The following is a 144,179-nucleotide window of genomic DNA, read 5'->3' as shown; positions in this document are numbered from 1 at the left end:
CCCCTTTTGGCATTCCACAAGCCAGGCCTGCAGCGGCAAGAAGCTCAGCTCCGCTTCTATCCCCCCCCTCCGCTCCAGAGAAGCCGGCCGCGGGCAAGTCTCCACAGCCCCGGTTCCCTCTCCAAGCAGCCCCGGGAGGAAATGGGCCATCCCCGCTTCCCTCCCCGGACTTTCCGGCAGTGGAAGACCCGCATTCCACTCCACCTTCCAAGCCCCGAGTGGCCAGCCTCGGCTCCCGCCACTTTCTTCCAGAGCTCCAGAAGGCCTGCCGAGGAGGAGCCTAGACAAGGCTGGAGCGAGAGCCGCAGAGGCAAAAGGGGAGGGGGCCTCTTGGAACACCCCCCCCACCCCTCTTCGCCTTTCGCCTCCACAGCTCTCGCTCCAGCCTGGGCAGGAACCGGCGCTCTTCTGCTGCGGGCGGGACGTAGTCCTGGTGGCCTGCGGCTCCAGTGCCTGCAAGGTGGAAGTGTTTGCCCTGCGAGGCAGGCAAAAAACAAAAGAAAGCGCCCCACCATTTCTGTCTGACATAGAGGTGCCCCGCAGCTGGGTCGGACATAGCTGTGGGGCGCGGGACGCCTCTATTTCGGATATAGCTGTTGCGGGGAGGCAAAAGCCGCTTTCTTTCTTTTTGCCTCACCAGCCATAAGCTTCACCGCACGTCACTGCACCCCACGGTGCCTCTGCTAGTGAAAATGGAGCTCTGGAGGGCCCCACTTCCCCCCCCCCCGATGGCCTCCTGCAGCCCTCTGACAGTGAAAATGGGGCACAGGGGGGCTGAGCTCTGTTTCTGCTGGCAAAGGGCTATCAAAACAAACTAAAAACAAAACAAAAGAAGAAATGTTTCTCTTTTGCATTTGAGTGTGCAAGAAGGGACAGGAAAGGAGAAAGGGAAAGAGGAAAGACAAAGAAAAAGAAGGGAAGATGGGAAGAGAGAAAGAAAGAAAAATAGGGAAAGGGGAAGGAAGAAGAAAAGAGAATGAAGCGGGAAGGAAAAAAAGGAAGGAAGGAAGGAAGGAAGGAAGGAAGGAAGGAAGGAAGGAAGGAAGGAAGGAAGGAAGGAAGGAAGGAAGGAGATTATAATGAGAGTGAGGGAGGGTCTCAGGGAAGTCCTGCCTTAGCACCTGGCCACCACAGGTGCCCCTGAGATGAGTCCTGTGTCATTCCCACCCCATCCCCAGTCATGACTACCCTATGGCCACGACCTCCTGGGCCTCCGAGGTCAAACACAACCCTGATGTGGCCCTCAATGAAATCGAGTTTGATACCCCTGATCTACATGGTCATTTAAGAGTTGACGCCAACTCGATGGTGCATAATCAGTTAACATTTAGTGTAGAAGTTGTGTACATTTTTTCTCTAGAGATTAGTCAGTTAATCCAATATAAATTGTGGTGAAGAATTATCAACATTGTTCCTCATCTCTGAATTAGGGAAATGCTTTATTATAGCTCTTAATTATGTGTCTCTGTCACTGCGATGACCCAGGTGGTCAAGGCAAGGCATGCCTCCAGAGAGTTCTTTATTTCTCTTAACAAATTTCCCAGTCAACGGACCTCCAACAACTCCACACACCCCCATGCTACCCTGAAGGCAGACACCCTCAGCCTCCCAAACACAGCCTAGGTAGTACAAAGGAAGCCCACCTATTAGGAACACACTCACAGGGCAAGGCCTAGGATTCCAAGACCAATCCACGAGGCAGAGTCCAGGCATAAGACAAGGGCAGCCCTCAGGACAAGAAATGGATCCCAGCCAAGAAGTTCCAAAAGCCTAGTGAAGCAAAGGCCAAACGCAGGCCACAAGAGAAGTCCTAGGTTCAAAGCTAAATGGGAAGGGCAATCTTCCAAGTGAGGCATGGCAAATAGCAACAGGCACCAGTCAAAGCCAGGGGAGTGTAAGTGAAAGCAAACAATTGTTCCTGGCTGAGACTAACTCCCCACAGCGTCTCCTTCAGTTACTTCCTTCCAGATGTTCCTTGAGAGTAGGGTGGGATGACCTCCACCCGAATAGCCTTGATCGCTGCTCCTCATCAGAGGGCATCATCTGCCTATCAGCACCATTGCTGGTCAACAGCTGATCGTCCCCTGTGTCTGTGCCGGCAGCCAAACTCTTCATCTGGTTCACCACCTCCCCCAATGCCTGAGGGGCCCAGGACAGCATCGTCCTCAACTCCTGGCATGCCTTCCCTGTTGGACAGTCCCAGTTCCCACTGATCCTCCTCCTCCTCCTCCTCTTCCAAACTGGGCTTTAAGGGGACCATGACCGGCACATAAGTGACTGTTCAAAGTTATTTGATAGCTCTGAAGGAAAGATAAAGATTTAAGTATCCTTAACTATATAAGGTGCAGTGGTTGGATTCAAATGATTTAACAACCGATTCTCTGCCTTAATGACTGGCTGAGTAGGCGGGGCTTGATGGTCATGTGACTGGGTGGGCGTGGCCAACTCAACGTCACTCAGGTCAATGGGTGCTTTGCCTCAACTGTTACAATGTAATAAAGGTTAACCGGAGAGGAAGTTTCTGTAAGCAGGGCAATAAACATTAGGCTAGAAACAACACCAGAATGTTTCCTTCCTGCCTGCCTTATAGGATTTGCCCTGTAAAGTGGGGAAAAAACAAAATGAGATTTCTTCCAACAACCGGTTCTCTGAATTGCTTAGAAAGTTAACAACCGGTTCTCCCGGCTAGGTGCGAATTGGCTGAATCCCGCCACTGATAAGGTGGCACCCAGAAAGTGTGTCTGTGATGATGTTTCGTGACAGTCGATTAGACAAAGTGGGCTAGATTCAGATGGGATAAAAGTTATTAAAAGCACTGATTAAATTTCTCTGCACCACAAACTATTAATTCAAATAATAAATGAGTCATTGATTAATTTTGGATAAAAAAGATAATTTAGATAATAGAAGATGAAGAACTTGTTATGAGAAACTATTTATATTCTACATAATCCCTAAAGATATTGACCTATTGTAGTCTCAACGAAGTGCCTACAGTTGTCCCTATTATCTGGAAAGATTTCTCCCCAAATTAAAAGGGGAGACCGTAACTATTTATTCTTCTATAACTTTCTGGTGTGGTACAACAACTAAACATGATAGGTACAGACTTCAACGGATAGTTAGGTCTGCAGAAAAAACTAATAGCACTTAGCAATAGCACTTAGACCAGTGATGGAGAACCTTTTTGTAAACACATGCCAAAATTGTGTGTGAGCGTGCAATAGCACTTCCCATGTGCCCCATACCCACAATGCACTCACCATAGCTCCCCACCACCACCACACACACATGACCCCCAGATTTTCAGAAACAAACTTCCGGTTGCCCGTTGGGCCCATTTTTCACCCTGCCCAGGCTCTGGAGACTTTCCTGAAGCCTGGGAAGGGTGAAAAGAGCCCTCTGGAATGCCGAAAATCAGTGACCAGTGCGTGCATGCGTGCTGAAGCTGACGGCTCGTGTGCTGGCAGATATGGCGCAAGTGCCACCTGTGGCGTTCGTGCCACAGATTTGCCATCATGGAATTGGACTTATATACCACCTCGCACTGCTTTATAGCCCTCTCTAAGCAGTTTACAGAGCCAGGCAGCATATTGTCCCCAACAATCTGGGTCCTTATTTTATCAACCTCAGAAGGATGGAAGACTGAGTCAACCTTGAGCCAATGAGAATTGAACTGCTGATGGTCGGCAGTCAGCAGAATTAGCCTGAATGCTGCATTCTAACCACTGCACTATGATGCATCTTGGTTCAACCAGCCTGCCTTCCATTGAGGACCTGTATACTGCACAGGTCAGAAAGAATGCTGAGAAAATAACTACAGATCCCTCACATCCTGGATATAAATTCTTTCAACTCCTCCCCTTGCCCCCTCCCCTTGTCAGTCTGCCACAAATTCAACACGTGCAAAGGTTGTTGACCAATCAACAAAAGTTGATTGTTTTATGTCACAACCGATTTATTTCCAACCCCATGATAAGATGGGAAAAGTACAAAAATTCACTCTATGTTTTAAATGGTTTTGGCCACCAGAGGGAGCTATTAATTAACTCTTGAAAGAAGGCAGAAGAATAAATGTTATTTCTGTCCTATTTCTCTAGCAACAAAGATCAGAGAATAGTCATAACAATCCATTAGTAATGTATAGTCATTAAAGCTAGACATTGGGCAAACCTCATATGAAGCTGAGGTATATAAATCTATTTTTCATTTATTTCTTCAACTTACACAGCTATCCAGCTTAAAACAATTGGCTAACCATTTGGGGGAAACATATCCTCATAATAATAGTTATTTAGATAGATGATAGATAGATGATAGATAGATAGATGGATGGATGGATGGATGGATGGATGGATGGATGGATGGATGGATGGATGGATGGATGGATGGATAGATAGATAGATAGATAGATAGATAGATAGATAGATAGATAGATAGATAGATAGATAGATAGATAGATGAGTTAATTTGATTATCATAATTGACCAGTATTATGTACAGTTTTTAATAAGATGTTACAAAGTGCAAACTAAAAAGTACATTTTCTGAAATCAATAAAAATGTGTAAAATAATGGCATACAGATAATGATACTGAGGAATCTAAATATGAATAAAAAGCTAAATGCTTACAGATTTAATACCAAACTGTGAGCAAATCTGTGAAAATATACATATGTGTGTATAAATGTTACAGGGATAAGTGATCAGTAAAACATAAAGGCCCAAAACATAAGACAGTAGATAACACATTTGGAAAGGAAAAAGAAAATAATTGTGTACTAATTGTGTCCTAAAAGTTTAGGGAACAGTTTCCTGTGTAACAATTCTTGAGATATATTATGGTTTCTGTTAAACAATAGGAAGAAAATTAAATCATCAGAATTACTGGGACAACTATTAGCAAGTGGAACTATAAGGAGAAGACACAAGCTGTGTCTTGTGAACATCCAAGAGGCACACATGCTGGGATTTCAGGTTCCTCTCGATCTCTGGGGCCAGTTCATTCTGCAAAAGAAGTATTATTATATATCTCCTCTAAAATTGTGAAGAGCAATTCATGAAAGTGAGCTACAGAAAAGGCTCTGCAATAAATGGGGAGGTAATATGGAATATTTGCTGATGCGAAAGGTTTCCTATTCATATGTAGTGAGTATCAATGGCTAACTCAGTCCTACGGGACTCAAGATATCTTTGTTAAACACCTGTTGTCATTTACAAGCTAGGCAAGCACAAATCACTTTCATGATTTCCAGAAAGAAGAACATTTACCAAAAAGGATCCCAACAGCCATGGAGTTTCTAGAAAAATGGAACTTGAGACCACAATAAAGCTGACAGCTCCATGCCCTGGATTCCAGAATCATCCCAGTTTCTAAGCCAAGTGCTTCATTTGAGATGCAACCAGGTAATAGGAATAGTATTCTTAGGGATCTGGACCGGATGATATCTAAGTTTTAGGTCCTGGGTAGCCAATCTTTTGGCTTGCCTGGGCCTTATTGAGTGAAAAGGAATTGTCTTGGGCTGTATATAAAATGTATAATATAGTTAATGTATATAAATTGCATAATAATATTAAAGGTTTACAATCTGGGGGGGGGGGTTTACATTACAAGCAAGGACTCATGCAGGCCATAGGCCATGGGTTGGGTATGCCTGCTTTAGGTTATTATGTACATATACATGAGAGCTTTATAAGTACTGAGAAATGGATGTAAGTTCTTGCCTCTTTTGGTATGAAAGAAACCCAAGAAGGCCCTAGCACAGTGATGGAGAACCTTTTTGTAAATGTGTGCCAAAATTGTGAATGCGCGCAAAATAACATGCCCCTGTGTGCCCCATACCCACAATGCAATGTGCCCCACCCATCTGTGCATGCACACATGACCACACACATGCATGCACGACCCCCAGATGTTCAGAAATGAATGTCTGGTTGGCCCATTGGGTCCGTTTTTCACCCTCCCCAGGCTCTGAAGCCTGGGGAGTGTGAAAACAGCCTCCCCCAGCCCTCCAGGGGCCCTCTAGATGCCAGAAAGGGATTGTTTCCAAACTTCTGGTTGGCCCATTGAGCCTATTTTTCATCCTCCCCAGGCTCTGGAGGCTTTCCTGAAGCCTGGGAAGGGTGAAAATGGTGTCCCCCAGGGTTCACAGACAAATGCACGATAGACATATGCGTGCTGACAAAACCGCGACGGACAAATGAGCGCCGTCAAAATCGCTAATTGATTTTCAACAATAACGCGACAAATGCGCGACGACAAAATCGCGTCATCAACAAACTATAGACAGCCCAGTGAGTGTCCCGGGCCTTTAACATAGTGGGACGCGTATACGTACGTTATAACCCTAACCCTAACCCTAAAAATTTTTCAATTTTATTGTGCTTGTCATTGTGCTTTTGTTGGCACGATTTTGACGTCATGAATTTGTGGGCGCGATTTTGACGTCGCGTTTTAATTGGCGCTATTTTGTCGGTGCGCATATGTCTATCGCACAATTGTCGGGTCATGGTCCCCCAGCCCTTCGGAAGGCCGAAAAGCAGCTGGCTGGTGCGCATATGAGCGCTGAAGTTGACGGCTTGCATGCCAGCAGATATGTCTCCACGTACCACCTGTGGAATGTGTGCCATAGATTCACCATCACGGCCCTAGCACATTTTTTTAGACTTGTAAGAAATAAGCTGACATTTTTGGTTCTGGGCGAACCGATTGTTACATTATGGGATGCCCACCTCTGAGGCTGTTTCTGTATGGACAGTTTGCAACATCTCATTGATAATGTTGGTGATGATGCAGCAGTGGCTATCCAGCTCATATTGGGATCACCCTCTCATCATTGCAATTGGTCAGTTTTGCTTGCACTGCAGGAAAGGCTGGACATATGATGGCTAACCCACTTTGCAAAGTGCCTACTATGGAGGCTCTTTGTGAATGCAAGCATCACCAAGCAACTTCAAAGCTGTCTGAAGCTTCTGCTATAGACAAACGTTCACATTTATCCCAACTTTATTATGCATTAAGAAAAGCAATTGGTGGTAGATTGTCCCAGGGGCCAATGATTTTGTGGGAGGGGAAATGTATCAAGGGGACTCAACTAATCATTGCCTTTAAATTATCTGATTTAGAGCAATGTGGACAGTATTATTTGCAAGCCAACAGTCTCTGCAAATAGTCTCTGATAGTTTCTGGCCACCCTATGCCATCAGAGCCAAATTCACTAATTAAACAAAGTCATCTGTTAGGACTCAGGAAGGAGGCCTTTTTTTCTCTATGCCTGCCACCTGGAACAGTATCCCTTCAGAATTGCTAATGGCAGCTATACTGACTGTTTAAAAACTATTTAAAAATCTGGCTGCTATCTTGACTGTTTAGAAAGATTTCTAAAAGGCTGGCTTTTTTCCTAGGCCTTGGCATAAGTTGGGTGATGAGCAGCGGTGGTATTCCAAATCTTTTCCTACCCTTTCTATGAGAGTGTGCTTCACATTGTGTGCACATGCACCAGTGGTGGATTCTGGATCCCGGTGCAACCGATACGGTGCAACGGGGCCGGGCGTCCACCACATGCATACTTACCGCCTACAACCCTCCACGACACGGCACGCAGCACTCAAAGACCGCCTTCGGTGTCAGCACTGGTGTGCTGAGCTGTTGTTCAGCTGAGGTGCAGCAATCCACTCTGTTGCGCGAATCAGATGAGCTATAAAATAAGGGAATATAGGACAGGGAATGGTGGGGGCAGGAGGGCTGAGCCAACTAGAGGTGGTATTTGCTGGTTCTCCAAACTATTCAAAATTTCCACTATCGATCCGAACCGGCTGAATACCACCTCTGGTGATGAACCTTTTATAGGATTCTGGATGTTTCAATAATTTCCCCCCCTCTGTTTGGAACTTTCATTAAGGGTTTTTTTGTCACAATTTTTAATTTTTTTAAAGATATGCCATCCAGTGTCTTCATGGATTTACGTAGCCCTATCAATATGAACAACAAACAAATTGAACAAATAGATAACTCACCCTTATTACTGAGGCAAGGTATGGCATAGCAAATTATTCTGGCATACTGTTCTACCAGCTCAAAGACTGGAGGAATGTAGATAAATGTGGCCAACTGGCGTTGTACACACAGTAGCATGAGCCTCAGTGGAAGTGATGCAATCACAGAAGGCATTTGGGTTGATTTATCTACTGGATTTCTTCTGACTCAGAACGAAATAGGCCTTGAAATGCATAAACAACTCAACTTATTTTAAGCCCTCTTTCTTTCAAAGAAACTTCAAGCAGATACATTGATTTGATAGAGCCTCCAGGGATCTTTCAAAAAAATATACAGAGCTACGAAACGGCCACCCAATTTTTGCATGACGAAATGAATGTCAACATTAAAGATAAACATATCATTTCTGAGACTATGGTAATTATCCGTGTAATGCTCAGTTATACATATATGACCTGGGGCACTGAAAGCAATACATTGTCAAAGAAATTAAGTTGATTGAATTAGAATTATTAGAATAACAGAATTGGAAGGGACCTTGGAGGTCTTCTAGTCCAACCCCCTGCTTAGGCAGGAAACCCTATACCATTTCAGACAAATGGTTGTCCAATCTCTTAAAAACTTCCAGTGTTGGAGCATTTACAACTTCTGGAGGCAAGTTGTTCCACTGATTAATTCCACCGAATATAAATTCAATATAAATTAAGACAGAAAGACAATATAAATTAAGAAGTATGAACCTGTTTAAGCAAAACAAAATCACTTTGGTTCTCTTGATGACTTCCAGAAATTTTGGATTCCTTTTCAGTGTCAACCTGCACTGCCTTTTGAGTGGAACTGTGGAACATCCCAACCAGCGGTGGGTTGCCAATTTTTTTACTACCAGTTCAGGCATGCTTGCGCGTGTTCACAACACTTCTGTGCATGAGCAAAAGCATCCGGGTGGGTGGGCGGAGCCTCCCACCACTGCTACTACCGGTTTGCCTGATCCGGGCCAAACCAGGAGCAACCCACCTCTGATCCCAACCAAACATGAAATTTGCAGTCCAACTATTCTGTACAAGGAAACCCTTTAAAGTTCCTTTGTTTAAGAAAGCTTTCTTGAGGTCAGGGATAGATGACTTACTAAATAAGCCACAATGCCAAATTCTCTCGAGTCTAAGCCATGAACACCCATGATACATTGGTCTCCCCTCCATTCCATTGCTACTTTCTTCAGAATGAGTGTTGTTTCATCTTTTTCCAGTGTGATACAACCCAATACGGTCAGATCACAAAGATTTATTTACTTATTTATTAAATATTTATGCTACCCAACTCTGTCATTGGGCAGCTTACATTACAGCAATATAAAAACACAACATAAAATAATAAAAGCATTAATAACATTTAAAAAACATTCAGCATTAAGAATTAAAGCATTAAAATTAACCAAGAACTAGATAAAAGGGACCAATATGTAAATGGGGTGGAGGCAGGGTCTTCTCCTAATCTAACCAATTACCAGTATTTCCAAAGTGGGATATCCCAGGCCAATTGGCAGAGCCAGGTTTCCCGGCCCTTTCAGAAAGCCAATCTCAAGGGCTGATCTCATTTTGAGGGACACACTGTATAAAATCTAGCAATATGATTTGCACACTGCAGCATATAAGTTAATGTGTTGGGTGAATCTAGCCAACTGTTATTTGTTCAGCAACGTCTGGTTAGACAAATTGTAGTTTAACTCTTAACCACAGACGTACTATTTTGACTGCGCTATTACAGACATGAGGTCATAATGACCCCGGTAGCAAAAAGACTTTCAATGTTTTTATGGTTGGAACTAAAAATTGATGTATAGAGCAGTAAAGCAAAATATGTATTGATCTCTATCAAATCCACATTGAACAGGTCACTTTTTGTTTCTCCACCCTTGAACTTCAACCTTTCTTCTCTAATTTTTACAGCAGTCCACTGAACGATGGTGCTAATAATTTCCAAATTTCTAGGAGAGTAGGTGAATTTCTAAGATTTCTAACTGCGACCCATCGTCCAGGTAATTATACAACAATATTGTGACTAGTGGTTCTGGATCCATTGCTTCCAAAAGGTGCAGAAGGCCATTTGAATTTGTTCTTCCCATATAAATTTTTGCATGATGTAGATTGTACCTGGTCATCAATTTCATTGGGCGCTTCTTCATTGCTGATATTAGACTCGGCGGCGAGTTCCTCATCGTTCATTACAAAACTTTTGTCACAATTCGATTCCACTTCACTCAGATCATTCTCTCCTTCTCCATACCATTTTAGAACAGTTTCTTTGAGGTTTGGATCACCAAATCCCACTCTTCTTGGTGGAAAACTTGGCCCCAACATTATATTTTTAAAAAGGTTAACCAAGATCTGTGGTCAAAATGACTGAAACTCAAGTTCAAATGCCACTACAGAAAACCCCAAATAACTTATACAGGCATGATGCTGCATACACTCTTATTGGTGGAAAAACAAAAGAATGGTCCATTTCTAAATATAGGGGTGTTCCGAACATTTTGGAAAACTGTTGAGGTCACTATGGCCGCAAGTGTGTGGTTATAGATTAATATAAGATGTAAATTAGGACCTAATACAGGGGTGTCAAACTTGATTTCATTGTGGGCTACATGAGGGTTGTGTTTGACTTTGGGGGGGGGCATGGCCAGCTTGACATCATTTGTGTTGGGGGCATCTAGGGTGGCCAGAGTGCTCTGCCAGCGAAAATGGGCTCCTGAGTTCCATTTTCAGCTATGACAGCATTCTTCAACACTCTGCCAGCAAAAATGGAGCTTGGGAGGGCCACAGGCGCCCCCCCCCCCCCGAGCTCCATTTTTGCTGGCAGAGGCATCATGGATTGGTCCTTTGCTGTTTCCAGTGTGGTTCCATGGTCCTTGTTAAGAATATAATCTAACGGTTGGGTTGGCAATATATAAATCAAGTAACAATGTTATACCTGTTTCTTTAAAGCATATTGTAAAATGTGATTGGTTGCTGTTTTCCTCAATCGGCCATAAGAGGGAGCCAGAATGACTGTTAGCTCTCTTTTCTTTAGATGCTGGGCTGATCTGATCTGAGTGCCGGAGCTATTGTAAGTTTTGCAACTGTTAGCAAACTCTGAGTACTGAACTGATTATATGATACTGGACTATGTTATTTGGATTATCTCTTAACTGAAAGACATTGACGACTGACTGTCTTATCCATGTATGACTTGGACTGTTTGATGGACTCTGATACCTCTATTTCCACGAAAGTAAAAGCCTATTTAAACTGCAATGTCTCTGTATGCTGGTTTGTGTGTTCTCCAACACAACTCTCACAACGCTTCGCTGAACATACTCGCTCTCCCAACAGCTTACCTAACAGTCCTGATCTAAGCACCCTGCTCGCCGGGTCTGGCCCCCAGGTCTTGAGTTTGAAACCCCTGGCCTAATACATAATTCTGCGTTACCTTTGGCCTGAAAGCAGATATGTACACTGCCATTTACAAGATTTTTGTGGACTGGTTTCTTTTTAATAGCCCACAATTTGTCAAGCTGGACAAGATGCCTTTCCTAGTTGAAAAGTTATAATTCTTTTTAATGCCCCAAACAACATTTTAATAAGCGTTTACTGTTTGTAGGTGTCTATTAAAAGCAGGAATACAATAGATCAGTGTTTCTCAACCTTGGCAACTTGAAGATGTCCGAACTTCAAGTTGCTAAGGTTGAGAAACACTGCAATAGATGTTTAAACTCTCTCCAGAAAAAAAAGTTACTTGTCCCATTTTAGCTTTTCTATAATGTTTCCTGTTTTCTCCTTTCACTCTTACAATTACCGGTATACTGTAAATTGCTAACACCCTATCAATTGTAAGGGCTGCCAAATCTTGGGAATAACATGCATGACTTAAAGTTACGTTTACTCCTGCTCAGTTCATAATTGTGAATTTTTCAGAACCAGGTTCATTATGCTTAGCACTCCCATGGAGTGCTTAGCACTCCCATGGAGGAAATTTAGTCTCTGTGGCTAGTCACACCTGCCCTCATACTGAGGATTCAACTAAATCTATCTTTTATGTGCAGTTACATTGTCCATTTTATAACATCCTCTGATAATGGTTCATCCTTCATCTGTTGTTGCAGATTTTAGATTGGTCTGAAGAATTTTATTTTGACTTTCTTCTATCATGTTCTAACATTTAAAATGTAACCAAGTTTTACACTTACACTAATAATTACCCTTATATTTTTATTTCAATATTTTTTTATGGTTGACTGTAATTTTAGCATTTTATAGGATGATTTATGTCAATCTTCCTATAAATTGGATACTTACTTCTCTTTTTAGATTCAGATACAAATTATATTGAGGAATTTTGGCTATAATATTACAAGTAGTTTTCTCTTAACAACAGTTCATTTAGTGACTGTCCAAAGTTACGACGACACTGAAAAAAATAACACAACTATTTTTAGAATTATGACTTTTGAAGCATCACCATGATCATGTATGGCAACTGTTTCATATTTATGACTATTGTGATGACCTAGGGTCATATGATCACCTTTTGCAACCTTCTGATGAGCAAAGCCAATGGGAAAGCTAGTTTCACATAACTGTTACTAACTTAACAACTGCAGTGATTCACTTAACAACTGTGGCAAGAAAAGTCGTAAAATTGGGGCAAAATTCACATAACAAATTTCTCACTTAGCAGTACACATTTTGGGCTTAATGTGGTCATAGTTCCAGGACTACTATACCTGTATAACTACTATATCATTTATTTATTTTGTTTACTCATTTCATATTTGTACATTTGATCTTTTTGTACTTTGTATTTTGTTTCCTTTTTGTAGATTTGATCTCATTGTAGATTGTACTTTTTCCCTTTTTACATTGGTCCTACTGACAATAGTAAAACCTTACCTTATGTAACCTACATGCATATTTGTACAGGCTCTATGTTCATATGTTTTTTCAAAAGACATGTATTGTACTAAAATGTTCAAAAAGTTCACCTTTTAAATTATTACTAAGTTTCAGTCTGTATGTTGATTCAAATATTTTTGTTATTACTGTTCAAGGAGCCAGTAGAGAGGTATGTCTTGTGTCAGTTCCCCAGTTCCCAAAATCCTTTCCTTCAAAGCCACTGCCAAAATATTTACATTCCTAAAAACATACTGAGCAATGCATGAGTAGAACAAATATTTTCTGGTAAATCTTTGTGGCCAAAATTGAGGTCCACATAAACATGCTTCAAACCGGCAGACTCGGGGGATATAGCAAAAATAATTATTATAATCATTCTATCACTTAATGCAGTGGTGGGATTCAGCCAGTTCGCACCTATTCGGGAGAACCGGTTGTTAACTTTCTAAGCAGTTCGGAAAACCAGTTGTTGGAAGAAATCTCCTTTTGTTTTTTTTCCACTTTACAGGGCTAATCCTGTAAGGAAGGCAGGAAGGAAACATTCTGGTTTGTTGCCCTGCTTACAGAAACTGCCTCTCCGATTAACCCTTATAACATTGTAGCAGCTAAGGCAAAGCTCCCATTGACCTGAGTGACGTTGAGTTGGCCACGCCCATAGTCACGTGAACACCAAGCCATGCCTACCCAGCTGGTCATTAGGACAGAGAACCGGTTGTTAAATTATTTGAATCCCACCACTGACTTAATGCTATTATCCTTTTAATTAATAAGCTCTGGTCATGCTTAGAAACAATTTATTGGATTCAGTGAAACTGAACTTAATTAAAAGTAACCTGATATTGACTGAGTTCCCGCATGATACTAAAGTGGCCCAAAGTACAGCACATTTAACAGCAATAGTCGTTGATAAGACTTTTCCTCTGTAAAAATATTAGCAGAGGGAGGAAACCAAATGAAACCATCCATTATAAATTCTACTGATTATATCAGGCATAGATTTTCTTCAAGACAAAATCTGTACATCCTAGGCCTAATTTCAGTCAAGGTTTTTTCCCAAAAATGTGTACACCCAATACTGGGGTGATAAAGGTAAAGGTTCCACCGCAAATGCGTGCTAGTTGTTTCCGGCTCTAGGGGGGCACTGCTCATCTCTGTTTCAAAGCCAAAGAGCCAGTGCTGTCTGAAGACATCTCTGTGGTCATGTGGCCGGCATGACTAAACGCTGAAGGCACACAGAACACTGTTACCTTCCCACCTGAGGTGGTTCCTATTTTTCTACTTGCATTTTTATGTGCTTTCAAACTGGGGACAAGTAACAGGAGCTCACTCCATTATGCGGCGCTAGGGATTCAAACCACTGAACTGCCAACCTTCTGATCAATAAGCTCAGTGTCTTAGCCACTGAGCCACTGCATCCCTACTGGGGTGGTAGGAGTGGTCAAATTATTACATTGCAATTGCACATAACTTTGGTACTTCCTCCTCTACTGAGAAGGTGGGTGTGGATAGAGCTTGCTAATTCAGAGCCTAAGGTATACCCTTTCAAGATTGCCTTTGGCCTGAAAATGTGATTTGTTCACTGATCCTAGCAGCCTGCGGGCATGATTAGATAACAGAGTCCAAATGTATATCATTGCCAACGTACCAGTAGTAGGCAATCTGTAAGCAAAAATGATTTGCCATCACAAGCATAGATTCACGGGGGAAGAAAAAGCAATTTAACAATACTTTATTTTATTCTTATTATTTATATTTTATTTCCACGCGGAGAAAGGAATGTTTATTCACAAATAAACCTGGTGGGGTCAGGACAAGGTATATAGTATTTGATTACTGGCTGTTAAGCAAACATAGTGTTGGGACTCTGTTGAATATTTATTTTGTTGCTAAGACTGCGGTTTCTGGAACTCCCAGAATACAGTGTGTATCAAAAATACCCTACACAAACTACATCATAGTTTTTTTTTTAAATAAAATGATATAATAAACCCTATGTTTGTCCTTGACTTAGTGAAAATAAGTAGAACACAAAAATAACAGAATAACAGAGTTGGAAGGGACCTTGGGGGTCTAGTCCAACCCCTGCTCAGGCAGAAAAACCTATACTATTTCAGACAACTAATATTTGACATTACCGCCAAAATTGCATGTTAATAAACAAACGGAATAAACTTTAGTCCACGATTTTTTGGTTCATTTTATTTCACTCAATAAACATGGAAACAGGATATGCCTTAATACATGGCTTATGAATTAGTGTTCCCACTGAAAAATGACTTAAAATTCCAAGGTTCTCTTTCATAATGTAATCATCAGATTTAATATAATTCTATTCATAGATAATGTTTGTATAACTGCCTCTCTTTAGCTAGACTGTTCCTAACACTGGAAAATTCCTATGGATAATTTCCAGTTTAGTCAATCTCTCTATTCATACAGTATCACTCACACAACATGGAGCTCAGCTAGCAAAAATATAGTTTGATCTTTATTAAACATCAGCAAAGATCAAATGCAGAATGAAAGGAAACCAAAAGGGGTGGGGAGTGGGGTGGGATGGGGCTGAAGGATATGAATAAGAGGGAAGAATTTACATAATCTTTCTGTATCTCAAAAAGGCACAGCTCTTTCCAGAGTGTGTAATCAACATGAGCGTGGCCTTTAGTTATTTTGGTTTTAATTCTGGCAAAATTGATGTGGAAATTTGGACACCAAGCGAAGTTTCCTCTATACAGCACCATTATAGGATCAATTTGGTGGAATGGAATGATCCATCCAACACTTAAAGTAATTTAATTCAAAGAAGGTAAAGCAGGTGAGTGGAGAAACAGAAGATGGGTTATCTCTCTAATTACCATAACTTGCAGCTTTCAAAATGTGTTCACTTGCTTAATTAAAACAGGAGTAGAAACATTTTTTCACCCTGATCTGCAGTTGTTAGAAACCCACAGTGTAGTTTTCCCTCTTTTTAAGATAAGGAACACATGAATTTGTCTAAAGATAGTTTAAAAACAAGAATGGGTTTATAGAATGCGTTCAACAATAAACCATCATTGATTGAGTTTACATAACATGCTAAGACACAAACAAACTGTATTATAGCTTAATATACAACGTGATTCAGTGCTTTTGTGTCTTTCAATCTGTCTGCTATACCCCCCCTTTTAAAAGTACTGTATGTATTTGTATTAAACTTCCAAGTTTGTCTTCATGAAGACCTCACAATTTCATTTCAGAATAAGCCAATACTTCCTCATGTTCCAACATGATGGGATTTAAATGAGCATGCCCAATGATGTATCAGAGAGACTGCTGTCTTCTGATTTCTGATTTCCCATTCTTTGATTCCAGGATTGTATTTTTACTTGTTGTCTTTGCATGGTTTTTCACAAAGCAGAGACTCATCACATTTTCTTTTCAGTACTAATATTAATGACTTTTATCTTCTTTTGTATTATTGCAATATCAAAATAAAATATGGGCAGAGAAGGTAGATGGTCATCTATTTTTTACTTTCTCTCACTGTGCCAGCATATTTTGTTTGCCTTATCAGCTAGAATATTGTTACTATATTTATGGGTGTACATATACATCCATAATGATTCTATCAGCAAAACAATATTTCACTTTCTTGGAAAACAGCACAGGTATATCAAATAATGTGACTTGGAATGAAATTTTGTATTATTGTACTAATACCTGGTGATTAATGAAAATTTGCTATTTATCAAAATAATACTCAAATATCTTTTAGTTTCTCAACATTGACCAATCTACACAGGGGTAGGCTTCAAAAATTGCAGCAACGGGTTCATTGCCCTGTTGCTAGGTGGGTGTGGCCATGGTGGGTGTGGCCTAGTTGGACTCCTGAACCATAGGAGGGGGAGTGTGTTTTTCGCCCTCCCCTGGTGCTGGATGCTTTCCTTGAGCCTCCAAGAGGATAAAAACTTATTCCTGGGAGGATGAAAACTGGGAGGTGAGGGGAGAGGCAGGAGGGGAAGGGCAGGGGTGGCCAGCCAGGGGTGGCATTTGGGGTTGCATTGAACTGGGCAGAATCCTAGCTGGAGAATCGCCTGAACATGTGCGAAGCAGCCCACTCCTGAATCTACCTACAAGATTGGAGTTATGAGGACATAGTAAGAGGAGACACACAACATCTTGAGATCAAAAAAAATAAGCTGAATATTAATGTAATAAAAGGTAGGAAGAAAGATACAATGGGTGAGGAAAAAGGCAAGAACTAAACCCACCTACCAAAAAATGTTCAGTGACAGCATGATAGTTAAACTTTCCGCTTTTGCCCATTGTATACTTTACAACTTTTTCCTCGGAATATAAACTGTAATTTTTGGTCATACAAGATAATATGCAACAGTAATGGGTTCTATTAATATAGCCTATTAAAAGGATGATGATATAAATGCACTATTTATTAGTGCATAAATCAAGAAATCAAAACATATGTCTAAGGCAACATTATACACATTTCAGATTTATTTTGAAATTTGCAGTTATTTTCCATGGAGACATCCTGACTAAAGCTATCATTTGGAAAAGCAGCATAACAGGAAGATGTTCTCACTTGTGAAAACAAATTTATCTCTATTTTGGGGCACTAAGGAAAAATCCCTTCTTTTGCAGAAAGCTGTAATAATAATAATAATAATAATAATAATAATAATAATAATAATAATAATAATAATAATAATAATAATGTATTCAGCACCGATATTTCAATGCAGTTTGGCATGGAAAAATGTGCCACTGTATCCATAAAAAGGGGCAAAATCACTGCATCTGAGGGAATTGAAATGCCCAATGGCCAACTAATTAAATGCAAAGAAAATGAAGCCTACAAATACTTAGGCATTCTGCAGTTGGATAACATCAAGCATGGAGAAGTAAAAACTATTGTCAGACGAGAGTACACCAACAGAGTTAGGAAAATTTTGAAATCTAAATTGAATGGTGGAAATACAATCAAGGCCATAAATACCTGGGCAATACCAGTTATAAGATACACAGCTGGTATAGTTAACTGGACACAAGCTGATTTGGACCTTTTGGACCGAAAACCAGGAAACTAATGACAATGCACTACAGTTTACATCCACGTGGTGATACTGATAGACTATATCTGCCCCGAAAATCAGGTGGCAGAGGATTATTACAAGTGAAGCAAACAGTTGAAGAAGAAAAACATGCACTGGCTGATTATTTAAAAGACACTCAAGAACATCTATTAATCGAAGTAAAGAACAAAAATCTACTGAAGGCCCAACAGACAAAACAAGAATACAGAAAAGATGTGATAAAATCAAGAATGGAGAGTTGGCAGAACAAAGCACTGCATGGTCAATTTCTGGAAAAAATAAAAGATAAAGTGGACAGTGAACAAACTTGGTTATGGTTAAAAACAGGTACATTAAAGAAAGAAACAGAGTCACTAATCCTGGCTGCGCAAGAACAAGCTATCCGCACAAATGCCATTAAGGCCAAAATCGAAAAATCCTCTGATGATGCCAAATGCAGACTTTGCAAAGAAGCTGACGAAACTGTTGATCACATACTCAGCTGCTGTAAAAAAATCGCGCAGACTGATTATAAATTGCGGCACAATTCAGTAGCACAAATGATCCATTGGAATTTGTGCAAAAATTATAATATTAAAACAGCAACAAACTGGTGGGAACATCAGCCTGAAAAAGTCACAGAAAATCAGATGGTCAAGATCTTGTGGGATTTCCGTATACAAACCGACAAAATACTGGCGCGTAATACACCAGACATCACACTGGTTGAGAAAAATAAGGTCACAATCATAGACATCGCAATACCAGGTGATAGCAGGGTCGCCGAGAAGGAACATGAAAAAATCGCAAGATACCAGGACTTAAAAATCGAAATTCAACGACTATGGAACAAACCAGCAGTGGTAATTCCAGTGGTAATTGGCACACTGGGTGCTATTCCAAAAGCACTGGAATTACATTTAAAACAGTTAAATATTGACAAAATCACCATCAGTCAAATGCAAAAAGCCGCACTGCTTGGATCTGCACGCATATTACGAAAATACGTTACGACGTCCTAGGCCCCTGGGTGGGGCCCGACTAGTAACCAATGCCAAATCCGGCGAAACAACTGGCCGCTGTGATACAATTGTATAATAATAATAATAATAATAATAATAATAATAATAATAATAATAATAATAATAATATCACAGCGGCCAGTTGTTTCGCCGGATTTGGCATTGGTTACTAGTCGGGCCCCACCCAGGGGCCTAGGATGTCATAACGTATTTTCGCAATATGCGTGCAGATCCAAGCAGTGCGGCTTTTTGCATTTGACTGATGGTGATTTTGTCAATTTTTAATTGTTTTAAATGTAATTCCAGTGCTTTTGGAATAGCACCCAGTGTGCCAATTACCACTGGAATTATCACTGCTGGTTTGTACCATAGTCGTTGAATTTCGATTTTTAAGTCCTGGTATCTTGCGATTTTTTCATGTTCCTTCTCGGCGACCCTGCTATCACCTGGTATTGCGATGTCTATGATTGTGACCTTATTTTTCTCAACCAGTGTGATGTCTGGTGTATTATGTGCCAGTATTTTGTCTGTTTGTATACAGAAATCCCACAAGATCTTGACCATCTGATTTTCGGTGACTTTTTCAGGCTGATGTTCCCACCAGTTTGTTGCTGTTTTAATATTAAAAATTTTGCACAAATTCCAATGGATCATTTGTGCTACTGAATTGTGCCGCAATTTATAATCAGTCTGCGCGATTTTTTACAGCAGCTGAGTATGTGATCAACAGTTTCATCAGCTTCTTTGCAAAGTCTGCATTTGGTATCATCAGAGGATTTTTCGATTTTGGCCTTAATGACATTTGTGCGGATAGCTTGTTCTTGCGCAGCCAGGATTAGTGACTCTGTTTCTTTCTTTAATGTACCTGTTGTTAACCATAACCAAGTTTGTTCACTGTCCACTTTATCTTTTATTTTTTCCAGAAATTGGCCATGCAGTGCTTTGTTCTGCCAACTCTCCATTCTTGATTTTATCACATCTTTTCTGTATTCTTGTTTCGTCTGTTGGGCCTTCAGTAGATTTTTGTTCTTTACTTCGATTAATAGATGTTCTTGACTTTCTTTTAAATAATCAGCCAGTGCATGTTTTTCTTCTTCAACTGTTTGCTTCACTTGTAATAATCCTCTGCCACCTGATTTTCGGGACAGATATAGTCTATCAGTATCACCACGTGGATGTAAACTGTAGTGCATTGTCATTAGTTTCCTGGTTTTTCGGTCCAAAAGGTCCAAATCAGCTTGTGTCCAGTTAACTATACCAGCTGTGTATCTTATAACTGGTATTGCCCAGGTATTTATGGCCTTGATTGTATTTCCACCATTCAATTTAGATTTCAAAATTTTCCTAACTCTGTTGGTGTACTCTCGCCTGACAATAGTTTTTACTTCTCCATGCTTGATGTTATCCAACTGCAGAATGCCTAAGTATTTGTAGGCTTCATTTTCTTTGCATTTAATTAATTGGCCATTGGGCATTTCAATTCCCTCACATGCAGTGATTTTGCCCCTTTTTATGGATACAGTGGCGCATTTTTCCATGCCAAACTGCATTGAAATATCAGTGCTGAATACTCGGACTGTGTTTGTCAATGATTGACTTTCTATTTCTGACTTTCCATAGAGTTTCAAATCATCCATATATAGTAAATGCGAATTTTTTTCAGCTTCTTTGGCTGTTTGGTAGCCTAATTTCATTTTTTTAAAGATTACTGATAGTGGGATCATTGCGATGATGAAGAGAAGAGGTGAAAGTGAATCATCCTGGAAAATTCCTCACTTGATATTAACCATTCCATAGATCTCATTCCCTACTGCCAACTCAGTTCTCCATTGTTTCATCGCCTTTTCAGTAAAGGATGTAATATTTTTGCTAATGCCAGTTGTTTCTAAGCATTTTATGATCCAACTATGTGGCAGTGAGTCAAATGCCTTTTTGTATTATTATTATTATTATTATTATTATTATTATTATTATTATTATTATTATTATTATTATTATTATTATTATTATACAATTGTATCACAGCGGCCAGTTGTTTCGCCGGATTTGGCATTGGTTACTAGTCGGGCCCCACCCAGGGGCCTAGGACGTCGTAACGTATTTTCGTAATATGCGTGCAGATCCAAGCAGTGCGGCTTTTTGCATTTGACTGATGGTGATTTTGTCAATTTTTAACTGTTTTAAATGTAATTCCAGTGCTTTTGGAATAGCACCCAGTGTGCCAATTACCACTGGAATTACCACTGCTGGTTTGTGCCATAGTCATTGAATTTCGATTTTTAAGTCCTGGTATCTTGCGATTTTTTCATGTTCCTTCTCGGCGACCCTGCTATCACCTGGTATTGCGATGTCTATGATTGTGACCTTATTTTTCTCAACCAGTGTGATGTCTGGTGTATTATGCGCCAGTATTTTGTCGGTTTGTATACGGAAATCCCACAAGATCTTGACCATCTGATTTTCGGTGACTTTTTCAGGCTGATGTTCCCACCAGTTTGTTGCTGTTTTAATATTATAATTTTTGCACAAATTCCAATGGATCATTTGTGCTACTGAATTGTGCCGCAATTTATAATCAGTCTGCGCGATTTTTTTACAGCAGCTGAGTATGTGATCAACAGTTTCATCAGCTTCTTTGCAAAGTCTGCATTTGGCATCATCAGAGGATTTTTCGATTTTGGCCTTAATAGCATTTGTGCGGATAGCTTGTTCTTGCGCAGCCAGGATTAGTGACTCTGTTTCTTTCTTTAATGTACCTGTTTTTAACCATAACCAAGTTTGTTCACTGTCCACTTTATCTTTTATTTTTTCCAGAAATTGACCATGCAGTGCTTTGTTCTGCCAACTCTCCATTCTTGATTTTATCACATCTTTTCTGTATTCTTGTTTTGTCTGTTGGGCCTTCAGTAGATTTTTGTTCTTTACTTCGATTAATAGATGTTCTTGAGTGTCTTTTAAATAATCAGCCAGTGCATGTTTTTCTTCTTCAACTGTTTGCTTCACTTGTAATAATCCTCTGCCACCTGATTTTCGGGGCAGATATAGTCTATCAGTATCACCACGTGGATGTAAACTGTAGTGCATTGTCATTAGTTTCCTGGTTTTTCGGTCCAAAAGGTCCAAATCAGCTTGTGTCCAGTTAACTATGCCAGCTGTGTATCTTATAACTGGTATTGCCCAGGTATTTATGGCCTTGATTGTATTTCCACCATTCAATTTAGATTTCAAAATTTTCCTAACTCTATTGGTGTACTCTCGCCTGACAATAGTTTTTACTTCTCCATGCTTGATGTTATCCAACTGCAGAATGCCTAAGTATTTGTAGGCTTCATTTTCTTTGCATTTAATTAGTTGGCCATTGGGCATTTCAATTCCCTCAGATGCAGTGATTTTGCCCCTTTTTATGGATACAGTGGCGCATTTTTCCATGCCAAACTGCATTGAAATATCGGTGCTGAATACTCGGACTGTATTTGTCAATGATTGGATTTCTATTTCTGACTTTCCATAGAGTTTCAAATCATCCATATATAGTAAATGCAAAAATTTTTCAGCTTTTTTGGCTGTTTGGTAGCCTAATTTCATTTTTTTTAAGATTACTGATAGTGGGATCATTGCGATGATGAAGAGAAGAGGTGAAAGTGAATCACCCTGGAAAATTCCTCGCTTGATATTAACCATTCCGTAGCTCTCATTCCCTACTGCCAACTCAGTTCTCCATTGTTTCATTGCCTTTTCAGTAAAGGATGTAATATTTTTGCTAATGCCAGTTGTTTCTAAGCATTTTATGATCCAACTATGTGGCAGTGAGTCAAATGCCTTTTTGTAATCAATCCAGACCATATTCAAGTTCGTTTTTCTGTTCTTACAATTTTCTAATATCATTTTATCAATTAGAAGCTGATCTTTTGTGCCCCTGCTCCTTCTTTTGTTGCCTTTTTGCTCTACTGGCAAGATGTTGTTTGTTTCCAAATAATCCATCATGTTATCTGCAATAATGCCTGTGAGTAATTTGAAGGTTGTTGGTAAGCATGTTATTGGTCTATAGTTTTCAGGTGTTGTTCCTTTAGTTGGATCTTTCTGAATCAAGTATGTTTTTCCAGTTGTCAACCATTCATCAATTTGGCCCTTTTGTAAAATTTCATTCAGTTGCCTGGCCAATATTGCATGTAAGCTGGTCAGATATTTGAGCCAGAAACCATGTAATTGGTCCTTTCCAGGTGATGTCCAATTCTTTACCTTTTTAACTCGATTTTTGATCATCTCAGTTGTTATTTCTAATACTTGCATTTGTTTGTTGCCAATGCTTTTCTCAAAGTCATGTATCCACTTTGCTTCCTTGTTGTAGTCCTTTGCATTTTCCCACAATTCTTTCCAGAATTCAACTGTGGCCTGCTTTTCTGGTTTTTCACTTTTGGTGTCACCATTCACATTAAGACTTTGATAAAAACGCCGTTGGTCTGATCGAAATTGCTGATTTTGTTTATATTGGATGATTCGTGCCTCATATCTTTCAATTTTTCTAGCTGTTGCTGTTATCTGCTGTTTCACAATCTCTACAGCTTCATTGATGTTTCTTGTATCCAATCTATATCTTCTGATTAGCCGATCTATGATTTTGTTGTTTTTAAGCCGTTGCTCATGCATGTTCTTTAAGTTACTAGCATCTGCCCTTAATTTTTTGATTTTTTGTTCTAGATGGATTTTCCACTTTGGCTTTGATGCTTTTTCTGTTATGTGACTAGGTACTTTAATTTTAATGCCTAGTTCATTAGTGACTATTACAGCTGCACTGTACATTAACTGGTTTGTTTCCAAGATGGATCCCGGTTCAATTGTTGAAAACACTGCATTAACCATTTTCATGATAAGGGCCAAAATTTTCTTAGGCACAGTTTTTAGTGATGGTAAACGTTGCCTTTCCTCATTAAGCAGAAAATGCTCCATGATCTTATCCTTCAATTCTTTTTGTTTTTGAGTTAGTTCATCAGTTGGTTCAGTGATAACTGGTTCTAGTGGTGGTGATGTTATTTCCTCCCTGAGAGCTTCTTCTGGGAGTTCTACTATAGTGTCTTTAGTTGTGTCTTGAATATCAGTTATTTCCGCTTGTGATATTGTTTTTTGGGTTTTGCAATTTGCCTGAATTTCCTCATGTTCAACTTCACTAAACACTTTATTCCGTATAATAAATCGCCTTTGATCTGCTAGTCGTTGTTCACTAACATTTGAATCTGGATATTGTTGTTTCCATAATTCATACATTCGCTTTAAATATCCTCTTTTTTCTGGCTCTGAGTTGTAGTAACAGGCCATTATGGCACGGTTTTCATCTGCACTATATTTTTGTCGTTTTGTTGGCTGGTCCACTTGTAGCCCACTTGTCGACGGATGTCCAGGGACCCCAACATCCGCCGCGGCCCTTGTTAACCCGCGCGACGACCGATGCGGTATGGAATTCTTATTCGTTTTTTTCACCATATTGTATGGGTTGGCGGGGGTTTTTTTACGGGACCAGATGCCAACCTGATCCCAACCTTCCTCCTTTCTCATCCGGGCTTGGGACCGGCAACGGCGGAGTTATTATTATTATTATTATTATTTTGCAGAATTGCCTTGACTGCCTGAAAGTGAACAAGGAATGGCTACCACCAGCACCTGAGAAGTCTATTGAGAAAGCAACTGGCTAATTTCTATTTTAAAAAAAAACAAATGTTGCTTTAAAAACAAGATATGTTTTAGAAAGCTGGTTTATGCACCACAAATTTCTTTAGCCGTTCTAACACTGTATAGGACACTTATGAACAGTCTTAGATGCTTCAATGCAGGTTCCCAAAACTCCAAATGCCGCCAAATGAGGTGGATTGAAAATCCTCTATTCTCTAGCCAGTTTTATCAAGGAAGGCTGCCTTCACATAATGTAGATGTTAGGAATTAATTTATTACACTGTATTAGCAGCGGTGGGATCCTGCTGGTTTAACAACTGGTTCAGTGATTGCATGCTTCGCTTTGGACTTTCAACTTTCTGACAGATACCCCACTAATTTTCTGTCTGCAAGCAGAGGTGGGTTGCCCCTGGTTTGGCCCGGATCAGGCGAACCAGTAGTAGCGGTGTCGGGAGGCTCCCCTCACCTGCCCGGATGCTTCTGCACATGCGCAGAAGCATCACACACAAGCACGAGTGAACCGGTAGTAAAAAAAATTAGAAACCCGCCACTGCTTGAAACTTTCCCACAGGCAAAGTAAATGGGGAAGCCAGCAGGAATTCTTGGGAGAGAGGACAGGGAGAGGAGGAGGAGGTGAGGAGTGGGAAATGAGGGAGGGAGAGGATCTGGCACTGAATGTGCATGATTAAGAAAGCTTCCCTCATTGCAAATAATTTTTATGAGGAACAAAGTTGGTATCCCAAAGTGAACATTCCAAAATGGTTCTCTGAATGAAGTTGACACACTGTGCTAAACCACAAACGAATTATAGCTACTTTGAAGTAGCACAGTGTATGTGTGGCTAAGTATGGGTACCAGAAACCAGGGCCTGGCACAATGTATCAAGCCAGTTTTATTAGTTTTTTAAAAAAGCCTCTGTTCTAAAGTTATATAACACTAATCACCTGATAAATCATTATTATACTTCTTGAGCTTTGTAAACAAGCCAATCATAGCCAATTAGTCATAATTATTAAAATAAATTAATCTATTACTGTAAAGTAATTATTTTAAACTTCACTCATTTGGAACTCATTCCAAATGAGTGATTGGTACTTACAACATAAACCATGAATCTTAATTTAAAGATGGATGGATGACAACCTGGTAACCCAGCCAAACTATTATTTATTAACTTGTTTATATTTCATACTTCTAAATCTCTCGTCTTCCTCACAGAGGGGCTCTGGGCGGCACATAATCTAATGTAACCAATAAATAAAACACATAAAAATTAACATGAAAACATTTTAAAAAATTAAAATTAGAAATTTTAAAATTACAGAATGACAATGTAACATCAAAAAGGAAGGGGGGGAAATGCTATGATGGCCTTTTAACACTAGAGCATTACAGCTGTGTATCAGTAATTGTACTAGAAAAATATGTAATTTTAGGCAGTAGTCTCCAACCTTGGCAACTTTAAGACTTGTGGACTTCAACTCCCAGAGTTCCTCAGCCAGCAAAGCTGGCTGAGGAACTCTGGGAGTTGAGGTCCACAAGTCTTAAAGTTGCCAAGGTTGGTGACCACTGATTTTAGGAATACTGGTTATAGGGACTATTGATTTATCTACCAGGAATTAATTTGTTGGAAACTTTAGACAAGACTACTCACATATTTAGGGTTCCAATCAGTTGAAGACAAATAAACAACTTTGGAATGTGATGCATAAACATAAATTTATCTTTGAGGAATCCTTAACAGACAGGAGTCGTGCTGTTTGTGCTTGATTCTTTTCTTCAGATGTTTCATTACTCAAACTAGATAACATTATCAGTGCTAGTAAATCGGGTTTGCTCTCAATTTATATTTTGTTAGTGTTGGTGGGAGTGGTCGATGTTTTTTTTTAAGGTTGGGCTGTTTACTATTGGCTTTCTTTGGCAGTTCTTTGATTGGGGTGTTGTTCACTTCTAGATTGTTTATCTTGCTGTTAATTTATGCTCATCTGGTTATATTGATTGCTGATAGGGAAGTTATTTTTGCTCCCATCTTGGTTTGTCGATTGCCTCTTTTGCACTTGTGGGAAGTTATCATTCAGCCCTCTCCCAGAAAAATGAAATATCCTAGGAAATATTGAAAAGGCAGAATATTTATCTGGATGTGAAAACAGAGAAACATGTTTTAAAAGACAGAATAGTTGCCTGTAGCTTCCTGCCCATCCCCACTGTTAATGGGCCATTAAGATGGTCAGGCTTGTCCACTTTACATAATAAACACTTCACCAGCAGCTACAGAAAGGCATGATAATATTGGAACTTTACTCAACTGACCACATGGCATCTGAGAACTCATCCATACCTGGATTCAAAACACAGCCTAGAGAGTAGCCCCTGCATGGCCCCATGGGAGTCTGACCACCAATCAGAATACATTTCTTACACAGGAACAGGAAACAGAGAGGTGGGACTGAACAGGTTATAAAAAGCCTAGCAAGCTCCTCCTTCAGCCCTTCTCTTCTTCTCCACCAACATTGAAGCATGTGATCACCTTTTGTGTTCAGGGCTCAAGCCATGTGGCCCTGTCCAACAATAAACCATCTTTCCAAGCAGCCTCCATGTCTCCAGTGTCTTCTTCCCCACTTGGAGCTGAACCCAGAAGGACATTTCTTTCATCACACTATATGTACATATTGTTTAGGTCTATGTGTCTGTTTGATTTGGCCAATTTGTCAAGAGTGCCAGGCTGCCAGGAATTTTGTAGCATTTTTAGACTTGTCCTGGTCTTGGATGGCCATGGTTTTCCAAGTTGAAATTATGGTTAAGTCTGCCCATCTGCTGTGAAATGGATGTATTCTGCCAGTCTTCTGCCTGTTTGTCCTATGTAGTCAGTGGTGGGATTCATTTTTTTTTTACTACCGGTTCTGTGGGCGTGGCTTGGTGGGCGTGGCATGGCTTGGTGGGCGTGGCAGGGGAAGGATACTGTAAAATCTCCATTCACACCCCACTCCAGGGGAAGGATACTATAAAATCCCGATCAGCTGTGTCTCAGGGGGACAGAGAATAGATGGGGGTGGAGCCAGTCAGACGTGGTATTTACTGTTTCTCTGAACTACTCAAAATTTCCGCTACCGGTTCTCCAGAACTGGTCAGAACCTGCTGAATACCACTTCTGTAGGTAGTGGCCTTTGCAGTCCTTCCATTGTATACGGTAGTTGATCCCTGTTTTTTCTTCTGGGTCTGCTGGGTCTCTTGGTATATTTGAGATGTTTTTGAGGGCTTCAGTTGTCTTTTGTGCTGCACTGATGCCATGTGGTTGTAATAATCAGAAGGTACTCACATGCTGGGACCCAGAGAAGATGATACTCTTGTAGGAATTTTTTAAAAATACATTATTTCTAATACCATACATATATTTCTCATTATTAACTAAATTCCATTCCAACAACTTGCTTGTTAAGTGACAAAGTGGCTTAGTGACACATACACACACACAGACACACCAGTGGTGGGTTTCAAAATTTTTAGAATCTCTTCTAAAAATGTAGGTGAGACCTGCTTTGTGGGAGTGGCTTGTCAGCCATGTGACCAGGTGGGAGTGGCCAACTTGTAAAATGTGGTGAAACTCACTTAACAACGCTCTTGCTTAGCAACCAAAATGTTGACTCAGAAACTCTGGCATTTGAAGCACGCAAATCTTAAAGCTGTCAAGTTACAAGACCCTTGCATCCCTAACCCTTTAGAAAAAAAACCAGGGGTGTTCAAACTTAACAGCTTTAAGACTTGTGGACTTCAACTCCCAGAATTCCTCCTCCAGTCATGTTGGCTCAGGAACTCTGGCACTGAAGTGTGCAAGTCTTAAATCTGTCAAGTTACAAGACCCTTGCATTCCTAATCCTTTAAAAAAAAACCAGGGGTGTTCAAACTTGACAGCTTTAAGACTTGTGGACTTCAACTCTCAGAATTCCTCCTCTCGTTCTTCATCCTGATGATGTGCGGACTGGTGGGGGGGAGCTGGAACCGGTTCTATATGGCACTGTAGATTTGTGGAACATCTTCTATAGAAGAGGTTAGAACTGGCAGTAACCCACCCCTGACACACACACACAGAATGAGAGAGATCTTGCAAACATCACTGGTTGCTACTCTTTTGTTCAGACAGAGTTGTCTCATGCATCTACAATAGCCTTAGTCTTGCTCTGGCATCTGTTGTTTTCAAGCACCCGAAATGAGGTTGTAAATGCATCCATTGGTTGGGAAATGATTTTTTAATTTCTGTTTATAGCCGTCATATTTCCAAACAATCACTAACCGAGGTGGTCACTAAATGCAGAGCAGGTAATACGTCTGTAGATTGTATATATTAAAATATATGTTTTACCATTTTAAATAAACCATTTAAAACAATAGACGTATATAAAACTCATAATCAGACCACTGTATGATGTATGATGTTTCAGCAGTGTGACAATTAACCCACATCAAGGCATCCAGAAAACATCCCTTGTGCAATCACCTTTCTTAGTTCTGAAATCTTCTTGATGAGCACATGGGAAGGGGGGAAATGCCCAAATTACTCACTCAAATCTAAGACTGGGGAAGGGAGAATATCACATACATCCTTGTAAACAACTTGAGCAAAGGTAGAATGTATACAGGGCTGGGTTTCAACCGGTTCGCACCGGTCCCTGCGATCCGGTTGGTCGCCGAACCCGGAAGTAAGTAACTTCCGGGAACGGCGAAGCCCCCCCCCCAGCGCCCGCGCGCGCCCGCACACCCGCGCCCGCTCCTTACCCGGTTTTTTTGAATTTCACGCTTTCCACGCATGCGCAGAACGCCTGCGCGATCCTCCAGGACCAGCTGGAGCATCGCGCAGACGCTAATACGCATGCGCGTGCCACGTGCGTGCATGCGCGCGCCACGTGTGTGCATGTGCGCGCCACGTGCGTGCGCGAGGACGCCGCCGGCCTCGTTCCAACCGATCCGGTTGGAACGGGGCGAGAAACCCACCCCTGAATGTATATATCATATAAGTCTATTATTGGTTAATATACAATGTGAAATAAGATTGATGCATTTTTAGTTCTTCCTGTAACAGAGAAGACCCTTACAGAAATATAAGAAGTACCTTGTGGAATTAGACTCTTGGCCAATCTAGCCAAGAGTGAGTGGCCATCTGACTACACCAGTAGTGGGTTTCCATTTTCTTTACTACCAGTTTACTCTTGCGCGCACAACATTTCTGCGCATCCACAGAAGCATCTGGATGGGTGGGCGGAGCCTGCCACCGCCACCGCTACTAGTTCGCCCAATCTGGGCCGAACCGGCAGAAACCCACTTCTGAACTACATGAAGAAACTCGCTAGTTTGCCACCAGATAGCCTTGAATCTTCCTGACTGGTGTCCATACTACAGGGTGTAGTATGATTACATGATCCTGTGGATTATTACAATGATTATCAGCAGATCTATGTGGAACATTTTCTCAATTATCCTGCCTCAAGCTATTTAGATCCTTCTAGAGTCTATTAAATAATTAAATATGGCCTGGTAGCAAATGGATAACCAATGCATCTCTTTCAGTGATGATGGCATATTGCTATGGTTGGCTTAGTCATTGTATCAATGCAGGTTCCATATCGTATAGGAAAGGCTCACACACCACATTAATCAAGTTGTGAGGTTACCAATGCATGAATCACCGTGATGAGCTTATTCCTGTTTTAATCAGTTAAAATGTTACACAATGGGATAATATTAATTTAAAAATAACATAAATTCATTTTCTGAGTGCCCTTGGCTGTCCTAATAGTTTTGCCTTGAATCAGTTCCTTTGTGAGAAAATCATATTTAAAACTTGTGCAGGATTAACATTTCATTCACCACAGCATGCTTGGTAATTTACTCAAGCATTTGCTGTTTGGACCAACTGATCTAGATGCCATGGCTACTGCTGTCCTACAGAAGCTTGGGTTTTTGAAAGGGTTAATTGTAGCCTCTATAGTAAGCTAGCAATTTACAGGAACTTAAAAGATGAGGAAATTAATTGTATTTTTTTTTGTATACGAAGAAACCATTTAGAGACTGCCCAATTTCTAATGAATTGGGGAAACTTAAAATTTAAAAAGAATGCAAAAAAAAAAAATCAGAAAAGGAGTGAATGGTCAGATGACAAAGATATAAACAAAAAAACCTGTTTAACAAGGGCTTAGTTTTCACCCTATACAAAAACTTGGAAGAGTAGCCAGAACTTTAAGAGCTGCCTGAATGTTATCAGGGTAAACAATCAAGATCTCTAGGGTGATATTATTCTAAAGGCAGACACTGAAACCACTACACCCATTTTCCTTGGCCTATTAGATGATAACTACCTGAAGCATGACTACTCTCACCAGACTGACAGAAGCAATTGGAGACATGCAGTTCCTCAAATAACCAGGTCTATACCAGGAAGTCCCTTTATAAATTATAACTAGCACTTTGAATTGCATCTGAAAGTAAATGGCAGCAAGTGTAGCTCGTGTAACAACAACGGGATCACATAGGCAGGAAGAACACCCATCACTGCCTATATCACTGCATTCTCGACAGTAGCTCTTCAATGGTCTCCAAGGTCTAGCCCAGTGATGGCTAACCTTTTTCAAAAGGTGTGCCTAAACTGTGTGCGCGGGTGCTATTTTGTATGTGTGTGTGCGTGTGCCCCCCCCACCTGCGCATGTGCGAGCAACCCTCATGTGGGGGGGATTTTCTCCTTCCCCAGGCTCTGGAGGCTTTCCTGAAGCCTGGGGAGGGCAAAAAATGGCCCAACGGGCCAACCGGAAGTTCATTCCTGAACTTCCAGTTGGGGTGTTGGGCTGTTTTTCACCCTCTCTAGGCGTCAGAGACTTTCCTGAAGCCTGGGGAGGGCAAAAAAGACCTCTCCCGGCCCTCCAGAAGGACGACAATCAGCTGGCCAGCACGTGCATGCGCGCCAGAGTTGAGGTCTGCGGAGAGCTGCCATGCTGGCAAATATGGATCCATGTGCCACCTGTTGCCTGTGTGCCATAGGTTCACCATCACAGGTCTAGCCTCTTTAGATTGCTTTACAGTGATCCATGAAATGTCAAAGACGTCAGTCTCAAGAGCCTCGTGGTCAAGGAAAGGGAACAACAGATGTGCCAGTGCCACCCTTCCAGAGCTGCCACTTGCTCTTCGTGCAGAAGCTGTGAGTCCAAGATTACCCCCAGATTGTGTACCAGTTTCAAATGAGGAAGTAGAATCATATCCAAGATCAATGACAGAAAATGTCTACAAGTTTATCATGACCAATGGAATCACAATCTACTGAGAGATCAAAGAGCACTCAGTTGGATGCACTATTCTTGTCCAGATGATCCACCACCGGTTCACAGGTGCAACCAATGGGGCTTCTGTGTTGAAACCTGCTTTGGAGTTTCACTGAAACAAGCACTTCAACTGGAACTATCCAATTGGAATCCAACACTAAGCAGATTTGACAAACTTAATACGTCAGATAAGAAGAATAACAGCCCAATTGGTGTTCCAGTGGTTTGTTTCTCTTCACTAGAAATGAGATTTTAAACAGGACTACTAGATATCTAACAAGTAATCTTTAAGACATAATACTCGGGTTGAACATCCTGTCCTATTTTAAATAATGTAAAGTCAATTTCTTAATGATTTCAGATGGTTATTATATACAAAGATGTTGTATGTATATTTCAGAGAAAATATATTTTGGGGAATGTATAATGAAGGTTTTTTGTTTTTATTTTGTAATTGTCTTATTGCAATTTAGGAATTAGATCATTAACTCTTATAGTTTGGACTTACTCTAATATTGTCGTATTTAGAGCTGAAATCAACAGATAAGATTGTTAAAAAGATTCTGGATCTATCACTCCATTAGAGATGCAAATATTTGGAAGATCTCTATTTCAATTACCGTATATAAAAATATCAAGAATTTCAGGCTTTCAGCATTGGAGCTGGTTGAAATAATTATTATACACATTTTTGATGAAGTGCTAAGGAAAAATATCTTTTTGTTAGCAATGTTCTGTTTGCAATATAATTTTTTAGTCATTTTGTCGTTTTCGTAGCATAACTGATTTTGATGGTTTATTATGTTGTTAATATGATTAGAAGTACGTATATTTTTTCTCTAAATTAGACTCATAGGATTTAAAAAACAAAATGAAACAATGAGAGCAACATCATCCAGTACAAATTGACTGTTTCCGGGATTATGAATCAGTTGCTCATAAACGACCACTCTTAAGAAGAATTCAAACTTAGTTTATGGGCATTTTTCCAGTTCACCATTAAATCCAGACACCATCCAAAGACCTGCATGGATACTCTCCTGATTTAGATGTAATGTGAAAAATAAAGCTATATGTCTATAACAGGGGTATCAAACTCAAGGCCCGGGGGATGAATCTGGCCCGTGGGGTGTTTAGATCTGGCCCGTAGGGCTGCTCTGGAAACAGTAGGGGACTGGCCCACAGTGCCTCTGCCAGTGAAAACGGAGCTCGCAATGGCTGCGGGAAGCCCTGTGGGAAGCCCTCAGGAGGCCATTGCAGCCGAAAATGGAGCTTGGAGCCCATTTTTGTGGGCAGGGCGCTCAGGCCACCACAGGCGCCCCGACACAAGGTGCTCTGACACGAGTGATGTCGAGGGCAAACACATCCCTGATGCACTCCTCAATGAAATTGAGTTTGACACCCCTGGTCTATAACATATAAATTACTTGTACTTCTAATTTTCTAAAATGTATTCCTATTGTTTTGTATAGATATTGAATAGCACTGGATATGAGAGGGTTTTTCTCTCAGCGCTGTTTGTTGTGATCAGCCATGCAGTAAAGTTTCCCTTACTCACAATTAATTATGTAAGCTACGTAATTAGCATTAAAAGTTGACGAGAGGCAAACAATAATAGGACTGCACCATTCCCCCTTTTCTGGTGCAAGCGGAAAATATCTCCTCCAAGAGTAACCACAGGTAGACCAGCCACATCTTTTGTCTGTTGTGTGAATCCACAATAGTTTGCATCCTATCCATAATTTAAAACGTCACTGCTCCAATGCACCAGCAAATGCTTCCTTTTATTTTCTCGTGTTGTTCAAACAGCAGTGAGTCTCAAAGGATATTAACTAATAAGAAAGAAGATACTTTTAATGAAACTATTTAAAGCAGGATTTTTAAAAGGCATCTACAGCAGGATATTTAAAAACTGTTTCTTTAAGCTCTCTCCTAAACTCAAGCTGTTTTCAATGCAATTTCAGGCTCCATTAATTGGGTAAATAGAGATGCAAGCTTTGTAATAGTCTCAGCAGAGTTACCCAACAAATTGCCTTTTGTTAGGATTAGCTAATTGCTCAGAATGCCTAGAACACACCTTTGAAACAGACTCTGTTTTCCTTTTTCCTCTCACCTAAAGATAATCCGGATTTCTGGTGCCAAAAAACAATGTGCACTGTACACTGATTACATTACTAGCTAGCTCCTTGGAGACATGATATGTACAGTGTACTTTGGCTGTCTGATCAACATGGCTACCTTCAAACTCTGTGTGTCAAATAAAAGCAAAGATCGCAAAAGCTCATGAACCTTTAACCACTTGATTCTAAAGGGAACCAATCTAAGTAATCCCTAGAATTTCTCCGGTGATTAATTTATTTAATTACTGAAATGAATCTTACATTCATTACCCAGATATCTGGGGATTGCAATTTCCAGAATCTTCAACCACAATAAGAAGGCTGGTCATATATACAGTTCATCAGATACACACTCTTTTTGCAAGATTAGCTTTTCCCAACCTGCCATTCTTCTGCTGAGCTGGGCAATACAACATATATAGACTTCCAGTGAACCAGATAAGAGGAAGTCTTAAGCCATCTGGAATTGGAGTAGCTTCTGCGTAGCTTCTAGCAAAAAAAAAAAATTGTTTTGTTTCTATTGAATCTTCTACTATGCAGGTTCACTGGAACTCTAGTATTAATATAAGAAAAGCATCTTCATTCCATAATGTCAGCCTTCCTCTCCTGCAGTGGTCCCCAACCTTTCTGGCTCCACAGACCAGCAACAGCAGTGGTGGCGGTGGTGATAGCAGCAGAAGCAGGAGGAGAGAATGGTTTCATGTGTACAACAAGCTCTGTACATGTGCAAATGGAGCTTCGCACACTCGTCTGTCACTTGTTCCCAGCAGACCATAGCAATAGCAGTTAGACTTATATACCGCTTCATAGGGCTTTCAGCCCTCTCTAAGCGGTTTACAGAGTCAGCATATTGCCCCCAACAACAATCCGGGTCCTCATTTTACCCACCTCAGAAGGATGGAAGGCTGAGTCAACCCTGAGCCGGTGAGATTTGAACAGCCGAACTGCAGAACTGCAGTCAGCTGAAATAGCCTGCAGTGCTGCATTTAACCACTGCGCCACCTCGGCTCTTACCATGGACCAGTATTGGTTTGTGGCCCACAGGTTGGTGACTCCTTCTCTATTGACACTCTCTAGACTTAATAATATTATAGTCCTCATCATTTCCAGTCATTTCAATTTTCCCACTCAGTGGAAAATCTAAGATTTATTTCAATGTATTTGGAAGCCTAAAACCGCAAAGCCTTTTTGTTTACACCATACAAGTTACTGTTATGGTTCTCTAGATGTCTTGTTCCTTAAATTAAATCTCTCTCTTACACACGCACACAAACACACCATTGCTTTCTTCCTGAAGAAGCTATTTCAACTCCCTGCTGACTTTAGAATTTAGAACTTTCAAATACATGTAGATCAGCCTTGGTTCAAAAGTGATATTCCCATATTTTAATAAGGACCATGGCTTATTTAAAGAAAAGGAAATAGGGATACTCTACACTCATTTTAAAATGCTACAGAAAACTATCAAAAGGTATCGACCACACTTCTATTTGGAATAAGATGAATTCTTACTCTTGTGATGCTGAAGTATCTTTACAGGCAGCATGGGTGGCAAAAGATTCTAATAAATAATAATAAATAAATATGTATTTATGTTTTTAATAAATAATAAATATTTTCTTAAAAAATATTGCCATAACAAAATATCAAAATTCTTTTATTTTTGGGATAGCATGGAAAAGGCATATATCAATCCCAAGAGTTTAAAACCTAGCTAACAAAAGCCTGAAGTAACCAAACACAGAATTTGCTATTTGAATTTAATATTAAAAAAGGAGACCAAGTGTAAGACAAGATCATAAACAAGCTCAGCAATTCCAAAGTTTTCAAAAAAAAATATTTTGGATACCTGTCCACCAAGCTGCCAGCAATGCCATTTCAGACAATTATTCATTCAGTGAAAACTACAATTTAACTTTCTCATAACCAAGGATAGTCAGGAACAACTATTTTCTGTTATTTATATCAGCTATTATCAATTTGGCATCCTATAAATGGGTTGAGGATGCAGTTTGCAGAATTTTTAGAAGCTAGGCATTCTGGGGGTTGCTGTCTAGGCCACATACTAAATACAAGGTTAAGGCAGGCTACTTTAAAGTACAAAGAATGTTGAATCATCACTGGTTTCAAATTGAAAAAATGAAGTAGTGTAAAAACAATAGGAAGATTCTAGGTTTGAGCCTATTTTGAAAGCCAGAGTTTTGGCAGCTTAAGGTTGCTAGTTCGTTTTGTTCCTTTATGTGCACTATCCACAGTATAGCGTGGGAGCCAAACTAGCTTTGCAAATGCTGGTTAGTGTTTGTGGGAATTGGGTGATCCAGGCTTTTTTCCACCTCACCTCACATCTGGGCAGGACTGGTACTGACTCCTGCTTTTTCATTGAATGCTGCTAGTGATATCTATTTATCTATTTGCATTTTTACATGCTTTCAAACTGCTACCTGGAGAGGAGCTAGGGGCAAATGATGGGAGCTCACTCCCCCACATGGGGCTGTAGACTGACTGCCAATCATCTCTGCCCAACACCAGGGTCTTTAAAACATTGCACCACGATGCCCTCTATTAATTAGACTAAGTTGTATATATAAGGAGCATATATACTTACACATAAAAGGAAGCTGAATACAGTGAGAATTGTTGCTTTAGAATTGTGTGGGCTAAAACAAAAGGAAGAGAGGCTCAAGAATGGATGCAATAAGTTAGTGTAATATGAATATAAAAGTGAATATGAAAGAAGTAATTTGAGGTGGTTTGTTCATACAGTCATACAGAACAAAGATCAAATTTCCAACTACAGGAAGTAAAAGTGAATACATTGAGAAAAAAAGGAAAGCCAATCTTTTTTTAAAAGCTTTAATTCTGATAGAATTTTTTAAAAAGTGATTGACAAAATGTTCATAATGTCTTATCAAAATATGCTGTGCCATGAACAGAATTGTAATGCTGCATTTGTATAGAGTTTATTCACCATTTTATTTGTAATACTTATTGCTGACTTGCAACAACAATGGTGGCACCAGCAAGATGAGAGAACTACATTTAATCAACATTGCTGACTTCAGTATCTTTCTTTCTTACATTTTGGCAAAGAAGAAATTTGTGTAGAAAAAGGGAAATCTACATCTTTCATTGCTCCAGAGAATTTTTCAAATATATTAAAATGATAAAATAATTTTATTTTCATTTATTTTATATTAATTAAAATAATTACATTATAATTACCCAGTATACATACATAAATATATGCAAAGGTTGACTTAACATACAATATACATCTTGTAATTGCATATACAATTTTAGTAGAGTTTTCATTCGTTTTGCATAGGTAGATTTAACCCATGATTATATCAAACTTCAAACTCAGGTTTTTTTGCCATTTTTTATTGAAAATTTTGAAAAAAAAACTTTTACAAATGTTTACCTCCCTCCCCCTACCCAAACCCCACCCCCACAACCTCCCCCCCCCTACTTCCCAGAACCAATACAGGGTATAAATCTTTAACAAAGATATTCTAAGATAAACTTTAAAAAAAGTTAGTATCATCTTTCATTTGAGCTTTAACTCCTCTTTGCTAAGCTAGCTCTAAACAGATTATATCATTCCTTGTTTCTTCAGTCATAAGCTATCTGGAATTTCTTAGTCCCATGTTTATTTTGAGTATAGTCAATCCATCTTCTCCACTCTCAAACTCAGTTTTTGTAAATAAGACAGTAAGCAAAAGAATCTGATCAAACATTTCACATGATGTAAACCAGTAGTTTGAAAAATGTAGACAGTTCTGGGGATGGAGATAAGAGTGAAAAATTAATAAAGGGCCAGAGTTTGTGCAGATAAAAACTCCACATGCACCAAAATCTGAGGGAGCATTGAACACCAGCGATCAGAACACTTTTTCAAAGCATTGAATATTTAATAGCATTTTGGGGATCTCATCGTTTCTTCCAGCTCACTTTGGCATAAAGTTAACCTACTGTCCATTTTTAGAAGACATGACCTCATGACACAACCTTTGTCTTATTCCCAGTTCATTAGGAAGACAACCTAAATTTGTCTTCAGCTATTCCAATTTCAGGTAGTGTTTTCCATCTTCTCCCAACACAATTCTTGACCTACTAATTATCTACAAGACTGAATTCATAACCTTGGTCTTAATTCAGTCTGCACCTGGCATCTGCCAAGGACCTATTGGGTAAGTGAAGATGCTGTAGCCACAACGTTTGGACACAGGATGCTGCCCTTCATGCCCATTTTGGCCTGGGCTTCAGGAGAACCTGAGCATCGGGTTTGCACAGAAGCACCTGCCCTTCTAGGGCCTGACCTGCACTTGGCAATCTGCCTTTTGTTCTAATCTGTTTATTATTACGTATCTATTAGATTTTTATCCTGCCAAGGTGGCGAACATAGCTAATGTTCTTTCCTTCTATTTTCCCCACAATAATTGTGTGAGATGGGTTGGACTGAGAGGGAGTGACTGGCTCAAGTGATTGTTGCTTTGCCTTAATGTTTCCCTGCACTTGGCTTTAAAAAAATCAGAGCACCATTGTTCTTCCTTTACTTCTTCTTTTCGTTTTGGCCTAGCATCCAAGCTACATACAAGAACAATCTATACTGGTTAAAGGGAAAACATATGAAGTAAATGGAAGAAGTTAAAAGGCTTGAGACCCATTGGCTTAAACAAATATAAATAAGCTCATTCTCTTTAATCTTTTATTACTGAAGTTGTACAGATAGTGCTTGTTTGCTAACCACAATTGGGACTGGAAACTTGGTTCTTAAGTGAAGGAGTCCCTAGTGAAACTGTACTTGGGCTCGTGATCTTACTTCGGCTTTTTTCCCCCTTACAGACCTGCAAAGGTCATAAATATGAGAATGAGCCATAAAAGTACTTTTCTATTACCATCATAACTGCAAGTGAGCAATTCCGCACTTTAAAAATACCACATAATCTACTCATAACTATTCTATACTGTTAGGAGGGACCCGTTGTGCATCACACGTTTTTCGAAAGCTAAACGAACCCATTGCTTTTGCTGCTTGGCAATCTTTTCTGCCAAACATTTTATTACAATAGGATCCACTTTTGAGTCAAATTTGTTGGCAAACCAATGCCCGTGGTTGAGGAGCCATCTGAGTTCTGCAGCTCCATAGATGCACACGCTGCGAAGATGTGCACCAGTGCAGGGAGGGTAGAGCTCATTCTCAAAGTAGTACCATTTTACCAAACGGGTTTTGATCTGAAGATCTGTGATATCGTCAACTTCTCTTGGAACCTGTCCAGGTACTCCAGGCATACGAAGAAGAGTTGCCCAGAAATGTTCATCCGGTGAATAAGTATCCTTTGACCATTCAAAAAAATCTTGAACTTGGGAATTGCCAAGAATATATTGTACAAAAGCTCGACATAAAATAAAGTACGCACTGCCTACAAAAATTTTTAAATTGTGTGGAGGTGGACTCTTTGGAATATTAGTTTTCGCAGGCATCTTCATGGAGTGATAAAACTTTTTTTGAAGTTCATGGTGATAGGTAAATCTTTGTTTTTTACTACTGCTTGGTCTGACAGACTCCAACATGTTATCTCCATTAAGTCTCTTAAGTTCATCTACCAGCTCAAAGTTTGATCTCAGGGGAAAATCTTGGCCACACAAATTAATTACATACTTCCATGGAACTTCAGATTTCAATAAATCAGAAAAACAATTCAAGTCTGCCTGCACCCTTGAAATATGGGCATACTCAACCACTTCCAATTTGGATGCAATGAATATATTAGAGAAACATTTGGTCAGATTCTCCAAAGCCTGTTTGAAAGTGTCAGATGACTTTTGATCATAATGGATACAGTAGACATTCTGACTACTATAAATTGTATGAATGAGCCGCTCGACCATTATGGCATTTTTGTGAACAACCAGAGAATAAGCTAAAGGGAATTCTTCCTCTTCTGGAGAAACGGCCTTTAGGTGATATTCTCTAATTCTTCGGTATTGCTGGCAGTTACTGGTCATTGCTATAACATCTTCATCTTCTAAATCAATAATCTCTTTTCTCTTTATCGCTAAAGACTTTCCAATCTCCGTGGGATCTTGATCATAGATGTAGGAACAATTAATTGTATATTGGTCATATTGATTTACATGGCTGTACCTGTTTTTCACAAATGACGAGGTGCTTAAAAACAGTTCTACAAAGTACATATCTTGGTGAAAGAATAAAATCCAATCATCTTTGAACAGCCAGAGCAGCACAACCATTAAAAACGGTATTAAAATACGCCATCGTATTGGACAAATATGGAAGCATTTGCATTTCTTCATTCTGTGAAAAGAAAGAGTCAAAGGCAAATTAAAGACCATTCTATATGTTTATAAACAATAAAGATTTAGCAAAGTAACTATTTCAGTGATAACATAAATGCATTCCCTTGTATTTCTCTCCTACGGTTGCCAGCAAGATCCTGTAAAATGTATGACCACCTTGTAAAGGTTTGTTTTCTTGATTCAAAATTGTCTTACCTCAGGAATGGGTCATAGATGATCTATTTGGCCAACTTCTTTCACTTGCTTTCTTGCCATACTTTCCCTAAGAATTGCTGATCAGAAATGCCTCTTCAGCAGAAGTGGCCTCTCTTCTTCCCTATCAGACAATGCCTCATTGATCCTACGAGAGTGGTGGTGGTGGTGGTGGTGGAATTTAGTTTGTTTGTATTACAGAATACACAGTTTTATAAAATCAATTTTGGAGGGAAACCTCCCTCCTCCAAATATTACAGAAAATAATGTTAGATGGACAGCCAAGAGATGCAGTTTGGTCTAGTGGTTTAAGGCACCAGATTGGAAAGTAGGAGACTGTGAGTTCACATCCTGCCTTAGCTATGGAAGCCAGCTGGGTGATCTTGGGCCAGTCACTTTCTCTCAGTCCAACCTACCTCACAAGGTTGTTGTTGGGGAAAGGGGCGGAGGAAGGTGTACTAGCTTGAGTTATTTGTAAAGGCAGGATACAAAATAAATCAAGTGGAGTGTGCTATTCACTTTATGATGAATACTAGGATCTTGTTGATTGCTGCTAAGATGTCTTAATTGTTCAAAATAGACACAACATTCCCAGCTTTTCATTCTGTCCTGTCCACCAATGGTAGAATCTCCTCAAACCTCTCAATGACTCTTATTGTAAGACAAGGAATAGTAATAGCATTTAGACATATACTGTTCCATAGTGCTTTACAGAACTCTCTGGTTTACAAACAGAGGTGGGTTCCTACCAGTTCGCACCTATTCGGTAAAACCGGTTCGTCAAATCTACCGAACCGATTAGAAGAGGTTCCACCAGTGGACCCAGAAAGCAGGTCACACCTACAGAAGAGGTTCCAAAAAATTTTGAAACCCACCACTGGTCCTTGGATATGATTATTCTACACTATCATGCTCATATTTATAAAACTCAGTGCCTCTATGAAAGGTAAGGATGACTACTGCGTTTGTGGTGCAATCAGAACATTGCGTGTGTTGAAGTTGTTTTAACGCAAACCAAAGATGCCTTTTAAAAAACAAGTTTACATCATATTCTTATGCATGCCAGTGCTGTGTGTGAGGTAATTTAAGGTGGTTCTGACAAGTGTTGTCGGTATTTTCATATCCGGTCACATGGGCAGCAAGCCACTCCCATCCAGTCACATGGGTGGCAAGCCACTCCCACAAAGGAGGCCACACCCACAGAGTAGGTTCAAACAATTTTTGAAACCCACCACTATTTACAAATATCAACATATTACCGCCAAATCTCTGTCCTAGTTTTATCTTGGAAGGTGGAGTCAACTTTGAGGCAGTCAGGATCAAACTCCTGGCTATGGGCAGAGTTTGCCTGCAATACTACATTCTAACTAGTGTGCCACCATGGTTCGAGAGAGGAAAAAAGGAAGAGAATAATCATGAATGAAGGTGAATAGATGTATCCCAGGATAATCCCAGGACAATCTCTCAGTAACTGACCCGGATTGGATCCTGCGGAATAAACAGTGTTTGTAATGAGACACAACTCTCATTATTCCTAACTACTAGGAATAATAATTCTCTAGCAACATGTTACTAGAGAGAGTAAATTGCAATCTAAAATGTCTCAAAGGCATTAGATTGAGGAAAGGTGGTTAAATTATCTTTTCCTTTATTTGTGATCTGCCAGTAAAAATAAACATTTATCTTTATTTCTTTGAAAAAAATGCAAACCATGATATGACATAAACACAGTACCTGGATGTGAGCTAAATGTATCACTTTGAGACACATCTAGGTATGATGTGAAGGATTTTGAAAATGCATAGGAAACTATTTATTTTTATTTATATGTCACATTTGGAGACTGCCCACAGAGCTACTGTGAATGAAACTTTGATAAAAATGGCCATTTCCTCACTAGTAGAAAGAAACACACAGCGCGGGGTTAATTCTTATTGTATCCACTCAACATCAGAGAAGACTGCAACTGCTGTTTGTGGGAAAATTTGTTTCCCTGTTGAATTTGCTTCTCAGTAGGTTGCAAAAGGAGATCATATGACCCACCCAGCAACTGTCATAAATATGAATCAGTTGCCAAGCATTTTGATCTTTTGACAATGGGGATGCCACAATGGTCATAAAGTGAATAAAACTGTCAAAAGCCATTTTTTTCTGTACAATTGTAATTTTGGATGGTCACTGAACAAATGGTTGTAAATCAAGGACTACCTATATTCTAGTATGTATGTATGTATGTATGTACAGTACGTATGTATGTATTTGTATTTCATATTTCTTAAATCTCTCTCAGATAGGGGCTCTATAGATACTATAATATTTTTCTAGTATCTTCCCTATTTTATTTTAACAAGGTGCCTTGTTTCCTACGAAAAAGGCTTAAGAAGAATAAAGTGGCCTAATACAAAGATGCCTGTAGAATAATGGCTAAGTATTAATTAATCTAAAATTGTGCTAATGCATTCTCTTCATTTTCTGAAAACCCATCGCTATAGATATAGGCTACAACATTTATATAAAAGATATATTATTTACTTGTGGCCCCAAGAAAACTTTCGTATGTAACCACAGACCCTGTACAATTGTGATTTTTAGTTTTCATAAAAGAAAGCTTCTTAAAGGCACAGTGGGGCAGTGGTTAGAGTGCAGTATCGCAGGCTACTTCTGCTGACTGCCTGCAGTTTTGGCAGTTCAAATCTCACCAGGCTCAAGGTTGACTCAGCCTTCCATCCTTTGGAGGTGTGTAAAATGAGGACCCAAATTGTTGGGGGCAATAGGCTGACTCTGTAAACTGCGTAGAGCGGGCTGTAAAAGCACTGTAAAGTGGTATATAAGTCTAAGTGCTTTTGTTGTGGGAAAATAACCATATTAAACATGGTTAAATTAATTTTCCCCCGTTTCTCATGTCAGGCATATCACTCAAAGGACAAGTGTAGATTTCAACCTGAAAAATGTTAGGTATTGCCATTGAAAAGATCTGTGGCAAACTAGTCCCAATTATATTACGTTTAGAAACAACTTTATAAAAAAAGGGGGGGGAAACCGACCATGCGCACATAGTCAGAATTCAATCCGATATTCCGCCTCTAATATAGTAAGTGCCTGCGCAAATGTTATCAAGAAGGACATGCAAACAACAGATCAGACTCTCTCTAATTTGTTGGAACAGACCGTTGTAAAACACACTGTCAGCAGAGGATACACATACATGGGAATTGGCAGTACAATGGCTTGTTCAGCAATGTTCAGAAAGAAAGTATTGTTCGGTTTTTATTCAAAATCTACAACACGCTGAGCACTTTGACTCAGATATACTGATGAATGAATAAAAAGTAAACCAAGTTAATGTTTGACTGATTCTGGAATAAATGTTGAATAATACCATCATATGTTTGTTATAAAAACAAAGCAAAATTTGTGCTTTTTTGTTAAAACACAAAAAGTCTGGATTTAACTGCGAGATACAGCATTTTAACCTTAGAAAGTAGGTAGAGACATCAGGACAGAATTCAAAGATGATGAGACATAGCTGATAGGTAACATCCATGGCCTTCAGATGTTCCTCAACTACAATTCCACTCATGACTTGCCACTAGTCATGCCAGCTAGATCTAGGTGATGGATTTCCAATTTTCCTGACCTTCCTCACTGTTTAGTGTTGCATTCTGCATGCTACACACAAGATTTAACTGCATTACAAGGAGTATAGAGGATGGATACCTGACAGTAAAATAAAGGGAGAAAGAATATATCTAGGTGGCCTGAAAAATGTATTAGGGAATAATATATTACAAGTAATCCTTAATTTACAGCCATTTATTTAGGGACTTTTTAAAGTTACAGCAATGCTGGAAAAAAGTGACATTATGACCACACTTACGATTGTTGTAATGTCCTCAGGGTCATGTAATCCAAATTTGGGTGATTGGCAACTGGCATGTATTTATGACAGTTTCAGTGTCCTGGGATCATTTACGACTTTCCCAGCTGGTTTCCAACAAGCAAAATCAATGTGGGAAGCTAAATTCACAATATTCATGTAATTCAATTCAGCAGAAGAAACTATTGGTTGCCCACTGACACCACTGGATGACATCGCCAGATCTCGCTGCTTTAGCAGAATAAGGAAGATACTCAGAGATAATTCACACCCCGGTCAGTGTCTCTTTGCACTTCTACCATCAGGCAGAAGACATCAAAGTATAGCCAGCCGAACAAACAGGTTTAAAGATAGTTTCTATCCTTGGGCTGTGAGAATTTTAAATACAACCACAATCACCCCATGCACCCGCTAGTTTTTTTTCTTTTTCTTTCATTTTTCGTTTCTGTTATAATTTTGCACCAGTGAGGTTAAAGCCAATTTCGTTGTATTTAAGGACAATGACAATAAAGATTATACTTATACTTTAGAGAGGCCAGGGGCTGAAGATGATGCTGTCCCAAGCCCGTCAGGAATTGGGGGAGTTGGTCAACCAGACAGGGAGCTGCCTGCCTTCACAGACACAGGGGAGTATCAGCTGCTGACTGAACTCCAGCACGAGATCAGCTCTGACAGACCTCTGATGAGGAAAAGCTGCCTCCTCCACTCAATCCAACGGCAAGGAGAGCAGAGCACAGGCAAGCCAAGGGAAGGGCTGTGAGGCTACATGGGAGAAGATTGCCCCACCTCTCCTCACACCTGAACAGCTGGAGTGAATGATTTAAGGATAAGCCATGGGGAGTTAGTCTCTGCCAAGGACAATTGTTTGTTTTGTGTTACACTCCCCCGGCTTTGACCTGTGCCGTTTTTCCTTGCTTCCAGGGCAGCTTTTCACCTCTGCTTTGAGGACTGATGTTTTTCTTGCTGCAGTCTTGTGGACTGTTTTTGCCCTTTGCTTTGCTTTACCTTCAAAACTGCCTTGTTCCTAGTGCCTTATCTTTGTCCTGTAGATTGCCATTTGTCTTATGCCTGGACTTTGCCTTATGGACTTTCCTGGTAATATAATGGCTCTTGTTTGGGGGACTGAAGGTGGGTGGGGTGAAACCTTACTGGTCATTGGAGGGCCATTGACACTTCTTGAGGGAAATAAAGGGCTCTGTAAGGCATGCCTTGACCACCTGGGTCATAAGAAAACTAGAGAATGTTTCTTTGGTAAATATCTGCATTTAAAGGGAATTTAAATGAAATTTCTCCTTTTTTGGCATTCTTTTCTTCAAGAATCATTCCTTAATTCCTAAGGACTTATGGTAAAAATGTATGAAGGCATTTTCCTTCTCCATTTTTCCATGCTTTTAGAAAGTTTTCTTGTATGAATAAGTGGTAGAAAGGATCATTATAGCAACCAGTGAGTCATGTTACCAACTGCTATCAGATCACTCATATTTCGTAAGTGCAAGCACCTTTTTGTAAATTTTGCTCTGTTTTGACACTGTTCTAAATATGCAATCAACAAAGACCTCAATCTTTAGGCAGCATAACAAAGCTTAAAATGTTACAGAGTTTTCTCCACAGAAGTAACTTCTGGAAATGAAAAGCAACCCATATGATGTAGATACTACAGGTAGTCCTTGATTTACAACAGTTCATTTAATGACTCTTCAAAGTTACGGTGTCACTGAAAAAAGTGACTTATGACCGTTTTTCATGCTTCTCCATGGTCATATGATTCAGATGCTTGGCAACTGGTGCATATTTATGATGTTTGCAGTGTCCTGGGGTCATGTCAGGGGTGGGTTTCAACCGGTTCGCAGCGGTCCCTGCGAACTGGTTGGTCGGCGAACCCGGAAGTAAGTAACTTCCGGGAACGGTGAAGGGCCCACCCGCCCGCCCGCGCTCCTTACCCGGTTTTGACGAGTTCTGCGCTTCCACGCATGTGCAGGTCGCATACAGCGCCTGCGCGATCCTCCAGGAGCAGCTGGAGCCTCGCACAGATGCTAGTACGCATGCGTACACCGCACGCGTGCACGAGGATGCCGCCGGCCCCGTTCCAACCGAACCGGTTGGAACGGGGTGAGAAACCCACCCCTGGGTCATGTGATCAGCTTTTGCAATCTTCTGACAAGCAAAGTCAATGGGAAATCTAGATTCATTTAACAACTGTGTTACTAACTTAACAATTGCAGTGATTCACTTAACTAACAACTATGGCAAGAAAAGTCATAAAGTGGGCCAAAAGTCACTGAACAAATGCTTTGCTAAGCAACAGAAATTTTGGACTCAACTGTGGTCATAACTCATGGACTACCGGTATTTGCTCTATTAACTGAAATTTGGAAGTTTCAATTTTGTCCTGGCCTCTAACTTCCTATTTAATGTACTGACTAAACTTTTAACCACAGATCCAACAGATGTGTAGTGTAATGAAAGAAGTAACGTATTTTTGTGGCATTCTATATGTGAAATACATTTCCGTTCCCCACATCATCATCCAATTGTTACATTTTATGGACACCATGGACAGATTCTTTTCAGTGGTTGGTCCATTCTTACTTTCTGTCATTGCTTGTAGAGTTTAAACAGACTCTAAAAAAACCTTTTACTTATAAAGGTGCCCCTATTTGGCATGTTTTAAATCCTGTTTATTCCAAACTAAATTCCAATTGTGTACTTCTTACTCAGAGGTTACCACCAGTAAACATAGTCCTTGTTTCTTAGAAGACATGCATACTTTTAAGCTACAAATTTGCTTTTAAAAAATCCATCTATTCTTTTATATTCTCAGGGAAGTATGAAATGTGCTGCATAATGTAAGAGGCAACTGCACCTTTATTTTTTTCTGGACAAGAGGTGATAAATAACTTTAAAGTATTTTAATCACTTCATCTGAACCTTAAGCAGGTAATTGGTACTAAAACTTTTTTTCAATTTTTGCCCCCTAAATTTGAAAATACTGATCAGAGTAAATTAATTACAGTGTTGATGTATTCCATATCCATGCAAATAAATGTCTCATAACCACATTTTATTGCCTATGAATAACTTACTTGTAAGGACCATGTTTCTTTCAATTTAAAATCTTACACATATAATGGAGTACAATTCTGCAATTGATCATCATTTGTGCTTGTTAAATCATGCTATTTATTGGCAACATCACTTGTTATTTCACTATGGTTTGCATAAATTTAAAGATCTGATTCATAAAGTTTTTATTCCATGAATGGAAGACTTTAATATATTAAAGATACTTTAACATGCAGTCTACTGTTGAAAAATGCAACACTACTAGGTGTTACAACCAAATTCTGTTTCGAGGGACTAAAGAGCAGTGGTGGCTTTCAAATTTTTTTAGAACCTCTTCTGTAAGTGTGGCCTGCTTTGTGGGAGTGGCTTGCCAGCCATGTGACTGGGTGGGAGTGGCTTGGCAGTCAGGTGGCTGGGTGGGCATGGCCAACTTGTAAAATGTGAAACTCACTTAACACCGCTCTTGCTTAACAACCAAAATGTTGGCTCAGGAACGCTGGCATTGAAGCACGCAAGTCTTAAAGCTGCCAAGTTAAAAGACCCCGGCACCCCTAACCCTTTAGAAAAAAAACCCCAGGGGTGTTCAAACTTGACAGCTTTAAGACTTGTGAACGTCACCTCCCAGAATTCCTCCCCTCGCTCTTCATCTTGATGATGTGTGAATGGGCGGGGGGAGGGAGCTGGAACCGGTTCTAAACGGCACTGCAGATTTGTGGAACCTCTTCTATAGAAGAGGTTAGAACTGGCAGGAACCCACCTCTTGACTAAAGTAACCAAAATTATTAAGATACATATTTCATTTATTAAGCTATGAGTGCATTAATGCTCTATGAGCTGCAGGACATGAAAACTTATCCCTTTTAATAAAATGTACTAGTTTGAAAAAGTGCTACCAGAACTGGATTGAACTGTGATTTTGGAGGGGGAAAAACCCTGGGAAAAGTCCAAAATATCTTCTCCAAAGACAAAAATAGTTTTTATTTCTTTGTTTATTATACAGTAGTATCCAAGCTATGAAATGTAAATTGTTTAAAAATGTTTTAATTTTATTTACAAATTATAAAAACATGCCTAAATACACTAAAATAATCCACATACTTAAAATGTTTATTTTTAGAGGGAAAAGATTAATAGAACCTCCAAAAAAGGAAGAATATTTTTTTTAAAAAATCCCAAACTAAAAATGAAAAAAATCTACATTTTTCAGAAAGAAGGGATATGATCCTAATGGAACAATTTTACCTATGACTTCATTTGTCATCCAAACATATCCTATGGAAATGTGTGTACGCTCAACCTCATATACAATTTTAAAATTTACATTGTATTATTACTGTGTTTCAACCATATAAAGTATGTCCATACTTTAATTAAAATAAAGGCAATAATATTGTTTAATAATTTAAAAGATTGATTATACTATACAAATCTACATCTATAATACACTTATCTATAGTTATGTTTGCTAAAAAGTGCCATACACTACTATAATATGATGAGTACTAAGTATTATTGTAAAATATCACAAAATCTCTGCCATAGCAATGCTTTCTTTTAACACACTAAAAGAAAAATAAAATGTGAAATGTAAAGTACATTTCAGCAAATTTTAAATTCAGATTTTTAAAAATCAGTTGGAATTTTCTTTACCTTTTCCTCCACTTTCTTTAATGTATTACAGGAAATTGTCCAGTCACCATCTGGTTTAGTGGATTATATCAGCATAGTGTTTTTACATCTTCCTGTTACTTGCACCAATACTATATTGTCAGATGTGTCTGATTAACAGTGCTTTATTAAATATGTAGCTATCTTACCTGAAGAAGACAGACATTTCTGACTGTGAAGAGAAAGAGAAAAAGAAAAAGAGGTTAAGATATTTTAAAGTATTTACAATTTCATTCTTGCTTTCCTATCTAAGCTCTTCTGAACCAAACAAGAAATATTTTATATTTCTTTATGAGTGTCATGAGAGGTAGCATATATGTAACTTTTTTATTTTGAGTAATATAACATAATCATATTATTAGTATTCACTATAAAATTATGTAAATATATAACTTTATAAACATATGAATATATATTCACCTTGATATTTTTTCTTAGCTGCCATATATATTAAATTTTGTACTACTCTCTAATTGTTTCTAATTGTTTTATGATTTTTCATCACCTAGAGCCTCCTGTTTGAGATGGGTGGATATAGATTTGAAGAAACAAAACGGCACATTGTAATATAAACAACAGAATTGAAGAACAGAAATTTTAAAACAGTTGTTTGAACAACCAGTATTTATTTGCAAAGCTACTGAGCACAATTCATTTCAAATGCCCTGTATTTATCTTTTATTTCACTTTATTTGCACATGGCCTGTGGCAAGCAAATAAATCTTGTTAGTTCACTGGCCTTTTCACTTAATGGAGACAACATGCCTGGAGATGAAAGTTATGACTATCAATTAGTAAAAAGAGGGTGGTTTCCAGTTTCTATCTTTTTCAGGTATACACATGCATATATGTAAAATATTTACTACACTATATCGCTACCATGATTATGAAAACCTATATCCCTGTATCCCTTTGTATATACTACATTATTTACCCATTGAAATGATGGGTAACACTATTTATGCCTGTTCAGTTGCTAAATATATAGTTGCTAAATATACAGTGAAACAATGGTTCTATGAGAAAAATATTTTCTATGGCATCACTATACTGATTCATACTATTCTATAAATCTGTATTTTAGACCAAAACATTTATCTCATACCCAAATAATAACAAGCCATAATAAATATTTTTCTTTTTAAATCACCCGAGAATTGTTACAATATTAAATATGCCAACCATTTCATTCAAAAGTAGCTCCCACAATTCTTGTCATACAAAGCTGATCATTTATCTGATTTTTGTAACATAACTGTCCTTTGAACTGAACAATGCAACCAAGACAGTGGTGGGTTTCAAAAATTTTTAGAACCTCTTCTTCTGTAGGTGTGGCCTGCTTTGTGGGAGTGGCTTGCCGGCCATGTGACTGGGTGGGAATGGCTTGCCAGCCATGTGACCGGGTGGGAAAGGCTTGCCAGCCATGTGACCGAGTAGAAGTGGTTTGGCAGTCATGTGACTGGGTGGGCATGACCAACTTGTAAAATGTGGTGAAACTCACTTAACAACGCTCTTGCTTAGCAACCAAAATGTTGGCTCAGAAACTCTGGCATTTGAAGCACGCAAGTCTTAAAACTGTCAAGTTACAAGACCCTGGCACCCCTAACCCTTTGGGGAAAAAAACCCCAGGGGTGTTCAAACTTGACAGCTTTAAGACTTGTGGACTTCAACTCCCAGAATTCCTCCTCTCGCTCTTCATCTTGATGATGTGCAGGCGGGCGGGGGGAGGGAGCTGGAACCAGTTCTAAATGGCACTGTAGATTTGTGGAACCTCTTCTATAGAAGAGGTTAGAACTGGCAGGAACCCACCTCTGAACCAAGTTATAAGTAATCAAAGTTGAATCTGTTAACAACTAAGAATACATAGTTTCATGCACAATAGATTTAAAAACTCAGACTTTTAATTTTTCTTCGGGACAATCTTGATCACAACAGACAGATCGAAATAAAAATTAAGATAATAATAATACAGGTAGTCCTCAACTTATGACCACAATTGAGCCCAAAATTTACTGCTAAGTAAGACATTTATTGTTTTTTACCCCATTTTATGACTTTTCAGGAAGTCGTAAAAGGGGATTACATGACCCCAGAACATTAGAGCTGTTGTAAATATGACAGTTGCTAAGTATCTGGATTTTGATCACATGATTCTGAGGTGTGAAAAACGGTCATACTTTTTTCAGTGTTGTAACTTTGAACAATCACCAAATCAACTGTTGTAAATCAAGTACTACCTGTAGTTAACAACAGTAACTTCCTCTTTCAATCTTTATGTTCTTTGTCATTATCAAACATTCTGCACAAAAATCTTTGCTGCTGTCTTTTTTCCTTGTGTTTTATATTAGTTAAACCTTTGAATTCCAAGATAGGCTACTCAAATTATTTGATTTTTTTGATAGCTGCTATTATTCCAAATGCTTCCTATTATTTTTTTACTATAGTACTACATTTTATTTTCTTATTATTTTCTCCATGCATAAAGATCGCTTCTTTTTTTGCCTGGACCACATTTCTGCAATCAAATGAAATATTAATGGTGCAATGTTTCAGGATTGTATTCTAGCACATGCTTTATGTTGGATTTCCTTAATATTTTCTAAGAGAAGACCCAGAGCTGTGATCCACTACCACTGTATTCGCCGTAGGTTCAATCTGTTTCTTGTGTACATGATGAACAATTTTATAATTCTTCTTCTTGTGCCATATCCATCATCGGACGTTGGCGATCATGTTGGCAATCCTATTTTTGTCAACAGCCACATGAAAAAGTGCTGCTGAGTTTTGTCCAAACTAGCCCCTTAGGTCTGGTTCTTCTTCTGCCTGGACCTCATTTGCCTTCAATTTTTCCCTGGAGGATTAAGTGAAGGATGCCGTATTTTTCTGGGTGTCGCATCAGATGTCTAAAATATTCTAACTTTTGCTTTTTAATGGCTTTGATGATTTCCCGTTGCTTTTCCAGGAGGCTTATCACCTCCTCATTTGTGATTTTGTCAACCCAGTTCATACGTAATAGCTGTCTGTAAATCCACATTTCAAATGCTTCTAGTTTCTTCAAATGGTTTTGTGTCAGAGACCAACTCTCTACTCCATAGAGCAGGATAGAAAAGATGTAGCATGTGACAAGTCTGATTTTCAGACTGCGATTTTATACTTAAATGTTATACTTAAATAAGTCTATTACACGGCTTGTTGGCATTTATGCATGTAAAACATATTCTGTTATTGAGCATAACAGTAATTCTGACTAATTCATATAAATCGATGGATTATAAAACTTGGAACCATATCAAAGAAGCCACAATCGAAACCACATTTACTAGGCAACATGTCCCAGTACATACCTAATCATGAAGGTACATGTTTAAACTGCTCTTATAAATAAACAGATTTATAATGACTTAGTGTTGTAAATGTTTATTTACTCTGACTAAAAGAGCACATTACTGAAGGATCTGCCAATTATAGCTTCTATTTGGTCTGAACACACTTCTAAAACTGCTATGCACTTAAAGTTTGCATACCATATACACTTTATGTGTTTTAAATACCAAGTATCTAGACTTGTCAGCTGAAACACACTGTATGTTTACTTTGAGTTTCATGTTGTCAGCTTGTCATTAGATTATGTTGATGGGATTAATGGAAATTGGGAAAGGCTGGATTACATTATTCAAGAATATAATAATAATATAACAGTGGACTTATATACCGCTTCATAGGGCTTTCAGCCCTCTCTAAGCGGTTTACAGAGTCAGCATATTTCCCCCAACAACAATCTGGGTCCTCATTTTACCCACCTCGGAAGGATGGAAGGCTGAGTCAAGCGGTAAGATTTGAACCGCTGAACTGCTGATCTAGCAGTCAGCCTGCAGTGCTGCATTTAACCACCGCGCCACCTTGGCTCTTAAGAAGGCTATTCAGTGATCTGGATTTGAAAAGATGATTGTGAAGGGTACGGGGACACATATTACATCCAAACATTTTCTCAGACTCATACTGATGCAGCACAATTGTGAGAAAACGGATGTTTGGATTAAGGAAGTGGCAACAGAAACAAAGTGTGCATCAACATGTGCTTTTCTTTTTTAATCCAGATTAATGCATACCCCTGCTATCTAAGTTAGCTTCTTCTTTTTTGTGAGCATAGTTGTTTGTATCTGACAGTTTTTAGATCAGAATTCACTTCTTCATCACCATTTTCACTCTTATATTCCTACTATTTGAAAACTGATTGTTCTAATTTAATATTGCATTATTTAAAAACAGGATTTAAATGTATTGTTTAAAGGAATACAAAGAAAAAACATTACAAAATGCTATAAACAAAAACATTTTCTTCCAGATTGTCCCAATTGTATTTCAAATATATATTGAGAATAGAATAGAATAGAATAGAATTCTTTATTGGCCAAGTGTGATTGGATACACAGGGAATTTGTCTTTGGTGCATATGCTCTCAGTGGACATTAAAAAAAAAGATACATTTGTCATGAATGCATGTAAATGTGATCAATAAGCTCATTTTAATACCTGGATTTGTTTAAGAAAAAATATATGAATAAGCATTCAAAAATAACTGCACTTTTCCAACGTAAATTAATTCACACTATGTAGTTATTTTTGCTGAGCCAAGAATTCTGGAAAAAAGCCAGGCTTATTGGCTGTCGAAAGACCTGTAGGATCAGGGCCAGCTGTATATTGGGGAGGGGGTGGGGGCTACATCATTACAAAGAACAGGGGCTGCATGAAGAAGGCAGACCTCCTGAGTAATCACAAGGTGGCATTGTTTCAGAGAAGAGACCCAAAGTGAGTCCTCATTGTGGAACATGTGACATGGGAAAATACTGGGGTTAATATCCTCTCTTCTTTTGTGTACCTTTTTAATAGTCCTTTTTTTAAAAAAAAAGATGTGACAGTTTTTAAGTTTGTTTTTTAAATTAATTGTTGTATGCTGCACAGTCCCTTTCATCTGAGATGGAAGGCTATTAAAATACGTTAAATAAATAAATAATGATTTTGAGTCTAGAAATGAAAGTTAAGAAGCATAGTGAAAAACATGGAACTACAATTAAATATAAACAAAACCAGTCAAATGTAGAATATGTAGAACCACTAATTTCAGAATTGACATTGAAGAGGTGGATAACTTCTGCCTTCTAGGATCAATTATTGACAATAAAGAAACAAGCAATCAAGTAGGAGTTGGTATAGAAATCATGAAGGCCTTGGAAAGGGTATTCAGGTGCTGTGATATGTCACTATCTACAAAAAAAAAATCAGAATTGTGGAAGCAATGGTATTTCCTGTGACACTCCATGGAAGCAAAGTTGGACTTTGAAAAAACAGGCAGAAGCAGTATTGGTGTTGTTGAACTTGGGCATTGGAGAAGACAAATAGATCATAGAGCAAGTCTACCCAGGGTTCATTCAAAGTGCAGATGACCAGGCTCAAATGATCCTAATTATCACATATTGTGTGAAGATCTAGCTCTCTGGAGAAGGCTATAATCTTGGGAAATGTGGAAGGAAAGAGAAGAGACTGACCAGCAGCAAGGTAGATGGGTTGTTACAGTTGTGATATGAGCACCACAGGAATATATGAAAGATCAGGTTATGGACAGATCATCACAAAGAAAATCTATGAGATCACTAAGAGGCAACATTGACTTGATGGCACATAATCATAGCATTTGTGATATCTACAGTGATGATGTAAATAGCAGAAATACAATCTGGTCTATTTCTACAAGAACTCATTCTATATTATAAACTGCAACTACTCTTAATAGACAAAGGCCACATACTAAACCAATGATTTACAAACACAAAAATCATTCTATTTAACCATGCTCAATAACTACACTATGAATAACATAAAAGCAATTCTAAGGAAACTAAAAATAATTAAACCTCCTTGCAGAACTTCTATGTCAGTGACTGTGTTCATACAAAATCCATAGCTTACTTAACCATTGTTCAGTCAGGACAATCAGTCACAATTGACCAGTTTCACATCCTACCAAACCATGAACTACAGTCTGAAAATAAAAGTGAGTGAGTTCTCATCACAATAAACCAAAATCAAAACAAACTCATTGGGGCTTTGACAGACAGCCACCTGCTCCCTCCTCTCTTTTGTATTACAGGATCAATCAAATTAATCACATAATCCTAATTAAATTAATCACATAAAACAGGAACAGGCATAAATTCTCACTTTTGATAGCAATAAACCAGGAATCTGGAGTTGGCTATCATGCAAATCTTTACAGTTCTAGCTTGATGACTGTGTGAAGGGATTAAGAAAGAAGCTGTATACATCAGCATATGGCCTGCTTATCCTCTATCTAGGGGCTGTGGTGTCAGCTCCCAAATACTTTTCTGACAACATTTCAATATGATTTCAACATATTTAAGAACATATTTATTTCCGTCAAAGAGGCTTACCCTGGCCAGAGCAATACTATAAAATGCTATCCTTAACTAATACTTTATTGCTTATGGATTCTTTATATCATTGCATTTTTACTTAGTAATTTACATGAAACATGGATTTCTTGTTTAATTGAGGTTGTACTTTATTAGGTTGTAATGTTTTTATAATTTAGTTGTGTAAAAATTCATATTATCTAGTTGCTTTGGTTATTTTGAATTGATTACTCATTATAGATTTGTGAAAGCAATTAAATCATATATCATTTTGCACTAAGGAATAATTTCGTTGTTCAATCTCATTTTCCAAATATTTGTCTTCCAGGTATCTCCTTTGAAGATCTAACAATTACCTAGATTTTCTCTTGACTGTTTTGGAAAATAGGTTTGACAACACCATTTAGTGAGAAACTACTGCTCATATACATCATCATACTCAGCCAATCTTGGAAAGTCTCAACAAACACAATTACTTGATAAGATACTTGTAACCGACCTCGCATGTAACCAGTATAAACAAACTATTTTCTTACCTTTACCCTCCTTCTCTCATCTATATTTAAATTCCATACCAGTCTAGACTCTAGACCAGGGATGTCAAACTTGGGGCCCGGGGACCGGATCCAGCCCGCGGGGTGCTTAGATCTGGCCTGCTGGGCTGTCCTGGAAATAGTGAAGGACTGGCCCGCAAGGCCTCTGCCAGCAAAAATGGAGCTCGGGGGGGGGGGGGCTGTGTGTGGTCCTCCTGAGCTCTGTTTTCACTGGCAGAAGGTTGCAGGAGGCTATCACAGCCGAAAATGGAGCTCGCGAGGGCTGCACTCCCAAGCTCCATTTTCGCTGGCAGAGGTTTGCAGGAGGCCACTGCAGCTGAAACGGAGCGCAGGAGCCCGTTTTCGCTGGCCGAGCACTTGGGCCTCCACAGGCGCCCCCGACATGAGTGATGTAGAGCTGTTCACACCCACCCTGGCTATGCCCCCCCCAAGGTCAAACACAACTCTGATGTGGCCCTCAATGAAATAGAATTTGATACTCCTGCTCTAGACATACTACATGCCTGATGATGTGAGCTGCAGTTTACAAAAGCTAGTGCCTATTAATAAAAGATTGTTAGTTGAAAAAGGCACACCAGACTGCTTCTGATTTTTGCAACAAAAACCAACTCAGTTCTCTTCCTACAATGTCTAGCTAATTTTTAGTTTTATCTAACTGCTCTCAGAATCAAACATACATTCATTATAACCAGGCTCAATATGTCATTTTTCTTTACAGCATGAGAGCACATAATCACATAGTAGGTACAAAGGGCAACCAAGCAATCCTAGGAAAAAATTGCGACTGTCTTCAAAAAGTTCAGGCAAATGTTCTGCTCATTTGCACACAAGTTCCAAAAGATCTTTTCCAAGTTATTTCTGAAGCACTGCACAGCCTTAATGTGCATATCATTACAGTGGCCTTTTCCAATTTGATATCATTCAGATATATTGGATCTTAACTTTAAGGCTGCCCAGATATGTTCATTGGATTCTCAGCAAATGTGGCTCTAGCATTGAAATTCTATTACAGATAGTCCTCGACTTACAACAGTTCATTTAGTGACTGTTCAAAGTTACAACGGTACTGAAAAAGTGACTTATGACCATTTTTCACACTTACGACCACTACAACATCCCCATGGTCATGGGATCAAAATTCAGATACTTGGCAACTGACTTGTACTTATGACAGTTGCACTGTCCCAGGATCATGTGATCCCCTTTTGCAACCTTCTGACAAGCAAAGTCAATGGGAAAGCCAGATTCACTTAACAACCATGTTACTAACTTAACAACTGCAGTGGTTCACTTAAAGGTGGCGCAGTGGTTAAATGCAGCACTGCAGGCTACTGCTAGATCAGCAGGTCAGCGGTTCAAATCTCACCAGCTCAGGGTTGACTCAGCCTTCCATCCTTCCGAGGTGGGTAAAATGAGGACCCAGATTGTTGGGGGCAATATGCTGACTCTCTGTAAACCGCTTAGAGAGGCCTGAAAGGCCTATGAAGCGGTATATAAGTCTACTGCTATTAACAACTGTGGTAAGAAAGATCTTAAAAGGGGACAAAAAAACAAACGCCTCACTTAGCAACAGAAATTTTGGGCCAAATTATGGTTGTAAATCAAGGACTACCTGTAGTTGATTTTATCCTTTTAGTTTCGTTAAAAAAAACATTATTGGGAAAAATATGGGTGGTTTATTTCTCCTTCCAAGAAGAGCTGATTTTCCAAAGACAAACTTAATAATATTTAGTAGTATCTGGTATATCCAAAGTAAAACATTATTCCATTGATTTCTCATTATCATAATTCTGATTATATATATACCTCAAGACCTACCAATAAAGTATAAAGTATATATAAGTGCTTTCCTGTAACTTAAACCCATCATTTCATAACCTGCAGAGGAGATCCTGATCTCTTTCAATGAGACATCACTGCAGAATTTATAGAACACCATCATATTTTCCTATCAATCTATTGAAGGCTAAATATGCACAGTTGCTTCACTCTCTCAGCATAAGACTTGGTTCCTTGCCCCTTAATCTTTCTTTTCTGACTCTGTTCCAAAGCACAGAATCCAGACTGGGTAAATCATTACTACTTCCTTAATGTTAATTTAATTAGTGATACAAATGTATTATTTTAGCTATCGTAATTGGGCATGTGTATTGGCCTGGCACTGCACACAAAAAATTGTTCCCCTACTCCTTATGTAGAGAGACAATGGGGGAGCATCACCAGGCAATAAGAATGTTGCAAAAATTGAGGCAACTGCTTGATGAAGCAAAGAGATATAGAAAATCCTCAACTTTTTACTGCCCTCTAGTCATCCCCTGCATTTTTACAATCCAAGTTTCACATCTTTGTCAGCAGCCTGGATATGACTACAGCCTGGGTAATTTCCTTAAATGGTTCTTTCTGCCGACAAAACATCCTCAGAAGAACCCAATACCCTTAACTTGCCCTACAAGGCAACTACCACTGTATGTTAGGAGTGCACGTCAAGGACGACATGAGAAGAGGGCATGCTCATGCAACAACATGCTGAATTTGTATCCTGGCTGAGGATTAAGTGCTACATATGGTACATACCATGCAACGCTATTTAAAAACCAGCATGGTTGAATGTGATCTGATTTACAAACTATACTAAGATGATAGCTTATCCCAAGTAGTTGGTAACCATGGCTAATAACTTAGCTTGCAGTACAACCTGATACACACCCCCATGAAGTAAAGTTATTTTCCAGGCACAACCTAGAAGGGAAAGGAAGGGAAGGGACAAGTGTTTCTTCAGCCTGCTGTTATTCTAGCAGCCAATCTCTTAGAGCCAGACTCCCAGAAATGAAGCAAACTTAATATCTTGCATTGTAAAAACGGCGAGAATGCTGCAAAAGTCCCAAAGCCATGCTAAAATTAAATTCGGGAAATGATCAGTCACATCCTCTGCAATCACGGGAAGCACCCAAGTACTGCCTGAGTTTCCGAAACCAAGTGCTGGAGAGCAAAAGCCAAGCCAATTCCAAACGGGGTGGGGTGGGGGAGAATAGGGCGAAAAGCATTTATATTACCGTCCTGAGGGAAATATTCCCAAGCAGGCAGTCGAGGCTGGCCAACCTTGGTTTCTAAAGCGAACGGCTCTACTCTTCTTCCACCGGGGCGAAGACAGGCAGATGGAAACTTCTTTGCCCCCCTGAAAAGTGAACTCTACTTCGGAGCAGCGCCGCTGCGCCTCTCCGTCGAAGCGGGTTCTTACCTGGCTGCGCTCCGACGGAGAGAAGGGAACAGGCAGGTCGTCCCGCTGGCCTGGCCGCTCGTGCACGTGGCCCGGTTCCCCCCGCCCTCACCTCCTGCCTTTTAGCCCGCGCCGGTGCCTCTGAGGAAGGAAGCGCGAAGAAACAGTTGCCTTTGCAAGTGAAGCTTCTGTGACGCGGACGAAGGAGGAGGCGCGGCGGTAGTTCCTCCAAACCAAAAAGGGAGGAGCGCAACTGCAGCGGCACATTTCCCGACTCCGTCCCGGGCCGTCGCCAGCAGCAGCCTGAGAGAGCAGCTGCACGAGGGGTTTTGCGCGCCAGCGCTCCTGCGGGATCTGGTCGCCTCTACTCTGATTTCGTTTCGGAGGCAAAGTCCATCTCCTGCAGCCGGCGGTCTTCGAATCGCCGGCCCGCAGATCGCCCCGACCCGATTCGCTTCTTCGGCGGGAGCCAAACCTGCGCTCCGGGTTCATCCCGCAGTGCAACTGGCGTACACAGCCTTGCAGCCTCGGTGCCAAAGCGCCCGCCACTAAAACGCCTCACTCCCGATCGAATTGACCTAAATAGTATCTGTTTTCTGGACAGCGAGCTGGTTCTCAGTTTTGTCCCAACACGCCTTTTACTCCCAGACAAATTGGGGAAATCCTGCCGGACCAGATTTCTGGGATACTTTCAGCCTCTAAAAAAAAAGTGGTGCGCTGGTCATCAGACCTGGAAGGAAGTGGAAGGGGGCTTAGAATGAAGAGGTTGGCGTTCTGAGCAGGTGCCCAGTTGCCCCTTCCACAAGGATTCATTAATGGGTTGTTTTTTCTCGATTTTCATTTCCGCAGGACCAGACTGGATCTGGCCCATTTTTTTTTAAACTTTGTCTTTCTTTTGTCCCCGTTTTCCCTATCTGACGTAGTTTGGTTCAGACTTGGGAGAATCCCAGTTTCTTCACAGAATCTCTTTCCAACATTACATTTACAGTGGAAAGAACAAAAATGAAATGCAAAATTTCAGTTGTGTAACAGTTCTCACATTTCAAAATTCCTTTGGGACTTGGAGAATTACCAAAGTCCAGAGAGACTGCCCTCCTCTATTGTATTCGGCTCCTTGGAGGTCAATGGAATAGAAGGTTTACCTTGAGCAGCAGAGAAACTGGGCTTCTTAAATGCTCAAGCTAGGAAATTGCACAGTTAGGTGCCAAAATTTAGGAAATCTATTAATTGTCACTCCATTTTTCTGGAGAGGCTAGAGCAGGGGTGTTAAACTCCAGGCCCGGAGGCTGGATCTGGTCCATGGGGTGCGTAGATTTGGCCTGTGGGGCTGCCCTGGAAACAGCAAAGGACCGGTCCACAGTGCCTCTGCCAGCAAAAAGGGAGCTCAGCCCCTCAGGAGGGGGAGTGGCTCGCCTGAGCTCCATTTTTATTGACAGTGGGTTGCAGGAGGCCATCCAAGCTGAAAATGGAGCTCGGGAGCCCTCTTTAGCTGGCAGAGCGCTTGGGCCCCCACAGGCATCCCTGGCATGAGTGATGTCAAGCTGACCACGCCCATCATCGCCACACACCCTACCAAGTCAAACAATCCAGATGTGGCCCTCAATTAAATCAAGTTTGACACCCCTGGCCTAGAGAAAGGGATATAGAAAAGAAAGAACTGTTTGGAATTGCAGAGTCTTCTGGAAATATACAGGAATGAACAAGGAGTCATCATCTCCAAGTATGTTGTAAGTTTGGGTTCCTGCCCAAGGATTCCAACCATACCTACAATGAGTGCAAACTCATTGCATTGCAGCTGGGCATGAAGATATGTTTGGCAATATAGAGACTCATCAAGGGAGATGATGAGCTTCTGGACTGACAGCAGAGAACCTAAACCAGGGGTGTCAAACTCGATTTCATTGAGGGCCACATCAGGGCTGTGTTTGACTTTGAGGGGCTGGGGACTACACGTGGCCAGGGGGTGTGGCTGAGGTGGGCATGGCCCACTCAACATCACTCGTTGAGTTTTTGGCCACAATGGCCTCCTGCAGCCCTCTGCCAGCAAAAATGGTGTCCAGAGAGGCCACATGCCACCCTCCTGGCCTCTGTTTTCAGCCATGACAGGCTCCTGCAGCCCTCTGCTAACAAAAATGGAGCTCAGGGAGGCTGCATGCAGTCCCATGGGCTCCGTTTTTGTTGGCAGAGGCACCACAGGCTGGTCCTTCGCTGTTTCTAGGACACCCCCACGGGCTAGATTTAAGCATCCCGTGGGCTGGATCTGGCCCACAGGCCTTGAATTTGACCCCCCCCCCCGACCTAAACAATCAAAAGGACTCCATCCCAATTTCCTAAAGAAGCTGCACAATCAGTTTCAGTGCTGAGAGGCAGTATATTGTTGCCCAGGTAAAAATATCTGTGATGTGCTAGAGAGCTGACTTGACTAAACAGATCTAGTGACCATTATACTTTTCTTATTTCGTGTTGGAGCAAAGATTACTTCCAAAAAGAACCTGAAAACCATATTGAAGGACTACAAAGAAAAGCCAGAAAGGCAAAAAGGTTTGGTGTAGAGATGATGTTTTTGTCCATCCTTCCAACTAAAAGCCATGGCCCAAGAAAGGTGCAGAAGATTTTGAATTTGAACTGCTGGCTCAAGAAATAGTGTTACTCGGATGATGTTGAATTCCTAGACCATGGTTTTCACAGCATCTACAGAAAAGCTTTTGGTAAAAGATGGGCTGCACCTCACACAAGATATGTAAGCCTGTAAACTGGAGTGGAGAAGATGGATTGACTATACTCAAAATAAATATGGGACTAAGAAATTCCAGATAGTTTATGACTGAAGAAACAAGGAATGATATAATCTGTTTAGAGTTAGCCTAGCAAAGAGGAGTTAAAGCTCAAATGAAAGATGATACTAACTTTTTTTAAAGTTTATTTTAGAATATCTTTGTTAAAGATTTATATCCTGTATTGGTTCTGTAAAGTTGGGGGGGGAGGAGGTTAGGGGGGATTGGTTGGGGAGGGGAGGGGGAGGGAGGTAAACATATGTAAAAGTTTTTTTTCAAAAAATTTCAATAAAAAAAGATATGTAAGCCTGCGTTTGGAAATGCAGAATCGCCTGTGTTGAGTTTAACACTTACCAATAGGAAGAAATGGTTGAGGAAATGGAAGTTGTAGGAAGTTTGGAAAATAGTGATCATGTGATTCTAGAATTCACCATATTGCAGGAAGGAAGAACTGAAGGTGGTTAGGTTAGTATTCTAGATTTCAAGAAAGCTGGCTTCAGTAAGCTAAGGGGAACAGTAGGAAGAATTCTAAAGGTAGACTTCCTGAAGGAAAAAAAGTTGAGAAATTCTGAAAAATAAGATAAACAAACACAACCAATGCCAAATAGAAAAAAAATTGAGACAAACAACCTGATTGGGTGATTGCATAAAGACTTTTCTGACGATCTTACAAACAAAAAGGATAAATTTCAAAATATAGAAAGGGGGGCATATGACAAAAGCCCAACCTTAGGAAATGGCAAGGATGGAGTCAGGAATGAGCTGAGTGTTGCAGTGAACATCAAAATAACAAAAGGAAAAAGGCTTATGGAATTTGGATATGTGCAGAATAAAGGGTCAGTCTACTGGTTGGGAAACATGGCAAGGAGTGATAGCTCACAGGGAGAAGGTTGAACTGTTTAAGTTCTATGTTCATCTTCCTTTTCACGAAAAGAAAAAGTGGTCTAACCTGTCAGAAGATGTACCATAGGGGATAGAAGTCAAAAGTAGTAAGAATAAGACCTTGCTATTTTTAATGAATTCAAGTCATTGGAACCTGATGGGAACTTGAGTACAGGGAAATTGTCAGAATTTGGAGAAAACATTGTTCCAATCTTACAAAGGGGAGGCGGAGCCAGAACAATATATACCAGCCAGCTTGCTTGATATCAGTTCCTGGGAAAATCCTAGGGCATATCAAGCTGTGAGTTTGCCAGTGTTTAGAAAGGAACAAGGATTACTAGAATTACATATCTCCTCCCACTTATGACTATAACCTTGTTGCTTGTATCTTTATGATTTATATTGTTTTGTTTCCTAGTATGATTTGATTGCTTATTAGTAACCTGCGACTAAGTGTTGTATGATTCTTGATGAATGTATTTTTTTTTCTTTTTATGTATACTGAGAGCATATGCACCAAAGACAAATACCTTGTGTGTCCAATCATGCTTGGCCACTAAAGAATTCTATTCTATTCTATTCCGTTCTGTAATATTCTATTCTATTTGCCAGCATGGAATTGTTAAAAATGGGTGGTGCCAGACTAACTTACTTTTTTTTACAGAGACTAAATTAGTAGAGCAAGGGAATGCTTTGGGAGCAGTATACTTGGAGTTTAATAAGGCGTTTGATTAAGTTTACAATAGCTGCCTTCTTGATAAAATGGGACATTGTGAGATAGACGGTCTTCCACCACATTAAGTATGAACTACCAAACTTAACATGCATCCTTAATATATCTCTATCCACATGGAAAGTCATATGTAGTAGAAATACCTCTGGGTTCTGTCTTCGATCTAGCGTTTGTGATGTAATCCAGACAGGAAGCAGACTCAAATAACTAATTCTACTTTATGGTACGGCTATATATTAAGAGAATCTTGCAAATCTGAAAGTACATTTCTTCCATTGCTTTTACAAAGCTTGAGAAACTAGGGAGAGTCCTTCTTGAGATGTCAAACATGCCCACATTCCTGCTGCAGGCTAAGCTGCCTCTTCCAACCACTCCCCTGGCTCTCCCTTTTCTTGATGTCTCCTAAGGTCACTCCCAGATGTTATTACAGTACTCTTCAACATTTTTTTATAAATGACATAGGAAAGAGAAAGGATGGCCAGCAAATTTACCGACAACCCCAAATAGGGATTCTTAACACTTTGGGAGAAAAGCTCAAGTTATAAAGGATCTTGAGAGACTTGAACCCTGGACTGTTTTCAACAAAATGCAGTTCAATGGTGAGAAATATGGATTCTGTAATGAGGTAGAAAAAAATCAGATATACAAGATAGATATTTAGGTGGCTCAGTAGTAGTACTTGTGAGAAGGATGATCCCCAAGGTGCTGCAGCTGCCAAAAGAGCCTTTAAATTGCATCAACAGAAGCAACATAATGTTGAGAGCATGTAAAATGATATTTCTGCTCTAATCTTCACTGCAACTAGTATATTTGTCACAACAATACAAGAAGAATATAGAGGGACTAAAGAGAAAAGCACCAAATATGGTGTGGCATTCAGAGACTAGATCTTATCAAGAGTAGTTGAAAGAACTGGATATGTTTAACTGAAAGAAGAAAAGACTGAGGGGAGACATGATAGGAGACTTCCAATATTTAAAGGGCTCTCACAAGGAAAGGAGTGTGGATTTATTCTCTGTAATTCACAACTGAAAACAATGAATGGAAGATTTAAGGACAGAGCTCCAAACTCAAAATAAGGAGTAATTTCTTAATTATGAGAGTTATTAAAAAGCAGAGCAGCCTACTCCTGGAGTTAATCCATCATGGAGATTTTCAAGAAAAGATTGGACAGCCATTTATCTAGGATGGTTTGAGGATTCCTGTCCAGGCAATGAGTTGGACCAAAAGACTTTGAAGATCCCTTTCAATTCTATGACTTCTAACTAAATTACAACAGGAAAGTGTGGTACTTTTAATAAAGGTATCAGGCATTGTTAGCAATGGGAGGCGTTTTTAAAGGAGTTAAATAAAGATTTGTAATCTCTTTCACACAAACTTTAACTTATCCCCTGGAGAACTCTTATTCGTATTTAGTCAGAATGGCTGTTTGTTATATAGATGTTATATAGGAGACAGTTTTAAGAAGTACAAAAAATGTTCTCAGATTCTGTTTAGTGCTATGAACAGAATTTATGATGGACATTTTCTCTCGCAAGAAATCCACCATTCTCTGCAAACCTGTAATTTATAAGAGCAGTAGTTACCAACTTTATTAACCAGGCAGGATTCAGTTTGGCAAGAAGCCAAGCAGATTTATACTGATGTTTCTGTTCTGACTTAAGATCTAGTGGCCAAGACTTGTTTTATAGATGTGTCCTAGATGGCACTTTTACTCTCAAATGGAAGAGTCAGGCTTCAAATGGCAGGACATCTCATAGATAAGGAGGTCAGCATAATAGCAGAGACTACTGCTTTTGTGACATAAGCACTTGCTGGGCCAGCTGCATGGCCTAAAAAAGGCACCTGGGATAATTAGCACATTTCTTTTAGTCAGTTTTGCTTCTGATGCTTAAGACTCCCTGTCCTAATTTGCTTGCCCTGAACCCTTTGCAGGTTCTACCTTGCCTTTATAGATTTCAGAATTATTATTCCTGATTATGTCCTGATTGACATTATACTTGAGAATGTATCTGTGGCCCTAATAAGAGTGAGACACTTCCTCAAATTATATAGGGCACACATTTTAATAATTAAGCATATGGATCCCAAGTTGATTATCAATGCTGCTGATAGGATGTAATGACCTAATGCTTGTAGTATAATATCTAGTACTTTTCCTTTTCTCTCTCATGTGTTTATACCTACCTTGGTGTCAGAGATGTTTGGGTATTAAGAATATGTATGTGTTCTGTTTAGTGCTATGAACATTTAATTTGTGTTCCAGCCACACACTTATCTGTTACAAGTGATATCATTCTAAAATATCTGTCCAATGGCTTACAGAAATCTTTTGAATTTTGGTATCTATTTCCAAGAATTCCTATCTGTAAATATCCATTTTGTTTCTTTGTAGATACTTAAAGTATTTTTATTTACTTCAACAAACTTTTTAATATTGAGTGAATTTTGCTTTTACAAAGCAATCTGTTTTCTGCATACTTCAAAAGGAAAGCAATAAGGTAAGTTCCATCAAAAATTGAATCTCTAATAAAACAAAAAAAATGTTCTCTGTCCCATATTTGGTTATTATATGTTAAAATTTAATAAAAATGTCATCAATCCTGCTATTATTTTTGTTTAGACATTTTTACATACTAGCATTAGATTTGCTTTCTGTTTTGTTGTCTGTAAGTAAATTTAAAAAACCGATTGAGTAGAATGTATGCTATGCTTTACAATGGTCTTCATTGTTTTTAAAGTTAATTGACTTATATCACATGCCATAGTCATATAATTTGTTCTAGAATAAATTAATAGCACATCCAAAATGACTAAATGATTTTATCAAGTACTGAAATTAATAGGTTTATTATATATCAAATCCTCAAACGAATATACATAGGAAGACCAGTTATATCGGACATTTGTAAAAAAAAAATCTGTTTTTTTAAAAAAAATATGTCATTAGGTGAGGTACAGCGAAAAAAATATGCAACTAATGAGGCTGTATAACATTTCAGATTCAGTCTTAAAAAGGGGTTTCAGAGCACAAACAGAACACCTACCGACCACACCTTAAATTATTTCTCCAGAATGTCACACCCGTATTTACTTAGTTAACTCAGATTTTACTGGGAAATATATCTCAATTATTAAAATAAGCCTTAATCTCATGCATGCATAGCTTGAGTAGTGGAATAAATCTGCTGAAAGCTTATCTACGTTCCATATTTTCCTAAATATATTTATTTATTTAACATATGGCTTCCTAAAAATAAATATGGCAATTTTTTTTTCTTTAAACTGAATGATTTTTTAAAAATGAAGTGTATATTATTTTTTCTGCAGCAAAGCATAATATACTACCAGCTCCTATAACTGTTACTAAATAGTGATATTTGGGCACAAATCTAAGTAGTGCTCATAATAGAATAAGATTGCACCTGGGCCACAACAGGTGGCTATAGAATCAATGAAACAAACAAATAAAATTGCAACTAACCTTTGCATGAGATTGCTCCCAATCATGTGCATAGTTGTACATCCTGGTTCAAAGCCCCAAATCCCACCTGTTGCTTTAAAAGGAGCTGAGTGCCCAGGGTATTCATCAGGATCCTTTTGCTGTGCTAATTTGTTTTTGCTATCTCAACCATTGCTCAAATTGAAAATATAACAAACTAAATTATGTTTGTTACTTTTTGGTTTTTAATGTATACATGGTATGAATTCTTTGTTTCAATTATGAATACAGTGGGGCAAAGAAGTATTTAGTCAGCCACCAATTGTGCAAGTTCTCCCACTTAAAAAGATGAGAGAGACCTGTAATTGACATCATAAGTAGACCTCAACTATAAAAGACAAAATGAGAAATCAAATCCAGACAATCACATTGTTTGATTTGGAAAGAATTTTTTTGCAAATTATGGTGGAAAATAAGTATTTGGCCAATATCAAAAGTTCATCTCAATACTTTGTTATATATCCTTTGTTGGCAATGACAGAGGTCAAACATTTTCTGTAAGTGTTCACAAGGTTGGCACACACTGTTGCTGGTATGTTGGCCCATTCTTCCATGCAGATCTCCTCTAGAGCAGTGATGTTTTGGGGCTGTTGCTGGGCAACACGGACTTTCAACTCCCTCCAAAGGTTTTCTATGGGGTTGAGATCTGGAGACTGGCTAGGCCACTCCAGGACCTTGAAAATGCTTCTTACGTAGCCACTCCTTCGTTGCCTGGGCGGTGTGTTTGGGATCATTGTGATGCTGAAAGACCCAGCCACGTTTCATCTTCAATGCCTTTGCTGATGGAAGCTGGTTTGCACTTAAAATCTCACGATACATGGCCCCATTCATTCTTTCTGTACATGGATCAGTCGTCCTGGTCCCTTTGCAGAGAAACAGCCCCAAAGCATGATGTTGCCACCCCCGTGCTTCACAGTAAGTATGGTGATCGTTGGATGCAACTCAGCATTCTCTTTCCTCCAAACACGACGAGTTGTGTTTCTACTAAACAATTCTACTTTGGTTTCATCTGACTATATGACATTATCCCAATCTTCTTCTGGATCATCCAAATGCTCTTTAGCAAACTTCAGATGGGCCCGGACATGTACTGGCTTAAGCAGGGGGACACGTCTGGCACTGCAGAATCTGAGTCCCTGGGCGGCGTAGTGTGTTACTGATGGTAGCCTTTGTTACATTGGTCCCAGCTCTCTGCAGGTCATTCACCAGGTCGCCCCGTGTGGTTCTGGGATTTTTGCTCACCGTTCTTGTGATCATTTTGACTCCATGGGGTGAGATCCTACATGGAGCCCCAGATCGAGGGAGATTATCAGTGGTCTTGTATGTCTTCGTTTTCTAATTATTGCTCCCACAGTTGATTTCTTCACACCAAGCTGCTTGCCTATTGCAGATTCAGTCTTCCCAGCCTGGTGCAGGTCTATAATTTTGTTTCTGGTCTCCTTAGACAGCTCTTTGGTGTTCACCATAGTGGAGTTTGGAGTGTGACTGGAGTGTGAGGTTGTGGACAGGTGTCTTTTATACTGCTAACAAGTTCAAACAGGTGCCATTAATTACAGGTAATGAGTGGAGGACAGAGGAGCCTCTTAAAGAAGAAGTTACAGGTCTTGCTTGTTTGTAGGTGACCAAATACTTATTTTTCACCATAATTTGCAAAAAAATTCTTTCCAAATCAGACAATGTGATTGTCTGGATTTGTTTTCTCTTTTTGTCTCTCATAGTTGAGGTCTACCTATGATGTCAATTACAGGCCTCTCTCATCTTTTTAAGTGGGAGAACTTGCACAATTGGTGGCTGACTAAATACTTTTTTGCCCGTATGTATGTATTTATGTATCAGGGGTGGGTTCCTCCCAATTTGCACCGGTTTGCACAAACCAGTTCGTCGGTGAACCCAGAAGTAATTAACTTCTGGGAACGCCGGTACCGGTCCTGGCCCCTGTTGCTGCAAAGCGCCCTTTTGCCGGCATGTCGCAGCTCACTTGCTTATTCCCCCGCCCATCTGCAGCTCGCTCCCTCACTCCCCCGCCCGTCCGCACTAAGCCTAGCCTGCCGCTCACTGATTGGCTGGAGTCCAGCCAATCAGTGAGTGGGCTGGAGGTGAAGCGAAGCTTTTTTCGTGCTTGACCTCCATTTGAAAATTCCCTCCGGCCTTCGCTTGCTGCTTCCCCCTCAGGTAAGCAACAAAGCCCCAGCAGCGGAACTCGGGAGGTTTCGGGTGGGTGGCGGTGGCCCATCTTTCGTGAGGGAAGGCCTCCAGGCCTTTGCTCACTAAAGCTGCGGGCTGGCGTGCACTACACGGCCGAAGCTGGGTGGGGGGTGGCATTAGTTGCGGTGGCATTAGTGGCGGCGGCATTAGTGGCGGTAGCAGCTGAAGGGGGGGCAGCCTAGCTTTCGTGAGCTAGGCTCGCGTGCACTACACAGCCGAAGCTGGGGGGGTGTTAGCGGCGGTGTTAGCAGCGGCATCAGTAGTGGCTGAAGTGGGGGAGGCGGCCTAGCTTTCGCGAGGGAAGGCCTCCAGGCCTTCCCTTGCAAAAGCCGTGGGCTCGCGTGCACTACGCGGCCAAAGGCGGGTGGGGGGCGGTGTTAGTGGCGGCGGTGTTAGTGGCGGCGGTGTTAGTGGCGGCGGCGTTAGCGGCGTTAGCAGCTGAAGTGGGGGGCGTCGGCCTAGCTTTTGGCCTTGCAAAAGCCGTGGGCTCGTGTGCACTACGCAGCCGAAGGCAGGTGGGGGGGCGGTAGCGGCGGCGGTGGTAGCGGTGGCGGCATTAGCAAGCCACTCCCATCCGGTCACATGTGTAGCAAGCCACTCCCACAAAGGAGGCCATGCCCACCGAGTAGGTTCAAACAATTTTTGAAACTACCCCTGGTATGTATGTATGTATGTATGTATGTATGTATGTATGTATGTATTTATTTCAATTGTTTCTTTGTTTTTTAGAAAATTGTACCTTTTCTTTCAATGTATTTTGGACTTTCTCCTTGAATTGCAATCCCTAAGAAAAACAGCAGTCACTATGCTAGGCAGTTTTGTACTGATACATTTTGCAGAAAGTATTATAGATTTTGTCTTCAAGAAAAAATACTAAAATCAATGTTTATACTTTAGTAAGACCAAATACAGATAAAATAGGAATTTACAAAGGATCTCTCCCATTTGTAGTACCCAAAAGTAAATTCCTACTTATTACTCTGGATCATGATGCTATGTTCATTTATAAGACGAAACTTAATTCAAAATGTTCCAAAAATTCTGATTGCTGAAATATTGCTGATTTATTAAATGTTCTGAGTTTAACAAACAAAACAGGATAAACAATTACTCGTAAACAGTAAAATAAACTGTTTGTACATTTAAAGTTCTGTACATATAAAACTTGAATATGAACTAATCCTGAACTGTCAATAAATCTTTTCATTCTGTTTCTTGTCACAAAAGAAAAACACAATTACAGCACAACAGGGTTCAAAGTGGGATGCAATAAGCCCTGTTTAATCTTACTCCTCAGCCAAATGTTTTCTTTAATTTCATGACAATATTGGCATTTGAGTTAGAGTTACTTCCAACAATTTCAGCACAAAACATCTTCACTCCTTCCTACATTTTTTTTAACTTCTGTGATATCTGATGTTATGTTGTTGCCTAAGCCAACAATCAATCACTTCAGTACTGCTATTTTAGCAACCATCATAGCAAGCTGTTGAAAGACGACTATGAAATATTCTGCATCATATTGTTGACCTCTTTAGAAGCTGGAGTTCATACGTATCTTCATTTAACAACTTTAATGTTTTGTTTAATCCAAGGAATGTACATATGCAAAACTACAGATATTCTAGGAAACAAAAGCAATTGTAACACATGTGCAGTCCTTTCGGTGGCTGAAACATAGCATAATACTGCTGATATGTTATATAGCTAATACTATACTTAATTCAAAAAGGTTATTCTATCTGAAAAAATGTGTTTTGCTTGGTAAATCTTCATAGGAAAGTTTGAACAAAATACTGATAATTAAGTATCCTTCTTTGTGGACTTAAGAACAGCTACATACATTCAAAATACATTCCATTTTATCTCACTAAAGTCTTGCTTAATGGTGAGATGGGTGAGATGGGCAGCATATAAATTTAATTAATACATAAAAAACAGCAGATAGTAGTTTAATTATCAGAAAGAGTGAATGGATCATAATTCTTCCCACTGGGTTTCCCTTCTTAAATATTAAATATATTGCCCTTAATGAGTGTGTTAAAGAGCAAGCAAGTATGTCCAGTAGGACTGTCTTGTTGTAAAGATAAATAGCTTAAAAAATAAGCACTTTTGAGATTCAAAAATGTGCATAATGCTCAGGTAACTGGATCTCAAACTACATACTAAAAATAATAGCAAGCATCACTGACAATATATAAGCATCTCCATTATAAAACAATGCAGCCAACTTTTTTACACCTTAAGCAATAACTAATTACTCCAGATATGAATCAAAGTGTTTATCTTTACTTTCTCATATCTGACAAAGTGAAAGTTTTATTCTGCTACTAATTGGTTTCTATGATCAAATTAAATTGAAGATTTTAAAAAAATCCCACAAGAAACTTTATTAATTAAAGCTAATCAGTCTTATTAGTTAATATGCATGGGTACATAGAGAAAATTGAGTGTATACGGTATATAACTAACACCTGAAAACTGCACCTCCTCTCTTTGAATATTCATTTTGTTAATTTTCCTTTAAAATCTCAGGTGAAAACTGAACCATACATTATTACACTGAACAGTTAATTAAAATTGTATTTTCTTGATGACCTAGAAGATAGAGCTCATATGAAGAAAAATCCCACACCAGCCTGTGCTTTAAAGTCTTCATTTACATTTACTGACAGATATGTAAAAAGAGAAAAAGTAGCTATATCTACTTCTATTAGGGATACTATTTTCTTATAAATTACTGGTTCCTTCAAAAATAAAAAAGTAAAATTTCATTTTCACCATATTTATTGACATCATTGTTGCAGCTCCTGTCTCCCACAGACTATAGTCACAAAAGTTCACTTACATTTTAAAAAAGAGTTATTAAATATATTTTTATAAATTAAAATATGAATAAAACTATTTTAAAAACCTAATGCACAAAATGTTACTTACTGTGGAAAAGGAAATGTACTAGTATATAAGGTTGCACTTTAAAATCCAAAATTTTCACATTTGACATAAAAGCCCCAGTACTGTTCTCCTGCATGCCATGGCAAAAATTCTTCATCTGTTATTAACATTATTTTGTTGAATTGTAGAAAGCAGGGTGTTTTTGAGGAATTAGTCTGATAGGAAGAGTCTATTAAAAACATGAAACACACACTAAATTAATCTATCAAGCCCCAAATTTAAAATGCCCATAAGAGATCCCTTTCCTGCAGTGAGCAAGAGAAGACAAATTTGCAGTCAGTTCTATAGTCTCTATAGTCAGTTCTATAATCTCTACATAAAATACATAAGTTTCAACCAGAAGTCTATTAATCATGTTCATTTATCCTTATTACACTAAGTCCACCATATTCAAGGTGAAGGGATTAGGTTATATGGTCATTTTCGTAAAATGCATACAAAGTTTATAAAAATTTATTTAATTTCTTAGTAAATATTGAATAGTTCTATAAAATAGAATAGACTGTGACATAATGCTAACCCAAAATGCTTAATAAACAGATATACACATTTTTATCCAAATCTCATTTTGCATTAATGGTTCCTTTCAGACAGACCATTAAATTATGGCATTTGTATAATATGTTTACCCATATTAACTAGTCTAGGGTTTCTTTTATTTCTTTCCTTTTTTTAATTCAAACATATTTCATTCTAGGAGACTGCCTGGACAAGGTCCTGCAGCTTAGTGAACTTAGTTAACTCAACTCAATTACTGTGTTAACATGCTCTTGGGGAGGAAAGCTATGGCAAATCTAGACAGCATATTAAAAAGCAGAGACATCACCCTGCCAACAAAAGTGCATATAGTCAAGGCTATAGTTTTTCCAGTTGCAATGTATGGCTGTGAAGGTTGGACCATAAGAAAGGCTGAGGGCCAAAGAATTGAGGCCTTTGAACTATGGTGCTGGAGAAGACTCCTGCAAGTCCTTTGGACTGCAAGGCAACCAAACCAGTCACTCCTAGAGTAGATCAACTGTGACTGCTCTTTAGAAAATCAGATCCTGAAGATAAAACTCAAATACTTTGCCTCCCTAATGAGAAGGAAGGATTCACTGGAGAAGAGCCTAATGCTGGGAAAGATTGAGGGCAAAAGAGGAAGGGGACGACAGAGAATGAGGTGGTTGGATTGAGTCACCGAAGCAACAGGTGTGAGCTTAAATGGACTTCAAAGTATGGTAGAAGACAGGAAGGCCTGGAGGAACATTGTCCATGGGGTTGCGATGGGTCGGAAACGACTTTGCCACTAACAACAACATGCACACTGAACTATCCAATATCTAATGTATAAGGTTCATTATGATAATGTCAGAAAGCATGCAGAGTTACTGCCTATTTCTCTCAACAATGACCATTATCACCAACTCTTGCCCTTCGTTTCTTAGGCCAAGGGCATCAATCAAGTCTTTCTTCTATTAGTAATGATAATACATTAAAGCAGAATGTTTCAAAACATATGTCTGTCTGTCCGTCCATCCGTCCGTCCATCTATCTTTACTGGGTTTTCTTGATGCTTTCCAATATTCTGCTTCTTTGAAATATATTGCCTCATTAAATATGTTACCCACTCTGGATTTTGGACATCAGATGGAATCTTCCAACAGATTTTATCCATCTAATTAAATGGAAACTAAGTGATGATTCTATCAGGTATATTCATTATGATTATGTCAAAAAAACAGTTTATCAATCTGACATCATGTCAAACTGGAAGTGAGATTCAAGTAAAGTGCTACAGTATTGGCCAATATTTTTCTATAATTTAAGACATAAACTTAAGTAAAAAGGGAATCCAACTTTGTGTCATCCATAAAAAGCAGATGACACAAATATCACAGCGGAGGCTATAAAATACTTTTGATAGAAAATGGGGCAACATTCCATAAAGACAAACGCAACAAAATGTATCAACCATCAAATGAACAAATGCAGGATGAGATCTAACTGGCATTTCAATACTATACAGAAAGTTCTTGACTTATAATGGCAATTGGAACAGGATTTGAACTTTCACTTCACTGACTAGAAAATTCTGGAAATTTAATCCATACATCTTAAAGTTGCCAAATTTGAAAAACACTGGTCCATATTCTACAAGGAAATGGCTTTGTGGCTAAAATAGTACTAATCTTGTCCAGATCCACATAGAATTTGTTCCTTGATGAAAAGCCAGTGAAAGTATATACAAAGATTTTATGCTATCCAGCCACTAGTCCAAATAACTTGTTTTCAATAATACCTCAGGGTATGGGCCTATCAATTTATTCTGACTTACTGTCCATCAAATACAGTTGCAAGAAAAGATATGTGAACCCCTTGGGATTGCGTGGAGTTTTGCATGAATTGGTCATAAAATGTGCTCTGAACTTCATCTAAGTCACAACAATAGAAAAACACAGTCTACTGAAAATAATACTACACAAACATTAGATGTTGACATGGTTTAATTGCACATAACATGTAAACATTCACAGTGCAGGGAGGAAAAAGTATGTGAACCATAGGTCTTCTGAGAGCTCTTTTCTGCGAGGCATGGTTCACATCAGACAGTGCTTCTTGAAACCAGTAAATCCAAAACAGGTGTGTGTTTCTAAAGCGCAGAACAGCTGTCAGCAACACATCCAATATCATCACACTGATTGGAATCAAGGTTGGCTCACTCCTGGCTCCAATTAGCTCTCGGAGAAGTCATTAGGCTAGGGGCTCACATACTTTCTCCTCCCTGCACTGTGAATGTTTACATGTTATGTGCAATTAAACCATGGCAACATCTAATGTTTGTGTAGTATTATTTTCAGCAGACTGGTTTTTTTCTATTGTTGTGACTTAGATGAAGTTCAGAGCACATTTTATGACTAATTCATGCAAAACCACGTAATCCCAAGGGGTTCACAACTTTTTCTTGCAACTGTACTATATGTTTCTGGGTCTGAAGCATTAATCCTTCATTCCATATTGATTGGAACGGATCTACTTGGGTTGCTTAACAGAATATCTGAAACAAGCTTTAGCCTATTCTCCTAATGTTCTAAAAAAAGTTTTTCTCTCTTGGCTGCATTTATAGCTGTTTGTTTAGGAAACTGCTTCTGCATATTTTTGTTTCATAGATCTGATAATATCAATTTTACTTAGAGGAAGTTGCTAGATAAGCTACTTATAGCTTATTTGAATTTGAATTTGAATTTGTTTATTTATAGGCCGCCCTTTTCCCTGAGGGGACTCAGGGCGGCTTACAATCACAAAGGGAAAGGAAGTGTGGGACAATAACAAAAAAGAAATGTGCACAAAGTAAAAATTAGATGATAAAACTCAACATTCACTCAGCATTCGGGGGGGGCAAAATCAGATTATCCCCAGGCCTGACGGGCTAGCCAGTTCTTGAGGGCTTTGCGGAAGGCCTGGACGGTGGTGAGGGTACGAATCTCCACGGGGAGATTGTTCCATAGTGTCGGAGCCGCAACAGAGAAGGCTCTCCTCCGAGTAGTCGCCAGTCGGCACTGACTGGCGGATGGGATACGGAGGAGGCCAACTCTATGCGATCTGATGGGACGCAGGGAGGTAATCGGCAGAAGGCGGTCTCTCAAGATTTAGATTTAGATTTATATGAGCTATTTACAGAAAGAGGAAAAAGTCAATTCAGAGAGATTTTTGAAGGCATTATGAAATGCACTAGAAGGGATTAAGATTTAGTTTGCTGCAAAAATCAGTTTAGGAAATTAGGGAAACTGCAAAGTGCCAAAGAAAGGCAGGAATGCCCTGGTCTTTTCTTTATTTCTTTCCGTACTTCTTTGGTAGACAAGAAAGCACAATTTATTTCATCTCTCTCTTTTTATCTTAAAACTAGCACACAGGACCAATCAACAATGACTAAAATATATGAAGGTTTGGAGAATGACTATATGTCAGCAAAATAATGCCTGGCTGTCTTATTTCTCCTTTAGTTACAAATTATTGTGCTGCCTTGCCTCACATATAAAAAAGATATTCCAGTATAGATCCTGACACGTCTTAGTTTCTAATATTTCTTTGCTATGACAAGATCTCCTATCTCAGTGTTGGTTACATGCCTCGCTTTAGCAAGTCATGAAACTGAGTTTTGATTTTAATCCTTTGATCATAACGAATGCAGAAAATGAGAAATAACTTTGCTCTTGTTCTTGTGTGGTGAAGGCAAACAGGATGTTCAAACCAAGAGAAAGGGTAGTATTTAAAAAGATAAGAGTTTTTGTTTGGCTCGAAGCACAGAAGAAAAGAACAGGTAATCTTGACTTACAATTATAATTGAGCACAAAATTTATGTTACTAAACAAATCAGTTGTTATGTTTTACCCCATTTTGCCACAGTTGTTAAGTGGATCACTGCAGTTAACTTAGTAATACTGTTGTTTATATCACAAAACATGATTGAGAATAGTCTGATATTTAAATAATCTGTTAGCAGGATGCAATATACCTAAGAGAAATATAAATACTATCTATATTTTCAGTGAAGCATGAATTTACAAGCAAAAATAAAGAAAAATTACCTAAATAAAATCAATTATTTTTTTATCTGGTTTTAATGATTGGGTACAATTAGGGACATTATACAGGTGGAATAAACAGAGTCCTCGACTTACAACAATTCATTTAGTGACCATTCAATGTTACAATGGCACTGAAAAAAGTGACTTATGACTGTTTTTCACCATTACAACCTTTGAAGCATCCCCATTCAAGTGACCAAAATTTGGTTGCTTGGCAACTGGTTCATACTTATGACTATTTCTGTGTCCTGAGGTCATGGACCTTCTAACAAGCAAAACCAATGGGGAAGTCAGACTCACTTAACAACCTTGTGATTAATTCAACAACTGCACTGGTTCACTTATCAACTGTGGTAAGAAAAGTCATAAAATGAGACAAAATTCACAACTAATTTCTCACTTAACGACTGAAATTTTGGACTCAATTTTGGTCATAAGTCCAGGACTACCAGGACTATTGCTTTTATATATTACTATACATTTTTAAAATTAGTTTTAACTAAGAATTGCAAACTATTATCTCTTCTAAAACCAATGACCTTCTTAAAGGTAGCCTTATGAATTCAGTAAGACTTACTATAAGTATATATGATTGCCCTGATAGTGCTACAACTTCTACTTCTGGGCATACAAAATCAAAACAGGCAATTGAAGAACAGCAGGGAATAGAGATCCACATCTAAGTAACTCCTTGTGATAAATCAGAGATAGATGGAGACAGCTTCATCTTTTGTCAGTGACCATAGACAGGAAAAGCAAGTAAAAGTGTGTGGAATATGGATCTTAGAGGGCTTGCTTGGTTGCTAATGGGCAGGTGTGAGTCAGCAGAAGCAAAGAACAAGAAGGACAGAAGCTCAGGTATGGTGGTGGAATACAACTGTGCTGACACAAGGACTCTTGAGCATGAACAATCCTGCTAGCCAGGACAGTTGTGGGGCAGATGTAGGCAGCCTTCCCATTGGTCAAACTTTCTATATTCTGTTGGTATTGGGGATTAGAGCCCTGGAGGTGAAAATACTCCAGTTCACTCATGAAAGAGAATGAGAAAGAGGAGAGAAAAAGAGAGACACATTACCGTGTTTTAGCAAATATTGCAGAATATGCTTTTGGAAAGACTATGTTAGAAAATCTAGTAAGTGTGTGGGATACTTTGTCTGTGCTGTTACAAATTACTGCCCCCAGGAGAGAGATGAGAATGAAGTCACTGACTTTTTTTATTTGCATTTTTATCGTATTGGAAATAGTACTTCAATCAATACATACCGAGCAGATTTTTTTGTTGCAACAATACTTCTGGTTCCTTAGGATCATTCATTTCATTAACAATTGTTGATAATGGCCTTCCACAGTATGTGACCTGAAAATAGGAGACAATATATTAGTCATCTGAGCTGAAAAAAGCTCTCGCAAAAATGTTTCACAATGAGCAGGAGTGTGAATAAAATGTCTCTTGGAATAGCTGCATCTTTTGCAACATTCATATACTGTAACTGCCTTCAAGATGCATCCAGCTAAGGACAGGCTCAGTTATAAGTTTGAAAACTGGTCCAAAGTCACTTTTTTCACTGCTGCTGCATCTTCAAATAGTCACTAAACAAATGGTTGTAAGTCAAGGACTACCTGTACAATAGCAATAGCAGTAGACTTATATACCGCTTCATAGGCCTTTCAGGCCTCTCTAAGCGGTTTACAGAGAGTCAGCATATTGCCCCCAACAATCTGGGTCCTCATTTTACCCACCTCGGAAGGATGGAAGGCTGAGTCAACCCTGAGCCGGTGAGATTTGAACCGCTGACCTGCTGATCTAGCAGTAGCCTGCAGTGCTGCATTTAACCACTGCGCCACCTTGGCTCTTAGCTTTGCAAGCTTTACAAGCTTTGCAAAATATTGTGGTAATTTTAAAAATATGAAAAGAGATTCTTCATTCACAATTCTGTGGGTTTCAAGGCATTTTTTTCAAGACTTTCACATTACAATTAGTCATTGAGGGTTTTATAGGTCTTTTATGATAAATCAAGAAACATTAAAATTTCCAAAATTGTAGATATATTTTGTACATTTCCTGCAAGACAAGTATAAAAAAATAAAATGCCAGCATCAAATATAGAAAGTGATTGTGTATGCATTTATTTATTTAATCACATTTGTTTAGGTGCCTGTCTCACATAGTGGCAGGCACCTGCAATCATCCATCTTGATTCTGTATGGAGTACATCATAAAACAGCCAAAATGCACACAAAAAATCATTAAAACAATAAATGTAAATGAAAAATAAAACAAAAATAAATGAAAACTAGAATGTTGTCCAAACATACAAAGAGTATATACCACTAGTAAATGTCATACAACCATCTAGCAGCCTCCGTTCTGTCATGAGATTTCCAAACTAGAACCGAGTTTTAAGGGCCTTCTGAGAGGCCAAGAGAGTTGGGGCCAGCCTTGTCTTGTGGGCAGTAATATGGTATAGTGGCCACGGCAGAGGTGGTTTTTCTCCTAGGCTGCACTCTACCAAACTCCCTGTCTCACAGAACCCATAACACGCACCTCCTGCCACACCTAACGGTATGGGTGGGTATAACTGAGGAGCGGCAGTCCCTCAAAATCACAGCTGATGCCAGGTAAGGCTTTATAGGTTATAACCAGCATCTTAAATTGGATCTGGAAGCAAACTGGCAATCAATGCAGCTCACATCTGCAGATCTTTAACCATACATTACTGACTGCACTACTGTACTTCGTACCAGTGGAAGCTCCCAGTTACTCTTCAAGGGCATTCCCATATAGAAGTTCATTTAGGATTTGACCAGGGCTTGTGTGGATAAGAATCGAACCGCAGCAATTCTTTTCTGATTTGAGTCAATGATCCGAAAAATTCCATTTGAACAATATGTTCTTTATACTGTATAACAGAATATGCTTTTTTATGCACCAGTAGAGCCTAAACCAATTTTGTTGTACGCATGATGTAGAATGACAATAAAGGTTTTGAACTTGAACTTTATATATACTAAATACTTTATACTTTATGATACGTTTAGTGTTTCTTTTCCATTTGTCAAACGTTATTTTGAAGCCCAGCTACACAGCCCACTTCTTAAATTAATGCTATCCACGTTTGCTGAATGCATGCTGATTTTCACAGCAAGAGTAAGTGGGAACAAATGATTAAGTAAGTATCACAATGGATATTCTGATCTTTAATATGTGCACTGTGATGTTACACACATTTGCACAAGGAAGAGAACTTTCACAATAACAAGATAATGTTAGTTTTCTGTCATTCTGACAAAATCTTTGGACTCTGCCAAAGCTTTTGCAGGTGAGGTTGTGTTACACTTGTGGCATACTATCTAGTGGTTTTCTTCACATACTAATTAGCTCACCTCTCTTCTGAAACCTCAATATATCAATCTTTTAATGCCTGGGCTACAAGAGCGCAAATGTACTTTTATGCTATTTTGTTGTCATCTAAGATGGCAAATCCTCCTGCTACCAACCAAGTCTTGACCTTCACCCAAGCAACTAGTCTCCTTTGAATAGTGTGAAAATATGATTTATTTTTATGTGTTCATTGATTGCTGTGAATTCAATTATAGCAATAGCAGTTAGACTTATATACCGCTTCATAGGGCTTTCAGCCCTCTCTAAGCGGTTTACAGAGTCAGAGTCAGCATATCGCCCCCACAATCTGGGTCCTCATTTTACCCACCTCGGAAGGATGGAAGGCTGAGTCAACCCTGAGCCGGTGAGATTTGAACCGCTGAACTGCTGAACTAGCAGTCAGCTGAAGTGGCCTGCAGTACTGCACTCTACCCACTGCGCCACCTTGGCTCTTCTGTTTTAACAATCACAAATGAGACATTCCAGACCAAAATACTTTTTTAACATTACTGTAATACTCTAGTACATGGGTGTCAAACTTGCAGTGTTATGTTGCAATCAACATTTCCCCTTTGCGGATCTGGGGAGAGCATGGCATGCACATGACACATCCAGCCTGCAGGCCACCAGTTTGACACTCCTGCCCTAATACATTGAAGTTTTCATTTTATTGGAATGTAAAACATTTAATCAAAAAATCTATTGAAATTGATAACTTGAGCAGTAGATTATACCATTATTATCATCATTATTATCATCATACCATCATCATCGTACCTTATTATATACATATTTCCAGCTTACACAAATATCATTTCCTAATATTGCCTTAATCCATTGAACTGGATTTTGATAAACTGAATTGCTTCCTGTTTGGACTTTTCCATTTCCAAGAAGGCTAGCTTTATGTTTGGAATCCTGAAAGAAAAATAAAACAGAAGCAAATGAAAGAATTATAAATTGCCTAAATTTAGCAATAACAATAGCACTTAGATTAACACTTATTGCTCCATAGAGCTTTACAGCACTCTCTGATTGACTTACAATGCAAGCATATTGCCCCCACCAATCTGGGTCCTCATTTTACCAACCTAATTTAAGGGGAAATATACAAATATTTATTTTTAATAAAAATATTTTAAAAGTGATATAATAGAATAATCAAAATAAAATAACTAATGTATAGTTGATTAACCTAAAGGCTCCTGTAAGCAAAACGAATCCAAAATCCACAGTTCCGTGAGTTCCTTCTTCTCTTATCTGTATTTAAAATTCTGTAGCTTAGTACAATTACTAATATTTTGCTTCCTTGGCTTTGGATTAGTTAAACTCAGGATTCAAAAAGATCTTGAAAAACTTGAACAATGGCCTCTATCCAGCAAAATGAATTTTAATGTGCAGAAAAGCAAAGCTTTACATTTAGGTAGGAAAAACCAAAGTTGTAAGTATAGATGAAGTGACCCCTGGCTCAAAAACAATAACTGTGAGAGGGACCTTAAAGTCCTAGTGGATGATCACTTGAATATGAGCCAGCAGCATGCAGCAGCAGCCAAAACAGTTAATCCTGGATTGTATAAACAGGCATAGAGTCAAGATCACATGAAGTATTAGTGCCGCTTTACAAAACCCTAGTAACACCACACCTGGAATACTGCAACCAATTTTGGTCACCATACTACAAAAAAGATGTGAGACTTTGGAAAAAAATTCAGAGAAGAGCAACAAAGATGATTAAAGGCCTGGAGACTAAACCATATGATGAATGGCTACAGGTTTTGGTCTCCCTAGTCTAAAGAAAAGAAGAATTAGAGGTGACATTATAGCAGTATTCCAGTTTTGTTTTCTCTGGCAGAGGGTTACAGGAGGCTATTGCAGCCAAAAACAGACCTTGGGAACCCATTTAGCTGACAGAGCACCCCACTCACCTGAGTCTTAAACTGCCCATACCCACCCTGACCCCCCTGAGGTCAAACACAACCCTGATGCGGCCCTCAATGAAATCGAGTTTGACACCCCTGCTTTACAGCATTCTCTGGGCGGTTTATAATGTAAGCATATTTCCCCCAATGATCTGAGTCCTCATTTTACCGATCTCAGAAGGATGGAAGGCTGAGTGAACTTTAAGCCTGTCAGGATTGAATTCTAGGCTGTGGACAGAGTTAGCCAGCAGTACTGCATTCTAACAACTACACCACCAGGGCTCATTCTTCTGTAAAAACTGAAGGTTATTTTCTGTAATATGTATGTAGAGAACTTAATCATTAAGTTAAACTGTTATAATTATATAGAGCTTTGGTAGAATGCAATATTTATTATTAAGATTTTAAACTGTGCATTAATATGCAATTATATTACTTTGAAAATGAATTATTTACCTGTAGTGTGAATTCTAAAACATCATCTCCTGGCTTAATTTTTCCCAGTTCAAGCAGATCTAATAGTTGAACTTTTTTCTTCCTATTTTTCTTGAAATATAGGTCTCTTTCATAATCTTGATTCTTCAAATACTGGGAAGTATTCTGACTAATCATGTTTTGTGGTACATGAGAAAATTGCCCTGGAGATTCTAAATTAACATTAAGTAAGATTCTTTTACGTGGGGCCATGTTATCCTGATCAGTACTAACAAAGCGACATGTGGATTCTAACTCTACAATAGGTTGTATTGAGGAAGCATTGTTCATATTTGAGTTTTGTGACAAAAGCATGTTCATGCAAACATTTTGAGTGTCAGTAGATGGCTGACAGATATTATCACCAACAGATGTTGAGTTATCAAGTATCTGCAATTTTGATGTGGCACTTAGGTTTTGGGTTTCTTGTGGTATCACCAATATACAATCAATTTCTTTTAATTGTTGAGTAGAACAGATGACAGAGTTTAGAAGGAATGGTGCTGAATCTGTCGCATGAGAGGACTCTGAATTTATTACTTCTACAGTGTTATATTTTTGCACATTGTTTTCAAATACCAAAAGCTGTGGACCATCTTTCTTCTGACTATTAATTTCTCCATTTTCTCCTGATGTATCTTGAATTCTGTTTGGATGGTCTTGATTTAAAGAGCTATTTTCCATCCCACAGATGTTCTCATGGCCCATAATTATATTAAGACATGGAGCTGTTTCATCAGAAATTCTGTTTTTTGTACTGCCGTTTTCATAAGAATCAAATGTATCTGGGACTTGATTTACTAAGTGTAAAGCCTCTTTTTTTGCATTTTTAAAATTCTGTATTTTTTTCCATAATTCTTTCTGTTTTCGTGCCATAAGCAAGAGGTTCTTTTGTCTGGCTGCAAGGTTTATTAGCTTTTCTCTCAGCACTCCCTGTTTAAAAGATTCTACAGAAGCTCTAAAATCAAATTTTAAAATGTTAATTGAGTTAACCAAGAATACAAGATGTACTGGCATAAATAATTAACCGATATATGGAAAGGAAATAAACAATAATTTTAAATGCAATGAAGTTTTTAAAAAATTCTAAATGTTTTATTTATTTTTTTAAAACAAGTCTTAAGTAATGATCACAGTAGCTAAAATCATTATCTAGATGCTTATCTAGCATAACTCTTCAATACTTTTTCTGGGAACAGGACAGAGTATATAAATACAATATTTATTATAGATGAATTGTTTTATTTTTTATTTCATAGTTACAGATGTTTTCTTTTATATAATAGGTATAATATAACACAACATTCAAAAATATTTTTTTTCTTCCACTTACCTATATTTCTTAGCAAGCTCATCTCGTTCCGATTTCTGTCTGGCAAGTACAGTATTCAAAGAGTTCTGAATCTCAGAAAAGTCTTGGATGTACAAATCTATTCAAAAATTATATAATTTAAAAAATGGATGATTTTTTTAATCATTTGCAGCAAATATAGTATAATGCTACAACAACAGAAACAAGTTGCAAAAAACTCAATATTCTAAACACCACAATGGTTTTAGCCCATTTTTATTATATAATTTTCCTTAAAACTTGATATTTATTTGCTACTTTGAATTCAATGTTTAAAAATAAAAAGATAAATATATTAACAACAATTGTTCAAATTATACATATAATTTCTCTTTTGCAAAAGAACTATAAATTGACTTCAGTGAGGCTTATTTCTGAATAAATATGTATGAGATTGTGATATTATTTATTAGAGTTAAACAGCATTTTGGATTCAGTACAAAAAGGTACTGCGAAAAATAACGGTTCCACCACAAAATCGCGGAGGACAAAATCACGCTCGACGAAAGCGCGCATTTGACGTCATCACAGCGCGACGAAAACATCGCGCTGTGATCGAAAAATGTAAAAATAAAGCTAAAACCTTACCCTAACCCCCCCAAACCTAACCCTAAACCTAACTCTAAACCTAACACTTAACCTAACCCTAGATCTAACCCTAAACCTAACCGTTAACGTAACGCTAAACCTAACTCTAACCCTTAACCTAACGCTAAACCTGTGATGATGTCACATGCGCGCTTTCGTCGAGCGCGATTTTGTCCTCCGCGCATTTGACGGGTCACGAAAATAACGGTAACCCAGTGGTGGGTTTCAAAAAATTTTGGAACCTCTTCTATAGGTGTAGCCTGCTTTCCAGGTCCATTGGTGGAACCTCTTCTAACCAGTTCGGTAGATTTAACGAACCGGTTCTACCGAACTGGTGCGAACCAGTAGGAACCCACCTCTAAGTAACACAAATATAGGATATAGCTACATAGCTCCTTAAAGCAACTATATCTTTGACCATGATACCTTGGATTTCAAAAGTATTTGTTAAATGCTGATGGAAGCTACCTCAGATCAAATGGCCTTAAATTCTGGAGAAAAGTGCCCTACAAAGTTGGGAACTCCTACAAAATCAGATGTTGAATGTACAGTTACAAAAATTCCAACTAAGGGAAAAATGAGAGACATCTGAATGACCAGTGTGGATACATACAGAACTTTTTAAAGTTCTAAACTTTCTGAAAATAAAAAAGGAGAGTAGGTAGGTAGGTAGATGTTTTCAGGTGTATTTATCCATGTGCTGGAGGAGGAAATCACTGAAAATCTGCAGCGCCTAAGACTTGTTTCTGCTGGCACAGCATTTGATCAATGTAATTCTCATCAATCACTATAACTAAACAGCTTTCCGAAAGGGGGAAAACTTTTTTTGCATTCTGCAAACCTCCCAAAAATGGCCCGTTTTTCACAAAAACAGGCCATTTTTTTTTAAAGGCACGAATAGCTTGGGGGGGGGGGCTTGCAGAGCGCTCCGGGGGGCAAAAATGAGCAAAAAAAGCCCATTTTTCACTAAAACAGGCCTACTTTTTGTCAAACAAATTGCATGCATAGCCTTATGGAAGCTTATAAAGTGCTGCTGGGAGTTGCGGGGGGGAACGGCCCATGTTTTGCTCATTTCTGTCCTCCCTAGCCCCCAGGAGCTCTCTGAAAGCCTCCATAAGGATATGCAGGGCCATTTTGGTGAAGGAGTGGGGCTTCGGAAGGCAAAAAAATGCTGTATTCGATGTATAAGACACACCCAGATTTTCAGCCTCTTTTTTGAGGAAAAAAGGTGCGTGTTTTAGTCCAAAAAATACAGTATGTGATTAAGATGTCATATGACTGTTTTGTTCAATGACTACAATCTCAACACTCCCTGCTGTGGTCATCAAGTAAGAACTGTAGTTTGTTAAATGGAGTCCCAGATAAGGAGTATAGGGTGCTTCAAGGGGATGGGGGAGGCCTGGGAAGACCAAGTGCATATCATGTACAAGTATCCATGGTATGGGAACTCTCAGCTGCCCACTCTACAGGGATGCTGCAATTCCCCCAACTGTGAATCTTCCCCCCACCCCCCCCACCCCAATCTATATCCTTTTAGTCATTCTGCACAGTGACATTCATCCATGACAGCACTGGAACTGTAGAGGCCTGGGGCCTTCAGCAATTTCAGCCAGCTGCCACAATCCCCAAGTTCTACTTCAGCTCCAACTCCAGCACTCTCACTGCCACTATATATGTCATTTCAAGCTCATACTGCTGCCTTTTGCTGTTCTCCAAGCTGGCCTCTCATTCCTTCTACAAGCCATGTATCTCATATCTTCTTCAAGCCAAGCCTTTTATCATCATGCATATTTCATTATTTGCCCTCCTATTCTTTTACAAAGGAACAAAGGACAACCATGTGTTAGGTTGTGAGTATAAAGTTGTATCTTTTGTCAAATGACTTAATGTCACTGTCAGCTGTTACAGATGACAGTGGCTATTGCTAAAAGAGATTTTTTTTAGAGTGCTTTGAACATTAGGTGATGTTATCGCCCTTTATTTTGGATGGCACAACATTCTAGGTTGATCCTACAATTCATGTCTGAAATATTCCTGATGAACAGTAGCAAAATTCTAAAATTAAATGTGGTATGTGCCTGTCTTATATGGGTCTCTGATTCCATAGCTCTATAACTTTGATCTGTTTTTAATGTCCATGAGCTAAGCAATCTTCTTCCTGTGTTCTTGGAAAGCTCAGAGGAAAAGCTTTCTAACAATACAGAAAAATAATAGGAACAAAACATAGCCTCCACAGCCAACAAATAGCATACAACTTAATCAATCACACAGACAAATCTAAAGGATGCTGAATTGGTCAAGTGGCACACTGTTTCCAACACCTTTTCACCACAACACCTTGCTAATATTCCCCATCATTAACATCATTTGCTACATCAGTCTCTATAATGTGAGGTCCAGCAGCTGTTTTGCTAAGGTAAAACTCTGATTTACTACAATGTAACTAATCTATCATCAGTTTATGGAAGACAATTTTTTCATAAGTTAACTGAGATTCATCTCTACCTGCATCTCTTTGGCATTTTAATTCAAACAGCAACAATTTCTCCTGCTTATTTTCTATATCCAGCAATGCTTTGTTGATTAATTCATGCTGTCAAAAGCAAGCCATAGTTAACTTTAATAAAGACAGTTTGCAACTGAATTTTAAAAAAAATACAAATACACACTCCTGATTTGAAGGTAAGCAACTCTTTGGTTATCAAGGACATTAATATAGCACCTGTTTGAAACTTTTTAAGGAATCCAAGCAAACTCAACATATATAAATTCTGATTATAAGAGTACAATTAAAATGAAAATGTTAGGAAACAAATAGACCCCAAACACCTCCTCAGCAATCAACATCCAGATGAGCAGAGATTAACACTAACACAAATACTGATGATGTTACTTAGTTTGGTGATGAAACATCTACAATAAAACAACCAAACTCAGGTATTACCAAGGATCCTCCATCAGCATATTTTACACTCCCAAAAGCTGTTCTCAAGCATAAACAAGCTTCTTATGAACTACAATTGTGCCCTTTTGAGAAAGATGCATTGACTAAAGACTAAAAGATTTAAAGAATGGTTGCTTGAATTGGATATGCTTAGTTTAATGAAAGGAGGGACCAGGGGTGATATGATAGCAATATCATGGGGCTGCCACAAAGAAGAGGGAATCAAACTATTCTCCAAAGCACCTTAGGGCAGGAAAGAAGCAATGGACAGAAACTGATCAAGGGGAGAAGCAACCTAAAACTAAGAAGAAATTTCCTGACAGAATAATTAATCAGTGAAACAACTTGTCTCCAGAAATTGTGAATGCTCCAACACAGGAATTTTTTAAGATGACATTGGATAACCATTTGTCTGAAATGATAGGGTTTCCTGCCTAAGTAGGGGTTAGAAGACCTCCAAGGTCCCTTCCAACTCTATTCTAAATTATAGCCTATATTCTGTTATACTGTCTTTCTGTGAGACCTCTTTCATAACTTCATTTAATGAAATTATACCAACTAATTCCTGTCAAACCAGTTCCTTTAAATATAGCAAAATATTGTTATACTGTTTGTAATATTTGACACATCTCGATGCCCAGAATTATTTAGTTATACTTTTAGATTTTTATTTTATTTTACTTGGAACATAAACTGTTTAATTACTTCGTTAAACTGCCGAATTCTGGTCAGTGACCATAATAAAGACTAAATTAAACTACCTAACTTAATTTTTAACTTTGGATCTCATGGGGTTGTTGTTTTATCTGAAGACTGCTTAGATAAATATGTATTCCTATTTCTGCCTCTATTACTGGGACCTAACAAGCTTCTTATAATTCCTTCTCTTCTTATAATGAGTTGCTTTGCAATAATGGCTATCTTTAGCAGCTGTTTAAGGAACTGCGATTCTCTTGGGAAATAGCAACTCTATTCCTGCTGTCTTTTAATACTTGAGAGGCAAAAACCCCCACAAATCTTTGCTTTAGCAAAGAGAGTAGTATTTGTTCAAGTTGAACCTTATTTAAAATTATATTCTTATTGATTAACTAAATCTTGTAGTACTGTTAATCTTTGTGTCTTTTAGAAGAGGTAGGTTGAAAGGTAGCTTAGTAACATATTACACAATCTTTGTGTTAATTCAGGATCCTCTGGTATAACAAAAGTAACGTGGTTCTACTATACTGTACACTACTGAGATATTATACTTACTGTGATATATTTTTGTCCAGCTAAACTGGACTGTGAAACCAGATCCTCCTTTTCTTGGCAACCATAACAAATAGATTTTCTCCTAAGCCTTGATCTGCACAGCTCTTTTTTTCCTAAATTAAGAATCCATCATCACAATAACAAAACATATAGAAATTATTTAAGCCAAATCAATATATCTGGCCTTTCAATCAACTTCAGATTTATAGCACAAATTATTTTTCTGTTGTTAGAATTCAAGAGAATTCTCTTATCTTATTGCTTATCTTGTGCCATAAACGCCACATGAAACCATAAAGTGTGAAAGAAGATAAAACAGGATAACCATCTGAACGTCTAGGAAAATTAGAGGTCCTTAATGCTAGAATATGTAAAGTACCTAGGAAAATATTCATCTTGTGAGTATGTATGGGAAACAATGATTGGTCTTATCACTAAATATAACTTTTTGATAACTAAATGAACATATAGGCTATTTACCACATCCTGTTCAATCGGCAAGCCATTCCTAACACACTATGGACCAGTGGTGGGTTGCAGGCAGTCCGCTCTGGTACGGGCGTACCGGATCCTGCCCGGAGCACTGAGGACCGTTCCAGTACGGTACTCCGGAGGGCCCGCCCGTGCTACTTACCGTGTTTTAAAGCTGTCAGCATTTCCACACATGTGCATGGCGCATACAGCACCTGCGCAAAGCTCCACTGAGCAGCTGGAGCGTTGCGGAAGCTTACAGAAGCATCATTTGATGCTACAATGCATACGCACATGCATGTAGGTGACACTGGGGGCCATTCCAACCGTACCAACTGGAACGGAATCTGCAACCCACCACTGCTCACCACCGTCCAGGCCTTCCGCGCAGCCCTCAAGACCTGGCTCTCCCAACAGGCCTGGGGATAAGTCTTTAATTTGCCCCACCCGAGTGCTGAATGTTGAATGCATGTTGTGTTTTTACTACTTTATTTTGTTTACATATTGTTTATTTTGTATTGCACCCCCTCCCTAATGTTTGTAAGCCGCCCTGAGTCCCCTCAGGGAAAAGGGCGGCCTATAAATCTTAATAATAAAAAAAATACTGCTATGGAAATAACCTGGTTGTCCTTTGATTAGTCCTCAATTAAATTAAAACGTTTATATATTGTAAACATTTTCAGCAGTTTATCACTGCAGGATTAATGAGCATGAAATGTGAACTAAGAGGTAAAGACATGGCAAATAAACAGTATTTTCAATTTTAAAAAGTCAAGGACAAATAAATATACTGAAATGCACTTTATATCTAATGGGGAGTAACAGCAGAACAAAATATGACCTTTTTGCCCAATGTTGCATAGCAGCCTGCACTTTCTGCTATTTGTAGTTCATTAGCACTGGTTTGCAACTCAGGCTGTATGACTGACATATGTACAATAGTAGATAGTTTGATAGTTTCCTTTATTTTGAAAAAATTAAATAAATTAAATTAAAATTAATTAAATAGTTACAATAAATTAAAATAATTATGGAACTCTGGAAAACAAATATTTTAAAAGATCATCTTTAAAATATTGTAAAGAGCACAACAATTTACAATTTGTATGACAATAACATACCAGCATCATCAGCCATCAAAACAGTCTCTTTAACTTTAGTAGCATCATAAGACTTAAGAAGCTCTTTAATTTGGTCACAAGTAGCTTCATCCAGGGCATTTTGCCCATTGTTGTTTCTTTCGTTGGGGTTTGCACCATGGAGCAACAGCAACTGTACTGCCTGCAATATATTTCTTAACAATTTATTCTGTCAGCTAGTTGGCTGAAAAACTGCTAAGGTTATAAGTACATTACTACATTTACAGTACGTTATCTTATACCACTCTAGATTTTGGCTATGTTTTCATTACCACAAATCAGCAAGAATACATTAGCCTAATGCGTCTACTCCAGTGATGGGCAACCTTTTTGGCGTGGTGTGTCAAAAATCGGCAAAAAATTGAGCATAACTCACGTTGTGTGTCACTTCGACAAAAACATAATTTTGCGCAATTTATAGTTTAAACTACAAAAATGTATAATTGCAATATATAATTGTATTTAATAAACCAAAAACAAATTATTTAACATACCTGCTTAGTAACTTCTTTGTTCATCAGTCGATTTTGTATGTTGCCCTTGATATTATTGAACTTGTTTGGGGTGCCGTGAACCAGGGCTGTGGAGTCGGCTGCTTCCAGCTCCACGTCCTCATCAACATGTCGCTCCAGCCCGCCCCTGCTATGAATATTCCTAGTGACGCGAGGGCGAAGAATATGAATATTCATAGCGGGGGCGGGCCGGAGCGGCATGTTGATGAGGACGTGGAGCTGGAAGCCCTGCCGTGAACTGAGATAAGTGAGGGGGAGGGCGAATTAGGGGTTAACTAGCCTAACAAGCTAACACAATCTCCCCCTCACTTATATCAGTTATTGTGGGCAATTACAAGTCCATGGCACCCCAATAGTTGCTGCTAATGGCGCTCACAGTTCCCGTTGGCACTCCGCTGTTCCCTGCTGTGGTGCGGTCGTAACCAACAGTCCCAGGAGTAGACTCTCTGTGCCGGCCTGACTGGAGAGAGGCGCGCACTGTTCCCGCGCTCCTCTCCTGCGGGTCTCCCTCGCCGCGCTGATGACATGTGTGCACACGGCACGCACGCCTTACCAGCAGCCCCTGTGCTCAGAAAGGGGCGGCGGCGATACAGTAAGTGAGTGTGGGCGGGAGAGATCACACGTCCCGCCCCCCCGTTCCTCCAGCACAGATTCTTTCATCCTCGGCGGCCGTGCAGGAGCCGAGGATGAATCGCATGAAATCCTGTGCGTGTCACCCCAAATGGCTACGCGTGTCAGCACTGACACGCGTGTCATAGGTTCGCCATCACTGGTCTACTCAGTTCACATTTATTATTTAATATGTACTGGGAACATAAATAATTAGGTTAAGTAAACTACAATTAACCATTAATAAATGTGTTATAGAAATAGCGAAGTCAACATTCAATCTTTAGGTTCATACTTTGTGCAAGGTGATAGATTGCTCACTATCATGTATTAAATACCATATTTTTTAGACAAGGAAGCAAATTGCTAAGAGGCAGAGGCCGAAGGCTGGGGGCTGGCAGGTGGGCGGGGCTTCGGCAACATTCGCCACATAAGTAGCACAGACATTTCCACCCACTTTGTGGGGGGGAGTATGTCTTATACTTTGAAAAATATGGTAACCAAAAATTGGTTTGCACAACACACCATATCCTAAATTATGGTTCAAAACTACTGTGCTGGTTTCATACATTGTTTGATTTTTACTTTCATACAGTGAGAATCCAGGCAATATACTTATACATGAATATTGTGAACTAAAATTTTTGTTTAATTAAAACAAATCAAATTATGTGGCAACACTGAAGGAATTGAGGAGGAATATTAATGGTGACAGTTGAATTGAATGATAGAACTAATAGTGTAGTAATAAATGATCCAAACCTCAAAATTAAGTTGAATTCTGTCTCAAAATATCTTACTTTTTTGCTCTAAGAAGTCTTTCCCAGGCATTAGAAATCAAGACCTTGTGTACTTGGTTATGAATCATTTATACATACCATCTGCTACAATTTTCCACACACTACTTTTGTTAAGTCAAAGTCCTTCTTAAAATGGAATGAAACTAGGGTCTGAAACCAAATAGCAAATCCTGCATTAAGTCAAAGTCTTGTTAGCACCATATTACCTCAAAATGGTTGCCTGAAACGGCATCATGAATGGGCAAAACACCATCCAAGCTTTTACTGTTTACATCAGCACCGGATTTTAGTAATTCTGCAATAATCTCAGTAAATCCCCCGTTAGAAGCTTCATGAATTGGGGTCCAACCTAGTAAAAGCAAATTCAGGAATGACACTGACTTTATGCTTTCAATCACATCTTTTTCCACACATATATGTAACTATTACATAGATAATATTTTAAAAATTGTATCATATATTAGCCTAAACTCAAAGAACTGCATAACCTGTTCTGAGATTATAGAATTTGTAGCAGGATGAAAATTAGAAGGCAATGTGTAGTCTAGTCTTAAGAAAAAACAATATCATTCAAAATAATTGTGTGAATATTAAGGACTTTGTGAATACTGTATGCATAGTAGTCCAGTCTTCACTTACTGATCTCACTTGGGATCAGCAACTCCACCACCCAGCAACATGGTCATTAAGTGAGATATGATTGCAAGTTGTGATTTAAGTGCTGGGTTCTAATTGACTTTGCTTGTAGGAAGCTGGCTGCGAAGCTCCCAAATGGTGAACATGAAGATGCCTCAACAGCCGTAAACCAGTTCAAAAACCAGTCATAAAATCACTTTTTCAGGACATCTAAGAGAGGCATGACAATCTGAAGACATCCACAAAATCAAGCTCATGACCTTGGCAAAGACATTTAAAAAATAGCATCTCCTGGGAACCATTATCTTGCTTCAAAAGATAAGCAACTTTATGCTTTTAGAAACTGGACATTAGAGGATATTTTTTTTCCTTTTAAGTAGAAGGGGAAAAAATCCAAGCTAACTTTTGGTGTAAAACTTACATCAAACTTGCAAAATGACGTAAAATGTTATAACACTGGAAGGTTTTTTTTTGTTTTTTTGAAGACTGGAACCAAAAATTAGTAGTTGAGTGTTAGGAATGTCAGTAATTATGTTTATGCAGTAGTTGTACTTGTATATTAGCAGTGTCAGTAATGATGTCTATGATGGATTATGTGTAAAAGGTAACAATGAAAGAATGACAGATGTGAAGCAAATTTTATCTGACAAAACAGAGAAAATACCAAAAATGGATCTATAAGTTGTAGGCCTATAGAATGATTTGGAAAAGATGCTTTATTGGATATACAAAAAAACCTGACTATTTTTTAAGTTTATAAAATTATAAGTTTTAAAAATTAAAGGGGAATTGCAAATGTCAAACCAAGAGAATGGCCTGGAGAATGTTTTCTTGTTCTATCTACAGAAAAATGTTTGTTAAAGTCTTGAAGAAGTCTGCATGATGGAATAAAGAAGAATTGAAAAGAAATCATACTCTTCATAAATATTGGAATGAATTAAAGATTAACTGCTACAATAAAAGGAAGGAATATAGTTAGTCCTTGACTTACAATGGTTCATTTAGTGACCTTTCAGAGTCACAACAGCACTGAAAGTGACTTATGACCATTTTTCACACTTATGATGGTTACAATATCCCTGGTCATATGATTTATATTTGGATGCTTGACAACTGACTCACTTATGATGGTTGCAGTATCTTGGAGTCATGTGAGCCCCTTTTGTGACCTTCTGACAAGCAAAGTCAGTGGGGAAACAGCCGAGTTATTAATTTAAGAATTGCACTTAACAAATGTAGCAAGAAAATGGAACAAAACTCAGCATATATTTTGGGCTCTATTGTGCAGTTCTTAAGTTGAAGATTACCTGTATAAAATTAGTTTATTTGATCAAGATTAAAATAAGACATTTGTTTGCAAAGTTCTAGCAATGCTTTATAGACTTTTTGCTGACACTAGGATTGAAAAATTAATATTGTATGGATTTGCTTATAGATAAAGGATGAAGTATGGGTTGAATAGATATCTATAATCTTACAGGGGATGAAGAGTTCCTAAATTTGTCTATACTTGTAATGAAAGTTTCAAAATCAATGTTTATAAATTTATTTTCTTTATCTTATTCTTTTTTCTTGTTTTCCTTCTACTTTTTTTTGTTTCTCATTTGTCAGGCGCAAACAACCAGACCCATACATATAGAGTTCAAACTAGCTACTTTAGCGTTCTCTGCCGATAATAAAGGAATCTCCCCAGCCTGGTAGCTTTCTACTGGGAAAGACTAGATAAAGCTCTAAGGGATTCCAGAGAAGGTCAGAGCTAGCCCTCTTGTGTTTATGTACTGAGTCTAGGCTGATCCCTCGCTTGAGCCCCCCTTCCATTTCACCCACCTTGGAAGGATGGAAGGCTGAGTCAACCTTGAGTCGGTGAGATTAGAACCGCTGAACTGCAGATAACAGTCAGCTGAAGTGGCCTGCAGTACTGCACCCTAACCACTGCGCCACCTCGGCTCTTTCATCCTTCTGAGGTTGGTAAAATGAGGACCCCAAATTTTTTGGGCAATATTCTGACATTTGTAAATCTCTCAGAAAGTGCCATAAAGCATTACTGAACAATATATAAGTCCAAGTGCTATTGCTATTAGTTCTTACTATTATAATAAAAATATTTAATAAACACTACAGAACAAAAGTTACTTTTTCAGTGCCATTTGTGCCAGTGCCAGTAACTTTGAAACTCACTAAACACGGAGTAATTAATCAGACTCTCTTTTCATTCAAATATATTGCTCAAATAAATATAACAACAGAGCTCCACATTAACTAATTATACTGTTAGACATTGTTTAACTAAGTAGATAGCAGCAAAGAAAAGCAGCTGCAATTAAAAATAGGTTACGTCATTTCTGGGCTTTTTCTAGTAGAAAAAGTTTAAATTGGCAGTTAAAACCTGCATTATCTTTTTGATTTACACATGCTCCAGATGCTATCAAAGATTTCACTAAAGATAATTTTCCTTTTTTGCAAGCTAAATGCAAATGTGTTTCTCCTTTAGCATTTCTCTTGTTTATTGTAGTTGTTGTAGTACTTTGTAGACAACTAGTAATTGTTTTAGTCTTTTTCCTAGGTTGTGAAGAATCTGAAATAAAAGAAATAATAAATGGTTACCAGAAGCTATGCAAAGTATTTTCATAGATGTACTGCATGAGATGTCCCCAATCTTTTTGAACTGTATTCATGTTTAAAATTTCGAGAGCTTAGACAACTCTGAGAAATGGTGGTCATGGAGGAAACTTGTCATTCACAAAATGAATCTTTTAAACCTATCCACTAGAATACAAATCAATGAAGGCCTGCCATTTCCTTTGACCTCTAAGGATGCTGCTTTCCAGCAATTTGTCATAATATTTTTTTAAGTAAATTTTGCATGCTCTGAAAAAAGAAAAGCTGACTGAGGAATGTGTGACAATATTCTTCACATGCTGAAATAACTGTACATAGGAGATTAAGATCTCCTCTCTTAGAGTCCGTAACAGAAATAAATGGATTTTAGTTTCAAGAATTGAAGCATTTTCCAATTGAATATTAGAAGAAATGTCCTATCAATAAAACACTTCAGAGTAATGATGGGGTCCCCTTTATTGGATTTGTTCAACTGGAAACTACTCAGCCATCAATCTGGTATGTTTTAATTTACACACTTTACAAATTAAACAAATTAAAATGTGTGGAGAAAAGTCTTTCAGTTAACAAAATGGTGGGTAACATAATATGGAAGGTAAGGATGTATCATGGAGATGATTCTAAAATGATCACAGGCATAAAACTGAGAAGTGTTGTTCCATCGATTATCAAAGTGATAAACAATGAAGACTTTTATAAGTCAAAACTAGCACTTTCAATTGGGCTCAGAAATTAACTGGGAACCAGTCCAAGCAGGGCAGGAGTGATGTAATATGATTAAATCAACCATTAACAATTCCTGATGCATTATTTTGCATCAGCTTTAGTTTCCAAAATGTTTTTAGTGGCAATCTGATTTACAGCGCATTACAGTAATCCAGATGGTAAGTAATTGAACATAGATTATTGCAGTCAAGTATCCAAGAACAACAGCTGAAGCCCAGCCTAAGTTGGTAAAAGGTGCTCCACGTCACAGAAATCATCTGAATCTTTATTAAATTTAGTCCTCTGACAAAATACAATGTCCTCCAGAAAAGCTGACTCTATTTTTGTGAACTGAGTATCATTAATAAATAGAGGCTAAAGCTAGATAAATTAATCAAGTTAAATTAATAGTAGCCATGTTTTCTTTAGCTTAAATGTTGGTTTGTTCATCTCTCATGTATTTATTAACTGCTTACCTAGGATTTGTGGTATTTGTTGTTCTTCAATTTGAATGAAATGTGTACACCTTGAAGAAACATTCTTCACATTATTGTCAGAACCCAAATCGGCATATTGACAATTTCCATTATACTTGGTCTGAACAGTTTTTAATGCAACTGATTGGAAAGGTATATCTGATGTATAGTTTTCTTTTTCTTTTGCCACGTTGCAACGTATTTCCAGATTCTCTGTTTTCAATATTTATTAAATTAAAAAGTGAATTATTATGCTTTTCTCAAAATAAACAAACTATATAGTACTATATGGTATATTATAATGAACACAAATATTTCTAAAATATTTATAAATTCTGAGATTAAGCACTAGATAATACCTCTAAAAAGTTATTAAATTTTCTCCTGCCTTCCCTGAAAAGAAAAAAAATAATTTTGAAATATTCAGTGAACTGGTGAAATATAATAAAAACAAATTTTGGGATAATAATAACTTTATGGATTTAATTCTTATTTTATTGGAATCTTCCCTACAGTATTCCTCTTATCAATTCACAGAGAAAATGAGGGGGCGGGGGAGAGAGAGAATCATAGTAAATATGTAAAGACAGCCAGTTTTGTGTGGTGGTTTAGACATTAGGCTAGAAACCTGGAGACTGTGAGCTCATCTCTCTCTTGGGCACAAAGCCAACTGGATAATCTTGGGCCACTCAATCTTTTTGTTGCAGTAAAGAGGCAAGTGCAAAACTCTTCTGACATCTTTCCAAGAAAACTGTAGGAAATAGTCCAGGCAGGTGCTGGCTTTATTTCAGTAAGTGGAATGATTGGTTGTGTGGTTGTATCATGATTGGTAGATTGGTGCTGATTGGTGCTGGCTGTGTATCCATTGTTGTTTTGTGTTGTAATGGCCTGGGTGGTAGGTAAGGCTCGTTTGTTAACTAGGGCTGGTTTCCAGATGTCTGGTAGGCGATCGTCAAGTTTATTCATGTTGTGGGGGTGTTTCTCTATTTCGATAGCTTCCATAATTATTCTCTTGCTGAAGTGTTCTGTTTTGGAGATTAACCTGGTTCCTTCAAAATTAATTTCATGTCCTGTAACTTTAAGGTGCTGGAAAAGGGAGGAAGTTTTTTCTTTTTTTCGTATTGGCTATTTGTTGGCTATTGAAGGCTGTCTTGATATTTTGTTTGTGGAGAATTTTGCTGATTTTATCTGGGGTGCCATTGATATAAGGGAGGAGGGCAATGCCATTGTCCTGTTGTGTGTCTTGGTTTTTGGGGGGAGTCTCCCTTTGGATTAGGTTGGTAATTGTTTTTCTTTGGAATCCGTTGGAGATTAATATGTTTGTGAGAGTGTGTAATTCAGTTTTCAGGTGGTCTTTGTTGGCTAGGCATTTGGTTCTGGAGATGAGGGTCTACAGAGTTGATCTGTGCAGGGTGGTGATGGGATTGTGCATTTAAGTAGCGGTTGGTGTTTGTGTTTTTCCAGTAGATGGTGTGTCCTAGGGAGCCATTGGGTTTTTTGTAGATTAGAATATCCAGAAAGGGAAGTTGGTTGTTTGCTTCTATTTCCATGGTGAACTGTATTTTGGGGTGTAGGCTGTTGAGATGTGTGAGGAAGTTGTCCAGTTTTTCTTTCCCGTGTGTCAAATCATGAAAGTATCATCAACATATCTAAGCCAGAGTTTGGGTTTGTGTTCAGATTTATCTAAGGCATTAGTTTCCAAATGTTCCATGTATAAGTTTTCAATGATGGGCGAGAGGGGTGATCCCATGGGTGCTCCTTCTATCTGTTTGTATCTTTGTCCATTATGGATGAAGTATGTGTTGGTTAGGCAGTGGTTGGTCAGGTCCAGGATGTTTTTAGGGGGGTTGTGTTTGTTCTGGATAGCTGTCAAGGCTTCTTTTATAGGCACTTGGGTGAAAAGGGATATGACATCGAAACTCACGAGTAGGTCGCTGGGTGGTAGGTTTCGTTTCTTTATTGTTTCTATGAAGTGGAGTGAGTTTTGTACATTTGAGGTGATGGATTCTGCGTAGGATTGGAGTTGTTTGGCGAGGAATTTGGCAAGATTCTGTAGAGGTGAGCCTATGGAGCTGACATTTCAGCAAGGTCTCACTCTCACTTATATATATATATATATAAAGACTTGTGATTACTGATCTTGTGGAGGGGAAAATAAATGAGCTAGTTGTGAATTTCACTTAGCATGATGATAACCAATTCTACGTACATGACTATACAAGGCCATGTTTGAAAATCAAGCATAAGTAGAAGCAGTGTTCAGCATTCATCTCTAGTTAAATAAGGGACTGTGAATATGGAAGTTGCCATGTGTACAGTTTTTTTCCTCCCTAATTCATAAAAGCCCTCAAATAGAACAAATTTTAATTAAGAAATAACTCTACCTAACTATTCAGCTATTCAATGACAAGAATTGGGAAAAGGTAGAAACTGTATTTATTTCCTTTTATTTTGCATTCTTAACCTTTTGATTAGGCAACTAGTGGAATGTCCTTTTCTGAAGAAGCCTATTTCACTGTAATATAAGGTATCTATTTTAATTTATGTATTTACAGGTAGCTCTTGACTAACAACTTGTTGTTTAATGACCATTCAATTACAATAGCCCCCCTCCCCAAACTCCCTATGGACTACTTGAATTTCAAATATATCCATGCTGCTCTTAATTTTAAAAAATCCATAGATAATTTACAGCACACACACACACACCCAAAAAACCAGAAATGAACAAGTAACAAAACAGTAAATAAACAAAGCCATTTTGTATAGATTTGGAACACATATACTCTGCATATATGTGCGTTTATATGTAAGCAAATCAGTTACCTTGAAATTGTTCTTGTCTAGCATATGTAAAATCAGAAGAATATTATTCTTTATCTTACTATCATTTTTTGTTCTCTCAAAAACATTTTTTCATCCTCTTGGACGTATCATTGCATTCTCATGTATAACAAGAGTGTAAAGTCTTACCATGACTTTTCATTGGAGTTGTGAATGTCAGGGCTTTCAGAAATTTCACCTCTATTAATATCCTGAGAAAATGTACTAGTTAAAGATATTTCCATGCTAATTTGAGCTGTTTGTTCATGATAAATTCCAACAGCTTTTGGGGTATTTTTATCTGGGTTTTGGGCTGCATTTAAAATATATCGTTCTAAAAGAATTCTACAGTCTGAATCTCCCACACGTGCAATTCCTTGTACCACTAAAATGGTTGTGCTTTTTGACTGTAGTAAATTTTATTTTGAATAAAAACTTTTTTTTCAGTTGTAAACATTCTTTCAGAGCCTGCTCATTTATGTTTTTATGGCAGTATACAGTCATATCCGTACAAGCTAAAGAATGCATGTATTTTTCTGGTAATCTATTTTTTCATTAGTAGATTTTTTACTTCTCTATCTCTCCAAGCAAGACAACTTTTTAACACGTCTGAATGTTGTCATTTATAGTAGCAGCTTTAACGTGACCACAGGATGCTATGACAGTCATAAATACAGGCTGGCTAGCAAGTGCCTGGATTTTGATACTTAACAGCAGGGATACCATAACAGTTATTACACGTGAGAACCTGTTGTAAGTTTTTTTTTTCCAAAAATGTTTTTATTAAAGTTTAAAAATACAAACATAAAAATTAATACAAAGAAAAATATAAAAATAAAAAGTGCAGAGAGAAAAAGACAGGAGGAAAAAATATAAAGAAAAAAAATCTGCAAGGAGCCTCAGGAACTGTGTACTGGAGCAGCTGGTGAGCCATTCAGTTGGAGGATGGCTGAAAAAGCAGCTGTTTTGGAATTTAGTTTTCAAACTGGCAATAATTTGTGCCTTTAATTTCTTAATCATTTTATGGGATTATTATTTACTAGCTAAAAGTGCTTCTTTCTAGTCACAGTTGAATGGAGCCGTGAGTGCATGCACGATGCTTGCAGTAATAGGAACAACCCCACAGCACTCGCAGCTTCGATAGTGGCGTCCGTGGCAACAGTAGTGGCCATTCAGTGACAGTAGCACCAGCGGGGGATGAGCGCACATATACACGTGTGCACTGGCCAGTAACTCATGTGGACCGATGGCCCACAGGTTGGGGAACCTTGATGTAGAGAACTTAACTACATCTTTGGAATACAGATCTAACACCAATCTTTATGATGATGATGGTTTAAATACAATCCTCTCAGTGAAACAAGAGCTCCAAGCAAATCTACAATTCAAGACAAGTTTGGGACTTTTTCTTCATGGATACTAACAAGGTTGAGAATTCTTTGAGAAAAATAGATTTTTTAATTAGATAGGCATTTCAGAGATTTTATTCTATGAGGATGAGGATAAGGTGAAGGTAATGACTTAAATTTAATGAGCTAATTGGAGTTAGGACGGATTTTTACAAGTCTGATATACAGTATGTAATTTAAAGAAAGCTCTAATGTAGTCTTGTGCTTATAAACAGGTCTGAAAATGTTTATATATACACATACACACACAATTCTTGAGTCATTCTTACAGTTTGTAAAATATTGAATTATGTTCAATTGATTTTAGAAATATTTTAAAGAAAAGTCTTAAAATGGATGTTAAAAAAGGTTGTCCCCTTTAAGGTTAAAAAACCTGAGAGTGTAGTTAAATTTGTTAATATAAATGACGACAGTATATAAAGACTAATAAGTACTAACATAAATATATATTATTTCCCACAAAAAGAAAAGAAGTAGAGATATTTAAATTTATTGCTTTATTTAAAACAAAAGAACATACCTAATTTTGTTTCTATTTGGAAATCACTTTAGAACGACTGTTGACTTACCTGAACGGTCCTTCTATGTGTGCTGCGAGGGGAATCCAAGCATGGGTTAACTTTGTCCATTAGCCTAGAGACTGAGTTACGTAATTGTTGACCACGCCTCCTCTGACTGGGATAGTTCAGTTTTGTACGAAGGCTCAGCCGATCCAAGAGAAGCAAGAGAATCAGCAGACAAGAAGGTAAGTACGTAAGTGAACACAATGTGTGTGTGTGAGATTGAGACAGTGCCAGTGCCCGGACCAGCCAAAGCCAAGAGTGGGTTTGGATTCCCCTCACAGCGCACATAGAAGGACCGTTCAGGTAAGTCAATGGTCATTCTCCTGTGCGCTGCTTGGGGAATCCAAGCATGGGACATGCCAAAACAATGAGTTTCAAGGGCGGAACGTAGGCTGGTCAGGGGCCGTGGATGATGATACAACCCTCTGTAAGACACGTCGCCCAAAGGAAGCCTCCGCTGAGGCATACATGTCCACTTTGTAATGATGGATGAAGGGCGACAGTGATGACCAGGTCACCGCCCTACATATGTCCTCTACCCAGGCTTGTGTCGCCCATGCTGCTGTGGTGGCCGCACTCCTGTGGAATGGGGAGTGATGCACCTTAGTGTCAGTCAAAATTGGGATTCGTATGCAAGTGCAATACACGCTTTCAACCAGCGCCCAAAGGTGTTTGAGGACACCTTCTGTCCCATGGATGCTGGCTGGAAAGACACAAAAAGCGCCTCTGCTCTCCTGAATGGCGCCGTGCGTTTCACATAGCAACAGAGCACCCTGTGCCACTTCCATTCCTGAGGGTGTGATGGATGAGGGCAAAAGTCTGGAAGAATAAGTTCTTGCGTCCTGTGAAACAAGGAGTTAACTTTTGGCAGGAATGCCGGGTCCAATAGTAAGATGACTCTGTTTTGATGGAATATGCAGAGATCCTCCCGTACCGAAAGTGCCGCCAGTTCTGAGACTCTTCTAGCGGATGTAATCACCACTAAAAAGACGATTTTGAGGGTCAACAATCTAAGACTGATGGTACGAATGGGCTCGAAAGGCTCAGCTGTGAGAGCTCTAAATACTAGGGACAAATCCCATGTAGGGTAACGGTGGACTACCGGTGGGTTGAGGTTAGCTATGCCAGGAAGGACCGGACCCTCGGATGGTGAGTGAGGAAACAGCCTTGGGCGCCTCCAACCACAGTCGACAATGCTGCAATCTGCCTACGTAGAGTGCTGGACATTAGCACTTTGTCCAAACCCAATTGTAAAAAGTCTAAAACTCGTGGAATGGAAGGCATAAGCGGGTCCACGGATACTGTCCGGCACCACCTGCAGAAGGCCTGCCAGGTAGCCTCATAAATCCACGTGGTGGATGGATGGCGAGCAGCTTCGATTGTGGCGATGATCTTGTCAGAGAAGTGCTGATGGATCAGGATCGCCCGCTCATATAGCTAATTGTAGTAGCTGGCGGTTCGGAGAGAGAGTTATCCGGTCATCTGGGATTTTTCATGGTCGGGAAATTGAAAGATGGACCAGGTCGGTGTACCAAGGGCATCTGGGCCACATTGGCGCGACCAGGAGAACTTCCGCCTGCTCCAACAGAATCTTCTGGATGACCAGCGGTACGAGTGGGAGAGGTGGAAAGGCGTATAGGAGACCTTCCGGCTAGGGGCTGCGAAGACAGTCGGTGCCTTCCGCTTCCGGAACGTAATACCTGGTGAAGAATCTCGACAGGTGTGCATTGTGCGGTTGAGCAAAATGATCCACCTGGGGCCAGCCGAAGCGGTGAGACAGTTCCTGGAATAGAGTCGGATGGAGCTGCCACTCCGTCTGGTCTACTGCGGTTCTGCTCAACCAATCTACTTGTACATTGGCTGTCCCCGAAATGTGCTCCACCCGAAGTGATAACAGGTGAGTCTCCACCCAATGGTGAAGACATTCCACTTCCAGCATCAAGGCCCGGGACCTGGTGCCTCCCTGGCGGTTGACATGTGCCTTGGAAGCAACATTGTCCGTGACAACAACATGTAGTTGGCTGTCACCAGGTCCCAAAAGTCGCTAAGAGCTAGGCGGATCGCTCAAAGCTCTAGCCAGTTGATGCTGTTCCGCAATTTCTGGGCAATCCAGCAACCCTGCGTCACTCGACCCAAGGCATGGGCTCCCCATCCGAATAGACTCAGGTCTGTTGTTACTACAATGCGGTCTGGCTCCCTAAAGAGGCACCCTTCGAGGATTTTGGAAGAAGTCCACCAGCGGAGCGAACGCAACACCTTAGGAGGCAACTGGACCCTGGTTTGTGAGTCACTGGTGTCAGCCCTCTGAAATGGGAGCAAAAACCACTAGAGAGGACGTGCATGAAACCTTGACCACGGAACAATGTCTATACATGAGATCATCTTCCCCAGCAGTTGGGAGAGGACCGCGAGGGGAACAGATTACTGCGTTTGCACCTGACTCACCAGGCTCTGAAGGGTTCGGTGTCTTTCCTGAAAAAGCAACACCACACACCATTCAGAGTCGATGACGGTCCTGAGATAGAGAAGGGACATGGTCGGATGCAAGTGGCTTTTTGGAAGGTTCAAGATGAAGCCGTGGAGTTGCAATGCTTCGATCGTGGTCTGCAAATCCTGCCTTGCCATATCTGGGGAAGACGATAGTATCAAGATACTGTCTAAAGAACAGTTGACCCTTACAAGAATTGACCGGAGGGATGCCGCTATCACCAACAACTTCATGAAGGTCCGCAGGGCTGATGAAAGGCCAAATGGCAGGGCGCGGTATTGGAAATGGCACCCCGCAAACTGGAATCGCAAGAACCTTCAATGTGACGGCTTTATCGGCACGTGGAGGTATGCTGCCTTGATATCCACAGAGATCAGTAGGTTGCTCTGCCAGATGTAGACTAGAATGCTCTTGAGCAACTGCATTTTGAACCTCTGGTATTTCAGGTAGAGATTGAGCTGTTTCACGTCTAGGATGGATCGCCATCCTCCCGAGCTTTTGGGGACCAAGAAGGGGATAGAGTAGAACCCTAGCCTTTCCTGTCCCTGAGGTACCCTTTCTATAGCATTTATGGAAATTAGATGGTCGATTTCAGAGTCTACCAGGTGTCTTTTTACCTGGCACCTTGGTACCTGATGAAACACCTCAGGGGGATAGCGAGAAATTCCAGAGTGAGGCCCAGCCTCACAGTCTGAAGTGCCCATGCTTCCGAGGTGGTTTCTGCCCATTGGGAGGCGAAAGATGTGAGACGTCCACCAATAGGCCCCACCTCGTGTGAGTCACCAGTACCTGCGAAAGGACCGGTTGCTGTTCCCACGAAATGGCCGCTGGGCCTGCTGCTGTTGGCCCTGTTGGTGACCCCTGTCCCTGGTACCGGAGTGGTCCTGATTCCTGTCCTGTGGTTGGGTGAACGGCCTGGAATAGGGAGGAATGTATGGGGCAGTATTGTACCAGGAGTCCCTGGCCCGAAAGGGCTGCCTTCTATGATATGGTTGTTCTCTGCTATCCCTGTGCCTTGTGATTGAAGGAAGCACGTTGCATTTTTCCCTATTTTCAATTAAAATAGCATCCAACATGACCCCAAACAGAGGGCCGCGCTTGAAAGAGGTAGAAGCAAGATGCCATTTGGAGCGTAAATCAGCTTGCCAATGGCGAAGCAGAGGAGCCGGCGGGATGCCACATTGGACGCTACTGCACGGGATGCAAACTTGGCCACGTTGAGTGTAGCATCCGAAGAAAACTCCAGTGCTGCCATCAGCTTATTTACATCTTGGTGTAGGCGGAGGTCCTTGAGGGACTGCAGCTGTTGTAACCAAACCAACGAAGTTCTATTAAGGAAAGAAGCTGCTGTGGCCGTACATAACGCCCAGGCAGCCGCCTGGTGCGTTTTGCGGATGACCAGTTCGGCCTTGCAATCCTCAGCTTTGAGACCTTCCGAAATCTCAGAAGGAATCAAGGCCGGGGAGGCCAAAGCCGCCACAGGGGGATCCACGGTAGGGAACTGAAGGAGTTCATCCAAGCGTAGAGCTTCCTGTCACCATTACTAGGGGGGGAACAGCCATCAGTTGGGACCACTGTTTCTGAACAATGTCAGGAAACAGCTTCGGGTCAGGTATGACTTCCTGCTCCTGTACCTGTTCTGCGAAAAATCAGTCAGTGGAATCAAGGCCCACAGCCATACTGGCTTGAGTGGTGGCGCTACCCATTTTGGTAGTTGCCTTAGCTTTATACAAAAGCGATTTAAATAAAGCAGGCCGGAATAGGCCAGAGAAGGCCATATCTTGCACCGGACCATCGTCATCTGACAACTCCAGGGCAGCGACGTTCTTCTCCTCACCTAGGATAGAGTCTTCGTTGTAAGCTGAAAGTGGTGGTGATGGAGGATCAGCCTGAGAAACAGATAGATTTCTGGCAATGTTGACAGGAACAGGGTACTGGGCCCTGCGCTGCAACTCTGCATCCACCACCTGGGAAATGGCTGCAGAAATCATGCTATGAAGTTCTGGAGGCAAGTTAAATTCGGGCCCATCCCTGGCCCTGAGGCCTGCAGCCGTGGGTGTGAACATGGCCGCGGGCTCTGATCGCAGGGATGCCTGACTCATGGCCAGGCCAACCACAGACAAATCTGGGCTAGATCGGGGCCCCAAATCCCCCTCATCTACACCCCTCCCCAGGGGTGTGGGAAGATCGGGAGACTAGCCCTGGATTCCCGCTGGAGGAAGCAAGGAAACAGGGGAATGGCATTCGGCCACTAAAGTAGGAGGGGATCTAGTGGTGGGCCCAAAGTCGTGGGCATTGACTTGGCTTTCTCTTTGCGCTTGGCAGCTCTATCTGAGGCTGCAGATGGTGCACATGTTTTATGTTTAGAGCCCTTGTGGTGGACCTACCCACCCTGGTGCTGGGCCCAGCGGCCTCAGAATGCAGCGAGAAAAAGCTGGAAATTCCATCACTGCCTCCAGAAATAGAATGATCGGCCATAGCAATGTACGGGGGAGCAGGAGAGAGTTGAAAGGCTCAAGCTCACTTCTGAAACCAGGGTAAACCTCTGATAAATTGGCAAGCTGACTCGTTACGCTGTTAAATAATGGTGGCGGACCAACCTCTGCAGCACAATGACTCTCTCCGTACTCAAACGTGAAAGGCAAACTCCACTCCTTCCTGTTGCTCTTTTGGCGCGAAGGTACTAACAGCCAAATGGCTGGAGCCAGCAACTACGTTGGCGCAAGATTCAAAAGTGCACCAAAAAATGGTCGCCATCTTCCATTGTGCGGGGGAGGGGGGGGGCGAAACGCCAGCTGCCGAAATGGCACGGCTGACTCACCTGGAACCATGCGGCAAGGCTCCCAAAACGCTAGGAAACGGACAAGGTCGCACTGCCTTTCTCAGCGGCAGGCAAAGAGAACGGGAAGTGGTACAAGCAGGTTGTTTATCCCCTCGCCGACACGAGAGTGGTGAAACAACTCTCACCACGGCCACTTATCAAGAAAAAGAGCGGCGAACCGACCCTCTACTGACTAGACCCATTCAGGTGCCTGGCGAGTAAGCCTCCTGGAGAATGTTCCTGCGGTTGCTAGAGTCGCAAGGAACCATGAGTTCTATAATTTTAAAGGAAACGAACACCAACGATCCGTAATCAAATGCGTACCAAGGAGAGGAAAAAATCCAAGTCAAATGAGCTAATTTTGTCTATTATCCTGGAGGAGAAAATTTTTGCGTCTCTTTAAGGCTGGACTGAGTTAAAAAAACCTGAACTATCCCAGTCAGAGGAGGCATGGTCAACAATTATGTAACTCAGTCTCTAGGCTAATGGACAAAGTTAACCTATGCTTGAATTCCTCAAGCAGCGCACAGGACAACACATTCATACTTATTTATTTTTCAAACCTCTCTTTTGCAATTGTGTATTACAAGAGTTAATGTCATACTAGCTCTTTCCTACCTGATACTGATCTTTTACCAGAATGAGCTATATAACTTTCCACAAGTTTCCTCATTTGCTTGTCAGTAGCTTCTTCTAAGGCATTCTTTCCTCTTTCATTCTTGAACAGTGGGTCAGCTCCATACCAAAGCAATAATTCTGCCACCTAGAGGTAAATACAAATGTATAATGTTTTCAATACTTTTTCTTTCCATTTTTCATGATACAGATTGTCACCCTAAAGACTCAATTTAAAACTTTATGAAAACTGAGCCAAGAAGAGCAAAAGCTTTTTTGTGCATTCTAATTTTCTACTTGTAAAGTAAACAAGAATGATTCTGCATAAACTATTACATTGCATATTGACTAGCTAATCTGGAATAAGAGCACTGAGCTCAGCTAATATTGCATTGTTTAATTCATTGTTTGAAAATTTTCTATAGTATAATACATACCATTACTAGCCTCTGAATTCAGTATTATTACTAAGACAGTGATGACAAACCTTTCGGGCTTGGCATGTCAAAAATTTAGAAAATGCCTAACTTGATTCTCCTGGTGTGTCACACAAGCTCCCTCTGAACAAGAGAAACAAATTCTTTTTGAGGGAGATGGGTGGTTGAAAAATGTGAAAAATAAATAAAAATTCTGTCTCCTGCCTATCTAGACCACCCTGAATAGAGGGACTCAGCACAGTACTGAGGGTGGGCCTGAAGTCTAGGCAGCCTTAGCACCACTGCTGCCTCCCACCATTCCCCAAGGCAAGTAAAGTTTGATTGTCCCTGCGGCCCAGCGCTCCTTAGGAACTGCCATGTGCCATTTTCCTTTTTGTTATCAGATATCTGTGGCCTACCAAGGTTGTTACCGATCACATGAGGCCTTCATTCTTGAAGCAGCTTTGGAGAATGCTTTTATATGGCTCTACAGCCTCCAAAAACTTTATAGAAGCACACTATTTTTACACAATTTTTTGAGCATGTCCCTTTCACCCAACTTCTAGGAAGTCCGGAGGCTGTGTGAAAGCATGCTCACTCTCACACCTTCTCTTGAACCTCCAAAAACTGCACAAGAATTGGGTGTGCTTTTACAAATAGCTATCATCTGGGGTTAGTGAACCAGTGGTGGGATTCAATTTTTTTACTACCAGTTCAGTGGCGTGGCTTGGTAGGAGTAGCATGGCTTGGTGGCGTGGCAGGGGAAAGATACTTTAAAATCTTCATTCCTTCCCCACTCCAGGGGAAGTTACTGCAAAATCCCCATTTCCTCCTGATCAGCTGGGACTCGAGAGGCAGAGAATAGATGGGAGTGAGGCCAGTCAGAGGTGGTATTTACTGGTTCTCCGAACTACTCAAAATTTCAGCTACTGGTTCTCCAGAACTGGCCAGAAGCTGCTGACTACCACCTCTGTAATGAACATTGGCAATTACCCCAAATGTCCTGGTATGTCATCTTAACTGATAGCTTCACCATCACTATCCTAAAACTGAGTATGTACTGTCTCCTAATTAGCATTTTAAAGTAAATGGTTAACTATGTGATGGCCATATAAATTGGTAAACAATGATTATACACTAACTTACAGAACTATTGACAAATAAAGGTCTAAAATTGTTATAAAAGAAACCATAAATTTGAAATATTCATGAATAAATTAGATAAGCCCGAGCCTCTATTATTTTTATATTTAAAACTCAATATAGGTATAAATCAGTTCTCATTTGTGTGAAAAATAGTGTCAGCATGGTAAGTTTTATTAATGAAAAACTGAGTTATATTCAGTTAACACCTTTTCCAATCCTCCAGTTCTATGAACAAAAGATGACAGAAGAGCTGCAGGTGAGAACCCGGAATAATATTCAAGATAGGAAAAAATATCCTACCAAGAAACCCATGAAAAAAAAGTTATCCTAATTTTGAATTTGCAGACAGAACAGGATAAATTAGCAAATACAATTTGTTTTATTTTATAGCTTTATGATGTAGTAAACATCCATGATATCTTAACCATTGACATTATATAAAAAAGAGCTGTCCAAAAGAAAAGTAAGAAATCTATCCAAGTCTGCCTAGAAGATAACTCATTAAATGAAGTAGGTAGGTTTAGGATTAAATCCTAAAATATATTCAGGGGCAAATGAAAAATACTTGCTTTTATAAAAGAGAAGTGACTGCCTTTTGACTGCTTTGCAATACTTTTGCAAAACATTTAAAACCAAAGGTTGAGTTGTATCACCAATACTATATGTAAAAAGTCAAGTACAAGTATGTAGGGACCAGGCAAGATTAGAACAATAATTTTAGGAATTAACTAGTGACTAGTAGTCACTAGCAGTGACTAGGGAGAAGAATTATTTTTAGAACAAAATCACTTTATAAATCAAAAGTCAGATGATTAATGAGAAAATTGTTCAGAATGTTCATTTAGGGAATATGTATCTACATACATATTTTAATTAATTGTTAAGTAACTGGAAGTAGATTAAAATAAAATTTACTACTAAGTATTTGGAGAGGAAAAAAAGCCTTGTTCAGGAATATAGCTTTAGAAATGTTACAGTGCCCCCTGCTGAATAGTCATTCTAATAAAGGAAAGTAGTATTGTTCACAATTGCATTGCAATAGAACTTGTAACAAGTCTTGGAGCAGATGTACTCATCTTCCTGCATCAACATGGAGCTTCAGGGTGGTTGAATTATTTCCGTATTATTCCCATAAATGGTGTAAAGAATAATTCAAAACTGAAGAGAATGAAGCTTCTTTACAGTATTAGGCAGTCATAACTAATCTGGCTAGTATGGCTTAACAACATATTTTAGAGACCCAACTAGTTGATAGTTCAAGACATGATCTCTTCTTCAGTTAGGAGGATACTGCAATCACAGACAGAAGATACATGGCATTCCCTTTCTTCACTTTACAATATAACTTCTAATCTCAATGAAAAAAGATTAACAAGACATCTATTACTTGGACCAAAATGCAGTCCATTTCCCAAATATAATGCAGCAATCACAGAGACATCACTGTGTGCTGCATTCTAACTTAATGCAAAAGAGAAGCCCAGAAAATGCTATATTTTTAAGTTCCTGCAACTTAGAAGCTGAATCCTATGCCAGAGAGAAATATATGTTTACTGGGAATTATATAAGCTCAACTTATCTAAATTTGGGGTGTTAGTTCTTAATTACTGTGAGTATAAGTAAGGAAACATGCAGCGTGATGAAGCATCATGCAAAACATTTTATAGAATACTTTCAGGAATAGAAATTATAGTGACCTTGTAGTGACCTTCTTTAACAGCATCATGTAATGGTGTTACTTGCTCATATCCTTTACAATTAACATCAGCTCCTGCTTTTAAAAGTTCATTTGATATTTCAAAGCAACCAGCCAAACTGGCCTCATGTAATGGGGTCCAACCTATAGAAGTGAAAAATATATTATTTTTTCCAAATAGACCAAACTCATTATTACATAATTATTTTATACTGACTTAATTTCCATTCCAGTACAATTTAGACACTTAAATATTCCTATCAAATTCAAAAAAAAGTCTGTTTAATATTATACTCATTTAAGTATTCTTATGAAGACCAAGTTTTACTTAGCCACTCAACTTGTTCATTCATTTTGAAACAAAGCAAAATACTCCCATTTATTCTAAAATATGTCAGAATGTATAATTATAGGGAGAACAATCTGCTTGTTGGCCTGTTTGCCTACCTCTATTTTGTTTTCATTTATAGTAAATTTTAAAGTCTTGCAGGAAAGTTTACATCTAGAAACTATTTTTCCAGTTTGAAGCTAAACACCAAAGTTTCACTGAACAAAATGAAATCTGGTGTTTATGAACCTTCAATTAAATAAGATTGATTCTGAAATTTTTATAAAACTGAATTATTGGGTACTGTACTTACCTGCATTATCCTGGGCATTAACATTTGCACCAGCTTTTATCATTGCACATACACCATCTAGGTCATCTTCTGTAGCAGCTCTATGCAACAATGTCTGACCAAAACCATCTCTTCTGTTGATTACAGACAGTGAAATGTGGAATGAACTTGAGGAATCATTGGAGTAACAATTAAAAATGGTCTGCTTTCCTGTGAAATAAAATAAAAATGGAACAAATGAAAAATTTTAAATGGTATTAAGTGGCATGAATCATAACCACATGCGTTTTTCTTTTAGTAACACTTCTCCTGCTTCTAATTTGTTATGCAAATTGTAAAAAAAAATGTAATTCACATTTTACATTTGCATACATAGTTAAGCAGCACAACTCATGTCTCTTAGTAGAGATTGTTGTAGTTCCATACAAAACTTTTATTATGCAATCATCTTGCCTTCTTAATACATTTTAAAGGAGAAACAAACAAAATAGTTTTCTATTTGGACACCTGCCATATTTTTCATTGTTTTATATTTTGTTTCCAAAACATCTTATGGTAGAACTCTGTTGGATAATATCAAGAGTTACTGACTTTACATCTATAAGGAATTAAAACTATTTGCTTGATTACTTGCCATAGAGTAGGTATTAATATATAAGGTTATATATATATATGTACTGTGTTTCCCTGAAAATATGACATGTCCTTAATATATATATATATATATATATATATATATATATATATATATATATATATATATATATATATATATATAATTGGAATTGGAATTGATTTTATTTGTAGGCCGCCCTTTTCCCTGAGGGGACTCAGGGCGGCTCACAGAAACCAGGGAGAGGGGAATACAATACAAATATATATATTTGTATATATATATTAAGGATACTCTTCTTAAGAATTAGCCATTCTTAACAGGTTGTTAACATCCACATCCAATGAAATCGCGCTGTAGTTACTGAATTCATCCTGGAGATGATGCAAACCCGTGACGGAGCGACTGGACCGGCAAGGAGACAGGTGACCCCAGAAGGCGCAGGGAGGGACATGGGCCTCACGGAGATCCACGAGTCTCGCCAATACCTTGCAGAGCTGACGGCCCTGAGAGGCTAGTCGACATGTCCTTAAAATAAGGCCATATTTTTTGGGTGGTCAAAAATATAAGCCCTCCCTCGAAAATAAGACCCCTGGACAACCCCCCCCCTTCGACCAGGAGAGAGCCACTCACTAACCTAGCGGTTTCCTGAAGGCTCCAAGCCGTGGGAGTCCGGGGGGGGGGAGCGAAGGCATTCACATTGCTTGGTGCCTTTGGGATATTGCTAGATTGGTGAGTGGCGCTGTGCCCAGCTGGAGAGGGGGGTTGCTGGGTGGCTTGCTCTCTTGCGAGCAGGCTCCTGAAGAGCCAGGCACAGCCTCAGGGGCGAACGTTTTCCAGTTTGGAAAAAAAACCATATTCTTTGCACACTCAGGCACTGTTTACTTCCTGGTTTCGAAGCTGCTAAGCAGAAATACTTGGGGAGCGATCTTTTTGCTTTGATAAATCCCTTGCCTGCGGATTGAAGAGGCCGAGTCTCACAATTGCATTATTTCTCTCAGGGCAGTGTAATGGATGGAAAAGGGGGTGGGGAGAGTTGTCTGGTGAGAACTTGGGTAGGTAGTGGGTGTCGCGGGGAGGGGAAGAGAGAGAGCCGCTGGCAGGACTCATAGAAGTTCCTCTCTTGCCCCCGCTTGTGCCCCTGGAGAGGCTAAGGTGGGCAGTGTGGGAGGGAGGCTTGGTCTCGCTTCTCCCCAGCTTGAGAACGGGGGGAGGGCTGATCGCTGGTTGCCGGGATGCACTGGCGGGGGCTCAGCCAATCTGGGCAGTACACTGAAGCTGCACGGGGGAAGAGGAGCGTGCTCTGCTGATCCAGATTAAATGGGTTGGTCTGTGGGTTGGTATGGGTAAGGTTTGCATTTAAAGAGATAGGGCAAGATAGCAGATGTGCTGACACGACCCCTCCCCAACACACCTCCCCATCTCCCTTTAGTTCCACGCACAGCTAGGTTTGCTGAGTTACTGCCCTGGATCTCATTCCTGTACAACCCAGCAAGTCTAAAAGCTGCCTATTTTGGGGTAGTTTCATTCCCATGCTTCACAGCCAGCCAGCCAGCCAGTCACCTCTCTGCTTCTCTTTCTCTCTTCCTCTTTAATCCATTTGGGACCACAGTTTTATAAAATGGGAAGCAGGAACCAGTAATTATAATAATGAGACAGAGAGGTTGCAGCACTTGGTTGTGTTTTCCCTCACCTGTTTACCATGAGATTCTCTTTCTGTCCGCTGCCACGCTCCGAGCATAACTTCTTGGGCTTCCAAACTCTGGAGATCGGCTGCCGAGTCTTCCAGCAGCGGTTGCTCTGGGAGTGCGCTGTCCCACCAGCGCAACACAGCCATTCACCCCTGAAACTTTGCCCGGCCCTTCGGAAGCCCGCTTGCAAGAGAGCAGCTGCTCGGCAATTCCAAAACAATAAGCCCCTCCGATAATAAGGCCCAAGCAATATTTTGGGGGTCAAAAGAAAATAAGACTCTGTCTTATTTTCGGGGAAACACGGTGATAATATATAAGGTTAAAAGGACATATACTAAACAAAGCATCAATTGAGGTTATTCATATACAGGATCTGATAATATGCTAAGTGAAGGCTACAAGAGAACAGAGGTATATGGTAGTTGGGCTAAAAAAACATTTGTTAATGCTGTGTTTTTAACTCCCCAAAAGAATGAGCTGCAAACAGAGCTAATCCTTGAAGCAAAATGGGACAACTTGCCACAGCCAAACCACTGCAGCCAACTTGCCATGGCCAACTTGCGACAAGTCAACTTGCCATGGGAAAACTCACCACAGTCAACTCACCATGGGACAATTTAACAATTCAATTTAATTATTTAAAATAAATAAAAATATCTGAATGTTTGTCATTTACATTTCATTCTGTCCCTCCTTTTGCATTTTTTCTTTAATGAATCTATTCCACTAAGTGTAACTCTTGTCCAACAGTGAGTTGTCCCACAGCAAGTTGACATAGATTCTGGGAGTGTAGCCCCCTATAGACATACTATAATTGTGATCTGAGAACCATACATCCCACCCCAACACTGGTAAAAATTTTATCTAAATATATAAGTTATCTGGACTGGTCTTCTTTTTCCTTGGATAAATAGGGATTTAAAGCAAATTATGACAATTTACTATTCAGATTTGATGGAAAATGATTAGATAAAGAGTTTGCCAGTGTTGGATATATGGTTCTCAGATCACAACTACCATACAATAAGTCTATAGTGGGCTATACTCCCACTGCTAAACATTTTATCTAATCATTCAAATTATCTAGACCAGTCTTGTGTGTCCTTGAATAAATAGGGATTAAATGCAGATCATGAGAATTTACCATTCAGATTTGATGGAAGATGACATATCAAAGTACACTAGAATCTGAAAGCATTTATGCTGATTGCTTTTGCATTTCAGTCTGGAAAAATAAATCTTACATACATATATACAATAGCAGAGTTGGAAGGGACCTTGGAGGTCTTCAGGTCCAACCCCATGCCTAAGCAGGAAATCTTATACCGTTTCAGACAAATGGCTATCCAACATCTTCTTAAAGACTTCCAGTGTTGGGGCATTCACAACTTCTGGAGGCAAGCTGTTCCACTGATTTAATGATTCTAACTGTCAGGAAATTTCTCCTCAGTTCTAAGTTGCTTCTCTCCTTGATTAGTTTCCACCCATTGCTTCTTGTTCTACCCTCAAGTGTCTTGGAGAATAGTTTGACTCCCTCTTCTTTGTGGCAACCCGAGATATTGGAACACTGCTATCATGTCTCCCCTAGTCCTTCTTTTCATTAAACTAGACATACCCAGTTCCTGCAACCGTTCTTCATATGTTTTAGTCTCCAGTCCCCTAATCCTCTTTGTTGCTCTTCTCTGCACTCTTTCTAGAGTCTCCACATCTTTTCTACATCATGGCGACCAAAACTGACTGCAGTATTCCAAGTGTGGCCTAACCAAGGCATTATAAAATGGTATTAACTCTAGTACTATTGAGCAAGGTACCACCTATACTGTACCTGTGCATTTCGTTTTTCTTGCCTAAATGTAGAACTTTACTCTTTTTACCATTGAATGTCATTTTATTAGATAGTGCCCAATGTTCAAGTTTGTCAAGATCCTTCTGTATTTTAAGCCTATCTTCTGGAGTGTTGGCTATTCCTGCCAGCTTGGTGTCATCTGCAAATTTGATGAGTTCCCCATTTATTCCCTCATCCAAATCATTGATGATGTTGAAGAGTACTGGGCCTAAAACAGAGCCTTGGGGTACTCCATACACTGCATACTTCCCTCCATGTAGATGCAGTGCCACTGAGGACTACATGTTGAATGCGGTTGGTCAGCCAGTTACGAATCCATCTGGTGTCTAACCAACATTTTTCTACTTTATCTAGTAGTAGGTTATGGTCTACCTTATCAAATGCTTTACTGAAGTCCAAGTAAACTATATCAACGGCATTCCTCTGGTCCAGTAATTTTGTCACTTTGTCAAAGAATGCAATAAGATTAGTCTGGCATGATCTGTTTTGACAAACCCATGTTGACTTTTGGCTATCACTTTGTTTACTTCTAGATGTTCGTTAATTCATTGCTTGATTATCTTTTCCAGAATCTTTCCTGGTATTGAGGTCAGGCTGATAGGTCTGTTGTTTCCTGGATCTATTTTTTTTCCTTTTTTGAAGATGGGAACTACATCAGCTTTTTTCCAGTCCTCTGGTAGTTTACTGGTGCTTCAGTTCCCAAGTGCTCCAGGATCTCTGAAAGATATAGTTCAGTGGTTCTGAGATCTTGTCTGCCAGTTCCTTCAGAACCCTGGGGTGTAATCCATCTGGTCCTGGTGATTTGAACTTGTCTAGGATAGACAGGTGCTCACTTACCATTTTCTTCCCTATTTCAACTTGTGTTCCTAATCTGATTTTTGTGATGCTGTTTTTGATAGGTTGGACTGTTTTATCCATTTGTTTAAAGACAGATGCAAAAAATGAGTTAAATAGTACTGCCTTCTCCTTGTTGCTTGTCACCTTCTTGCCACTTTCTCTCAGCAATGGACCAATTGTTTCCTTAACTTTTTTTCTTGTTTTTAACATGTTGGAAGAAGCTTTTTTTGTTATTTTTTACTTTTGTGGCAAGCCTTTCTTCATTGTGAGCCTTACCTTTCCTCACTTCATCTTTACAGGCTTAGGCTCTTTGCTGATATTCTGCTTGAGTTATGTCCCCCTCTTTCCACTTTTTACACTTATCTTTTTTGTCTTTCAATTTGTCAGAGTTCTTTATGTAGCCATGCTGGTTTCTTTGGGGAGCTGTTATTTTTCTTCTTCATTGGTATAGTACTAGACTGGCCTTTTGTAATGTCATTTTTCAAAATTTCCCAAGCTTCTTAAGTTGTTTTCCCCTTGAGAATTCTTCCTTTGTCTTAATGAAATTCCACTTTTAATTTAAACCATTTCCCCCAAAACAATGCAAACTTTAAAAAAAATCACATTTTAATACAAAGTTGTACATTGTAATATGAACTCATACACTTTGCCACAGTAACATATAACAAAATAAATTGCCTTCTAGCTATAAACAGACCGTCAAAAACAATACTTACTGGTTTTCTTGGCAATCCTCTGGCTCTTCCTCACTTGCTCAATTTTGGTATTTGCTTCTGAAGATGAGCAATGGTATGTGCAAATTCCCAGTTGCAAAGATTCATATTCTTTATCTTTATCATTAAATCTGCCGACAAATAAATGGTTTGAAATTACAAAGCATATTTTGAAAGCACCTCAAAACTTCTCCTTGCAATTAACTAAAACGGGACTTCCTCTAGAAATTATTTAGAATTTACCAAGGTTTAAACATATCTGAATTTTTAACTGGAATTGTACATTTTAAGTACTTTAAACTGGATATATAAAAATAAAATTGCCTTCCCCAAAGTAAAAATACTTAATAATAGACCATTTAAGTATTTAACCAATTATTATACCTGTGCATCTTCTCATGCATTCCTTCTAAAAATGGTTGGCACTCAGAAGTAGCATCTATATTATTTATAGAAACACTCTTTCTTTGGTGGTCTGATTTCTTTAATTCTTTAATGTCTTTTAAATTGGATTTTCCTTTATTAGCTGGTCTGTCAGGACAATCAGTTTTTTGAGGATCTGCATCATCAAAAAACATGTGTTGTTCATAATCAATCTATGAAAAATAAATTGCAAAATGTTTCAAAAGGCATGTTCATAAGAATTTAAACTATTGACAGTTCTAATTATTATTTTTCTATAGCTTTAAAAATAAAGGATTTTTAAAAATAAACCTGGTAAATTGGTAAGGAAAACAACTTTACAAACGCAACTAGTTGAATAGCTAACATTTTTGCAGTTATTAACAAGATTCTCAGTCTTAGGGACATAGATTATGATATGGCATTATAGCCGATTCTAAATGTTTACAAAATGTTTTTTTTTCTAGAAATCCATCCATGCATTTAAATTCATTTAACTATAGTTTGCAAAAATGGATCCAAGCAACTTTGTTATCTAAGTGCTGTTTGTGAAATGTCTTAATGTTCCTTCATTCTGACTATATTATTAATAGGAAAATGTAGCTATTTGGACTCACAAATGAAAAGAAAGTAGACACATTCACTGTTCTTGTCAGTGCCATTCTAAAGAAGCTGCACATCCCAGATCAGATTTCAATAACTACATATACCTAGTTGCCAAAAATGTATTCCAGCAAAATGACATGTCAATTTGCTTGACCTATTTAAGGAAAGTAACATAATCAACCGGTTTGTCCAGTTTTTAAAATAATTCAACTGACTATAACTTTGGCTGGAAACCTGTACAAAACTAGTTATTAACTTTACATTTGTAAGTTATGTCAATAACATAATTTAGGGCAGTGTTTTTCAATCTTTTTTGTGCAAAGGCATACTTTTTTCATGAAAAAAATCACGAGGCACACCACCATTAGAAAATGTTAAAAAATTTTAACTCTGTGCCTATATTGACTATATATAAAGTGTTTTTCCCACGGCACACCTTACACTATGTCACGGCACACTAGTGTGCCACGGCACAGTGGTTGAAAAACACTGATTTAGGGGACCCTTTACTGTTACCATTCTTCCTCATTCTCTAGACAAAAACCAAGCTGGAGGAAATCTCCATAATATTATGTTGCAAGTAGTAGTTCAGCAAAGTAATTCTTAAACTTTTATGCCGTAAGCCTCACCATTACTCAATTGAAGAACCTGGGCCCCAGCCATTATAGAGTACGATTTTTTGTAAGACATACAATACTGCTATTATATTAATCATTCACACTAGAGTTTAAAGATTTAAAATTTCTACAATCACCTCAACTGCATCTGAGTCTGAGTAGCTATGGTACATATTGAAAACTAATGTTTCAGCAGATGGTTAAACAGGATATTTTTCTTTATTGGAAGCAAAAACATAAGGTAGAAAAAAGGAGAGCAAAGCTTTTAGAATTCTTTCTAACCCTTTTACCAACAGCATTCATAAGAAATATCCAAGGGTGGGCTGCTAGGGATTCACACGGGTTTGTGCGATCCTCTACCTAGGATTCTGCCCAGTTCATCAAACCTCCAAATGCCACCCATGGCTGGCCATGCCCTTCCCACCCCACCCCTCCCAGGACTCTCCACATAGCTCATTCATCATGTCAGGTAAATGCAGGGCCTGCACGGAGGCTCAGGGAGGGGAGAAAACAGGCTTACTGGAAGTTCTGGATATGGGCCTGTTTCCGGTCTCCGGAGGGCCAGAAGCAGTTTTTGCCCTCCTGAAGGCTTGGGGAAAGCCTTTAGAGCCCAAGGAGGGCAAAAAGCCCCCCCCCCATGGTGCAGGCTGACTAGGCCACGCCCACCATGGCCACGCCCATGCAGCAACGGGGCAGCAAACCTCATTTGCACCTTTTTGTGTTTGTGCTTATGTATCCTGAGCAGCATTGGGTAGGCTACATAATCTTTGCTCTGGATCACATCTCCAAGATGGAGCAAGCCCTAGAAGGCAATATTCAATAACATTCTGAAACACTGATAAATTGTCTCTCCCTTAGGGAAGAACTGGGGATTTATTTTTCTGAAATTTCTCCCATAGTAATCAGCCTGACCAGGGCCATTTTCAAAATCCTTTTTTTAATAGCTTCTCCCCAGACAGAAAATTTGTTCCCATCATGTTGAGTTTTCAGAGTGTTATCCTGGTAACAGACAGGTAAAGGCGCAGGGACCTTTGCATAATTTATTTTCAAAATTCAATTTGATTGGAAAAATAAAAACAAAAGTTCAAAATATGTCAGTGATTAAAGAGCAACTTTAATATATGTAATTCTGATCCACCTTGCATACTTCGTTGAGGTTTCCTTAAATTAGAAAGAGGCTTGGGTAATTTATATAATAGGTTTATAAAATATAATCTCCAAGAATAAAGGAAGTACCATTTTCCCAGTTTATGTTCACATTTTCAGGATTTTGTTTTTAACTAATATAAACTCTCTTACGAAGGAGCTAAGTTAACCTATACTGAATAGCTTAATATAGTATATCTCCTCTATTATGTATCTAAATCCATACAAAAAACAAATTAAGAGGCTTGAATATTTCTTGTAACGTAACAAGAGATTCCTAGGGGGTGGTAAATCCAAACAAAGATGAATGAAGACTGGATGCCCAAATGCTGAATATCTATTGTCAGAGGGTATAAAAAATTTAATACATATGGGGAATGAAATTGAGTTATTGTAAAAATATCCTGTTATTTTTATTGATATTCATTGAAATATTCAGTCTTATCGTATGAGGCCTACTCAAATAATTTCATACCCTGAAAATCAGATCTGGCCATGTAAATTCTTTTCATAAATACTGAACACATACATGCATTAAGAGTATTTTACTTCAATTTATTTATTTAAGAGTTAAAATTGCCTGCTATTAAAACTGTACATGTTCTGAATGCTTCAGCAACTGGGAGCACTCAACAAATCCTGTTTGGCATAAGAGCTATATTAGATAATAAATAATAATTTTACTGCATTAGACAGGTGTCTACCAGAGAATATTTGGACCAGGTATCGAATTGGAGAGACACAATTTATATCTGAAGAAAGCCAGTAATTATTTTTGTACTGTTCTTAATGCAGAGATTTGTTCATTGTCACAAGAAGTTGAGCTTAACTCAAAGAGCCTGCATCTTTACATATTTTCAAGGACAGTCTTCCTTTAAATTATATTCTTTACCCAGAGATGTCAGGAATTGAATCTGTGGAATTATGCAAAACAAGTTTGCAATTACTAGATTTGGCCATTTTTTTGCATTTTCTATACTATTTTTCAAATATTTTTTAAAACGATAGCTTAGCTATGACATTATACTGTACATAATAGCAATGAGGGTTTCCTCTTCTCCATTAAATTTCCTGCTGACAGATGAAGGAAAAAGTTGTTAAACCAGATCTGCCCCTATGTTCCTGTTATAAACATAAATTTGGGACTTGCTTTGTTTTGTTTTAAGAATATATAACTAATGATCAGCTTCTCAACATGGAACAATGTTAAACTTATAAAGAAAGCCTCTTCAATTCCAACTATATTCTAGCTTTGGAAAACAAAGGGATATATAGTAATAATTCACTATACAGGTAATCCTTGACTTACAACAGTTCATTTAGTGATCGTTCAAAGTTACAACAGCACTGAAAAAAGTGATTTAACATCGTTTTTCACACTTAACCACCACTGCAGCATCCCTTGGACACATGTTAAAAATTCCAATGGTTGGCAACTGGTTCATATTTATGGCTGTCACTGTGTCCTGAGGTCATGTGATCAGCTTTTGCGATGTTCTGACAAGCAAAGTCAATGGAAAATTCAGATTCACTTAACAACCATGTTACTAACTTAACAAATGCAATGATTCACTTAACAATTGTGGCAAGAAAATTCATAAAATGGTACAAATATTTTACTTAGAAATATAATTTCTGGTCTGAATTGTGGTCATAACTCGAGGACTACCTGTATCATTATGCTACTTTAGAAATCTATTCACAAGACTTTAGATCAAAACATTTGGGAAAATATAATGATACAATACATCAATTAATACAATGGAAAAGTCTTTAAAACATTTTTATTTCAAACTTAATTTGTGTATGCATAAGCAGATTACCAAATTTTAAATATGTGGTCCTCAGGTTATTATGGCATTTGTGTTTGGGATTGCCATTGCTAAGTAATGCATTTCTAAATGGTGGCATCATGTGAATGCATTCCTCAGTGACTGCAATCTTGGCAGGTGTTATATGAATGAATGAATACATTCCTCAGTGACTGCAATCCTGGCAGGTGTTGTATGAACGAATGAACACATTCCTCAGTGACTGCAATCCTGGCAGGCATTGTAATCTCAGAATGGGCGTTGGTTCCTACCTGATACGCCCTTTCTCAGGACAGTGGAGACATCATCCAGGCATGACTCCGTCAGTATCCAATACGACTGGGTCTACACGTATTAAAGCCACGCCCACGAAGATCCTCCCCAGAAATAGATGAAGAAGTGACTTGTAGACTGCTGTGTAAGCAATATGAAATGATAGATATTATCTCTCCCCAAGGAATATAGTAGAAAGGAAAGGCAGTAAGTCAAAGGAACAGAGTGGGGCTGGATGATGTCTCCACTGTCCTGAGAAAGAGAGTATCAGGTAGGAACAAATGCCCATTCTTCAAGTAGGTGGAGACATCATCCAGGCATGGGACATACCAAAGTCCACAGTCCCATTGGGAGGGAAAGGAATAAGAAACTTAAGTGGCCACAACACGCTGCAGCACACACTGTCCGAATGAAGCATCAGTTGAGGTCTGTCAAGCTTGTAGTGTTGGATGAATGGAGAGATTGAGGTCCATGTAGCTACTCGGCAAATCTCCTCTAACAAAGCTTGAGATGACCAGGCCGCAGAGGTGGCCGCGGTGCGTGTAGAGTGAGCCGTGATATGAGGTGGAACAGGCAGAGAGAGTGCAAAATACGCCCTAGAAATAGCTGTCCGTACCCAACGACCAATGTCCAAAGAAGAGGCCTTGGAACCTCTCTTACCTCCAGGTTGACGAAAAGAGCCTCAGATTGCTTGCAAGTAGCAGTTCGTTTAATATAAATGCGTAAAGCATGACATACATTGAGGTAATGCCACTTATGTTCCAGCCTGTGTGATGGCCAGGACAGAGGTCAGGAAGCACCAATTCCTGGGTTCTATGGAAAACAGAATTTACCTTAAGTACAAAGGCTGGGTCAAGCCGAAGGACTACCTTATCTGGATGAAAGATGCATAAATCTTGTCTGATGGACAAGGCTGCCAACTCAGAAACTCGCCTCGCCGAGGTAATCGCTACAAGAAAAACCACTTTTAATGTTAAAACATGCAGGACACAGAATGCAAAGGCTCAAATGGAGACTGAGTTAAGATAAGGATGTTTTTGGTGACATCCCAGGTAGGGAATCTGTGTATTGTCGGTGGCTTGATGTTTGTGGCATCTCTCAAGAAACAACGGACCAGAGGTTCATGAGAGAGACTGAGCAGAAGTAAGAGAGAGGTCTGAGGACAGGGCCGCAACCTGGTGTTTGGCAAAATCCCTAGGTCCAGTCCCCGCTGCAGAAATTGGAGAATATGAGGAACAGAAGCCTCAAGGGAAACAATGCCTTTGAGTGACACCAGACGGAGAATTGAGTCCAGGTGGCATCGTAAATGCGGTTAGTCGAAGGCCATCTGGAGGCTTGAATTGTTCGAATGACCTCCGCAGACAGGTTCGCAGTCCTTAGAGTTTCCCGCTCAACCTCCAAGTGGTGAGACGCGACCACGGAAGGTCTGGATGTTGGAACGCCCCTTGGAGGAGTAGCGGGGGGAACTGGGGCAGTTGCCACGGAGCCACGGAGAGGCTCATGAGGTCGGTAAACCAGGGTCGGCGGGGCCACCAAGGAGCAATCAAGATTAGTTCTTCTCTTTCCACCAGTAGTTTTCGCACCACGCTTTGAATGAGTGGAGTAGGTGGAAAGGCATACCGAAGGCCCGGAGGCCACTCGCTCCTCAGAAAGCGGACACCATCTTGCCCAGGAATTGAGACAGTTGGATGAACGGAACCGCCTCTTGGTCACAGATGGATGAGACCATGTCATGAATGCTCACCTGCCTTTCTGGAGATAAGAATACCTGTTCCAGAGAAGTGTCTATCACTGCCCCCAGATGCGTGAGACGAGTCGTGGGCTGCAGATGACTCTTCTTTAAGTTGATCAGAAAGCCGTGGTCCTCTAGGGTCTGAAGGGTGAGCTGGATGTCCCGGAGGGCCTGATGCAATGACCTGGATAGTAACAAAATATCATCAAGATAACAGAGAATTCTAACCAGCATAGATCTGAGATGAGCCACCAGAGCAGCAAGAATCTTAGTAAAAACCCTCGGGGCCGATGATAAGCCAAATGGAAGTGCATGGTATTGGAAGTGATTCCCATTGTAAGAAAAATGGAAAAATTTCCTGTGATCTGGAAGAATGGGGATATGGAGGTATGCCTCTGTGAGATGAATGGAGGAAAGAAGGTCATTGGACTGAATGCTCTCCAGAATGGACAACAGAGAATGCATTTTAAACCTCCTGTAGACTATAAATTTGTTTAGAAATTTGAGGTTGAGAATTGCTCTCCAACCCCCCCGAAGACTGCACTATAAAGAGACGGGAATAAAACCCCACCCTTGTTGCTCAGGGGGCACCTCCTCAATGGCTTGAATCTGGAGGAGATGTCCGATAGCTAGTTCAACCAGAAGTCTTTTGGAAATGTCCCTGGAGATGGGACAAGGTACCAAAGTCGGCTAGAAAGAAATTCCAGGGCCTGGCCAAAACGGACGGTATGCCTGTCCCAGGAATCACTGGTGATGTCATCCCAGCGATCAGCGAAGGCAGACAATAGGGAGGTCGCCAGAAATTTCATTTCTGCTTTCAAAAGGTATGCTTTGAACAGCCCTTGAAGGGCTTCCAATAGGAGAACCGCTGAGAGTTCCGGTTGGACCTGTCCTAGAACTGATGGCTTTGTCTCGGGGGAGCCTGATGCTGAGGACGGGGGTAGGCAAATCCCCCGTCCATCCCTCGAAAGGACGACCTGCGGAAGAAAGAAGGTTTAGGGTCAGACTTGCAGTTTGCAGAAGGAAGCACCTTGTGCTTGTCCTTGGATTCAGGCTCCAGAGGGGGACCAAAGAGCAGACCGGGTGAGAAAGGAGCGGATGCCAATCGCCACTTTTCTCTGGCTTCCACCTGCCACTGCTTCAGTCAAAGAAGATGCCTCGTACTGATGTTAAAAGCCATGGTCCTGGAAGAGAAACGTGCCGCATCCAGGGAGGCATCTGCCACGTACTCCATTGCCGCCTTGAGCTTGCTGATATCTTGGTGAGCGTGAGAATCTCCAGGAGAGATCCTGTCCTGCATTTGCTTTAGCCACCGAAGAGCAGTCCTGTTGAAAAATGAAGAAGAGGGGCCTTGACCGCCCATGCGGCGGACTGATGGCCCTTTACCAGTGACTGCTCAAAGCGTTTGTCCTCAGGGTGGAGAGCGTTCTCTGGAGCAGTAGTGGCCGCGTTAGGTGATGACAAAGACATCACAGGGAGATCAATGGAAGGAACCTCCAAAAGTTTAGAGAGCTCTGGGCTGGCATTATACAACTGTTTGTCCAGACTAAAAAAAAGAGGCCCTGACTCTGGAGAAGCCCACTGATTTTGAATCACCTCCAGAAAGAGTTTTTGGGAAGGAACTATGTCCTTTTCGACAGGAGAACATGAAAAGAGGGGTATCTGTGGTATCTGACTTGTCGGCCTCCGTGGAGGATGGTTTTGAAGCCGAAATATCAGAAACCTTCTTGGCTTTAAACAAGAGGGAACGAAACAAGGCAGGCTTGAACAGGCCCAATAAGGTAGAAGGAGCAGATCAGAATCACGAGTGACCTGCTCCTCAGTGTCCACAGCAGGAGGCTGAGAAACGCTTGCAGAAGTTGCCCCTTGGGCATGGTTAGAACGCCCCTTCTTAGATTTGTTGGAAGTGGAACAATGAGGTGTGGTGGCACCAGGAGGCCGATGCTGAAGGCCTGCAGCAATGCCCCACTCAATGGCGGCAGCTATGATGTCAGCCATATCATCAGGAGTGATGGTGACAGCCCTGGGGGCAGGGGAACCCACATCTATGTCCGGGGTGATGCTGCCATCCCCTTCAGAATCAGGATCCCCTTGAAATCCAATCCCATCCTGTGGATTTAATGGAGAAGCTGGGGGAGAGATATCCCCATCGGTATCAGTGGAGAGGTCCTCCATGGGGTTGAAATTAGATGGAGGAGAAACCCTAGGAGCGGGGACAGGAGTAGAGCAATGATTGGTTTTGGAAGTGGCCTTTCGTGGAGCAGGATCAGAGGCCTTGTCAGTAGTTGCACTAGGAGTAGTAGTTTCCTGGGCCTCCTGAGGAGGAGCAGGCCTAGGGGCCTTAGCAGGCTTGGTAGCAGAAGGCTTGAAATAGCCTCTCTTTTTGCTCCAGGGCTCAGAGGGGACTGGAGCAGAAGGGGCAACTGGATTGGGTGAATCCCCCCTTGGAAATGGTCCCGTTGGTAGCCATTACTCACGATTACTCCGAAGCATCGAAGAAGGCTTCCTGCCCAACCAAAATGGCCGCCACTGTTTTCGCACCTAAATTAACTGCCTTCTGAGTAGACAGGGCCCTGAGGAAGGGCTGAGGTGGCGAGCCGACAAGGCAGCTTATTGCCCGGCAGTTTGCTGCCCGCCAAGCACTCCGGCGCAGGAGAGGAATTGTTGGCAGCAAGAAGAAGAGGCAGCTTGGAAAATGATCCCTGTAGCCGCCGCGATGAAAGGAGGCTTTTCCGGTGTGCGCAACAGCAGCAATCGTCCCTCTGGCGCTCGGCTGCAGTAAAACGTCAAAGGCTGGTACTCTTCGGGCAGCGCGTCAGCAGCGAATGGCAATAAGGGAGCCTGAGGGCGAACCTTGTAGGCTGGCCGCAAAGGATCTTAGCTGCTGAGGCAGCGAAGCCAAAGAGTGGAAGAAAAGCTTTGTAAAGGCTGTAACGGTCTGAAAGAGTGGAGAAAAGGCCTGAATAATAGTAATTTGAGGAGGAAGCCAATTGAGAAGGTTTGAAAATTTAATTTAATTAACCACATTTATATGCCGCCCAATCCCGAAGGACTCCGGGCGGCTTACAAAAAAAAAGAAAAAAAAAAAGAAAAAAGACACATAACGAACACATAACAAAAGAAAATGGTTTAAAATAGCAACACCTCATACATTCATTCTAATCGGGGCTGGACCTCAACAGTGAGGTCTACAGCCCCAGGCCTGCCAGAACAGCCAAGTTTTTACAGCTTTCCTGAAGGCCATGAGAGTGGGTATGGTCCGGATCTCTGGGGGTAGCTGATTCCAAAGAGTCGGAGCAGCCACAGAGAAGGGTCTCCTCTGGGGGCCCACCAGCCGACACTGTCTGGCTGACGGCATCTGAAGGAGGCCCAATCTGTGGGATCTTACTGGCCGCTGGGAGATATGTGGCAGTAGGGGGTCTCGAAGGTACTCTGGCCCTAAGTCATGTAGGGCTTTAAAGGTGATAACCAACACCTTGAATTGCGTTCGGAGACCAATTGGTAGCCAGTGCACCTCACGGAGGACAGGTGTAACGTGGGTGTACCTCGGTGCACCCAATATCGCTCGCGTGGCCGCATTCTGGACTAACTGAAGTCTCCGAACGCTTTTCAAAGGAAAAGATTTTAAAGGATTTTTAGCAAAAGGTAAAGGAAATTAGCAAGAATAGGGAGACACAGCTAATCGAAGGATCGACTGAGTCTATTTCTGGGGAGGAGCTTCGTGGGCGTGGCTTTAATACTTGTAAACCCAGTCGTATTGGATACTGACAGAGTCATACCCATGCCTGGATGATGTCTCCACCTACTTGGAGAATGGTGCAAGTCATAAAATGGGAAGAGACAAAACTTGCAGGTAAGGAGGAGGATATGTGTATGTCTAGGTGTTGTGGGGGAAGCTGCAGCCAGGTATTATAGAGCAAAGACAGATAGGGAGGTATGGGTGGACACACGGAATGGAGTGTGGACAGACAGGTGATACAGCATAAGATCCCTGGGATTTCATACTGTATAGTATGAAATCTTCAGGCGAAAAAGAAGCAGGAGCGACTTACAGGGATAACTTGCAATTTTTTGAAGTACGTGGCCAGATTAATAAAAAGGAACCATGGCACAGAAAATAACTTTAGCACATTTAATTTAAACGAATGACTCTGACAGATCAGTTTTCAAATATTGCTTATGCATTTCTCTTCTCTGTCCCTTCTCAACCCTTCAGTTTATGAGAGAAGATGCAGACTAATTTCCCAACCCACAAGAAACATTTGGTACAGCCCAAGGAGGGGTCTGGGAAAAAAAAACAGATTTAGCCAGTAACTCTGAGATAACAAGATTTTTTTTTAAAAAGCTGGACATCAATTAAAACATACATTACTGATCTAAGAATATAAACTTGTGAACATAGCTGATTTTTTTTTCTATTAACACACTCACTCACTCTCTGTATATATGTATTTACATACGTGTTTGCCTGAAGTGCATGACATCTTGGCTATCATTAAAGCTTTTGGTTTTTCATGGCATTGCAAATGACACTGAGATTTCAAATCTGTTTCTATTATTTCTGTGGCATCATCATCTGCCTGTTCGGGTGTTAGCTGCTTCTCTGTTGTGCTTGATCCAATTCTATCTTCTACTGCTATTACAGATTCTGTCAGGGTGTTTAGAGCTGTGAGAAGCTCTTCTGGAAAAGTATTACTCTCCTCATTTACAGATGTATCTATGGAAAAATTATCATTCTGATATTCTAACATGTCAGACATTTGGTTGGTTTCAAATTCATCAAGTGGTTTTATTAATTGTTTCACGTCAAACATTTTAGTTGCCATACTATTTATTGTCTCATTAGTTGCTATTGCTTCATGAAACGGGTCATTATCTGCGACATCACTCTTGCCACCGATGATTCCAGTACTTTGGAAAGCCATTGATGTTTCTGGGTATTTTGGCACATCATTTGAGAATGACTTTACTGCATTCATATTTGAGGGAAGACTTTCTTCTAGAGAATCATCCTAAAAATAAAAATAAAATGCCATGGTTACAATAAAAAAGAACTCACATTATTTCTATAAAGATATTATTTAATATAAATTTAATTATACTTTTTGGTATTTTATAATTTTTATTACTATTTTGAACATATTCAATACAAATTAATGTAATGGTAATTAAGGATGTTTTTTTACAAAACATTTTATGCTGCCACAACACAATGATCTACAATTTTTAGTAGTTTCTATTTATGATCTTTAATTGACTTCTCTGAGAAATTATGGAAGATTATCTACAAAAATAATCATTTCATTCTTAACATAATTTTTCTAAAGAGAGTGATTCCCATAAGGCAGCTTGATAAGTGCATCTACGTCTTTAATATCAATATCTTAATTAATTTAAATATATAATTCCAAACAGGGCAAAGTATCTAATGCTCCTTTATTATATTGGACAATGCCAAAGTTCGAGGGAGAGAATAGGAAACATATACTATAAATTAGGAATAAAAATCTGGGTACTCGTTAAATAGCTATATGAAACCTTGAAAATCCCGTTTGTTTTACTGCCCATTTAACAGAACAATTTTTGAGTCTAGCACTTTTTTGATGGATATTTTGATTGAAATATAAGATCAACATACCAAAAGTGTAGAAGAAGCTACATGAAGTATAATTGAGATATCATTGGCAGCTTCTTTTGATTTTTAATAAGCCTGATATGTGACAGCAGTTGTGAATATTTGCAAAGAGCCTTACTCCTTTTTCTTCAATGCCTTCTAGCATAACTATATGACACATAAAATTGCTGCCTTATAAATCAAAAAATACTTTTATCTTTGGAATTTAAGGGAAGGGGGGATGAATGTTGTTGTGCAATGTATCGTATTTCTTTGACGAAAAACCTCAAATTTGCTAAGTATGAATTAGTTGAGTAAGTAACCTCAAATACTTTGTATTTGAAATTTTGCTTCACTAGAACTTCTTTCTTCTTTTTTCACAATTTTTACCTTGTGAAACCAGGGTATTAATTTGTAGATCGCCCTAAATAGTTGTTTGGCAATAGTGCCTAGATTTTAAAAAGTTGTAGCAACACGCATAATTTACATTGTAACTCTATTAATTGGAGTATTTCTAATTAATACTTCCAAAATTCTTTGTGCTGAAATCATATACTATCTGGGTTATTCATTTACAAAGCTATGTAAATATTTCATATGATATCCATAAGTAGGGCATATTTATTATTTTCTGTCACAGGACAAACTTTGGATAATTACGTCAGTTGTAGGTTTTTATGCTAATCCAGTATAAGAGCAATGGAAGGGTTGTAGAAAATTACATGAGTTTATTTTAATGGCCGCATGGATTACCTGATGATTTCAATGTGTTACAATTTGTAGCAGTATATAAAACTTTTCAAAGCATTGAAAAGCATTCAAAGCATTTTACTACGCACTATGTTGTTATGTGACTTATAGGATACCTCTGGTCTGTGTAAAAATATTGTTATTCAACTAAAGATTTGTACTAATTTATAAATGTTTAGTTGAATAATGCAAAAGTAATTACTTATTTACAAGCAGAAAACCATTAACAGACTTACATTTTGGTGTGACATCTCAAGAAATCCAGGCATTTTAGATTCTAAACCTAGAAAAATAACAAATACTTTAAACTTCTCGGAGTAAGACTGCTTTAGATTTTATCATTATATTTATTTTTAAAAACATTTTTAAAATCTAAGATTTCATTTGCTTTTTGCATTATTTCAAATCCAGGGTGAAGATGGATTTTTATTAACCACCACGTTTTTTTAAACTCAGGAAGTCCAAGTCTAAATGTAATATTAAAGATCTTTATGCAAAATGCATAGTTGAATTCAATATATAATACAACTTTTTATTTTTCTGAAAGTAGACAAAACACCATCTATAACACAATTTTTAAAATTTCAACTGCCAAAACAACAGAGGGGGGCATATTGCAGATCCTGTCAGCCAAGGAATTTCAGCTGGCAGAATCCTGAAGAATAACCTTTTCTGCCATGGCTCTTGCCCTCTGAAACATCCCCGAGGTGAGACTGACTCCCATCCTTCTGAGGTTTTGAAAGCGGCTATTGCTCTGCCAGATGGCTTGGGGATCCAGTGGGGGATCTTCATACTGGAGGTGGTTGACTAGATAAAATTCAATTGCTATCTCCCTCCTGCACTCCCCCCAACCCCGGTGACTAGCTTCCATCTTTGCAATCTTGTTTCCTTGATTTTTATCTGTTAATGTTTTTATTTGCTGTGTTTTCATAATGGATTTTAATGTTTTAAGCCACCCAGAGCCATTAGATACAAGATGGGTGGCAAATAAATTGTATAAGTAAATAAAACATAGTTCCATATTATTATATTGTGCTCCAAAACAAATCCCGCTTTTATATAATTTCTGTATATACATAATACCTAATCTTGTTAAACTTATTGTAAAAGCATACCAATGCATTTATATTCTCCATGAACAGTTGCTGCTGATATACAATCAAGTTGACCAATATTTGTGGCATTGACAGCATTGTTTAATTCAATCCTAGATGAAAAAAATTCTGATTAAACTAAATTTTGCAATGATTTTATGTCTTACAACTCAAGACTTTATATATAATTATATGCAGAGTGGAGATAATTATGCAACTATCTATAGGAATTATTACATTTATTTTCTTACTTAAGGTCAACACATTTTCTCCATTATCAAATTAAACAATGTCTACTCATTAAAATTCCATGATCAAGGCAGAGGTCCAGTTTAGGCGAATAAGTAGTAACTGCAGCAAACACATGACAGTACCATTTCCATCCTCTGCAGTGCCATTTTGGTTTTCTGTTCTGCACATGCGCAGAACAATCTTCATTGAAAAAATGTAATTTTTCCCTTTTTAATGTTGTACGCATGAGCAGACTATTTTAAGTGCAAATGTCCCGCTCACCTGCCCCACCCAGTCACTCATTTCCTGGGTGGCTTCCCTGCTTAAGGTGCCATGTGGTGCCTGCCCTGCGCCCCAACTGAGATGCCTCCTCCTCCTGCCTACAGCTAAGTCTCACTAGCCGCCCCTAGCTTGCTGCCCCCTCACCATCCTCACCCGGTTCGCAACCTTCCCTTCCCCTGCCCCTTCCAGGATTCCCACAAGCTCCATTTTGGCTCCCAGCAGGCTTCAGGCAGGCCTGCTAGGCCCAAAATAGGGGGGGGGCGCTCGTTTTGGCTCCCAGCAGGCTTCAAGCAGGCCTATTAGGCCCAAAATAGAGCGGGGGGGGGGCTAGCAAGCCTCCCTGCAGCCCCTTGGTAGCAAGGAGGGGGGCCTCAAGAGAGAGAAAGGAATCCCCAAGTGCATGGAGCAGAGAGGTCTTCAAAGTTGGGAACTTTAAGGCTTGTGGACTTATCTCCCAGAATTCAGCTCTGCTGGCTGGAGAATTCTGGGAGTTAAAGTCCACAAGTCTTAAAGTTGCCAAGTTTGAAGACCTCTACTAGCTGCTTATCCTTAAGGTCAGGCTAAGCTAATCAGTGGAGCTCTAAGAATGCCAGATGATCAATGGGCATGATCTCAGTTTCAAAACGTCTGGCTTTTCTTCCTCCTATCAAAGGCTACCTGGGGTTCTTCACAGGAAGAGAGGAAGGAAGGAAAGCAAGAAAGAAGGAGAGAGAGAGAAGGGGGGAGGGAGAAAAGGGAGGGGAAACTGAATAAGATATGGATGGATGGATGGATGGATAAAGGGAGGAAGGGAGAAAGAGAAAAAGGAGTGGAAGGAAGGACCACAAACCTTGCACTAGATACAGCTTCAGAGGATGCTTTGAAACAGCACTGCAATCCAGGGCTGGAAGGGACTTCAGAGGTCATCTAGTCCAACCCACTGCTCCAGCAGGAGACCTTATATTATCTTGGTTATTTTAGTGCCTCTAACACAGGAGAAATTCCCAGAAATCCCCAGGCATTGCCAACCTCTCCCCCCCACAGTAAAAAAAAAACCAACCTAAAGCAAAAATTCCATGCAGTTATTAAAAAGAATAGAAAAGGGGGTGGTTGTGTATTGTTTAATGGTCTGCTAAATTGGCAAAATTGATGACTAAATTGGCTACGCCCACCCAGTTATATGGCCACCAAGCCACTCCTACCTGGTCACATGACTGCAAGCCATGACCACAGAACCGGTAGTAAAAAAAATTTCAAACACACCATTGGATCAAGGCTATCCAGCCTCAAAATACAAGATACCCCGGGGGGGGGGTGTATCAGCATTTATTGCTTTCCTGAAGTGCTTATCAACTTCCCAGAAGCTTCTGGTTTCACTTATTTTATTTAAAACAGACTAAATAGCAACTACTGAAGGGCAGTAGTGAAAGATAGTTACTGCAGGCAGGATCAATCAATAAATGAAGGAGGAAAAGTGAAAGGAAGAAAAAATGAAAAGGGAGAAAGGAAAGTTACTGAGTTGAGTTTATGATATTTTATGGACCACAGGAATTTCCAGCACTGTCTCCCAACCCTTCTACATCCACTTTAAAACATATATGGCATTGTCCTTAAGATAATATCCTTACTTCCAGATACAGAAGAATTGAATATCAGAATGTACAGACATATGTAGGCCTATTATTTATATTCATTATAACCGTGATATAAAATACAGCATGTCACATTAGAATATATTGGATGAAGGTGTGTTTAAACCAGAACACCACCCCATTCATATACAGTGAGAACATACTATAAATCAGAGGTCTTCAAACTTGGCAACTTTAAGACTTGTGGACTTCAACTCCCAGAATTCTCTAGCCATAGCTGGCTGGAGAATGCTCGGAGTTGAAGTCCACAAGTCTTAAAGTTGCCAAGTTTGGGAACCCCTGCTATAAAGTCTATATACAAAGAGGAACAGAGAGAGACAGTGAGATCAATGTGCTACTTCTCAGCTAGATGCTGCAACCCACTAACAACATAGGTGGCAACTGAGCACTTGCAAAATCAGTTATAGTTCTCAGAGATATTGTATTTACGGAAGCAGAGATTGAGATTCTTCATTTTCATTAATCTCTTGATATGGCTGGAAGAAAAAAACAAATTAGTTCAGAAAACAATAAATAATAAATTAATAATATTTATATAACAGTAAATTATACTGAAACCAGTGAAAGTTATTCCAGTTACGTTATTTTTCAACTTTAATACAAGTAACTGAACTGCATATTTCATAGGATACAATGTCTGGAATGTAAGTTGATATCTTGTCTTATTCTAACACTCAGTGTTAAAATAAGTCATATGAAATTATATACATATTTTCTAAAAAAATATAGGATCCAGTCTTCCCAGCTAAGCCACACTTACATGGAATCTAATACAAAAAAATATATTATCTCATATTGATAATATTCAGTATCCAAATTTATATCTTGTATAATGTACTGTATCTTTAATGAACTTATGTTTCTATTTTTCAAAAATAGAAAAATATCTTTATGTGGCTATTTTATGCACCTGTGTAGTTATACTATTAATTTTTATTAAACAAAATCTTTGTATTTTATCACAGTGTAAAACATATAACATTTATAGCATGCTTTGTAATATTTTATTTCTAGTGTATTTAATTTTAGCTGATAAAATTATGTATAAATATATATTAAATTTATATATTAAATATAAGTTAGCTTTCTACTTCTTTTATACACAACTGCCTAATAATTAAATGAATTAAATGAAAATGGAGAAAATGAAAGTTTTGAAAGTTTTATTGGAAATAAATAAGTCCACATTTTACATATTGCTATAATATGGATTCAGCATTTCACTCATAAAACAGGCACATCATTTTGATGCACTGCAACGTTTTTTAATTCATGTATGGATGTATTTTAAACATCTCTTTCATGCCATATGCTTGGTGAAAAAAATATATGGTTAACTTCTATACACAGATTTTTCCATCCTTCCAAAGACATTCTGTGGAATGTACTGTTCATTCTAAGCACTTTTCCATTCTCAAGCTATTAAAAATCATAATCATCAGCACAACAAATCTAAGCAACTACATACCAGATTAAATAGTTCCAGTTGTTTCTGGACATGGAATTTGAGGCTATTAAATGGAATGTTTGGGGAAAGCTTTTCTATGATTAGAGATGAAAATAATTAATAGAAGCATGATCCCATAATTAATATCTTATAATTTTAACAAAGTTTTCAATCAATTATGACCACTACCTCTGTAACCCCTCCTTATAACATTATAATAAACAGCTGCAAGGTAGCTATATAAATTGATTAAATAAATAAAACAAATAGAACATATGTTACACTTTAACCACTTGTATATCTTTGCAATACAGTGTTGTTAATACTGACACATATAGATAAGACTTTAATAAGAATAATAAATTGTATGTATATGTTGTCAAATTCACAGCAACTCTGGAGTTTACCACAGGTAGTTTTTTGGATATATAAAGCAGTTTTTTAAAGTTCTGTTTGCATGATATGATCTTATGTATGACCTCATAAGTAAATTCTTTTTAATGGGACTTGCATTCAATGAAATGTGCATTAAATTGCAACCCTAAATAGCTTTCTGGTTCATAAGTATCTTTCGTTATTATGGAGAGGAGACCAGTCAAAGGGAGGTTTGATACAATAATAAACTGCTTCACTGAAACAAAACAGCAAAAATGTTGCCATATATATGCATCTGCATCTACAGGCTGCTTATGACACATGGCATTAAAAAAGCTTAGCTTTGCTTCATTATATCCACACAGTTTGTGTAACTGCAGAAAGAAAGAAAAATGCATGTTTCTGAAAAATGGTGAGGATATCTGATGAGAATGATCAAGTTCATGTATAGGAAGTCCCAAGTTAGTACCTAGGACTTTCACATTCCCATAAATTATTTTTCAATTTCTTATAAATCTGTTTAAAGAACTCAAAAAAGGCAAAAGAAAAAGCAAGGTACTAAATAGAAAAATAAAAGAAAAGGAATCAAAAACTTTCCAGAGAAAATATAAATATTTCAACAAATTAAGCAGTAACAATTAGCTATGTTAACGGATTTTAAGAGAAATGAAAGATGAATTATGCAAATTTTAAAAAATGAATTTGAAAATAAACCAAATAAATGTTTCACGCGCAAATTACAAAAAAAAAGTAAAAACTGAAATTACAAGAGAAGACACTATAACAACAGATAGTGTAGATATGCAAAAAGCATTTCATCAACATTATGCAAAATGCATAAAAGACAAGAAATTTCCCTGGAGAAAATAAACAAATATTTAAAGAAACAAAATTTACCAAACATTATAAGCAAACAAAAAGAAGTTATGAATTGATCCATAACAGTAAGGGAAGTTTGTAAAGCTATAAAACAAGACTAAAAGAGGGAAGATGTTTACTAGCTTCTTACCATAAATGCTTTGAAGATTATTAGAATCCTTACAAAATACCATGAATTCTGTTTTATATGCCAGACAGCTCGAAAGATGCTAATATAGCATAATATCTAAGGAGGACCAAGATTAGACTTTGTTCTGTAAAAGGAAACATCATATTCTGGCTGACAGACTGAAAATAGTCCCACTGATTTTCTTAGATGCAGAAAAGCTGTTAATAATAGTTTTGGAAGATATGAATTTTGAAGAGATTATTATAAAATATGCAAGATTGATTTACACTTTACAGAAAGCACAAATAATTGTCCATGGAAATAACTTTATAAGATGTATGTATGTATGTATGTATGTATGTATGTATGTATGTATGTATGTATGTATCAGCACTGGAGGCCACCTTTTACTTTGGATCTTCAGGACTGCCGCACTTAGTGCTGTGGGAAACCGGGTGGGGGATTGCATGGAGTGGTAGAGATATATAGCTATAACAACATTATTTTCTCTGGGAATCAAGGACGATTCAGCCTGCACCTGGAGTGGCAGACTGGGAAGCATCTCCAGTTGGGATGGTGGAGTGCTTGGACCATGCTTGAACTTGTGGGTGCAGGGGAAGGGATTTTACTTTCTTTTGGGTGGGAAAAACCTGGAAGCTTTCAGATTCAGGTTTTCCCAGATGTGCCAATATGACATCTCTAATAAAATGGAATTTTGAGGAACTTCTAGCCTTGGAATCTTCTTTCGTTGGGAGAGAGAGAAGAGAAGATGTAGAGAATTGTGGAAATAAAGATTTAAAAAGAAATTTATAAGTTAAAGGCATTTGGTAATGATTTGATTTAGTGATCTGGAGGATCCACCAAAGGGAAGAGACATTAATAGGAAATTTTTTAAAAAATGGTACACTAGCAGGTTTTAAAATGTTAACAAAAGATAGCAAAAAGATAAAAACAGAATTGATGAAGAAAACAGGGTTTAAGATTGAGAGAAAAGTAAAGTATTTGGGTATCACCATGACAAATGTGAATTATATGTTATTTTAAAATAATTACATTAAGATATGGAATGAAGCTTTAAAAGATATGTTAAAATGGGAGAAATCAGTGAGAACAATTTCTGTGATAAAACTTGTCCATCTAGGTTCAGTTCCAAGTGGGGAAAAAGACACTGGAAATATGAAGGCTGCTTGGAAGAATGGTTTAATGGAGCAGAACCATTAAGCACATGGTTCTTGTGCAGCTGAACAAATGGAGTGGAGAATGAGTGTTATTTATACCCTCTCTTGGGCTTTGAACCTGAGCTTTCTGTTCCTGTGGCAACGGCAGGTATTCTATTGGTTGCTATAGGGGTCATGTGCAAATCCTAGGAGTTTGTCTGAGATAAGTTTGGTTGAACTGTGCTGAGTGATGTAATATCCCCAGGACCCAGGCGCCATGTGATAAACTCTGCTGCTAGATGGGTAGAGGGCTAATCCTATTATGTTCAGAGGGTCATGTTTTAATCCCATCACCCTGGAGCTGGAGGCCTTTTGTTTTGTAGATTGGATGGCCCAGTTTTTCTGGGGCTATTAACAAAGGTGGGGGCTGCTTTCCAAGAGCATGTTTCTCCTTTTCTCATGCAGGGAGCTATAGTCTTCCTTTTTAATATTTCCTAAAATATTTCATTCTTCTAGGAGGCGTGGGTGCTAACTTTCTACAAACCATTTTTAAATATTTCAATAAAATTATATTTAAAAATAATGTATTATTTAGACAACTTCCATGATATATTGATTTATTTTAATATCTATTGCTTTTTGCCTGTTGTTTCATTTTATTTTTTTATTTTTTATTTTTTTCCTTTTATTAAAATATAAGAGAGATAAAATCTTCTCACCTCCATATGTATTAGCTTCTTCTGAAGTAATGCTGATTTCCCTTGCTAATACCATGTCTTTATCCACTAAAGATAATCTAAAAATATAGAACACATCTTAGTTTTAGTTTCTTTCACCCATATAAGGATTGAAATTGACAATGCAGAAAGTAAATGTTCCCAAGATAGAGAGATTATGTAAATATATCTCAGTTATATTTCTAGCTATGAGACTGACCAAGTACCTGTTAAGTCAAAAATGCAGGAGATTCTGACTTCCTTTCCTTGCACTAGGCAAGCAATGTTATATTTAAGGTATCATTCTTATTGAAGTGCAATAAATATTCTAATGTAGCAGAATCTCTGAGAAACTTGTGTCAAGTTAAGCCAAATAATGAATTAAGGGGTTGTACCTAGACAGCTGTGATTTAGTACTGGACTGAGTTATAAATCTTGACAGCAAAAGCTATTACTAAATACAACTTATCTCTGGCAACTCCAGTTTTTATTAGTTTTCAACATGCTGAAGTCCTTATTTGGGCAATCAAAAGAGGTTCTTTGTACAGTATATATTTCAAAATAGTTAAAGCAGGACAATATATCACTGATGCTACCATTAACTCTAATATTTCATACAGGTTATTACCAACTACAGCTTGTCTTTTGTAGCTCCAGTTTTTACCAGTTCTCAAACAGTTGTTATCCTGACTTACTATACTTTGTACAAAGTATATCTTTAAAAATAGTTAAAGCAGAATAATATTTCGTAGAGGAGAAAGGTCTTATTACAAGTGAACAAAATATTGAAAGAACCAATCCAAGAAGAAAACCTTCAGCAATCCGACATCCAGGAACCTAGACTACATTGGGGAGATAAAAGAGAGGACTGAACACTTCTGACTCCAAAATCAGTGTTATTTTTTTTCTCAATGAGCTAAAAAAATGGACTTTGTTCTTATGAATAACATTATTTTTTCTGTTGTATCTCCCACATCCATTCAAGACCATTTTAAAAAGTGGGTCTCCTACATTAATCTGTCTGCAAGTGCCACTATCTCACCCTTTCCCTTCACATAGTCTCTAAATACTTCCTTTAATAGTCAGGTCATCATAGCTTTTGTAAAGCCTATCAGGAAAGGGGTAGGGCAGATAATTAAGCTGTTCCACAGCAGGGGCCATCATTGAGAAGTAACCATTAAAAATCTATAGATGACATTCCCTTACAGGACGGATACTTTAATCATGTTTATGTGAGGCTTCACTATTCTGAAGTCAGAGTGCCCCATTTCTAATTAGTTAGCCTTGATTACAAATACAGGTTTTGTGCTAAACAGAAATAGTAATTTTCTCTGGTAAATGTAGAGCCATAATTAGGAACGTAACATAGTAGACTGTGCATTCTCATTAAGTGCTAAACATATTGTGAAAAATACTCTAAATTAACAAGTAGAAAAACAGATTGCCCAAGACATATGTTTTCAAAAATATCAGATATATAACTGCTGGTAAACTAAAACATGGAGGTGTTTTGAACATGCAGTAAGCAACTTAAGGGCATGGGACAACTGGCTATTCTCAAAAGTGTAATGAAATACACAATACTATCCAACTGCCAATGTTTGAATTATACTGAACTTGTTTGCTTAGTTTCAAAACACAGGATGGAAGGCAGAGACTTTTTCTTATCTGTCTCAGGAAGTAAGTGTCTTGGATTGGGCAAAATACAACTGATAAAAACTATTAATTAATGAACTCATACATTATCATTTCCTGTATAATGTTTAAGTATTCCAAAAAATGTTTGCAAACTATATTTTTAAAAAGATCCATGGATACAGTGATGAAAGAAATGTCCTTCTGGGTTTGGCTCCAAGTGGGGGAAAAGACACTGGAGACATGGAAGCTGCTTGGAAAGATGGTTTATTGGTGGACAGGACCACATGGCTTGAGTCCTGAACAGAAAAGATGATCACATGCTTCAATGTTGGTGGAGAAAAGAGAAGGGTCGACTGAGATGCTGAGTCCCTGGTTTTATCCCCCTCTGGCCTTTGATCTTGAGCTTGTATTCTGATTGGTTGTCAGATTCCCATGGGGCCATGCAGGAGCAACTCTCTAGGCTGCGTTTTGAATCCAGGTTTGGTTGAGTTCTCAGATGCCATGTGGCGAGTTGGGTAAAGGGGCAATATTATCATGCCTTAATCCCATCTCCCTGGAGCTGGAGAACTCTTTATTATGTAAAGGGACTGGCTTGGCCTTCTTAATGGCCCATTGACAAAGTGGGTGCAGGCAGGAAGCTACAGGGAGCTATTCTCTCTTTATAAAACATTTTTCTTCCTTTTCACATCCAGAGAAATATTCTGCCTTTTCAATATTTCCTAGGATATTTCATTTTTCTGGGAGAGGGCTGGGTGATAACTTCCTACAACAGTAAGAACACCAGAGCAGTCAATAAGTGCTGCCTTGACAAGTCCTATTTCACAAACATATATTAATGAATCCTTTTATACTTTTCAGTTAGCAGATTTCTCATCTATTTATATCTTGACCAAAACAACTGTGCTTTCTATAAAAAAAAGACTGAAGAAATTAATATAATATTTCCTCATTAATTACCTGGTGCTACTGTTAATTATACGTATCAAGGTAATAACAAATTAGGGGACATCTAGAGGAGATCAATAATATTAAAATGACAGGAAAACTAGATGATAATCCCATACATTTTGTTGTTTTGTATGATGCTTACAATGCAGTTTAAAAAGGAGCAAGACTTCAGCCATCAAGTTACACCTGTTATTTTTACCTGTTGACCCCATGGTTTCTCTTATCCAAATGATATTTATGTTTCCCTCAGACTAGTTAATACATAGATCTTATACTTAGCACGAAGCATTCTTTTTAAATTCCCAAGTCCTGTTTTGAGATTTAGACATACAAACAGTGGAAATAAAAATGAATGCTCTAGACCTCATTTCACTGCCACAATCTCTTGTAGATAATAATAAATAGTCAGTGATGCTGTATTTATACTCACTAGAATATATTCTACCCACGCACCTGAACTCAGCCACCTAGACTTTGTCCCCGTAAACTAAGAAATAGGAGGGGTTTTCATTAGCTATGCCCATGAAAACCTTGAACATGGAAAAAAAGCTTGATAGAGGTATTGGATAATGTATATTTTTATTTTATTTGTCTATTTTGCCATTTCCATTATTTATTTGTATTTTCTGCTTCTATATTGTGAGCTGTCCAGTGTTGGATTCCATTAGCATCAACATTGAAATTAATAAAGAGGAGGCATAATGTGCACAATGCTTCATAAAAAGTTATTACACGCTCGGCTTTGGTACAAAACACTTCAGAACTCGCAATTCTCCCGAGACGAAATATTGGACATAACCTTGTTTAGGGCTGTAAATATTAAGAATACTTGGCAGCTCGCCTCCAAGAGTAATGCAGACGCCCAAGCATTTGATGTACAACGCCCGTCGACCAGAGCCAAAATCTACCCTCACCCTTTTCTGGGAATGATGGACGCCAGCCTTTAAGCGACACCAAGTTGATGTTAATGTAAATGTAAAGAATGAATAAAGCGCTTTTGCAGACACCTTTTAAGCGTCGCCTTATACCCCCACGTGAGTCACTGTCACCTTTTTGCACCAAGCTCTTTTTCTTCCAGGTCGCTCTCAACCACGCACCCTTCAACTATCGTCTCATCGCTGTCTGTATCGGAGACTTCGCCCACTTCCATCATAGCTGCTCCCCACACTCCCGTCAGTCCACGCTTTTCTTTCCCCGCTTTATGAAACCGCGCCCCCGCCCTCCTCCCCAGGGCTCAGTCCCCGAGACGACCCTTCAGTGCCACAGAAAATGGCGGGAGAAGCCCGGTGCATTGTGGGTGTTCTCCCCCCCCCCCGCGCGCGGACAGAACATGGGAACCTGGAGGACTTGCCCGGCCAACAGCAGAACAGTTAAGATTGCCAATTGGTTGGGCAGAAGAGAACGAAGAGGCTGGCGACCAGAAGAAACTCCTTACTCGGTCCAAAATCTCGACGTCACAAGCCACCTGCTCCCTGTTCTGCCACTAGGCCTACCTTAAAAGCGAGTGGAATCGATGGGGGTCGAGTCCTTTTTGCCACGGAAATATGCTCCGTTAAGTTTAAGGTTGACGCAGCTAAATGCCCAGCAATTGCACACAGGTGTAAGGCACTGTGCTTTTTTAAATTGGAAGTATAGTTAATATTTTTTAAGTTTTGCATTCGTTTCTCTTTCTCTGGCAGAGGTATTTATCACTCCTGTATCAGATATGGTATCACTGTTTTTTCTGTAAATAAATCTCTGATTCTATAACTCCTTGAAAAGGTAACGCACCTTTCTCTCACCTATCGTCTTCCCGCAGTTTTTATATCCTGAACTATTGCACTGATTATGTTTCTATAGATGCCAGCAGTTTTTAAAACAAGAGCTCTAGTAAAATGGGACAACAGTAATATCAATATCTATGCTTAATTTTAAAGAGATGAGGAAAATAGTTCAAACACAATTTAATTTCTAGAGGCACGAAGACATCACTTTGTACTTACACTACACAAATCCTGTACTGGTAGTCCTTGACCCACAAGAGTTCATTGAGTGACCATTCAACATTACATCAATACTGAAAAAAGTGACTTATGACCATTTTTCATATTTATAACCATTGCAGCATCCCCATGGTCACATGATCAAAATTGGATGCTAAGTGCTTCATATTTATGACAGCTACAGTTTCCCGAGATCATGTTTTTATGACCTGACAAGCAAAGGCAGTGGGAAGACAGTGTTACTTAACAACTGTGTTACTAACATACTAACATAATAACTGTTAAGTAATTCACTTAAGAAATGTGGCAAGAAAGGTTATTAATTGGGACAAAGCTTATTTAACAAATGTCTAACTTAACAGCATACGTTTTGGAGCTTAGTTGTGGTCATAAATTGAGAACTACCTGTACTTATGATATATACAGATATCTAAAAAGATAAATTGTTGGTTTAAGATATTTCTGTCCAAACATAGTTTCCACTTCCCTGCCTATGATCATCCATGTTGCTGCTGATCAAACAGCAGGAACCAAATGTTGATAGGAAATAAAAGAATAGCATACAATCCAATTTTCTCAATATTTTACTTAATTTGGTTGGTAATTTCTTACCATCCTGCAAAATGAATAATTTTCATGAGGAAATGTTGCAAAGCGGTCAGTGCATTATTTCTCAAGTGCATTTAAGACTAGTGAAATTATAGTATTCATAACACAAGACTGAAATAGTAATAGAAAACATACTGTTTTATATTATAGCAGCTAATTCCAGCTAAATGGCCTGGTATGATACAATGTTAGGATACTAACAACAAAGTCCAGACCAAGATTAGCCAATTTGTGGTACCCAGAGAGCGATATGGTCCTCTGTCTAATTCCATGTATGGTAATCCTCAGAAAAAAATTAAAAGTTTTAACCAAATTTTTAGCTAAGATCTTATAACAAAAAATATCTGTCCATTTCACTTTTTCAAGAGAGAAAGGAAGTAAGTAAATAAGTAAGTAAAATCTTTATTACGGTCAAAGCAATACACATTAGTTTTTACACTATATTAAAAAATACTAACATTAAAATATAATTAACAAGTATTTACATTAAAAGTGGATAATAACATAATGATCCAACGATTGTTAGAGGTATGTCCAGATAATTAGTACAAGATGGTACTATACTTCTGTAGCCAATTTTTTTCTTATGGACATTGCAGCAGCACAGAACTTTGCCACTGCATATGTGGTAACCGATTATCTGCCCTCCCTGGCAATCTCTCTAATAAGGGGAGAATATGTGCAGACTTACAAGCTCTGTATAGCTTGCAGTGTAATAGAACATGTGAATTATCTTCCATTTCTCCTTTACCACATATATAAACCCATTCTGCTATAGGTGTTCTCTTATACCTGCCCTGGAGGAATGCTGAAGGAAGAATGTTAAATCTGGCTCTGAAGAAAGCTATTCTTTGTTTTGGGGAGATCAGGTCATTTAGATACCTTGCCAATTCCCACACACCCTGTTTGATTCT

The 144,179-nt window shown here is 39.1% G+C and overlaps 2 protein-coding genes across 5 annotated transcripts; both read right to left on the bottom strand.

The window, feature by feature from the left end:
• Positions 1-37,581: 37,581 nt before the first annotated feature.
• On the bottom strand, positions 37,582-59,665 carry GCNT4 (glucosaminyl (N-acetyl) transferase 4). Of its 4 annotated transcripts, none has more exons than XM_014060988.2 (3): positions 59,449-59,665; positions 49,375-49,397; positions 37,582-40,423 (listed from the first exon to the last, which is right to left on the bottom strand). In XM_014060988.2, exons 2-3 carry the CDS (start codon positions 49,389-49,391, stop codon positions 39,067-39,069), a joined length of 1,374 nt encoding a protein of 457 aa, XP_013916463.2. In that variant the 5' UTR covers positions 49,392-49,397; positions 59,449-59,665; the 3' UTR covers positions 37,582-39,066. The 4 variants fall into 4 exon arrangements, with proteins under 4 accessions (XP_013916463.2, XP_087571767.1, XP_087571766.1 ...); XM_087715641.1 differs by having other exon boundaries at positions 49,208-49,397; positions 59,264-59,664; XM_087715640.1 differs by having other exon boundaries at positions 59,264-59,664.
• A 10,903-nt stretch (positions 59,666-70,568) lies between these two features.
• ANKRD31 (ankyrin repeat domain 31) lies at positions 70,569-141,945 on the bottom strand. The gene is made up of 24 exons (XM_087715798.1): positions 141,724-141,945; positions 138,092-138,168; positions 134,874-134,947; positions 133,835-133,881; positions 131,283-131,374; positions 130,404-130,450; positions 128,264-128,815; positions 117,601-117,812; positions 117,220-117,347; positions 111,538-111,726; positions 110,898-111,040; positions 107,642-107,786; positions 96,920-97,132; positions 95,506-95,694; positions 92,690-92,832; positions 90,545-90,704; positions 88,953-89,065; positions 87,263-87,350; positions 84,152-84,248; positions 82,801-83,776; positions 81,203-81,343; positions 78,307-78,400; positions 72,461-72,647; positions 70,569-71,147 (listed from the first exon to the last, which is right to left on the bottom strand). Exons 1-23 carry the CDS (start codon positions 141,825-141,827, stop codon positions 72,499-72,501), a joined length of 4,173 nt encoding a protein of 1,390 aa, XP_087571924.1. The 5' UTR covers positions 141,828-141,945; the 3' UTR covers positions 70,569-71,147; positions 72,461-72,498.
• Positions 141,946-144,179: the final 2,234 nt, after the last annotated feature.

This window comes from Thamnophis sirtalis, unplaced genomic scaffold (genome assembly GCF_051295495.1).
Source record: "Thamnophis sirtalis isolate CommonGarterSnake01/CBP01778 unplaced genomic scaffold, rThaSir2_p1.2 scaffold_5, whole genome shotgun sequence".
NCBI classification, from domain to species: domain Eukaryota; kingdom Metazoa; phylum Chordata; class Lepidosauria; order Squamata; family Natricidae; genus Thamnophis; species Thamnophis sirtalis.
This window is presented reverse-complemented; position numbering and strand designations above follow the sequence as displayed.

Bases quoted from the DNA above. Each gene is read 5' to 3' on its own strand.
- ANKRD31 (XM_087715798.1), bottom strand. From the start codon at position 141,827: ATGATGGAAGTGGGCGAAGTCTCCGATACAGACAGCGATGAGACGATA. The intron at 134,948-138,091 runs GTGAGAAGATTT...CTCTAATCATAG, and splicing joins AGAAGCTAATACATATGGAG to AAAAGCTTTCCCCAAACATT. The intron at 72,648-78,306 runs GTATGTATTGAT...TGTTTTTAATAG, and splicing joins GCAACAAAAAAATCTGCTCG to ACTCTTCCTATCAGACTAAT.